At 32.7% G+C, this 144,179-nt stretch overlaps 1 protein-coding gene across 2 annotated transcripts; it reads left to right on the top strand.

Annotated features, from left to right (window-relative positions):
* Positions 1-69,144: 69,144 nt before the first annotated feature.
* Positions 69,145-138,934, top strand: LOC118182602 (calcium and integrin-binding family member 2-like). 2 transcript variants are annotated; one of them, XM_035351977.2, is made up of 6 exons: positions 69,145-69,383; positions 70,924-70,958; positions 103,597-103,714; positions 121,535-121,682; positions 125,539-125,734; positions 138,574-138,934. In XM_035351977.2, the coding sequence occupies exons 1-6, from the start codon at positions 69,333-69,335 to the stop codon at positions 138,593-138,595; spliced, it is 570 nt and encodes a 189-aa protein (XP_035207868.1). In that variant the 5' UTR covers positions 69,145-69,332; the 3' UTR covers positions 138,596-138,934. The 2 variants fall into 2 exon arrangements, with proteins under 2 accessions (XP_035207868.1, XP_035207869.1); XM_035351978.2 differs by lacking the exons at positions 69,145-69,383; positions 70,924-70,958 and adding an exon at positions 87,583-88,357.
* The last annotated feature ends 5,245 nt before the right edge of the window (positions 138,935-144,179 follow it).

Genomic DNA, 144,179 nt, shown 5'->3' with positions numbered 1-144,179 from the left:
TAGTAATAAATATATGTAGCCTTAGAAACAAGGCCAATCATGAAACGAATCCCTAGGCATACTTCCGTTTTAACTTAATTTGTGTTTATTGCGATTTCCGTTTTTTCACATGAATATGTATTAGTTTGACTGACCAAATTATCAATTATATTGACATCATAAAAGAGTTTAAAATATTCATAAGGAAACACCTTGTATTTGGCGTAGATTTAGACAAAAATCTCAATCAATTTCGATGACAAACAGGGCCCTCTTCATGAGAAGCAAAGAAATTTGCATGACTGGAAAGCAATGGTCGTCACGGACCTATGTATAACCTACTAAGGTAAAGTGAAGGGGCATCCCATCTGTTGGTAGAATTAGTACTGAAAACTGAAAAATTAAATTAATAAAATTTCAACAGCGTTATTAAAAATGAATTACACTTACAATCATTAACTAAACAAGTAAACCGTTCCAAATATGAAAAACTACCAAGAAAACCTAATTTACTAATGAAAAAATGTTTTGAATAATTTCTGCAGACCCAAGTTTAAGATTATGATTAAATTACCAACTATGATTTCGCATTTTCGGGCTATAATTTCGCATTTTCGGACATAAGATTCATGTTCCGTGATACGAAATTTCAACGCTGTTTTAGTTTGGCCGATATATGTCAAATCACACTAACACGATATGCTATAAATTACCAAGACTTAAATTCAGAAATGGAATCTTTAAGAAACTAACCATGGATTTTATTGATAGACGAAAACATCACTTGAAAACTGTACTTCTGGAGCATCCGTGCAATTTTAAAACTAACAGGAGGATGAAATGGAAGTACTACAAGGTTAATAATGTTATTTCTAATAGCGAAACGGTTTTTTTCATGGCAAGTTGAAAACTTTGTAAAGGTTTTTATTAATGGCCATGGGATAAAATCCTCGATCAATTTCAACTGATCTCAAATAATTGAAAGGCCCACCGGCGGCCGAGCGGATAAGTCGCTGAATAATTGTAGTTCGGTCTGAGGTTTGAATTCCGCGAACGGGCTGGCTGCATGGGCGTTTTCATGGTTTTTTTTCCATGTGTAACGTGTATACGAGTCAGTTTCTCTCAGAAAGTCCTCAACTAAGGCATCCCTTCCCTTAGGCAAATAGCCCTCGAATGCTATCTCGTAATCAAATACACCGCCACACCACAAGAAATAACTGAGTTCATTAGCAAGCAATAGCTCTGCGGAACATATTTACAGAGCGCGAAATACATAATACGTAATAAAAAGAAGCCATTTTGTGTTTAACCGGGTGACATGACTTATTGTCAGATTATTAACAGAGCGAATCCAGAGACGTAGAGAAGATAGATTCTCAAATAATATAACCTCAAAATAGTGCTTGTTTTAGATATTAATAAGTTATCTAAATCTGGGCCATATATAAGGCTGTTTCTTTGCTAATTTTAAGTTTCACCTTGGAGTGTTTTTCTTCTTATTTTATTATAAAGTATAAATAATTCAAGTTGTGGAGCTGAAAATTGCCCTTGAAAAATAAAATCAAATTTCTAGCAATTTTCTGTAGCCCATGGAGCAGATTCAAACGGTTTCTTTATCGAATCATTCATTTTTTACCGGTTTTTTTTTTTTTTTTCACATATACTACCTACGTCGCTTGATTTCTCCAGTTGCGCTAATAAAAAATGAAATTCACATATATAGCCAAGTATTATTAATTCTTTGGTTATTCCAACTACGTAAGCAGCTCAGCTAATACTACTACTCATAACAATAATAAATAAAGATTACTTAAAGGTTTTCAAAGGTAATTGCTGTACTAGACAGCATATAGAAATACATTAAAATGTAGTTAAAACGGTCTGAAAATAGAAGTTGCTTAAACGTTTACTGAGCTTGAGACAGCGCATAGACTATAATATGAACAATTGATTCTCCAAACGATGAAATGAAGCTGGTTTCTGCATGAGACTGCTGAGGATTCTCGACTAGTCGTTTAAAATTCAATATTTTTGAAAGCATTTAATATAAATTACTAGTTAAACCTTGATCTGACATGTAATAAAAGTATTTGCAGTTGTAGTCGATCACGTATAAAGGTTTTACTAAATACGAAAAGGATACTGAAAAGCCTACAAAAGAGATTACAGTTTAACAGCTTTTTTAAAAACGGTATGAAACGCAAAAAGTTAGAAATGTAAATAATCGTCTGCTGCAGGAAAGGCAATCAAATTTCATTTTAACATATTTACTTATTTAAAGACAAAGCCTACAAGAGCTGAAATTATGGGCCCCTTCATGGAGGACTTTCTAAAAGAAACTGGCTTCTTTTCGCGTTTTCACAATAAATACTTAAAAACGGAGAAACTCTTCATGAAATGAAAACTGCTAAGTGAGAGGAAATCACTCTAAAATAAATGAAATTAGCCTAGAGCATTAACAGCGATTATTTAAAAATATAATGAGGAATTATAGTTAACTAGCCATATACCTAATAAATAAGGAAATTACGTATGTTATATCTTTGTATTTATTAACACTGAAAAATAACTTAACTATTCGGAAGTTTTTAATTATTCGTGAGATAAAAAATAATATATTAATACATCATGATGGGATATGTGACAGACCGATGAAGATGTTACAAACACATAAATAAATACCTAAGTCTTAAATATTCATTAACGTGTTCTTTCGGTTCAAATCATTGGCATTAAAGTGAATTTATTAAAGTTTGTATACTGTAAGTTAGTAAGATACTCAAACGCCATACAGTTTTCAGCATGTTATCCGTATCAGCCAATTCCAATTAAACATTGATAACACTGCTTTTCTCAAAGTTTCGCTTCTTTTTCTCTTTACACTCTCTCTCCTTTATTATTATTTATTTATTTCTGCATTTAACGCTGTCTTTTCGAACGTGATTAAAGGAAGAATTGTGTGCTTATGAAACTGATGCGTAATATTCTTCAAAATGCTATATTTATGATTTATAGTGAATAATTAAAACTTTTCTATTCATGTTTGAGCTGAGAAAAAAAGCTGGGAGTTTAGCTTATTATTAAATACAAATGTTCGTCGCTGACCGTGAGGTCATGATATATGAATTACAGTGGATAAACTTGGAGTTGTTATACAATTCCTCTCAAGTATTTATATCATTCCTAAAAGACAAGAAGTAAGAAATGTACATTTACGTAAGGTAAGAACAAAAAATTATTTCAATCGTCTTTTGTCTCAAGCCAGGGAATAATATTTTCCTAAGTGATTATGTTTCTAGACTTCTTCCCTTATTAAATTCTGCATATAATGATAACATACAAAAGATCGTCGTTATATCAACAGCAATGCCATTTAATGTCAAGCTGGAGTATTACGCGTTTGGCCTTTTCCCTTGACGTACATGGACCTTATCACTGTGTTTATGCTTATCCACATAGTATGCTGAGAAGCATAAATAGTTGATACATTAAAATGTTCAGTTATTACGCAATTATTTGTTTTAACTCATTTTCATATATATGAAGCTTATCAATGTTTATATGCTTATCAACATAAAGAGCTGATAACCCTAAATCATTGTTAAGTTAAAAAATTGGGTTATTTTGCAATTATTTGTTTTGAATTATTTAAACAAAAAGAGATGTCGTAACTTTTAAAACATTTCACTTGTTGGTAAGAGTGCAATAAATTTGGTATGATTGTGTAAGCACCTGCATAATCCATGCAAACTAATACCTAATCTAAACGGAGACAAATTAAAAATACTTTACCATACAATATGGTTATTTGAATACGGCAAAGCACATGACAGTTATCTGTCTAAAGAAACGTTTGGCTTCGTGGAAGCCTTACTGAAGGTGGTGTTTGGTATATTGAGAATACGGCAAAGCACACTAGGGCTATCTGCCTAAGGGAAGAGATGCCTTTGTGGAGGACTTTCTAAGGGAAACTGGCTCGTTTGCGTTCTGCAACCAGCCCGTTCGCGGGATTTGAACCTCGGACCGAACTACCAGTGTTCAGCGATTTTACCGCTCGGCCGCTGGTAGGCTCTTACTGAAGGAAACTGGCTAGTATTAGCATTACGAAGCGCGAAACCTCGAGAAAGATATATGTATCCAGCGAGTTCGCCTGGGCTCAACCTCGGGATGCATATAAGCATTCTGTACCGCCTATGCACATAGTGAAAATCCCTCCTCGTGAGTGGATATCGAGGGTACACCTCATACCGTATGCTTATATTTTGATAACAGCCGAAAAGATTATCACGTGCGCCATTTTCTGTTACTATGATATTACACTTCTTGCAACACTGCAGTGTGGTGAAATTAATATATATAATGTAATGATTTATAGAGAAAAAGTATCATTTCTTCTTGCACTAACTCTGTAAACGTGTATTAATATTAAGTACAGATATGTTTAATGATTGTATTCTTAATTTAAAGCCCTTCATATTAAACGTGTTAATTAATTATTACACCTTCATATTAAAGGTGTTAATTAATTATTACACCTTCATATTAAAGGTGTAATAATTTAGGTAAAGGTTTGTAATTCATTATTTCCTGTTCATTATATATCCATTCTCTGCAGTGCAGTTTTCGAAAGCATGAGACAAATCAGTTTTCGGAAATAGCAAAAAGACAATAGGAACTAATACAGTACACAGCAAATTCACATTATCTACTATAATCAATCTGAAAAAGGGAAATTTATTTTTGAAGTTAGTCGAATTTGGAACAGAGAAATAGATATAAGTATTTTAAACTGAATAATATTACTTTATGAATATTACCCATTTTTAATGTGTAATATCCAGTAGAGTCCAGGTGCGCTAACTTCTATCTGAAATTGGAGTAGCAGGAAAAACGAATGAAATCCGTAGTGAAAGCTAGAAAATTCTGATGCGTTAAAATGCATACCTATGACTTCCCTACATTCTCTAAAGCTATCGAAATATGATGGAAAGCCCTCCTGGCAAGTGTCGGACACAATTCTCTGTAGCGGCGGACGCAAATGGATGGTATTCCAAAGCTAATGCCTATTATCTTGCAGTTTCTCTGAGAGCAGAAACAGCGGATGTTTTTTACACTCTGCCCGAAAATACCAGAGGCTAAACTTCGAAGTTCTATCTGGAGCCTTGGTCCTGCGCTTTGCTGAGAAGTCTTTAAAAGAGTTTACTAGGCTTAAATTTACATCTCGCCAACTGAAGCGCTTGGAAACACTCCGGAAGTTCTCCATGGATGTCGAAAGGCTGTCTCATCTCGCCTTTTTGGACTACCCAAGAGAAAAAAGGAAAATCCTGTTCCTGCAGTACTTCATCGATGGTTTTTTGTGTCCTGAGATACAGAAAGCCCTACGAATGGCAGATGTTAAGTATCTAAAAGCGGTTTAGTGTGCGCCATGAAATTCAACGCCATGAAGACCCGTACATACAGTCACACAATCAGAGCTGGTCATATCGAGGAGTCAGTTGATTAATTGACCTGTCCCTGCACATCTTGACGATTTAACCAAGCAAGTCAGTACCTCGAGGAAAAACAGGAATGGCAGCAAACTGATTTCAAAATTCTGGAGCTGCAGTGGTGAAGACCACGTACGAAGAAACTGCAGAACACTCCTAAGGACGGAAGCTAAGACATCTCTCGAGCAATGCCGGCAGGAAACAAATTAGTGCCTATCTCCCTGAGTGTGGTTTGCCATATATGGAGAAGCTTCATTTAATAGGGCTTCAGATTTCTGCAATGGACGGTGGCAGTAAAAAACTTTTCATTAATGGATTTATAAATGAAATTATTTGCAATATTACCCTCGATACAAGAACCAATGTTACCATCATCCGAAAACGAATTGGCTCAACAACTGAAGGTAAACTCATCTGTTTGCAGCCCTGCTTTACCATCTAGACTCTAGACTGTGTCTGGCAAAGAGAACTAACATCAATTGAAAGTAAAACGATACCTTCACTTTTGTAGTTGTCGCCTACTGCCACACGGCATATGTGGTAGATATTACAGACTATTGCATACTTGGATTAGACCTTTCTAAGGAAACGCAATTTTCCTTTTTACTTTAAAAATAGCGAACTGCAAAGTATCTGCAGAACTACCGATTATTATACCATGTAGTTGCATTGAGAACATTGTGCTAATGAATTTGATTTTTTAATTGTCGTATTGTATGCTATCAACTCCTGATTAAATGCTCTTTCTTTTAAAAGTTTTCAATTAATTTATGCTGAAAGAAGAAAAATCACTTCAACAAACCATTAGCATGAAATAAATTTTTTTCAACGAGCTGTGTTGACTGTAGACTTTTTGCTGCCCCGTGAAATCTTTGTAACTCTTGTAGCATTCTGTCATCCACTTTTTTCTTAAATTCTGAAATTTTTACTGCCCAGTGTATTCATACCAATTGCAAAATGCATCGAATAACAACAGTGATAGCAAATCTTATGACAATAATTAGAAATTTTTATCTACAGCACATTGCTTCGGATAAAAATGATTTAATTGTTAACTTCGAATTGTTTGATTGTACTTATTATGAAATACAAAAACATTGCCAAATCATGCAAATAAATTACGCATACAGTGATTAATCTTTTTTCCCTGTGGTCTTCTATCTCAATATAAATAAAAATAGTATAAGCAAAATATTAGCAAAAATACATATTATCCCTCTTATTCGTTTTTCTAACTGCTATTGGATTAGAAACAGACGACTTCTTTAATTAAATGGATAAAATTCTTCATTTAAATTAAATTACTAAATAAAATGTATTATTATTTGGTAAGAGTGATAGATTGAGCGATAGATGATTATCTGTTAATATCATACTGTCATTTATATCTCTATAAGATAACTACCTCAACATGATCAATGCTACCTCAGTCCAATGTGAAAAATTGATAATTTTTATACTGTAGCTTATGTGAAAGATTGATATACGTTTTACTACAAAATCTCGTTGGACAATACAAAGATCACGCTAACGCTAAGTGTTAATTGTCTAACTCATTTATCAAAACATAATTAGTTATACCTTACGGTAGATATTACATAAAAGAAAAGTGAAACATACTTTTTTTTTCCACAGAAGCAAAATACCTCTTTAAATATTTTTTTAAATAAAAAAATGTATCAATTTCGGTTTTTAATAAAAAATGAAATTTTATGCTCAAAGCAGGAGAAATCTGAATGCATCAGCATTATTATTGTATACTATAATGTAACACAATGATAGAGTATTATATTAAAGAACTGAATTTCTGCATTGAGTAGATGTACCCTTCCACCGTATGTTCAATTATTATAGTAATTTGTATTATGAATGTGAAACATGTTAATTGGCTGTTATTACTGTAACATGCAAAATTATTTTGTAAAAAAATATATCAAAATACATATGTATCATATAATTGTAACCTGCTAAACAAAAAAGAGATGTTTATTTAACGGGTAACAACTTTTAATAATATCAAACATTATCTTAATAATAACGACGTATATCATTACTTCGCACATAACTTTTCTGTCCATCACTCAAATAAAAATATCCAAAAATAATTATACATTAAAAATTATAAAATAATTTTATTATTTAAAATTAAAACATAACATGCAAAGTTCTGCAGTTTATAATTAAGAAAAGGGAAAAAGAAAGGAGAGGATTCTTTCCTCCCTTTTCTTTGGGAGGGAAAGAAATTAGGATATTTCTTGCCTACTTTGCCATAATCAGAAATATTAAATCATACTTAAAATGGTAATCTGTGAATCATATTTTCCTGCTTTTAATTATGAAATAACCGCAGGAACATGAGAAAAATCTGGAACTTCAAACAAATAACCAGCAGCCAGTAATAAGAAAAGTACAGTAGCGGATACGAACAATGAACGCGTTCGCCATATTTGATAAAAGCCTCGACACCAGAACTTCCTTTCGCAGAACATCCGAAGCTATTCAACGAGCCTCTAACAATATTCCGCCACTCGCTGCTGGTGCTAGCAGATTTCCAAACTTGGAGAATTCACAGGCAAGTTTTCTGATTCGAAAATGAGGGGAAAAGGCGATTACTAATCTATGACGTTAAATTCAAACTCCAAATAATTACGCGCATACTAATGGCTTTGCGCGCGTCGATGGACAGAAATATAGAAACACCTTGTGAAATGCATGTTTGAAAAGAAAGATTGATTTTAATGAAATATGTAGGTGGCGCTGGCGTTTTTGACTACTGACCCCACTTATACAACTTCGTAAATGTGCTAAACAGTTCAGTTGTTGTCGGAGTACTGTTATGTGAGGTTGTCATTGCATTATGTCAGAGTTAACAGACTTCCAACGTGAGCAAATTTTTGGAGCACGTATGGTAGGTGCTTCCGTAAGCAAGGTAGCCGAGGTGTTTAGTGTTTCAAGAGGCACTGTATCGAAGATTTATTCCGCATATTTGAAAAGCGGAAAAACATCATCTGCTAAATCACAGCGCGGACGAAAGTTTGTCCTGAGTGATCGTGGCAGACGATCATTAAGGGCAATTGTGACGAAAAATAAGAAGACCACATCTGCAAAAGTTACTGCTGAAATGAACGTTGTGTTACTGAACCCTGTGAGTACCAAAACAATTAGAAGAGAGCTTCATAAACAGGGAATTGCTGGCCGTGCTGCAATTGAGAAGCCACTCATCAGTGATGCTAATCCCCGTAACAGGAAAAGGTGGTGTTTAAGTCATAAAGCCTGGACTATAGAGCAGTGGAAGCGAGTAATATGGTCTCACGAGTCTTCTTTCACATTGTTTCCCACTTCTGGCCGAGTTTACGTCTGGAGAACGCCATCTCAAGCCTATAATACAGACTGCTTGTTGCCAAGAGTGAAACACGGCGGGGGTTCTGTTATGGTTTGGGCAGCCATATCGTGGTTCTTTGCTAGCCCCATGATAACTGTGTCAGGGCACATGACTTCCAAGACTTATGTGAACATTTCGGCCGATCAAGTTCATCCCATGGTACAAACTTTGTTCCCCGATGGTGATGGTGTCTTCCAAGACAACAAAGCCCCTGTTCACACAGCTCACATTGTCCAGGACTGGTTTTCTGAGATCGAGGATGAGTTGTCCCATCTCCCCTGGCCACCACAGTCACCAGACCTGAATATTATCGAACCTTTGTGGTCTACATTGGAACGGAAAGTGCGTTCTCGTTATCCACCGCCAACATCGTTATCTGAACTTGCCACCGTTTTGTAGGAAGAATGGTATAATATTCCCTTGGCAAACATACAGGAACTGTATTTATCCCTTCCGAGAAGACTGTAAGCTGTTTTGGATGCCAACGGGTTTCCTACACCATATTAAGCAAAGAAACATGTTTTTTTAAAGGAGTTTCTATATTTTTGTCCAACCCCTATAATGCCACCATCTTACATTGGTGGTTAGAGGGTCATGTTTGTCATTTCAGTTTGTTGTGATTAGTGTATTGAGTGTTCTGTTTTCCCCTTATAACAAATAGAACTGCCACTGTGGAATTTTTCTACTATAAAATAAAGACGTATTGCATTTTTTTTTTTTTTTTTTTTTTTTTTCAGAAATGTAGTGCCTAGTAGCACAGAGTGTATGGATACGCATTCCATGAAGTTAGTCCATGTGGGTTTTGACTACTTTAATGTTAAAACAGGTTAATGTATACATGGAGAGCAGTGCCAGTTTGCTCTGGAATGCAGATAATTCTGCATGGCGAAAAATTAGTTGTCGATGATTGGTGACTTCACGAGATGGTTGGATGGATAACGCGAGAGCAACAAAATTCGTCTGGGTATAGTATTTAGATTAAGCCAAACTGAGTTGTTTTTAAAGGAACAAAAAAGAAAAAAAGACCTCATATCAATAACTGCAATAGAACTGCGATTTCTTATGAAAATCGCAATAAAGAATAGATATAAAAGTTAAAGATTGCACAGAAAATGTAACGTGTGTTGAACTTAACAAACATTCTTTAAATAAAATAAGTGAAAACTAAAAACCACGTAAAATATCAGAATTTCTACTAAACACGTAAAATTTTTGAAAGACACAAACACCATAGAAAAAATATCCCATTAAGAGAAATTCTGGGTAACAAAGTGCTTGAAAACGAGACATTTTATTGAGGAACCCTGGTAAATATATTTGACTTACTAATTTCTATTTTCAACCGACTCTTCCAATTAACTTAGTAGGATACAATCAAAAAAATAAGGTAAATTAGAAAGGAAAAACTAGATACTTTTGTAAATTTCAGTATTCTTTCCCAAGAGTGGTCATTTTGTGAACGTTTAAATCAATCTTGCCTATGCAGATGTAATTCGGAAAAAGCATTATTTGTAGTTTAAAGTTTTGTAGTATAATAAGGAAATATAGACTTCAAGCTTTGAAATTATGAAGACAAACTAAACCGGGGTTAAAAATTGACATGATTCTATAAACTGCCAAAGCAATTAAGACTCGTTACTTGCAAAAAAATTAAATGTTTTCTATAAAGAGGTTTATAGGAAACGAATAGCAAATTTAGAGTTTTTTCCAGAAGAGATTATGACAAAGATCATTCAACAAAAGCTGCTTTATTTCCATACGGAAAGCAATCTGCTGAAAGACTGAATTAGACAAAGGAGTTTCATAAATTAAAACATGCTGATATTTTAAGCTATCCAAAAGACGCGGTAGGAAGTTTTTGTAAAGAAATTTAAAAAAAAAAGGAAAAGAAAGGATATATGTATTTCGCTGTAGAACGTTATATCTTCCATGCTTAAAACTGATAATCTTGTTGTCTCAATAAAGTGCGGCCGCAAGCTGCCCATGGTAATTAAAAATAACATCGGCAGTATGGATCCGAAAGAAAGAAGTGGAGTTTACAAAAGCAACTACGACGAACTATGATATTTCAGTATTGGTAAGAGGAAATCAAACTATAAGAGCATGTGAGTAATTTAAAATTAACTCAATTCTAAGACCTCTTCCTTTCAAAGAAATTAGTAAATGATATCTATACATGCGAAAATCGCTGGCCTAGTGATCTCTTAATACTTAAACATTCGTGATCTAAAAACCAACATAAATTACACGTAAATGCTGGAAAAGGAACCTTTCAGTTTCTTTGTATCAACAGATACCACGGAACTCTGTGCTGATTTAATTGGAAAGCAAACGAAACCCTAAAGTCCCTCTCCCCAATAAAGGGAACGCAAATTTCCACCAAACGCAGGCCCTTCAGTTGTCAAGTGATAAAGTCGTTGAACACTGGTAGTTCGATCTGTTTCGAATCCCAGAAAATGAGTTAGCTGTATTGAAGGTTTCGTATTCTTCCGCATATATAAGAGAAATGCAAGCCAGATTCCTAACCCTCTGACCATCCTGACCGTATGTTGTGTGTGTGTATATATATAATTTTTGCAATTTATATTGTTTTTATATGTATTAACTTTTCACATATCACAATGATCAAATTAGTTTTTTTGTGCATTCACATGTTTTCCATCATTGATTTTAACAGTTTTATTTCGCGTGTAGGCTGTTTTTTCACTTTTCCATGTTAATATATTTTTTTTAAATTACTACTATGTTAATATTTTTTAAAAATACTGCGTTCATATTTCATGGAGCCACAGCTCCTGGTAACTTTTTAGCAAGCTCACTACAATATTTCTTCCTATTGTTTCATATTTTTGCAGCATTTTGCGCAAAAAATTTTTAAGACCAAATAGGTCTTACGTCACATTACTTTTTAGCTTTTCAATTTCTGTTTCGATTATATATATACGTCCCAGACATCATTTTGTGACGTTAGAAAAGCATACATACCTGCATCTTGAAATGTGTCCAAGAAATTAAAGAGATATATTCAAAGTACAGAAACCAAATATAAAGTACCAACAACATTTTGGCATTAAAATTAAGAAGATGCCTGTTTCTCATAGTTTTCTGGAAATTTGAAGTTTCTTAGCGAAACTCTTAGCCGGTTATAGGTTAAAATGTTCGTCATGAAGCCATTGCCCATAAGACATACAACCCTTATAGAATAAAATACAGTAGTATTACAAATCGTCACTGCCCAACCAGGATAGTGGCAATCTTACACTCCTCAGGATGAATTTCATGGGCTTAGTATGATGTTGCTGTCGCATAATGGAGGTAGGTCACAGCAACAACAACTACAAATCGTCAAAATGATTGACATCAGGCAATTCATCGCTGTATTTTCGATATTTATATATACTTATATATATATATATATATATATATATATTAAATATCCAAAATGTCTTTTATCGGAATATTTTTAGGATTTCCAGTTCAAGTCGAATAAGCCTACAGTTAATATTTTGTGTGTTTTTTAGACTTTGCTGTAATTTAAATAACATAAAAAATGTAATGTAAAGCAATGCAAAATATTGATTTATTTAAATATGTACATGACGTAACTTGGCTTTAGGCAAATTACAGAGCCTACAAATTTTAAAGGAAAACCATTAAATTTTTAATTGCCTACTTCTCCCTGATTACCGCAAAGCATACAGCGGATAGCATCGCAGAAAACTTCTAATTTTACCCGTGTTCAAATTTCGGCGAACGCACCGGGTTGCATGGCCGTATTTGCAATTTTTCCCATATGTAGCGTTAGTACGACATATATATTAAAATGTCTCTCGAGTAAGCATTCCTCCATTTAGAGTTTAGTCAGACATCCTGGTGTGCTTTGTCGTAATTTAGCAAATACAATTTCTCTATATAGTCCTCGAATAATTGCTTAGCAGTATGAAATGTTTTGTAAAAATAGTTTTAACGAATGTGATAAATTAATTTTTCAGGAATTTTTTATTTACAATTTGAAATACTTACGCTAATAAAAAAGAACTTAATTAATTTTACTCCATCGAAAATTAAAATAGGATGATGCGTTTAGTTTTAAAAAATAAATTCTTTATAATTAATTTTGGTATTTTAATTGAAATAAAAATGCATTGAAGAATAAGCAGATAAAGAGTAACGCAATATACCTTCCATGGAAACCGAATATTATACAAGTTGTTCTACAGAAATTGGGATGAAAAGCAGCTGTGCAATGTTTAGTGTTCAATGCTGTGCAATGTCCTCAGTGTCCCCCTGGACTGTAATAGTTAGTAGTTAGAGGAGATTGGCTGCTATTCCGACTTCCAAGGATGTGGCTTAAAATGTCACGTAGAGCATAGTTTTTTTCTTTTTTTTTTTTACTATCCTCCCCTCCCTTATAAAAGGAAGAAATATTGCACTTTCGTCAATCGATCTCGGTGATAAGGCAGCTAAATTACCGATTTACTATTCCTAACAAATAGTTGAGAAAGAACTGTATAGTCATTAAAAAAGTTTGCCCTTGAATGCAATAAGGTCAACAACTCAAAAGCATAACTATACTTTAATTGCACTTTTATAACTATATTGTTACCGGTTTGTTTATTCAATTTCAGTGACGATAATGAAGCAATTATTATGGGAACTTACTTCCATAAAATAGAGGCGTTTGGTAGCCTTTGTTTGGATTCACGTTCAAAGATGCTAAAGTACACGATTTTTTTACTTTTTTTGATTGCCAGTTTTTATACTTCTTTGTTCACTAAACTAATTCTTCACTATTTGGAATTGAAAACGTTATTAAAAGTAGCATATTTTTACGCAAAACCTTGCAATTAATTTTCCTGTAGTTGGAAATACTTTGTTACTTAATTGCCATGTAAAAGAAAGAATATGTACGTACTTACAATACGCTCAATTAAATTCATCTATATGTTTTAATTAGCATGCCTTGGGTCTTAAATTTCTCAAAGCAGTCGTAATCGTAAAATAACATAAACGAAAGCCTGCTAGCGTAATCTTAAATTTTAATCTTTATTCGGAACAGTTTTAATTTTACTTTCAATTATTAGCGAAAAATTTTAATAACTTACTTAAAAACATACATAAAAATATAGCAGCTTCCTTATTATTCTTTCTTATCATTATAACTATTTCTTTGTTACTAATTAAAACGAATTTCAAATTCAAAGCTAAGTTTTCCTGAGGGCAAATGATTTCTCCTTAATTCAAAAGCTTCAACAACTGATTTAGTTTTTAACTACTCCAGCCGCATTGTCAAAATATCAGTCAATTTGTTTTCCTTTAAATTTCAAAAGGAATTACGAATAGGGCAATTTATTTAGAAGTTCCTGCAGTATTGTAATTTGGTGTGAATTACAGTACTGCAGAAACTGTAAATCAGCAGTGCTTTATAAGACATAATAAATTTATTTTTCTGTACCCGTTGAATGTAAGGTTGAATGAAAGCCTGCTAGCGTAATCTTTTATTGCGTTGAGGATTGCATGTAAAATTCTTATTATTTTATTAACACTTAAATAACAAGCATATTTTGTTTGGTCTAAGGCCATCACAGTTAATCACAGCGTTTAACGTTGTTATTAGTACTTCGAAATTGGTTGAAAATACAGGTTTTCCAATTTTTTTTTTGTTACGATTTTCTTTTAATACCTTTACTACATTAAGAAGATTTGAAGCGATCTATCGATAATAAATAGCATAAAAAAGGATTTTAATTTGTACAGCTCTTAAAATAGCATATCGATCTCAGTGTTTATTTTCATTGCCTTATTTATTTATTAAAAACCACTTTAGAAGAAGAAAAATGTGATTAACTGCTACGGTAACAAATACCAGCAAACTCTGTTTATATGTACAAGCTGTTTGATTTTGAATATAGAACGAAGCTTAAATAAAATATTTTATTTTTTCATTTCACAATTTGCAAACTTTTCCCCCCTTCTAGTCAGCTCATCAAATATTTATCTGTGTGTTGTCAATCAATTTCGATATGCCTCGTCGGGAAAACGGAAGTTGGTTAAAATAGACGTGAGCAGAAAGCAGTGGCGTAATGAAAATGACCACGTTCTGGTTTGTAGCAGTGAAACTTCATGGAACAAATAATCGTGCATGAACAAATATAAGACTCTTATTAATTAAAATGCTCCTAAATGAATTATAAAGTTTTGCATTCATTGTTTATACATGAGAACAAGTGGCTAAAAAGAAAAGCATGTTTTAGCCACTTTTTCAAAAACGAGAAAAAAGGATGTATGCTGCTGTGCAGTTTTAAATAAAATTATGCTATGTTTCTCACCATAAATTAAGTAATTTTTTAAAAATTGGAAATGCTTTAATAACTACGTTAGGAATTAATATTCCTTAAACTGCATTTCATTAGCCTCCATTTTCTCAATAAAACATTTCACTTGATATCCTAAAACTAAAACAAAATTAAGGTATAATCGTTAAATGTTTTATTGCATGTTTATTACTTTTCACTTGACAGAAACGAAGATGAATTTTGCAATATATTAAAAGCAAATTGGAAAGGAAATTGAAATCATGCTTCTTCCAGCATTTTCGCAAAGTTATATGCTTTTTTTTGTTCAACTAATTTATTAATTGTAAAACCACCAGAAACAACATAACGAAACATTTTAGCCAAAAACATTAGAAGACGAAGAACAATATTTTTTTCGCAATTCTTTTTCCCTTAAAAATTTCTGTTTAAAAAAATGCTACCAACAAAGAGTTTGTTTTCTTCTCAATATTGTCTCTATGACAACATTTAACAATATTCATAAAAATAAATAGAAGATATTAAACGAAAAAAGGTCATTCAGAGGGTACCAATTAACTAATGCAACATTTTGTATTTCTGAAAAATTAGAATTTCGGATAAATTAAAATTTAAATTTAAGAATTGTTTTACATGCTTTATTCTTTTATCCATTTAAATATTGAGATTGTCGGGAGTTACACGAACAACACATTTTAAGGCCTGTGAACAATTATCTTTCTCGTCTTCGCTAAATAAAACTTAGGTTATAGAGCAGTATATCTGAGTTTCTAAAATCTGGAATCCTAGAGCAGGGCAGCGAATTTACTAGCCACACCCTGGTTTCGCAACCATGGCAGTGGCTTCTAAAAGGGCCTAGTAGGCTTCAGCTGCAAATTTTGCTCAGTCACATAGTGTCTCCTAAAAAGGGAAAACGGTTTCCTATTCTGAAATTCTGAAGCCTATCTACGTAGCATGTATCCATATTATTTCTAAATCAAATTAATTATGATTGTGAATTTTTTCTGTAAATCACTGCAGTTTTAGTTATTTTGCAAATGAAATGATTAAACAAAATTTTTCCATCGATTACAAATTCACAGTAAAATTATGACGAAACAGCATATTTTTACAATTGATTCTCAGAGATAATGTTTGTTAGTCCATTGGCCTAAAGTGGAAAGCCGTGTCTGCGATTGCAGTAACAATGTGTAGTTACGAAATTTGCACCCAGGCCGGTTATTTTAAACCATCAAAAACAAACTGGGTTTTAAATAAATTTTAGCTTTTAATTTTTCATGAGCTTGTTTACTTAACATTTTATTCAATATTTTAAATTAAACTTAATTAGCGGCCGAATGAGACAATTTCTTAAAAGAACTAGAATTTAGTGAAGAGCTAATATAAACATCAAACAGATCTTAAAAACTTACCTAAATGATAAATTTCTTAAATGTTGTATTTTCTTACAGTTTTCAGAATTTGAGTGATATAGATGGGCATACAGCAAACTTTAGGACTATAATATGAATTCAAATGAGTCTTTTACCTTTAAATTATGTCTACGTATTTCAATATCATCTTGAAACTGGATGTGAGCTTCATAAATCAGTTTGAAAGTAATTTTTTAAAACTTTCTCTCAATTATTGTTTTTTTCGCTCCCGTGCTGTTGCTATGACAGCAGAGGAAGCAGCTACCATACTTTTCGACACGGTTTCGAATCTCTGAGAAGGCATGGGTGTAAATAAGTTTATAATGTCTTTACGGCTTTAAAAATGTTGTGGAACCGAACGTCCTCTCGAAAGTTTGCTGGTACGGAAAGTAGAGCAGATGGAAGTCTTCGGATTGTCTCCTAAGACATTCTCCATCAAAACTAGGATGAAATTGGGCCAACTAGATTTGCCACCTATAAGAAATCCAAGACATAGGCCGACAATGGTAGCAATTCTATCTCTCAGGAAACATTTGTAGACCTCATCTGGATTTTTTGTTCAGGAAAGGAGTATTAGAACAGCAATAAGGCTTTATTATAGCATATTATTTATTGTACAGTGGGGCACTTTTTATACGTCAAGGGATTATTCATAAACAACGTATAAATGAGAGAAATGTACAACCGAAACTTTACTTTAGAAGTGTGTGTGTGTATGATTATGGCAAAGCCTCGAGGGCTATCTGCCTCAGGAAAGCTCATCTACGAAAAGTAAATTTTCTTTAGAAATTACGAACTGATTAGGGGTATAAAGCTGCTTGAAGGTGTCATTTTTATTTGCTAGTTTATAAAAGCCGGATTCGTATACATTGGCAAACACATTTCGCCCATCTGTACGATCACGGTCGACATCAGGTACTTGTGTAATATTTATCTATTATTTTGTACGGTAATATATCTATTATTTTGTACGCTATTATGATTTGTACGGTATCACCAATTTGAGCGGGAGAAAATTTTTTTGGAGGTTCGTAACATTTTCGTTCCTTGCAAAGATTCTCTTTCGCGGTCGATCTTTTTATAGAAATTAACTCGTGTTTTTAAGTCCAGGCTTGATATGAAGACGTGGTAGGTTGCAGGTCCTCCTGAATATTTTTCTTTGGAATATGGTTTTCGGTATGGCCACTGCTCAGATTTTCTTCAAAAGTATTAACACTTTCTTCAAGCTGTTATTCCGTTTCAAAAGTATTAGCAGTTTCTTAAGAGTTGTTCTTCGGTTTCATTATTTGCGATTTGTTCGTCAGGCAAAAAAGACGATGCTATGCCTCTTCTTGGTTTAATGCCAAACATAGCTTCATAAGAAGTAATCAATCCCGGTGAGGAGAGATGTATTTAAAAGCTGTGTTTGAAAAATAAAAACAATTGTCTTCTCATTTACTCGCAATTAAAGCATTTAACTTTCCAAGGAAAAGTTCACGATTTATTGCAGTATCCATTCAACATAAATTAGGGTATCGGATAAAAAAAAATTAAGAAAACGTTGCGCGTACCATCAAACCTAGCATACAACTGACAAACAGTGTTCTAGAGTATAACAAAGACATGCTACATAACTTCAATTGCAGCAGAGCAAAAGATTTGGCGACAGACAAGGCGCCCCTCTATTGACCTCGATTTCTCTTTTCGACCTCCACCACAGATTATCTGTGATTGGCGACATAGACCGGTGATGGTCCGAATGTACAAGAATATAACCAAATATTCGGTCTTTCACCTACGTATTTGGTATGTGTTGACTTTCACTGATGAATGTCGGAATTCTCCAATTTCTGTCTTTCACAGTAACATATATACTGGCTGCACAGTTTTGATACTACTAACCTACTACTGATATTACACAAATTTATTATCCTATATTTAGTTTGTTTAAAATATTAATTATTCAAAAATATTAAAATTTAATGCATAAAAAATATTTAATTAATATTAATAAATAATAGTTTTTTCCAAAAAACATTTTAAAGCAAAATTTAACTTTTTTAAAAGAAAATTTCTTTGATTATTGTCTTAATTTTAATTCTGGTCTGATATATCTTTGAATCTTAGCAAAGCACTGTGAATCGAATTCACTTCTTGAGAAATATTTTCTAGCTTTACACACAAAGAAATTTCTGAGAGTATCAATGCAGTAGATACAATTTCGAAAAAAAGGTGGAATTATTTATTCAATTTTTTTCTTCATCGTCGCTACTTAAATGATTTCTCATCTGCATTGGTCTGACGTCATGACATTAGCGTCACAGTTTAAGTAATCTTCGATAGTAATGTCTAATGCCAGTACTTTAAAATCTTCTTCATGCATAATCACAGTTTTGTCATAATTTTGATCGTCAAAACTTTCATTTGAGTTCGAAACGCCCCATTTAATAAATCAATTTTAATTGTTCGTGCTTTTACTTGAATCCAGGCAACTGAAATCATATTTATAACTTCAAGAATATTACTGTTACTTGTTTATTTCCTGTAGTTGTAGTTTGAAGGACTATTTGAATCAAACTTTCCCTATAGAACATTTTAAGATTCTCAAATAACGCACAAATCTAAATAGCACTATAGCAATTTGATGGGAAGAAAACAACTTTCACATTTTGCAAGAAGCCTATCGTTTGAGGATGGGTAGTGCACTGATTCGTAAAAAGTAAATATTTTTGGTTTTGTTTCTCAACAGTTTTGTCTATTTTCTTGGGCCATTCTGTAAAATTGACCTAAGTCATTCATGCTGTCTTATTAGTTTTATATTCTAATGGCAGAACTTTAATATTTTTTAGCACCTTGGTTTTTGAGACTTTCTTATAATTAAAGGAATCATCTTTTCAGTACACTCCATTTGCATAAAATAAATAAAACAGTGAGAAGTTCTTTACTTTGCTTAGATCCATGGCAACGGTCACCTTTGAAAGCTAGGGTCCTTGCGGGCATAAGTTTAGAGAAATGAGCAATTTCATCAATTTCATCAGATTATGCATGAAGAAAATGTCTTTAAATTCATATCCATCTATTTTGGTGAATAAATTCTTGAACCACTCTTCAACGGTCTCAGAAGGAACCTTTTTTGATTCTCCATTTATTATAAAGCATGAGATTCCATTCTGCAGTTTAAATTTATGCAGCCATCCAGTTGAAAAGCAAGCGTTTTTCACATTCAAATGAAATGCTGTTTCTTTTGCCTTCTCGATTAACATGGGTCCATTCACTGGAATATTGGATGCACGACCTGAATGAAAAATTTTAGCAAAATGACTTCGGCCTCAGGAACCTATCCATCTTGTACACGCAATATCTTTGAAGCAGACTGGGAATTTCTGATCGTTCTTTACTTTTTGCCTACCACAAACAACCGTTTAAAGTTTCGTCACAGGAATACCCAGTTTCTTTGTTAACTTAACTTTCGTCAAATCAGTACTCTCATCAAATACTTTTAAGATTTTAACTTTAGATTTTAACGATAGTGCCTTTCGCTTTTGTAACATTTTATATCAGTTAATTCTACTCCACCTAGTATATTTCACAGCGTCCTGTTCAGAAGGAATCAAGTTTTCCTTCCAAGTATCCCCTCTATTCATGAGCTGATTTTTCAACTCCTGTACACTGAAATCTTATGCCTTTGTTTCCTTCTCCTATCCCCACGTCTGATAAAAATACTTGAAAAGTGAGACTGCGAAATCTAAAACAAATGATGTGAGTCAAAAAAGCGACGTATAACCGAAGTTATGTGTTGTGTATAAGTAATATTTTACTATTAAAATTAATAGGACTGATTCCGGATCAAGCTGATACGACGTATAAATGTAAATGACATATAAATGAGAGTCGTATAAAAGGTGCATCACTGTAATTAGTTTAATGTTTGAATTTTCCTGCGAAGTAAAATAAAATACGCTAAAATATTTTCTCATTTACTGTCTTTTTTATTGTTAATATGCCCAAAAGATTTCAAAAATGTTTAATCATAAATGCTATATTATAAATTAACTCTTTATTAATTTTTTCAGATGACATCTCAGAAAGATCCTATCTCTGAAAATAAAATATACACGTCAATTATTCTAATAAATTGCTTGAGCAACGATCTTATTTACTCAATAATTGAGAAATTCTTAACTAATAGGACAAAACTTTCCATTTAATTCAGTATGTATTAGTTGACCTCAAATGCTTTTAAGGATTATAGATGTGAAATCTACTTACAGTAATATATTTATAAAGTTTTCTATTGTCAACATAATGCCATTTCTAAATTAACATAAACGAAAAAACAAAAACAATTTTACTACGTAAATAAAATTTGCAAACTATAGACGGAAACGAAATCCAGCTCAGATAATCCCTATCATGTAAATTGCTGACTGTAGGCTTTATTACCGATACTGTGATGCTAATATATTATCCTGGGCTTCTATCGCCGGGGCAACACTTCCCAGACTTCAGAATGTTCATTACGGAGACTCAAAGTAGAAAGTACCAGCACATCACTAGAAATTACATATTGCTCTCCTCATGCTGGACGTGACAAAAGCTTTCGATTGCATCTGACATGAGAAACTTATTTGCAAGCTTATTGACTTCGGCCTGGATCTAGAACTGATTTTACTTTTCCTATATTCCATCTCAAATAGGTATCTCAAAATTTTGGTGCTAAACGCTCTTTCCACTGAAAGGAATACCCATGTTAGTGGTAACCAAGACTCCATAATTGGATCCATTCAATAGCTCTTCTACTTTGCAGATATCCCAAAGACCATCTCTTAATACAGTTCTATTCTAGCGTGTTAAACAGATAGCACTACAATTGCAAACGTAAATCATGCAAATCAGATGCTGCAACATCCTTCTCATAGAAAACTAATGAATAAAGTGGGAAATATACATCAACGTACAAAATTCCCAGTTAACAAAAGCAGAAAATGAGCGATTCACATAAAGAAAAAACCTACACCTACTCGGCGAACCGGTGCCCATCGTGAAGCAAGCGAAGTACCTGGTTGTAAACTTGAATGGGCGACTGACTTGGATCCACCATGCTCAGTAGTTACGAACTAAGGATACAAGAGTCTCAAGGTGCCTGCTATTAATAATTAATAAAAAGTCTTAACTTGATTTAGCCAAAACTCGACAACTTTACATTTCAGTACTGCAATCAATTATGCCATATGCATCGCCTGCATGGTACACTGCTATAAAAACCGTTATAAAGAAATTCAAAACTGCACGGAGCAAGTCCCTCAGAATTATGGCAAACGCTCACTTTTATGTGATAATCGAGCTCTTTACATAAGGATTCAAAAGTCGACTTTATGGAAGAGTTTTTCAAGCAGCCAACCAAAACTTCTTTAAGACTTTTCTTTCATCAACGACGAGAATATGAAATACTTCAATGGCTTATACGAATTATTAAACGAAAATAGCTACTGACACCGATTTGCAGCACACATGCCAAATTAAAATGTCTGTACCTAATTCTATTAAAGTTACAAATAAAAGTGTACTTTCGTAAATTTTGATGATCTTTGAATCTCATTTGTTGGCAACATCCATGATCCAATTATGCAGAGACTAATCCTCGTTTATATCTTCAGCTTCAGTTAGAGAAACCATCAGTCTTATGTACCGCCCACTTACTGTATGCTGTGCATACTATTTTGTATATATTTTCTTCTTCTACATGTGTATATCTTTATCTGATAAATTACAAACATGTTTAACGAACTGAAAGCATGCAGCCTGATCAAAAACTACACCTGTACAGAGGTTCAGAAAGCGACCAAAGAATACTTCTTCACAAATATTCTTTCACTGACATGAGTCAAACGGATGTTGTATAGTTGTTTATAGCACTCAAGAACTTCGATCATTTTCATTAATTACTGAATTGAGTTTATGTATATATTTACAAATGTTGTATATTTCTACGCAAAACCTTGAAATCTCCATAATCAATCACATGTCATCATGAAGCCCAGCGATCACATCTCCCTTTCCTTACCTTCAATCTTACCCTTTCGGAGAATCAGCGGAACAGACTCGCTTATAGTTATCTGCCTAATGAGGCAAAATAGAGCTAGAAAACATCGAATACGTTGTTCGATCATCTCAGCATAAAGCGGTACTTGTAGTTTTCGATTCCCAGTTCTTGTTCTGTTTGTTGGCTGCTGCAGCAGTCCAGCTAGGCGTGTACGGAGGGTACAATCCACATCGTGTGCTAGCTCTGAGAAAAGTGAAAGAATAGTCATGTTCTGTGGAATAAGTTGAGAGAGTTAATTGCGTACGAACTGCGTAAGATACTTGTGAATATTTAACAAAATATAAGACGTGTTTAGAAATGAGGATTCTTTTCTGCTCCATTTCTCTGAAAATCTAGTAAATGAATGATGGAAATACTTGTGAGACTAACAAACATTGCCCAGAGAATATTCCGCTGGGAAAGGATTATAAAAAACTGTTAAAATGCGGATATGTGCTTTCTCTAACTGGTCTTAAATTGATTTTGAAATGAAGAAAGGAGCATCCTTACCTTTCCTTAGCACAATTGATAATAATAATATTTGTAATAACAATAATAATATTAAGGAAAATAAACGGAATAATATTTCGAACTTTCTGGAACAATCCGGATTAGTATTCAGAATCGCCGAACGTTGGAATCAATTAGGGGTTGTATTTCCAGCGATATATCGGTAGGCATTGGCTAAAGCGCAAATACACCTGAAACTTCAATATCATTTTAAGCGTATATTTTTTGTGTACTTTTCTTTAATCAGAGTAATAAATCTGCGAATGAATGGAAGTTCTGTGAGTTTATTCAGTATTATAAATTTTCCAAACTTTCAGAAGAAGCTTTGAATAGCTGTTAGCGTTCCTTATTTCGGGTTATTTATTCAAAAAGAAAATTGATTTTAAATTACAAGTAAGTTTGTGAAGAATAAAATGAAAGGCAAATGCATATGTAGAAATATATCTTGTATTACATAGAAAGATTCTCTGAATATTTTGCATTTAAAACCAAAAGGTCATAAACTGACATCACATTTAGCTCGTTTATTTCAAAAGAAAGCAGTAGCATCTACTATTTCCTTTTCTTCTTTCACTCTTGTCAAAGTATGCTAGTACAGTTCTATTAAATTTTAATTAAAATGATTGTCGAGAAAGGTAGAAAAATTAAAAATCGAGAGTCACGCAAAAATGAAGAAGAAAAGAATACAGTTAATGTTTCGCTAGAATCACAACTTCAGGCGAAAGTTCTCACTATTTGATAAAAATTCTCACAAGGAGTTTAAGGTGGAATGTGTCTTTCAAGGTTCTAGATAAAATTTATTTATGTAATCAAAGATGGAATAAGAAGAATCCAGTTTTTACTATTTAGTAACATGGAAGACGAGGAATTTCACCTCAGTATGGAAGGAAAGGAATAAGTCTTTACTGGCAGAACATTGGTGACTTTAAAAGCTCAAAATTAATTTAACTTTCCATCAGGCGTATGGCATTTTGTAATGAGAGAAAGAGCAATGTATCAAATTGATATTTATCGATTGGCTACTTTAAAAGCTTTGGCTAGTAGCAAAATATTTTGTTTCTTACGTTATCATAAAGACATAACATAAAATATGTAAGCAGATTTTTTAAATAAATTCTACTTGGTATTTCTATTTGTTGTGGAGATAGGCCAATGTTATGGCAAAAATTATGTTTGGTATACAAGATACCATCTCAAAGATTAATTCCTTAAGTTATTGAGTGTGTCAAATAAGCAAATGAATTTCAGCTAGAAATATGTATCTAGCGCGTTGTGTAAAGGCAATAACCCACTTGTTAAAAGATACCAGAATTATTCTCCATATGACATTAACATTGAATAACATTAAAAAAGTTTCACTTACTTATGTGTCATTTTATTTTACTCATGCACAAAAGAAGCACACTTTTATACATTTTGTTAATTTTATTTATTAGTAGCTACTATAATAATTTGTCAGTTTCTTGATTATATGTATGTTTATTATAGTTACACTTATTACCGCTCTCATTCTGACTGATACGCAGTCGCATGGACCTCCGACCTAAGGTTCTACACCAAGGATGTCAAACTCGCGGACCACAACAAATATTTTTGCGGCCCGGCCAATATATCGGCAAATAATAATATATAATAATAAAATAACATACCGACGAAGAAAAAAATGAAATGTTTACTGCTAAGTAATTAACGATAATTTATTCAGTGTTGTTAGATTACTCACAGCGAGCTGACACACACACTACTTAAATTACAAATGCGTGTGAGTACCTTGCGTTCAGCTACCTTCGGCTTTTGGGGGACACGTGCACTCAGAACTTGTACGTATCCCCCGATAGCCGAATGTGGCCGAACTCATGGTCTCAGTTTGCCAATCATAGTTTTGTACGATATATTGGTGCATGCATGTGCATGCACTTTGCTTTATTATTAATTATTACTTAATTCATATTGTTACGGATTTCATAGTTATTTATTTAGTTATTTTTTTTTTTAAATTTAGAATTGTAATTAGATTTGCTTCATGTTGCCTTAGCAACGCAGACGATTTTTGAAAAGACAGCTGCGTTGGAAGGTTAAAAATAGAACAGCGCGTGCATTTAATACCTAATAAATAAATATCACGTAATTGCTGTTGCCATCCACAAAAATCCAGATATTATAGATGTTTCCAGTATATTCGAGAAATTAATTATAAAGCTTATAAAAGCCGAGAACAGACAACTCATCTCAGTAGTAGCTGTAGTTCTAGCGAACTGTTTGTTTACTTAATGCTGTGATTGATTTGTAGCGATTTCGCTGTGAGATAGAATTAGTTTCTCTGTTTTGAATTAATTTTGGCTAAACGTTTGACATTTTGTGATATTGTTAGAATATTTTTGAAGAAATATTTCAGCATTTTGAGTTATCTCTTGTGGAAAGAATAAATTTTTGTTAACTTTTTAACGTTAACGTGTTTATTCCAGCCCTTTGTATTCAGTATGTCTATATCAAAACCAAGTGGTACTAAAATTACACGAAAAATCGCTGACGAACATAGAATATTCCAAGTAAAATGGGAATTAGAATATTTTTGCTGTGAAATAAAAGATAAAATAATCTGCTTGATATGTAATAATAATAATAATGTACCAAAGTTATATAATATTAAACGTCATTACGAACAACACAAATCGAAATATAACAATTATGAAGGATTAATGAGAGAAGATAAGTTGAAAGAGTTCAAGTTAGGAGTGAAAAAGCAACAGTCCATGTTTAGTAAAGTATTGCAAGAAAGTGAAGCGGCGGTACATGCAAGCTACGTCTTGTACGAGTTGATAGCTAAACATTGGAAGCCTTTTACTGACGGTGTTTCCATCAAGGAATGCCTAATGAAAGCTGGAGAAATTGTTTGTCCTGGAAATGTGAAGGCTTTTGAATCAATTTCATTGTCTCGAAATACAGTTGCGGAAAGAGTTACTGATTTAGCCGCGAATTTAAGTGATCAGATCAAAGCAAAATCATCTAGTTTCGAAAGTTTCTCCATTGCCTGTGACGAGAGCACGGACATTAGTGGCAAAGCTCAATTAGCAGTGTTTCTTCCTTCTTGTGACAAGAATTTTAACATTTTTGAGGAATTACTGGAACTAATACCGATGCCTGGTACTACCACAGGAGAAGATATATTTACTTGTGTTTTTGGACTTCTGCAGAAATACAATCTACCTTTGTCAAAATTAAATTCTGTAGCTACAGATGGCGTTCCATCAATGACCGTTAAAAACAAGGGCTTCGTTGCATTACTAAGAAAAAAACTTAGTGAAATTCACGGTTCAAACATTCATCATATGCATTGTATTATACATCAAGAAGTTCTATGCACGAAAGTAATAAATATGGAGAATGTTTTGTCCTATATAAAAAAAGTTATAAATTTTATAAGGTCTCGAGGTTTAAATCAGCGTCAATTCACTGCTTTCTTAAGTGAGTTAGATAGTGAGTATTCGGGTTTGTCCTACTATACCGAGGTACGTTGGTTATCTTGCTCCAAGATTCTCAAACAATTCTGGGATTTGAAAGAAGAACTATGTCAGTTTTTAAAAACGAAAAATCAAGACGTAAGTTTGTTTTACGATCCAATATGGATACAAGATTTATCTTTCTTGGTTGATATAGCCAAACACTTAACCGATTTAAATTTATCGTTATAAGGAAAAGATCATATCATTACGAACATGTTTGACATAATTAAAGCATTCAAATGTCAACTAGTTCTTTGGGAAAATCAACTTAAAAATGAAGATTTGACGCACTTCCCGACGTGCAGCATGAACAAATCAAGTTTAGATGATACTTGTTCGTATCAAAAATACGCAGAAAAAATTGCAAATTTAACAACTGAATTTGAAACGAGGTTTAATGATTTTAGTTCCGTCGAAGACAAATTTTTCTTGTTTTCTTCGATTTTCTCAATAAGTATTGACTCAGTACCCAGCCATATGCAAATGGAGGTGATCGAGTTTCAACGCAACTCAAATTTGAAAGCAAAATTCATTGAAGTGGGCGTGCCTGAATTTTACAAATATTTACCTGCCAGGTTTGAAAATACTCGAAAATTCGCATTTGAAATTATTTCCATGTTTGGTAGCACTTATCGGTGCGAGCAGTTATTTTCAGTCATGAAAGTCTCCTATTAGAAACCGTATTAATGATGCTCACCTTGGGTCAGAGTTGAAAGTTATCACTGCAAACAAAATTTCTCCCGAAATAGGAAAGATAATAGCAGAGAAGAGATGGCAAGTATCAGGACGTAAACATTAAATTTTTCTTGCTCTTTTCTATATAAATATATATATATATATATATATATATATATGTTTATTATTGTATTATTCGAAATAAATCTACGTTTCTATGAATATTGATTTTTTTTTTGGGGGGGGGCCCTTTTAAAGTTAAACCTTGTTTGTTTGGCCCAAGTGTACCTATGAGTTTGGCATCCTTGTTCTACACCAATCAGAGTTATATACCCATGCGACGGAAAAGAATCTACCATCCACCGCCAGCGGCATTCACTGAATCAATGATAGTAATATTACAATTCTAAATTGACAATGTCATCTATACAATAATTGTTACATAATAATCCGTATGAAAAATAAATATACGATCAATTAATAATTACATTGTCATGGATAGGATCTATGTTGTGGAGAGAGGAACTTATATATTAATCATTTTTTAAACCTATGTCTGTTTACCGCCTGACATTATACAGTTGAGCACATGCAACATTAAACAATCTTATTTCATTTTCATAAAAATTATGATGACGCAAAAAATATGTTGCAAAATTACGTCCAAATATTCTTACTTTAAAACCGTATTAATATTCTCTGTGTATGCAGATGCAGAATATGTTATATTCTGCATACACAGAGAAGTTGCTCGACGTTTCTCACAAAACACATGGCGCACGATAAACAGTGCCGGTCAGACATGTTTAAGAAGACATTATGTTTCCACAAAATGAAGCTGTTTCCTTGACACTGCGTTCAATCTCTGTCAGACTGCGAATATAGCTCTATGAACTAACGAATCATTCTTTTTGTATAAAGAAGGGAATTAAGATTCATTGCAATACATACACTCATAACGCGAAAAAAAGAAAAGTGGCGGCGGGAACGAAGCCAGAAGCCTCGTTCCCTGCAGTGCGTCGTGGAATAATGCGTGACATAACCGGTTAGGTCAGATTTTATGCTCTTGCGCTGAGCAATGACGATTATTTCATCGATGTCGCCATGTAAAAGTTTGCTCTTACACTACTTTTACATGATCTGTTCTGATGTAAAACAGTAAAATATATTTAACCAAAATGCTGACAGAATGAAATAATGATGAGTTTCCATTTGCCATGAATTTAACGTTCAATATCCAGTATGAAAATAAGGTCATTATTCACGCTTCTCACAGAATCATGCTGTGATGTATTTAGAAACAGAGCTCTGCAGAAAATGCGAAAGCTTTTTATATGCATTTGGCAAATAGGCTTCTTTCACATTTCATAACTGCGCTCAGTTAGTCAGTTAGTCGTAGTTTAGTTGCGCACGTTTGAAACCTTTTTCTTTTGCCATCAATACCACTCAAACTCTTTTTGTTTTCTTCGATTGCCTTCGGATCTGAAAAGTCTGAAACATTCTTGAAAATTTCTATGCATTCCTGAAGTAGCTATATAATTTGAGGCCGAAATTATTCATGAAATATTTGTTTCAAAAACACTTTTCTTCTAACAGCATCTCAGTCGTTGCCGACTTGTACATTGAATGCCGCTCATATTCACCATTGCAAAAGAAAATGTACATTGGTCAGTGGCGTATATTTATCGCAACATTATATAACACACATATTTTATCAGTTATTAACTCCACTTCTTTGGTTCTCCACTTCTAAGCTACAGTACTAAACGGTTACATCTGATTTTCTAAATGGTTACTACTCCAGTATCAGAATCTATTGATTTATCTTGACTTATGCTAAATGCAAAGACAATACATTTTTCTTTTTCAAGAATGTAAGACGCCAACATCGTATTTTTTAAAATCCAAAAACATTGCTGCTGACAGCTTTCCCCATACTCGTTATGAATTCTATGGGAATTTGGAGTTATTTATTTATTTATTATTTCGCCCCCCATAACTCAGCTTTAGCTGTTTGGCTTTGAGCTGTTAAATTACTTCGCTATTGATGAACCAGTTGTCTGCAGCTACATTTCGACTGATCTATAAAAAATTGGTAAAAGGGAATAGGACTATTTGCCGTGGGGACGATTCGCCGTCAATACACATTTTTATTTATATGACTATATATCTTGACATATTATACTAATTTGATTTAGTTTAATAATTCCATTTACCTATCGTATATTTAAGAGATATTTTTCTTTACATGCCTATATTATCTCTTGCCATATTATATTATTAAGTTTATTTAATTTAATAAGTTTGTTTACCTATTGTATACCTCTGGCTGTCTTAAAATGTAAAAGAAAAAAAAAACCTTTTTCAGTTTCTTGCAAGTACTTCAAACAAATCGCATAAAACAACTTTCTAAATTTTTGTCATTTAAAGAACCATATAGTTTGTTAACATTTACAGTTTAGCAAATTCTTGGCATTAAAAACGTTTGAATAATATACACAATGCTTTTGTATGCAATTTTATACAAAAACATCTTTACGCATGACATATTAATTTTAAGAGAGTTATGTGCTGACAGTATTCCCAAATAATTACGTTTTCAATTTAGATTTCATAAAAATGTGAATTTCCTGATTGCATCAGGGATTTTCCTGAACTACCGATTAAAATTTCAAGAAATTTTGACGAATCGTGTAAAAATTGTACCTGCATAATTTTGAAATCGATAATATAACTTCTATTATATCAGAGGTTTAGTCCCAGTTCTCTTTGATACTGACATAATTTTTAACTAAGTATGTGTAATTTCTTTATATCTCATATTTGTAAACAACTGTATATATTATAAGCAACCTTTATTACGAATACAAAAGGTAAACACAATTATTAAACTAAACAAATTTAATACGAGTATAATACGGCAAGATATAATAGTCATGTAAAGAAAAATATATCTTGACGGGGAATCGGCCCGACGGCGAAACGGCCACGGTGAAATGGCGACGGCGAAAAGTCCTAAACCTTGGCAAAGTTTTAGCGCAACATCTGACGGTTTGCTACTAATGCAGTAAATGTCATCCGACTGCATTCCTGCGTATATTTCTAAATTGTATAAGTAAAATACTTGAATCTCAACAAGAGCATAAACTTCGATCACATACTTGTTAAGGTTTTCTAGGGATATATTGCTTAAAATTAGATCTTCGATCTTTCGCGAAATTCCTCCAGTTTCTCATCAGTCGTAACTCTGTCTCCCAGCGAATAATGCGTTTTACGATTTTCTACAAATTTTTCAAATATTTCACACAAATAGTCGTAATCTTATCTGATTAACTTCTTCGCTTAATCGTCGCAAAGACTGCACGATAAATTTTAAATATTTCATTCTTGTCACCAGATGAAATTTTTCTGCCCCCCTGAGATCTTCTAAACATTTTCTGCAACTCCAGTGAACTATTACTGATCAAAATGCTTTTGAAGGCTTTCGATTCAGTAACCTCAATTGGCCTTGTAGTCTTTCTCTATGAAAGGCTGTTTTGATATTTTCAGTACACTAATTAATGTACTGCACAATAATATTTAAAATATCATCGGTGATTAGACAATTCCAGCACTCTAGAAGAGTTTAGACCATTTTTGCAACACTTGTAACTCCTGGAAGTTTCCGGCGTAAGTTGTATTTTTCGAACGTACTTTATTTGGAGGCGGAATCTTATTTCATTTCGTTTATATTAAATATCTGCCAGCAATCTAATTATTCTTATCTTCTTCAATGATATTATTCCCTACCCCTCCATCATTATCTTCCTCAATCTCTGAATCTTTCTGAAACATATCGGTTTCATCTTTGCTTTCTATACTGGATTCGACTTCAAAACTTCTAAATCTTCCTCATTATCACCGCAGGATTTGTAGATCGAAAGAGTTTTTACTTCTTCCCTTCATAAGCTCATAAGTACCTTAAAAGTACCTTAAAATGTGAAAAGATGTTTGTAATACCTATTACAGAAATGGTGTATCAATACCAATTTCTTTTTGTTTAAGAAACGATTTTTTTAAAAAAATAGATAAGTATTCGTTAAGTGTACACATATCTACAACTAGTTTTTCAAAACGACTAAACAAAACATCTGGAAAGCTTTTAAATTGTCCTGTTCACCGAGTCCGTGCATCGATATGAGCAAATAATCAATTTCTTTACTTTCCAGGAGCCATCGAAATACTGAACGCATGAATAAAAAATGCTAAGCTATTGAGTAATGAATACTCATGAAGTGCAGAGAAAAATGTTTTGCAGCGGATTCCAGACACAGTAGTTGCCTTGAACTAAAAAGCATCAGCTTTGTATAATAACTTTATTGTTATTCTAAAACATAAAATTCTTTAAGAGAAATATTGCCTGCAGCGCAGTGCGGCTAAGAACGCTATTCTACTGAAACATAAACATGAACAACTGTTGCCACTCACACAAACTTAATAGTAAATAAAGCACGTTGCCAGTAACAAGATTATTGCAAAAATCATAACATAAAATTAAGCAGTGAGGAAATAAAATATAAAGAAAAAAAAGAAATGCAAATATTAAATATGCATCCAACATTAACTCCCACCCTTGCCATTGCATTAACAATAGATCATTCCCGATGCAATGGCAATGGTAAAAGTTTTACTATAGGTCTTTTAAAATAACCATTAACAGTTTTTACTGTAACAACTCTTAACATTGCCATCCTTTCCAGGATGGATTTCAACAATGCGACCTAAAGGCCAAACACCAGGAGGCATGTTGTCCTCCTTAATTAATACAATATCACCTACAGACAAATTTGGAAGTTGTTGCTTCCATTTGTATCTTTGTTGTAAGGAATTTAAATACTCCTTATAATATCTCTTCCAAAAGCCTTGTTTCATTTGCTGTAATAATTCCCATCGTTTTAATAAAGTGGGTTTGGGAATATTAGAAAAATCCTGTTCTGGGATGCTAGTAAGAACATCCCCAGTTAAAAAATGTGATGGAGTCAAAGCATCTAAATTACCTACATCATTGTGATTAGTTTTAGATAAGGGGCGTGAATTTAACACAGCTTCAATTTGAGTTAGTAAAGTAGTTAATTCTTCAAATGTTAACTTTGTCTCTCCTATCATTCTTTTCAAATGAAATTTTATGATCCCTGATGCCCACAAACCACCAAAGTGGGGAGAAGCAGGTGGAATCATTTTCCATTCCATAGTATTTTCAGCCAAATAATTTAAAATCAATTCATTGCTGTTAAGTGAAAGTAGCAGAGTTTGCAATTCGGACAATTTTCTTTTTGCGCCAACAAAGTTCGTACCATTATCCGAAAATAAGTATCGAGGTGTACCACGCCTCGATACAAATCGCCTAAGAGCAGCAATGAAAGAATCTGCAGTTAAGTCGCTAACTACCTCAATATGGTAAGCTTTGGTAGCTAGACATACAAACAAAGCTATATAACCTTTAGTGGTCTTAAAGCAACTACCTTTGTAACATTTCAAAATTACAGGACCGGCATAATCAATACCTGTGCTAAAAAATGGTCTCTCAAGTATTACTCTTTGTTTTGGCAAGTTTCCCATTAACTGATTATTAGATGACAATTTATATCTGTGACAAACAATACATTTATGGATAAAAGACTGAATAAGTTTCTTACCATTTACAATCCAATAGCTTTGCTTTAAAATGTTAGCTAGTAAACTGGGCCCTGCATGCATATAAGTTACATGATATTGTTTAACAAGCAACAAAGCAATCCTGTGTTGACCTGGTATAATTATGGGATGCTTAGCATTGAATGACAAGTCAGGATTTTGCAGCCTACCTCCCACCCGTAAAACACCATCATCATCTAGAAAAGGAAAAAGTGAGCTTAAAACACTTTTAGGACTTAAAGATGAATTATTTTTGAGATCCTTAATATCTTTATGGAAGTGCACAAACTGGATCCATTTAATGATCAACTTCATAGCTGCTTGCCTTTCATTAGATGAAGGTACTACTGCAGGACTTTTTAACCTATTATCTTCAGAACCAAAGACCCGTTCTTTGCACCTAGAAATAAATCTTAAACAAAAGGAAATTACATTAACTATTTTAGATAAAGAAGAACAGTTTTGAAATAAATTGTCCAGAGTGTCATTAGTCAAATAAGCTGTTGTACAAAAAATTGATTTTGTCCTTTGTTCAGTTAAGACAGTTGCATCACTGTTAGTCTCATTACTGACAGAACATTGTAGAGGCCACTTTGAACTGTCGAACGCTAAGAATGATGGCCCATGCCACCATAGGGATATGTTCGGTAGAACTTTAGGATCGATTCCTCTAGAAGGAAGATCGGCAGGATTCTGTTTCGACGAAATATAGCTCCACTGTTGATAGGGAATAGCATCTAATATTTCTGAAGTCCTGTTTGCCACAAAAAGCTTCCATTTTCGAGGATGAGCTGCTAACCAACAGAGAACAACCTTAGAGTCAGTCCAAGCGTGAAAGGAAATTTCAGTACTGGAGAAGGCTTTACAGACAGCTTTGATTAATCTGGCAAGGAGCAATGCACCTAGGAGTTCCAGTCTAGGTATGGACACTTGTTTAATGGGAGCAACTTTGGTTTTAGCAACCACCAAATTGACTTCATTTCTGTCGTGAGATGTTGATTGAACACAGTAGATAACAGCAGCGTAAGCAGATTCTGACGCGTCACAAAAACCATGCAGATAGATGTGGTTAGACGTAGTTTGAAGCCACCTCGAAATTTTAACATTTTTGAGAGCCTTAAGATCTTCTTGAAGTCGCTGCAACTTATTTTCCCATTCTTTAGGCAGTGGGGCATCCCTGTCAAGTTTTAAAAACCACAATTGCTGATAAAACATTTTCAACTTGACTGTACATGGTGATAGCAAGCCAAGAGGATCAAAGATTTTAGAAGATTGAGAAATGAACCTTCTTTTAGTAATTTCAGTCCCAAAATCCATAGAAATGTTAAATAAAAATACGTCTTCTGTAGAGTTCCAAAACAGCCCTAAAGTCTTGGCACATTCATCTGAGTGAACTTCCAGGTCATCTTCTTCTTGATTATCAATGGATAAATTTTCGAGAAGCTTTGAGCAGTTTGATCTCCATTTCCTTAAATTAAATCCACGTTTCTCTAATAGCTGTGAAAGCTTAGAACATAGGTCAACTGCTTCCTCTAAATTGTTTGCTCCAGATAAACAATCATCTAGATAGAAATCATTTTTAAGAACGGAAGATACATGAGGATGATCCTATTCTGCATCCAAAGCAATTTGCCACAAACAGCGTGTTGCTAAAAATGGTGCAGATGCAGTGCCATATGTAACTGTACATAATTTATATGTCTGCATTTTTGAATTAACAGATTCTCTCCAAACAATTCTTTGTAAATGTTGATCCTCATTATCTACTAAAATCTGGCGGTACATTTTTTCTATGTCAGCAGAAAAAGCTATTTTATGTATACAAAAGTTGAGCAATATTGAAAATATATCTCGTTGTAGTGTTGCACCTACCCCTAAAACAGAGTTCAAAGAAACTGAATTTTTAGGTTTACATGAACCGTCAAATACTACACGAAGTTTAGTGGTAGAGCTACTCGGTTTAACAACAGCATGATGCGGTAGATAATATACTTGCTTATTTTCTTCATTCTCAACAACTGGAACCATATGATTTAAAGTTTTGTATTCTTGCATGAACTCCTTGTATTGCCTACCAAGTTCTTTATCTAAATCAAATTTTCTTTCCATGGATAGTAGACGAGAAATAGCCAAAGGTTTGGAGTCGCCTAACTCTTCAGCATTACTGAAATTGGGCAGTCGGACAACAAATCTGCCATTTCCGTTTACTCGATAATTTTCTTTAAAATGCTTCTCACAAAACTCTTCTTCAATCGTTGATTTATGATTTTGGAACGTTAATTCTTCCAACTCCCAAAAACGCTTAAGTGTTGCATAGACGTTATCCTCAATATGTAAACTAATGCGATTAACACTAATGGGATGCGAAGTATTGCCTTCTGTTTTAATTCTGCCTGATACAATCCAACCAAAAATAGTATTTTGCGTAATTACATTTTTATAGCCAACAATCTGCCCTGGCTGAAGCAGAGAAAAGAAATAGTCAGCTCCAATTATCATGTCTATTTGTTTGGGCGTACTGAAATTCGGATCTGCAAGATTAATTGAATTCAAAAAATCAAGGTCCTTGCTATCAATCTTTACTGAAGGCAAATGCGAAGTTAATTTTTTAAGAATATATGCTTGTATTAAAACACCATTTTTTTCAACTCAGATTTCGGAAACAATTTTACATTTACATAACCACGAGTCAAAGCTGCTTCAGAATCACCAAGTCCCTTTACGCAAATACGGGCATTTTGTCTGCGTATATTTAATTGTCGAATAAATGATTCACTGATGAAAGAAGCTTCACTTCCACTGTCAAAAAGAATGATACATTCATGACCTTGACCAGCAGAGTAGTAAATTATCACTGCCGCCGTTGGTAAAAATGAAGTACTCTGACCCTGAATAGAAAAACTCGAAATATTATTTTGTTCGTCTGAATTAGAAATTTGTTCATCAGATGGAGATGAATTTGACACAACTACGTTATTACTTTTAATATCTTCATGCAGTAAAGTATGGTGTTTTGCTTTGCAAATAGAACACACATTCTGCGATGAACAAAATTTTAATTGATGATTTCCGAAACAATTGAAGCATAATAAATTCTTGCGAATGATATTTTTCCTAGTCGTAATATCTGCACCTTTAAATTTATAACACTTTGATAAAAAAATGAGAACCATTGCAATGCTGACATTTTAGAACAGAATTTTTATTATTATGTGAAACATTCTTCGAAACAGAGCACTGATTTTTATGCGATACTCGCTTTTCATTATTATGAGTGTTTAACATTTCAAGTGAAACACACCTTGAGTTTAAGAATTCCAAAAAACATTCTAAGGTAGGAAATTCTTCTTCACCATTTTTTTGTGACCATAAATGGCGCGTTTCCGGATCGACTTCTAACAAAAAATAAATTAGCCAAACATCTCTAGACGAAGCCTTTTTGCCAAGAGATTTTAATCCACGGATAACTTCATCAGATGTATCAGATAGTTTTCTTAGATTAACAGAATCAGCGCTAGTAATTTTGGGTTGCTCAAGAAATGTTCTGACAAGCGACATTACAATTTGATTTTTTCTATCATAACGATTCATCAATTTGTCCCAAGCCTCATCGTATGTAGTTTCGGAAATCGGAATGTGCTTAATAATAGCAGCTGGTTCGTCTTTTAAAAGTCCTATCAAATATTGGAATTTCTGAATTTTCGCTAATGACTGATTGGTATGAACTGTCGCCATGTACAGATCTTTAAAATTAAGCCAATCAGTATATTTACCATTGAAACTCGGAATGTTTAAACGCGGAAGTTTAAAGCTAGCCTCAACTGCAGTGGGATTTGAAATCAAAACATTTCTGGCCGTTACGGATTCAATGGCGGATTGATACATTACTTTCGTTTCAAAATATTTAGCTTCGAATTCAGCAATTTCAGAAGCTTCTTCGGGTAAAGCAGCATCATATTGATCAAATTCTTTAAATATTTGTTCAATTCTTTCTAATCGTGCTTTTAATTCCGTTAAACTTAACTGATTACTGAAACTATTGTGAAGCCGCGTTAGGGTAGATTTCGTTCGTCCTCTTAATCTTTTAAGATCAGATTCACTTAAATATGTCATTATTACCATGAATAATGATTAATAAGCACAAATAACTTCAACAAGATACTTAAGCAGCAAAAAATATTTCCGCTTATCTTTCTGACGTCACGCAGACGATTCGCAGTACCAGTACTTAAAAGTTCGTTAAACACAGTTCTAAAGTATATAATAATAACACATTAAATAGCATTAAATGCCTCACCTGGGGAACCAAATAGTTGCCTTGAACTAAAAAGCATCAGCTTTGTATGATAACTTTATTGTTATTCTAAAACATAAAATTCTTTAAGAGAAATATTGCCTGCAGCGCAGTGCGGCTAAGAACGCTATTCTACTGAAACATAAACATGAACAACTGTTGCCACTCACACAAACTTAATAGTAAATAAAGCACGTTGCCAGTAACAAGATTATTGCAAAAATCATAACATAAAATTAAGCAGTGAGGAAATAAAATATAAAGAAAAAAAAGAAATGCAAATATTAAATATGCATCCAACACACAGAATGTCAGATTTCTGTATTATGTGAAGATTTAATTACGAGATGCAGAAAAACGAACTGAAATGATTTTAGCATCTGGAAAAATATAGTCAATGCTTTCTTTGCAAATTATAGAGATGGCACCTGATGATGGATTCTATAGATTAATTCCAATAAGACATATTTCCAGCACATTATCCTATCTGTTTTTATTATCATTTTATTGCTTTCTCATTACTCGATTTAATATCTTTGATTTTTGAAGTTCTTTTGTTGTACATATCATATTAGGTATTGTGGTAAATTTCTTTGCGGCTATTTGCATTCCTTTGAATACTCAACAAGTTCTTTTTACTGCTTCCTTTTGTGTATATATGACATGTTTCAGACCAGCAATATCGTCCCTGAAGGCAACAGATGCACTTCTCCAGAAAAATGTATATGATTCTAACAAATTAAAATAAAAGTATCTTCCGCAGGCCGCAAAAGAAACAAATTATCGCCAGCCATAAATAAAGAAAACGGTGTTCTACTTTGCTGGAATGGCAACTTCAGAAGAATGTTCTAAGCATCTGATAAAAAAAATATACGAGAAGTTTTGATTAAGATGGAATATTTATATGATAGTGCTTTCAAAAGCATGAATAAAATTTATAAATGATATCAGAGATGAATTTTAATTAAGAACTTATGAAGTTTTTTTCTTTATTTCAACAAAGTGCAAGAAAAGGAATTTCATTTCAGCACGGAATAAAAAGAAATAAGAAAGAGCTACCATTCTCCAGATACTTTGCTTCATGAGACTGTCAAAATGTATTTAAAATGTTTCTTAAACTTTTATCGGGTTGGTAAAATATTCTCCGAATAAAATCTGCAAGAAAGAATGAAGCGTAACACAAAAAACGTATTTTGGTAAAACTCTTATGTTATCCACGAATGTTATTGAAAAGAACCTCAGTGCCACCAAAACAACTACGCATTTAATTTTAGAGTATATAATATTTGTGCTCAGCTGTGAGAATAAACAAGACTGTAAAGAAAAATGCTCCCATTCAAAAAATCTGAGAGTATTTCATTTCCATTTCTATTATCTACCTTTTATTTAATTACTAATTGGGGCAATCACTAATAAGCTTTTCTCTAGAGAGGAGAAATAAGAAGGTTTAGGAACACATCATTTATTTTCCCCTCATTTGGGGAGAGAAAGAGTCTAATAATATAACGTCTAGTTTTATTACTGAAAGGTAGAGCTTTTCTAAGAATGAGACTAAGTTACTTTTAAGACGTAAATTCAAAAGTTGAAAATAAAAAAGAAAAATATGTCTTGGGGTTAATAAGGGAATAAGAATAAAGATACCTTTAACTTTTGGTAAATTACTTAAAATATAATGCAAGACACCATATCATAATTATATTTTGTTTCTGGATGCAAATTATTTTGGTCCAAATACACTAGCTTTACTAATAATAATACTGTTAGGTGAAACTGTAAAAACTAGACCTTAAAAGTGGGGAAAATATTAAATAAATTTTAAGAACCACAAACAAAATGAATTAACGAACTTGTTTGATCAAATGAATTTTTGCTTTTGACTATTGTTTTTCGTTGTAGAAAGTGAAGATTAACACGCTAATAAATGACCCTGACAATAGATCTATTGATCTAAATTGTCTAAATTTTATTTTAGCAATAATGCCTGTTAATTGGCATAAATTCTATTGTAGAAGAAAGGCATAGGCATGTATGGCCTTGTTCTGCTGTAAAGAAATTAAATTCAAGTACCAAGAAAAGAAGCGATTAAAAATTTTGGAAAAAAACTGGGATGGTAATTTTCAAGAATTTGGGATCTAAAATATTATTTTGTTCTGCCAAAATTATCTAAACTTTATCCGTTTCCCTCACCCAACTATAAGTGGAGAATTTTTTATTTCGGTCCTTATATGTCCTCCATGCAAATCATCGCTCTGTGTTCTTTTTCGTTTTCCATGACTATAAAGGGTTGCCATATATAGCTACTAGCATGATTTAGAAAATTTTTCAATCTCTTTAGTCATTTGTCGAACCTATCCTCCATTTACTTGCAGTTGAAAGAGGCGATAGTGTTGAAACGTTGAAAAAACTTCTAATCTAAAGTGGTAATCTACGTCAATTACCACTGATTTTCTTAGAATTTAGTACTGTTTATATTTTAGGTGCAGGGCATTAAATATAGGATAAAACAAGGCAGTTTAAGGCAAGGATATATTAATTTGACCTCAAGTATTTTTATCATTTTCTAAATCTGAACCTAAAAACTATGTATTTATACATACATAAGTAGTATCACGTATGAAGTACCATAAAAATTCTACAGAATTTTTTAAAGTTTTATACGTTGCAGTTGAGCTTAAAGTCGAATTATTCAGTATATTTTTCAAAGAAGAATTAAGCTCCCCATGCGGAATATTATTTCAAAATTTCGAAAGCTCAACAGAAGATTTCCCATACTGTAGTACATTAATTTTTATACTATAATACTTCTTTCATTCTAAAACGCAGCGCATATTCCATTAAAAATTGCTTGTGTTTAACTTGAAATTACCTTACACAAGGAATTAATTCACTATATGGAAGAAACCATTCTCTTAAAAGAGATTTTTTCAGGCACTTATAGTTTATTAAAATTTGATAAAGTATCATTGTAAAATTTATATCTGGTTGTAATGAAAGTTTTCCGCCAAAAATATTATTAATAAAGTTAGGAAAAAATACGAAAGCGGTACATTTAGTGCGGGCACTAATCACCACCCAAATCTCTCATTTTCTGCCAACGTTTTGGTAGTTTTTAAAAGCCTTCGGCCTATATAATTAATAGCCGCGAGTCCAAAAACAGATCAATCCCATTTCGGACGTCCTGTCCATAATGGAAGATAGCACCAGCAAGATGCAGCTGCAGGTGTGAAAAAAGGTAGAATTCCGAAAAAGCGTTGTCGGGGCTATATGGTGGTGTGGCAAAGGATTCCATTCGAATTCATACAGAGTTCAGCCGGTGAATGCAGACACATGTGGTCTTGCATTATTTTGACGGGATATTTCCTCTTTGGGCCGGATCTCAGTTCGACGGTTTTTCTTAATAGCAGCGTCAACACGAACTAGTATCTCACACGAACTAGTATCTTGTTGAGGAATTTAACTTTTTACAGATACTCTTTATGGATAATACCACGCAGTCCCACCAGATACAAAGCATGATCTTTTTGTTCTGTGCTTTGCGTCGCTTGTGACGGGGAGGTAGTCAAATTTGGGTTTGCAACGCTACGGACGGGCTCACCGTGTGCAAATTAAGCCCCTTTTCAGCCTGCGTTGTTGAAGTAAATCCCCTTTTCATCAAAAGAGAAGATCTTGTCCAAAATTTCGTCCTTGCTTTGACATTCGACCAGATTAGTGCAGGTCCGAAAACGTCTGTGCTTAGCATGAGTCAGCTCATGCGGCACCCAGCGATTGAACTTGTTCGTCAAGTTTATGCGATGCAGAGACATGGCAGTAACGTCTAGCTCCTTAGCAAGCCTTCGAGTGGTTGCATACGGATCTTCTTCCACAAATTCTTGCAAGCAGACCTCATCAGCATCAGTAGGCTGGCCAGAGCGCTCAGCCTGTTGAATATCGTAGTCATGTTTTTGAACGTTCGGACCCAACCTTTACACTGCCATAACATTAGTACCTAAAGTTGTACACATGATTTGAGGACATTCTGTAGCTGGCTGTTTGAAACAGACGTGCAGGTAAATAATGGTTCTAATCTGGTAACGTGATAGTTCCATTTTGGAGACCTTGTACTTAATGAAAACGATATGTTTTTTACAAATTTCGCAGCATAGTATTTTAAAGCACGTCTTTTTCTTTCAAATGCCAAAAATCGATTGACAAAATATGATTAAATACACCAACGCGAACTCTTTGCGTAGACGATATTTTCTGTAGCGGAAAACTTTCGTTAAATCCCTATATAATATTGCTCTTTATTGGTTTTAAAATCGTGCAACACAGCGTCAAATTTTCAGAAATCACTGACTATATTTATTAATTTTTTATACACAACCCAGCAAAGGTGTTTTTATCTACGCATTGATGACGTTCATATTTTTATTATTAATTTAATTGCAAAATTATATGCTTGTTTGAAATTCAACATTAAATATGTAAAGCAATACAAATTCTGAAAGCCTTGACGTCAAGCAGTGAACTATGACTTGTATAAGAATACGATTCGGAGACTACGTCAACAGAGTTAAATGAGTTTTATGAGCCAGTAATAAATTTCATGCTAAATGTAGTAGTAATAGACTTATTTCTGACTTTTCAAACATTTAATCAAACAATAAGGAATCAGGTATTTAAATAAAAGTTATATATTTGCACGGTCCAGATGCCGATATTTATTTTATTGCAAATAAATGTGTCATTGTTCCTTTACTTGTCAGAGTTGAAGCTGAGCTTTAGTTTCCATCGCCTAAATGGGAATATAAAAAGCATAATTAAAAAAAAATTAAAAAGTCTAAAAGGTTTCAGATTTTAACGATCGCCCGAATAGATTTGTAAAGATTTTTTAAGCTCTCCCTGAGCTCGTACTCTGCCAATCTGCTGCAGCAATCATTCCCACTAACACATTTCTTTTTGTCTTTTAAGCTGTATAATTAAGCATAATTTTTTCGCACTTACGCCACAATTCATCCAAAAAATTATAAAAGTTTTGAAGCAGTATACGTTAAAATTCTCGATGCAGCTTTAGGGTGTTGGCATATACATTTTTTTCAATCTTTTCTCAGTTAAGCATATGAATAGTCAGTTTTCTTAATAAGATGGATTTAAAAAACTTTTTGTCTTCTTATTATAGACGTTTTATGTGTTTGCTTTATCAATTAATATTATGTTCTTGGCGCTTGAGCCGCATAAAATTCGATTCAATAGCAAAATCAGTAAATATTTAAAAACAGCATATGTTTACAATTTTTAATAGATCATCTCGCGATATGAAACATCCGTACAGAGTAACCACGGCTCGCTTTGAAATCTTTGTGTTTGTTAATCAAAAATTCTTTAAAGTTTTCCAAAATATGAAACAGATCGATCATGTAACAAATTCAAACGTCTGACTTCCAGGTGCCCATATTCAGGTGGAGGACTATGTTATTCAAAATTTGACACCTCTAGGTATCGTTGTTTCTTTACAGTGCGAGAAACTTCTATACATTCAGGCAGATTCTTTATTATTTTATTTATTTAAATATAATACAGTGGAATAATATTTGGTGGCAACAATGTGAAATATTCAAACTTTCACGGCTACAGTTACAGTTGTTTTTCCAAAATACGAAGAATATACATACATACAGATTTCTTTTTTAAGAATATAATACAGGGCAATAATATTTGGCGGCAACAATTTTAAAAGTGATACAGCCGATTATAGTGAACGACACAAAATCCCGTTTCGAGACTAATAGCCCGTTTGGGCTAAAAATACAGAAATTTAGCATAAAATAAATAGAATTCAAAATTTTTATTTTGCAACTAGTGTTCGATTTGGCGAATAAAATTAAACTATGGCCAACGTCCTCACCCCCCTCGAAACGAAGTAGAACCCATCTGCCGTATGTGCTATCCTTTTATTATTTTCAGAGGATGATGCAAAGCTTCGTCATCCAAAAGGTTTTACATGAATAGATAGGTTTAGAACTTATTAAACGCCTTTTACATAATTAATTAGCATTTTTGAAAAATTGCTTAAAGAACTTGTTATATAGGCTAACAACATTTATCGGGTTTTGTCGACACATTTCAGCCGTCAGTCTAAATTCTGAATAAAATAGTCTTAAGAAAATTTTCTGAATTTCGCCAGACTTCACCTTGGACATTTCAAGAAACTCATTATCGAGACCCAAGAACCGATTTTTTTTCCTATAAGGTTGGAGAAATAATAAAAATGGCAGTCTGAGAGGAACCATGAACTAAGAGTTAGTCTGCTTATAATAAGGAAGTGCTGCAAAATATAAATATACTCTGTGATTTTTGCCTTTTCTCCGAGAGCCAATTCGTAATTCTCGATATTCTTTTTGTATTATTAAGAATAATTTCAGCAAAACGATACTCTTCTAGTTAATATTATTTTTATTTATTGCAAATGGTTCTCAACATTTTTTCCACTGATAGAAATTCACCACTGATAGAAATTCACCACTGATAGAAATTCATTCTTCCTTCTCCTTTTCAAAACTTGAAATATATATATATATATATATATATATATATACATTCATTTAGATTTCGATTATTTTATGATGTGTTTTATAAATTAAACAACAAACAGTAAATTTGTTGGTAAATAACAAAACTTGAATAAAAGCAGTTTTTTTTTTAATTCATAAAATAAAACTAGATACTTAAGAGCTAAATAAAAGGCTTACCATATTTTCCCTCCATGAAATTATGAAATTCGCTTCTGGTTGAGAGCCCCTAGTCGAAATTGATTATTAGGATTATTTTAAACGCGTAAAAGGTAAAAATAAAAATTCTATTATCCGGCTCACTCTGAAATATGGCTTTTTCTGGTCATATGATAAATTATTGCTATAGAAGCTATTTTTAAGCTATTTCTATTATTTAGCATATTTTAAAAATGAGCAAGTTTAATCATGATTACACGTGAAACAATTTTACAAATGTGTTCGATTATTAAAACACAATATGCAATAAACAATATCTATAACTTAGTATTTTAAAATTATTTATGATTTATAATTTATTGCATTGTTGTTGCATAAAAACAGGGTAAATTGATTTCGAACTTTAACTTTCTTATGAACCCACATTCAATATTTCTCTTATACTCTAGTGACTATCATATGGTCTGTGTCTATTTTTGTCTTATGAAATTTTGCCTAACAGATTATTCGAAAGCGCATTCTAAATTGCATACGGCATTTTACCATGTTTGATAATAGATTATGGGCATTTCACTTTGTTTGAAAGAATTTGGTTTCCTAATATTCTGCAAAAATCTCTTTAATCTTCCTGTTAAGGTGTGCTCCTCTGATGTTCCAATAATGGCAAAGATTGCAAGCTTATTTTGCATGTATACAAAATAAGCTTGAAATATTTTTATTTTAACATTACCATTATAAATTTAATAAATTTTCTCAAAAAGACATTTATTTGGGATTCACGTTTTTAATAACTAATCTCAGTCATCGAAGGTATGTATTAAATTTATGGGTAGCATGTTGTAAAAAAAAATTTTGGAAAAACTCAAAGGCAGAACAATAGCCGTACGATTGCTTGAGAAGTGAAGGTCGTTAGTGGAAAGCCCAAGCCGTCTTCAGAAGTCCATGGGCCCAAACAATTCGAAGACAGAATGAATATTCTTAGGAATCATGGGATTTAAAATTTTTTTATGTATCTTTTACGCTATAAATGGAGACTAACTGAAATGCCTCTGGATATTTCCGAATAGTGCTTCTGAATGTTACTTGTAGCACATTCGTACGACATTAAGTTGCAGATATGCGCAGGATTTTCGTATATGCCGAATTATTAGAGACTGGAATTACATTTACTGCAATCTCAAAATAATTATTAAAATAAGTTTCAATACTAGTAAATAGAATTTAATTACAGATAATAATTATTCTGGAAGTCATACTGTAAAAATCCGTCGTAGTTTATGTCCATTACCTTGAATAATCTATGTATGAAACATCATATAACTTATTATTTTTAAACGCATCACCATCTACTTTCTCTTATTAAAATATTTTACGTGATTATAAATCACCATTAACCTTTAACGAAGTGTTGAGACCCTTATTTTGTTTTAAAATAACGGATTATTTTTTGTGTGAAAATATTATTAAGAATTAAGAATTATTTATTAATTTTTATCTGTAAAGACTAAGATACGGAATATTAATTGCTTCTAATAAGCTTATGATATATATATAACATATTTTTTTTGTTTCATTTTAAACAAGATGAAGTAGAGAGTGACAATAGTAGGAACCAAAAAAAAAAAAATGATTTAAAGGTGCAATTAATATTCATAGGAAATTGTCATGTGATCATTATTTGAATAATAGCTCAAGCTACGGAAGTATTCAACATTGGTAAGGTTAAAAATAGTCACATTTAATGGCTGTAATAGGAGTCAGGCTGAAAGCACTGAAGGGAATATTTTATGTTTGATATTTCGGAATATATTACACATGCTTAATAGTTCTTACGGCAGTGCAAAATACTCCTTTCTCAGTACAGGAAATTCATTAATTTATGCATGAATTTATCTTATTAATCATTATTTACTTTGAAACAGAAGCATAAATGAAATATTATGAAGTTTTCAGAAACATTCTGATAAACTAAGGTATTCATTTTTTGAAGCACCGGAAGTAATGTAATTGGAATGTTTCCTGTGCTTTTATAGTAAAATTTATCTTACGGTAATTGATGCATATATTTTCTGTGATACTTGCTCAATTTATTTCAATGCTTATGACTGAAAAGTTGGAAGAAAAATCAAAACTTGTCTGGCACAGATTTTAAATAATATTTTATTGATTTAGTGTGCAATTGGACATATATAACTTTTGTCAAGCACTTAAAATTATTTCCAGGTTGTATTTTTGACAGCATTTTACCTCTCCTCCACTCTATATACATAGATAAGTGAGATAATATTTTGTGTCCAAAAATTAGTAAGTTTTCAGTGAGTAAGCAAGAATTAGGTTGCATGTGACGAATTTTTCTTGCATGATCAAAATTATAATCAACATTCGTAACGGCTCGGCAGCTGCTTCGTGCCTTTCGCGATTAATTCAATTTTATGTTGAAGAAATAATAAACATTCGTATTCTGATTATTTTCTGTATGAAAAACCAGAAATCTATGAAGCAAGTGGGCATTCCAATTAGAATTGGAAAGATTGCCTGCTATACTCAAAGAAATTAAATGATGACTTCAAAGCAATTAAAATAGTAATAATTTATTTACTAATAACTTTCTACTCATTCGCAAAATACTTTGCGCAGCCTTTTTTTTATCCCTCAATACATTCAATAAACGCAAAATATCATTTTATGGCATTAATCATGTACTACGACGTATTTAATAATCTGGCATTGCTGAAGTCCTGAACATGTCGAACTAACAAACGTTTATTGTAACGAAATACTCATTCTCAATGTATGAAACGCAGGTTTCCATAATCATGCTAAAAATGAGTTTTATTTGAGTTGTTATTTTAAGATCAATTGTCACAAACTACAGTTATTGCAATTCCTTTTATTTTTTATGTTTAGTGTGAGAAATCTAAAGCCTGCCCAAGCTATTCTACGAAGTTACACCAAAAGGTCAAAAACACATTAAAAAAAAGAATGCGATGGATTGTAGAAAAAGGTGAAGTTGCAATTCGTCACACTAGTTGGTCGATACAAAGACAGGTCCAGCAATCAATAACCACCGCAAAGATTTTAAGAGTTCAGAGACATTCGAATCGAACTTTTAACAAAGAAGGAGTCCCTGATTTCGGCGACAGGTTGGCTGGGATTCTAGAAACTCAAGTCGACAGTTACCTCTGACGACTATCTTTTTTCCTTCCCCCTTCTCTCATTCAGTGAAGATTTTCTTTATCAGAACCTACCCTTCCGACATCTTACTTTAAAATGGAGAAAATTCGCTTAAGGAAAAGTAGGATGGAAGCCTCTGATGGATGTGTTTCCGCTTTGGGAATCTGTTCCGATTTTAACTCGAGAAAACTTTGCACCTGTAATGATTATTGGAAGTGAAAGTTCTGCATTGCTGTTCGATGAAGACTTTTCACGGCTGGAGTTCAAATGCGATGAGTAATTTAAACTTCCAATTTCACGTTTCACTTAGATGTCATAAAATACTTCAGGATACGACAGGTCTGGAAATTGCATTAGCAGCCGAGATGATAAGTACTTCGAATTTCAACTGAATAATTTTCTAGCAGGGTATCAAAAGCAGGTGATAAAACTTGCTTCTATTATGAACTATCGAGCTAAAAGTACTTGCTTATGAGCTAATTTTATTGCAGGAGTTCTAGAAAAAGCAAGTAATATTTTAAAAATATGACTAATCGTTCTGGCCTATTCCCTCACAAATTATTAGAATTATTTCCTCTGCTTTGGCTACCAAATTTATTAAAATATTTAATGAATTTGTTTTGAAGAAATTTGAACCCGCATTCTTTGAATCTTTTGGAAATCTTTAAAATGCTTAAAAATACTTTACTAAAATACTCAAAAAATGATATTGACATCTGAATAAAAGGCTCCCCAAATTTCATTAAATTTGTGCATACATTATACTTATTTATTATACATCTCATTCGAAATTCAGGCGATATACATCTTACCTCATGAGAAGCAGGAAAAACATACCATCTCATCCTTTCAAAGATTTTCATATAGATTAGCAGTGATATGAGCATTACTTTAGCTTGCAAACTGAACACAGAATCTTGAAACGAAATCTTCATTTAAGGCCTTATCTGTTGAAAAGTTGATGCCATAGCATAACATATAAATCACAACATCCAAGTTTCTGATGACTGGTGCTTAATTTCTTCTTCCCTCTACGAAGTTCAGGACATTTACAGGTTTAGGGCAGGATGTTTGGCAACAGTTTTCAAAAATATTTGTTTAACTGCATCTAAATATCGGAATAGCTCAGCCAAAAAACTTAGATAATAAGTCATCTATGTTTTCACTTCAGGTTTTCTGAAGGCCAGGGTAATTGTGGAAGTGATGGAGAAGAACCGTCCAGTCTGTAAAGCATGGAATTGCCTAAACGCACCATGGACTGTCTCATGACGCATTGATATTGTGTTTGAGCAAATCAGCTAGTTTCACCATGCATCGACTTCCAGAATTACGTTATTTAATTTATTTGTATTCTTTATAACCTTATATTTTGATAGTACAGTAAACACTTGGCGAACGCAAGCGTTAAGACAGTGCGTGTACTGCAAAGCGCGTTCCGCAAACTTAACTTTCGAACTAAATTTTAAGTATAGTTCAGATTAAGAAAGTATGTGTAATTCATATAAAAATATGACTGTAATTAAAAGGAAATAATGAAACATATACTAATTTAAAGGATTTCTGTTATTAGTTAATACGTAAGTACGTGCTATAATTTTTTAATAGCTGGTGATTTTTGCTCGAGACAGCGTTTGACACAACTCATTAAAAGTTTCGCGGTAGGGGAGTGCAAAGTTTTCAGTACCTTTCATAAAATGTCTTCATATTTCTCCATTACAAAATAAGAAAGATCATGTGTATTTCTTAAATATTCATACAACTTCATATATGTTAGGTCTTTATCGTTTTCACTATGGCTGCTTTAAGCGTCGGCTGGTGTTTTGAAGATATCCAGCTCTCAGTTTGTCATTTCTCGGTTGTCATTTTCGAACAATTCTTTAATTTCTTCTTCTTCTGTATCTGAAAATCCGTCGTCGCATATTTCTTTTGCAATTAGTTTGATTTTCTTAGGTCATTTTCAATCAATGAAAATTCGTAAAATTGTTGACAGCTTTCTGCCAGCGCTGATGCCAAAAAGCATTCATTATTGGTGAATTCAATTGTTTTCATAGACGTTTGATCATTTCTAAGCAGTGCCTTAGGTTTCTCTACTTCCAAAATATTATTAGGGTGTTGTGCTTTCCTTCTAGTGCTTCATTTGCAAAGATGTAAACATGCTTGACATAACAGGCTTTGAATAGTGTATGATTCCTTGACCCATTGGTGGATTAAGGAAGTGGCGTTCGATGAATAGGAATAAAACCTCTACATTTGGATGCCATGTTGTGAAGGCTTCAGTAGTGTGTCCTTGAGCATTATCGAGAATTAAGAGAACTTTAGAGCTCGGATTTTTTAGATCTGAATAATGTTTTACTTCTTTAATGAATATTTTCAAATTATTAAACAGAAATATTTCAACGCATCCAACACTCTGCAGTGCACCGCGTATAACTGAAGTTATGCTGGACAAATTAAATGAAGACAATTTACGTAATGCGTAAACGCAAAACCACGTTCCGTAAGTCCGCATTCGTCAAACGTTTACCATATAGTGGCAAATGTTGTTTCTCCTGAGCCTTTCTTTGTGAGATTGCATGCTGATAAACAAATCGTAAATTAAAAATATATTGAGCACGCATACATGAACGGTAATCAAAGCTCAGCCTACCATTACCTTGATTAAAATGTTCAGAAGAATTTATTAATAATTTATAAGCTCAACTAAAATATCTAATGCAAGTATATTTAAAAAAATAGGCTTCTGAAGTGCTTTTGGTCTTATAACTTTTCAAATGTTGCTAACAAATATTATCCCAATGAAATATAATATAGCAAATATAAAAAAGTGCATAAGAATACAAATAAAAGGATATTTCCCCCAAGCGTTTTCGCCATGCATTTTTTTTTTAAAGAAGCAACACAACGCATATGAGCAAAACGTATGACATACTGTATCGGGAATTCTAAATGATATTTTGTATTTAAATATTTTTTTTTAATTTATGTGCGAAGAAGGCAATATCTATATCTTCGAAGAACACAGTCCGATTTTTGCATGTAATTCACAGAAATTTATAGTTTTATTCCGATCTTGATAAAACTTTGCACAAACTTCAAAACGAATGTCCATGTATATAAAAGATTTTGAAAAAGTCTCCAAGAGAGGACACATTCTTTCTTCAAAAAAACTGCATTTTTTTTGCAAGGGAGAACCTTCAAAGTTTGTTTTGTATGAGAAGGTTAAGAGCTGTACAAAGGTTAAAACAGGCATCTATTTCATAACCAGTACTGCCACAACATACTCTGCTTTATGTACTATTATTTATCAATTATACGTTATAATTTGTGTAAGATAAAAAATATGAAAGCAAACTACTACGTTACTATTAAGTTTTGTAATATCCCCTTTACTCTTGGTTTTAATTTAGGTGCTCCTTTTTCTATCTTGTGCATAACGATGATGATGTAGGTGATTCGGAACTTAGAATCAACATTTCAAAGAACCGAACGCTTGATCAACTTCCATTTATTGTATAAAACTATGGACATTGTTTCTGTTCCTCAGCGAATGCAGACTGCTGGGTGTTGCTCCTTTCCTTGCCGCAGAGCTATCAGAAATACAAATATTATTTACTTATTATTTTTATTATTATTGTTATTTTATTTATTATTAGATCACGGAAAACCTTAAGAAACCCCCTGGTACGACATTAAAAATCTGATTGCTTTTAGATTTTCAGTTTTATTTTATTTTATTCATCGAATATTGTCTTGCAAGTGAATAACAGAGTAGGCTTTCGAGTACTCATCGTTTGCTTGCTTAGCTGAAAATATTCTTTAACACTAAAATTAATTGATGTCACAGTAATGCAAAATAATTTTAGCTTTATGTTACTATTGCATGCTACAATAATGGCATCAATAATATGTTTGTCTTCAGGTAGAATGGCGTATGGTAGAACGTTTAATAAAAGTTTCACAATCTTTAGAAATTTTACGAAGTCAAGAAGTTTTGATCATACGGATTTATGAAGTATTATTAAGTATCTATTTCTTAGCACCTTTGCTCACTGATACTGCAAGTAGTTACGGGAAAAACGAAATTAAAAATTAAAATTAGAGGTTTAATATTGCATGTGTATCAGTTTAACTTCAGAATGAAATCGAAATATCGAGAGTTGAGATAACGTAGCCGAAAGAATACTTACATTTGATTGTAGAGGAATTTGCTGTGTCACCTTTTTTAAAACATTCGTTGTGAAAAATCATCATCTTAATCCAAACATTTTCTAAAGCACCTATTAACTCGAGTTTGGAATTCAAAATTTTGTTGATAGCCTCATTTGCCTTTTAGGTTTATTACCTCCCATTTCATTTTAGCAGAAAATGATACACTACTGTTACACACTGGAATATTAAAACGAATATTCCTTACATCTTTCACCAAAAGTAATAGCCCTGTATTGATTGCCACCGGTAAAAGTCAAAAAGAAGCATAAGCAAAACATGGCACACGCTTTAAGGTGTAAGGAAAGGAAATTGGTATCTGCTGTTCGAAATAATAGTACTCTGCGGGATGTTTTTGGAAAGTGTCTTTTCCATACAGCTTCTAAAGCATTCCTGGCAGTTTCTGAGATTCTTTTCGCGTCTTTTTTTTATCTTTTTTGGTAAAGGTTCTCCGGAAAAAGGCAGACGTGACGTTGCACCCAAATGAATGTAGGACCACTTCTCAAAGGGAATGCGCTGCGGTCGAACTTTGGTGAGATGGGAATCGAATCACAGAAATAAAAGAACTATCGACATTGGGCCAAAGAAAAGTGCTGAACTCTATTGAGAACCAAGTATTTATCGCACATGGGGATGAAGAATTCGATTTATTCTTATCTACTACTTGTTTGTTGTTGCTGAGATGGGCATTTTTGAGTTCATTGTTATTTTACTTTACCCAAGACTGTTTCAGACTTCCAAATTCAAGAATTATTTTTATTTTTATTATAATTTTGAAAAGCATGTTTCGTAACCCTTCATGCATTATTTATGAATAACTGAAATTAAGAGATGCTTTATCGCATTTGTATAAATTTAAAATTTCATTACTTCAAATGGATCATGAAATATTTAATATTGCCAAATAATTAGCACTTCTCAACCAAGTATTAAAACGTGGGAGCAAAAATGTTATATTTTCAGATATACTTTGGTTTTATGTAAGAGAGTTCATTACATTCCAGGTGAAAATTAATAGTTTAGAATTGAATAATCTAAGCTCTTGTTTCGCTTGTGTCATAAATATTTCACTTAGTATATTAATTTCAAAAATTAACTTAAAACGTTTTTAACAACGTTAACAACGTTAGCGTTTTTAACAATAAATGGTTATTTCTTTAAAAAATGGCCTGGCTTTTATTTAATTGCCATCAGCTTTCTGCCTCTACAAGGGCCGGAAGTGGTGGCCATTTCGTTTTGGAAACACTTACTAGGTGGCCACCGTTGCCTCCTATGAAGGGATGGAGAGTTACAACCATACTTTCTCCGGGATTGGATCCCAGGCCGCTAGGACAGTCAGGGTCACTAACCTCCAAACCGGCTAGACGGCATCAATAAATACATAGCGTAGTTATACTTTTATCGATTTTCTTTCAAATATTAGTGAAAATATGAAGATTATATTTTGTATAACCAGGAAATCATGCTTTTACTCTAGATCTAAAATATCATATTCAAAAAAGCCCCGCGACAAATGATTTTGCTACTTTCGCCTAACTGCATTTCGTATGCTTCTTTCCGGAATTTTATATAATGTGGAGGGTGGACAGACAGATAAAAAATTTCTTTAAAAGTGTCAAACCTTTAACCATATTTTCTGGAAATAAGTAATTTTGAAGATTCCTGGTTTTGGTGTGTTTCGACGAAACTCATCAGATTCCAAACGAAAAACCAGAGGAAATTAAACTATATCATAAACTCGTATTTGGGAGCTGTGCAATATTTTTAATTCAGTGCGTTTAATTGAATTGTTTGAAAATTTCTAGAATATAAATATCGAAATATATATATTAAATTAGGTACCTTTTATTTTCCAGTGCTTCGATAAATATAAAAATGAATTTAATTTAGCGTAAATTGCGTATTTTGAAGAAATGTTCAAATAATTAATTTACTGAGTTTTATAACAAACACCGCATTCTAAGAACTGGTAATTTTTAAAACTCCTTATTTTACGAACATTCGAAATATATTGAGCTAATTATGAATATCTCACAACTACATGTTTCGAGACATTTCTTGTTTCAAATAATTCAGTTGGTTGGTTGGTTGGTAACGGAGGACGGGGACGCCTGATGTCCAACAGAGGTAAACAGGCATGTGTCCCGCGCCCTCCACTAACCAGGAACAACTCCCTGGGGCCTCAAGAGGCCGCCTCGGGAGCTTTTTAGGATGTTAACAAGATCATTTACATGGCCATACAAGGGCAGATTGCATTCGTTTTACCGTTTTGACATTTGTTGTTGCAATTTGCTATGGTAATTTTGTACATTCACAATAAAATTCTAATAAAAATACAAATTAAATATACAGAAACAAAAATACAGTTACAAAATAATAGGATCAAATTACAGGCTCATAGGGAAAAAAAATAAATAAATAAAATAAAATAAAATAAATAAAAAAAATAATAATAAAATAAAATAAATAAATAAATAAATAAAAATAAAAATTAAGTATTATGCATATACAGAAGAGGAAATGTTAAATACATTTGATTGTACATTATTTGAAAGGTGTCTGTAATAGGGACTTATGTAAATTTTAGGAGTAGACTTATGTGTCTGAGAATGTGGAACTGCATGCTGACTTAGTTAGTGTATCATGTCTTGAGTTACTGAAAAAAATCTATTTTGAAATCATTTATTATTTTCATGAATAATGTTTCTGCTTTGATAATAAAATTTCGTTTTACCATCTGGCCAGATATTCACATCTATGTTTGATGTGTTTTTGTGAAGCAAAGCGTATGGCAGGTGAGATAACATAAATGAAAACTGTAATCTATAAATTGTTTGTACACAGAATTTTATTGCTCACAGAATGATTCAACAATACCTGGCCAAAACGTACAGGAACGAAACAAGCAGATTTTATTGTAAGATTCCTATCTTTTAAGTTACAGCTAAATTTGAAGAACCTTAAGAACTGATAAGCGAATAATCACTTAATTCAGAGAGATAGAAACGTAGACGCACAGAGGGTTAACTTCTCTTTATTATTCAAAATAAATTTAACAGACGACTCCTTCTTGGAGTTACAATGAAGCCTCCACTTGGGCTTGAACTCGGCAATAATAAGTAATAAAACTTAACTAAAAAGATATAGCCCAAGCTTACAAGATTCTAACAGAGTTGGCCCCTTAACGCTAAGTAACGGCGAAGCTATCAAGGGCTTAAAGTACGGCCGAGCGTAATAATAGCTTAAGAGAGAGAGTAGCCTAAAAGGCGAACGCGCGTTGCTCAGTATATCTGGCTCTCCAACGAAGTCGTAGAACTTCACAGTTACACAGTTAAATACTTCTTCTCCTCATTTTCGTTTGACCGCGATTCTGGAAATACGTTCTGGCCGAAAGTTGTAAGCTGAAACTTAGAAGGGACAGGGAAGCAACTTTAACTAAAAATTAACTGTTAGAGAAATTAGGATAAACCTTACAACGGAATAAATTGGAAAAAGGGTCAGTTTGAAAACCTAGCAAGTATTGACTCATTAAATACTAGGCCCGGGCGGTTGGTGCGAACGTGCTTCTGGGGGCTTCTTTGGTCTTTTGGACTGCCACCTGGATGGCCTGGTCGCTGGGTTTCGGTGTATGGTGCGAGGCGCCTGTGTGGCCCATCTGGTTCAAGATAGAGGTGGACGTATTGCATATGCCAATTAACCATTACGGTAAAGGGATGGTGCACACGTCCCCCGTCAACTATCAACTATCAACGGAATAAATTGTTTTGAAGTAATCTTAATGGAATGAAATGTTTATTCAGTTTACTCAAAAACTGAGATTAGGGTGCAATTGTAATTAAGGAAAGGTAATGCAAATTATAGGTAAATATGTGTTATTAACCTATGTTTGTTACCCTACTTTTTAAAGACAAAATAAATTGGGATTCATGATATAATTATCATGAATACACCTTTTTAAATAATTCAATTAAAACAACAGTAATCCTCTTGCATCATATGCTTAAATTACAAGTATATGATAACAATATAAGCATATAAGTATATATATTTTGATAGCACAAAGAAATATTAATAAGTTTACAGTTGTTTACACCAGACATTGATTTACTAATGTCTAGGTTACTGACAAAGCAAACATTAAAAGCATTTTCTAGTAACACGTTTTGGTAATCTCTTGCAAAAATATGATAGAACGCGAAGTGATTTAATTATTATGAATTCAAATCTGAAATTCAAAAAGGACAGGAAAGTAACTTTTAAATAAAAAATAACTGTTTAATCAATTAAGATAAACCTTAATAGGATATGGGTATGGAAACAGCTTTCTGCGTCCAGAATCTGTGCAAATTTCAATCCATTTCCATCGATACATGAACATGAAGCTCGCTGAAATGTGTTTCATCTTTTCGGCTGGAGAAAGAAATGGCACAGTTGCTGAAATAAGGTACTCAGGAGTCGTCTTTTACACCACTTTTGCTTAGCTACTTCGTTCTATCCGGAGCATTATACATAAAATACATGTCAGCGAATTTTGTGTTTGCGTCACAGGGCATATCGCTCGAAACCTGCATGGGAAATGATGATTTACTCCATCAGAAATATTTTACCTTCTATTAAGTAGTACACTGTATTTCATGGGCCGACATTTCTGTACAAACGTTATTTTACAAAACCTCCTAAACGGCTAAATCGCAGAATAGGCTGCATCAGTCGATGCTGTGTTTACTTCTCTTATGCCTGGACACGCCTTTTTATGACGTAATATTGGTTACGCCTCTCCTTAAAAACAACTTATAAGTAGGCTATAGCTTCGTATTTAAAGAAAACTTAAATGAAGTTTTAACTGAGTTGAAATGGTAGGTTTATAATGTTCTGCGTGAGATTTTTTTAATTATAAATCTACTTTTGTGTGGTGTGTGGTTATGTTAGCATTTAACGCAACGAATTATCTCTGACAAATGTATTATTAAGATACCAAACGATTCTCTAACAAATGTATTATTAAGATACCAAACGATTGAAAAGGATCATTACCAAACGATTGAAAATATTGAATGCATGAGTTAAAAATTATAACCGGAACATCGGAAAATACAGAAAAGAATTCTTTTGCTTAAAGAATGTTTTGATTATTAATGAGTGTGTCAAAATCGGTGCTTACTGCAGAATGGATGAGTATCTGAATCTGGATTTTTTTAATCCGAGCGAAGAGGCAAAAAGAGCGTTATTGAGTGGTGTATGGAGAAAAATTTGATTGCAATATCGTATAGTAAGTGCCCAATTTGTGGAACAAATATGAAACTAGTAGAGAGACGGTTTTGAGACGTATAGACGATTTTGAGTGGTGCGCAGTGCCGAGTTTGTGCAACTCTGAGATGTTTTTTTAAGTGAAAATTGATCGATGTGCACATGGGCAAAGCCAATGCTGTTCGCGATGCCGAGTTTGTGCAATTCTGAGATGTTTTTTTTAAGTGAAAATAGATCAATGTGCACATGGTCAAAGTCAATGTGGTGCGCAATGCCGAGTTTGAGCAATTCTCTGATTTTTCTTTAAGTAAAAATAGATGGATGAGCACATGGACACCGAGTTTGTGGAATTCTTTGATGTTTTCCGAGCGAATACTGATCGTTGTGTAGAAGAGAAAACGAGGTTGTGTGTGATGCCGAGCAGTAATGTAACTTTATTTATGTGCAATGTTTAACATATCATTAGTGTATTTTAAATTTGTATTGTTGTTTTAATTGTGAATTATATTTAAGACGTCATTTTTCATTTAAATTGTATTTTTAATTTTTTGGCTTTGATATGTATATAACGCTTTCCGACTTACGACATATATCGATAGCCCGACGATCTACTCAACAGTAGCAAAATTGTTAACTTTAACTCTTGAAGTAACGTTTATCTCATATTTTAATACGTAGTGTTTGGTATCGTAATTGCACTTGATAATATGAGTTCTTGATAATATGTGTGTGTGTGTGTGCGTATGTGAAGCATTGCTTAGTGTTCCAAGTTTGTAGTATTTATTTTATTATATTATTTTCTTTCATTCTGAGAAATTAGATTTTTTTATTTATTAATGCGTAGAATTCTAGCATGACTACACAGAATATGGCGTGATTTAGGAATTTTAGAAACTGATATGAAAGCTGTGTAATGATGTTCATATGCAGTAAAAAATATTCTTCTTTTTTTATTAATGTAAAGTTTAAAATTTTTAGAAATAATGAAAATTGTCTAATGATTGGTATGCAAGGAATTATGTCGTTACGTAGCAAGAAGGTAATTTGTAAAAATGATAAAATTGAAATGTTATACAATATGAATTTAAATTAAAAAAATATATTATTTTATTTGTATAAATAAAAAAACTAATAAAAATAATAATAATAATTTAATAAAAATCTTTGAAGATATTGAAGCTCAACAAGTATTAGAGACTGCGACGTTGTTTATCGTTTTAATAATTGGTAGAATTCGCTCACTGTATCATGGTAATTTTAAATATAAACAATTTATTATACTTATTATTAGTAACGCCTAAGCTTAAATGTTATAAATGTAAATTAAAAGTAAAGAATTTGATATTAATTTACAATAATAAACAATTTATTATTGTTATTTTTAAGAGAAAATAGAAAGTACACGTAGTGTAAATGCGATACTACATTGTGACGTCATAAGCTAAGTCCCACCCATTTATGGACGTCATACAGCTCCTCCTACTGAACTTTGTTGATGCAGCCTATTCTGCGCTTTTACCTTAGATATGTTTTACTCGCCTTGCATATTTAATAATTTACTTTTGTTATGTCGTGGAGCAAAAACAATTTTACTTTACACCTGACTGCCACTGGCTCCGACATAGCAATGTGAATACTCTACATCTAAAATTTTAAACAACCATTCCAGAATTTTAAATGTTTATTTAAAAGAATTCTATTCATATATTTGCAAGTTATACACTATAAACACAATAAAAAAAATTTGAACTTATCTGCACCAGCGTGAATAAGCCTGGCATAATATTCTGAACTCGACGCAACTTTAGGAGGAAAAATACCGCAAATTCAAACACAAGGTTTCATCCCTTCCGACGCAGCTAATTTTCTAAATATATTTTACTAATATTCGCATCGGGACAGCGGATTTAATTTCATTCACCCAAAACTCAAATGTTATAACGCAATAGTATCGCAAAAAACCTCGACTCAAAAATCAAAATATCTATAGAATATCATCCGCTGTTGCCATTCCAGCACTGCCAAGTTTTTCTTCCTGCAGCTGTTGCCAGACTTATCCTCGCTGTATGTGAGAGGTACAACAACTTTAATTCTATTATTACCTACCTTGCATATTTAATTTAAATTATATTTGTTGCAGGCAGCTCACGTGAAACTTGCAAATGGTGTGTTTACAGGTCCAAATGTATAAAATTCACAATTACTGTTTAAAAATATAGCGTATGTTACATTTAGTATAAATTGACTGATTCATAAATGTTTGACTAATTCTTCCTGATATAAGTAAATATACGACCACTGAAACACTGAAATTATGCTTCACAATGCATAACATGATTTCCTTATTCTACTCGTGCTTCATTAAGGTAAAATTTTGCAATCTTAGGATACTTACTATGAATCTGCTCACGTAGCCTGATTAAAATGCGTTTCGAAACAAAAATAAAGATTCGTTTGTTCTGAAATTTATACGCAAACAAGCAGATCTGATGACAAGAAAATTGCGAACATTTCATGTTTTAACCATCTTTCACTTTACTAGAGTAGAGGCTTTTCTTTATTTTCCAAAAATTGAAATAACTATATTAGCATAAATGTATGATTGAAGTAGTTAGAAGGGAAAGCTGCAAGAAGAAGACGCAAAGCGCTTATGAATTATTGAAAAAGACATTATTTTGTGTTTTTATATCAGCGTTGATAATTGTTTCATTATCGCAAAAAATATGTATTTCGCTAACAACCTTTCAGAAAGAATAAATTATAATTTGGTTGCAATTTCCAACATGTAAAAAAGGAATCTTACAGGAAGTTTTCTTGAAGGGGGGAGAAAAAAAAAGCTCTAAAGTCTTTAGATAATATTCAAGAAAAAAGTAGTTATTTTGTTACTGAGGAATTTTTACTCAAACATCAGCTTCAAAACAAATAATTTGATTTCAAATAATAATTTTCCTCTATCGTAGTGCTTAGTGTTATTTAATGTTAGTGTTATCTACAATGAAAATCAGGATTCAAGCATCCATTGGTATCTATTCTTTACACCAGGACTATTCTTTACACCAGCGTTTGCTATTAACTATGAGCCTTTGAGAGCTTAGATTGTTGTAGATCATGATGGTTCCTCGCTAATGTAGAATCATTGGCTATCTAGCAGAACTTTCATTTTCATTACATATCTTCAGAACATTTGTAGAAAGTCATTGCATTTCTCTCTTCAGAAAGAAATCTCAGCAAAATAAAATTAGTGGAGAAAGCGTAAATAATTAAAGTCAAATACAAATCAGTCGAATTCCAGCGCCATTTAAAATAATATCTGTTTAAATGTATTGCAGAGTTCTTGTTCGTCAAGTTAAAACCCTGGTTCTGAATGCCGTCAAGAAAGTGACTATCCCATTTACGTCCTTTGTTTGGAATATCACCTGATAGCGATCTCGGACATGGTAAACTTGAAAGATGCTTCTTTTCTCTGCTAGACACCCAGGCAATAACTGGTGGATAGGTTTCTATTTGCAGTTACGCTGTGTCGCCTGAAGGATAGACTTATACCGCAAATGCGTAGCCATAAAGGTTGTTTCTATAGCAGGGCCTTCGGCAGAAAGCTAATTAATTCCCAGTGGTTGGCTGCCTGTTATAAGTGAAAAGTAAAATGCAAAGAAAACTAATTGCGAAAGGATGGAGAATTTTTGTATTTGTAATTTTGTATTTTTCAACGTGTCACTCAGTTAGTACGCTGGTGCGCAAAGGTAGAATTTTATGGTTTTGTCCTCCTTATTGCTTTGATTATTTGATCGCATAGAGATTTTTATTCGCTTCATGCAAACACGGTTAAATTTCAATACTTGAGACATCTTAGTTTCTATAATTTTCCTTACAGTTAATTTATCTTTCCTATTTCATAAAAATTTACTCAAAAAGAGTGAGATCTTTTATGTATTTCTTAGCTGTATAATACTGATCTTCATTAAAAGCTAAATGTTCTTGCAGAGTTAAAGTGAAAACAAAGATCGATTTCAGTGACGTTAAAAATACCTTTTTTTGCGATATACATCAATTTCTTATGAAACTGCATAAACTAGTGTTCAATTGATTCATGTTTGACATCTTTCGAGTTATCATCTTTCGAATATGACTTGACAAGAGATTTAGTGTCGCAATTTAAATTTATGTAGCCATGTTATGAAGAAACAAGTATTCTTCACAACTTGAGCACAAAATGCCATTTTCTTTTCTTCTCAGTTCCCATTCGATGGAGCATCTGATCCCCGATTCTGAGGGAAACTCTTCAATGAACATCAACAACGTCGTGAAATTTCACCTTGGAGAAGCAAGGTCTTTCAAGGGCAATTTTTGAAAATATTATTCTTTCTTCTGTCAGAAACATTTATTTTCACTACTGACATTAGGATATTCAGTATTTTCAACCATAATACTTTCCAAATCCTGTATTCCTCTCTTTTTTTTAAATTTCTGTTTTGTTTACTTTTAATGAGAATAAATTTAATTTTCTAAATATATTAGAAGCAAGATAAGTTTAAAAAGTAATGCAAAGGGTAAGTGAATATGCTCAGGAAATGAAACAAGAATAGCTCATGGAAGTGAATGTGCCCGCAATACGAAATAAGAATAATTGATTTAGGAATATACTGAAGAAATAATAAGAACGAAGTGTCTTCCATTAGCAAATCTTACCGATCCTGAAAATTTATTCTCCTGTTGTTTCCCTCAAAGATATTTCCCTTTTTTCCCTACCTGGTTTCAAACCCTCTACCAGTGAGATAGCATAAGGCTTTGTTAACCCTGTATGCAACTTCCAAATGTTGTCGAAAGAAAATAACTTCCTGAGAGACTATTATTTTAGCTGGGAATGTCAGTTAATAAGCCAGGAGAAAACGACATATCACTAAAGCTATACATCATATAAATATATATTATTTTACCATTAAATATGATATATATATATATATATATATATATATATATATATATATGCGTGTGTGTGTAATATTTTAATGTACAGGAGGAATCCGGTACCTTGAGTAGCTTGCAAACGTAATGGCTGAGGTTTGAATGCGTACTGACGAAGATAACGAAACAGGATTTTGACAAATCACCAATCTTTATTTTCGCACATATCAAACCATATCGTAATAGATAAGATACTTCTAGATCATAAGCAATTACAATAGTTTTTTATATACACAGGTAAAGGGATACGACGTCATTAAGCAAGTGGGCATACCAAGCATGCACATGTTGGAAGGCGGAAGTTAGGGAAAGGAAGATGACGTAGTTAATTTGTGAGCGGTATTTATACCGAGTATACACAATGGAGTACTCTATGCTGTGATTGGTTAATTTCAGTTTTAGTTACCTTTTTCAAGCAGCGTTATGTAACGTGGAAGATCTCGAATTTGGAAGAAAGCATGAATTTTAGGGGAGAATATAATATCTAGAATAGTTATTTTGAGGTCGCCAATCATTTCTTAAAGCAGCTATCATATTTTGAACGATTCTGTACATACTTGATGATATATGTAATGATTCTGTACATACTTGATGATGTATATATGTGTGTGTGTGTGTAATTATTCCGTAGGTACCAGATGATCCTTAATTACGCTTAGAGAATGGCAGAGGTAACTACATTCATAACAAGTGCATAACAGAGAAGATTATAACAAGATCCCGACAGTAACGAAACACAATGCATTTCTGAGCAGTTAATTCACATACCCTGAGTCTCCCATTGTGGATGCGATACCCAGCTCCACAATTTTATACAACTTTCCACAATTTTACACAATGGATGAATCATAGAAATGAGCAGCGCATGTAGGAAAGCGAGAGGAAGGCAAAAAAGGTAGTGTGCATTTCAGCAATGGGATATTTATAGACTTGATGTCCTTGTTTAAACTTTGAACGGTGATATAACAACATCTGATCGGATTGCTGGATTAATAAGATGACATAATGTGGATTAATTTTCAAATGATGCACTTTAGGTTCATATATTAGTAGTTTTTGAGATTGGAAAGGGACATAGTTAAAATAAAATTAGGAACATGTGTAAGATAAAAAAATAGGTCAAACAAAATTGTAACTTAAATTTGTAATAGCTCCTCAATTCTTAAACTACACTAGTGTGCAAAAATTAAGGACGAAGTCGAAAAATTAGCATATCAGCTGAACGAAGAGGCAGAGCGGACAGAAAGACCAATCAGGAGATTAAGTATGGTGATGTACGGTAGCACATGCGCAGATATGCAGGTAGACGTAATGGGGGAATGTCTGAATAGTATAAAGCATGTTGTCGGTGTAAGATCAGTATTTCTGGCAAAGAGATTGCCAGCCGTATAGCAGTTAAAATCACACCGAGTTGCTGCCTCAGCGAGAAATGGCGAATAATCAATCTGTTAGACGACATCTGAAACCTTTTACCCGAGGTCGAATCATTGGGAAGTTGGAGGAAGGCCGCAGGGTGACAGGTGTGGCTGCAGAGTTCGGAATTGCTCACAGCATCGTTTCACGACTTTGGAGACAGTTTCAAACTACAGAAACAGCTATCCGGGGGTTTAGTAGTGGTCGTCCACGAGGAACCACACCCGCAGATGACCGGTATATTGCCTTACAGGCCAGAAGAAACAGGCGGCAGACAGCGGGAGAAATCGCTAGACACACGACACAGGCGACTGGACGACCGATATCGCGTTTTACCGTGGCCAGAAGACTGCACGGTGGTGGTCTGTTTGCACGACGCCCTGTACGGTGTATACTTCTAACGCCTGCCCATCGGAGAAGGCGTTCTCTGTGGTGCCGGGAACACCGGAATTGGAGAGACAATGAATGGGGAAGAGTACTCTTCACAGATGAGAGTAGATTCAGTCTGAGTAGCGATTCTCATCGCGTACTCATCTGGAGAGAGCGGGGAAGCCGCAATCATCCCTCGAACATCATTGAAAGGGATAGGTATGGAGGTGGCGGTGTTCTCGTTTGGGGAGGCACCATGCTTGGTAGTCGTACAGACCTTCACATCTTCGACGCAGGTTCAGTCAACGGGACTCATTATTGTAACGAGATTCTTCTTCCATATGTCCGTCTTTTTAGAGGCGCTATGGGTCTGCAGTTTCTTTTCATGGACGACAATGCACCATGTCATCGCACAGTAACTGCCGAACAGCTCTTAGAGAGTGAGGGTATTGAACGTATGGATTGGCCGTCATGATCTCCGGATCTCAATCCCATCGAGCATCTATGGGATTTTCTAGGCAGACGCTTGGCAGCTCGTACCTTACCACCAGTAACGATTCCGGAGCTTCGATTGGCGCTGCAAGACGAATGGGCAGCAATGCCTCAACAACTCATTGACACCCTCATTCTCAGCATGGGCAGACGCTGTGAAACTGCCTAGCAGTCAGGGAAGATTATATCTCCTATTAAAGACCGGATGTTTCTTGCTTTACGCCCATCACAGGGATGTTTCGGCCTTCAGTCGCATTGCGCTCCATGCTACTTTTTCAATAAAGCTTCTTTTTTTCCCTCTGATTTCTTTTTTAGTAAGTGTTGCTTACATTACTCATGTCCTTACGTATTGGGGATCTTACGGTATTAAATGTGTTGATTTGGAAACTTTTTGTACAAAGTTATATTGAAAAAACCGTCTCGTCCTTAATTTTTGCACACCACTGTATATTCAAATAAATAGAGATAATCGTATATTTTCACAGAAAGTTTAATACCTTTAACGATATGGTTAGTTTGCTGCTTCTTTAATTTATTCTCTAGTGTTTCCTTATCAATTTTAATAAGTTTTAAATTATATGTTGTTAAACCCTGTATCTTTAGCCATCCTGAATCCACTTTTCTAACCATTGCTTGTCGAAAAGATGAAAGCTCTTCCCATCCTTTGATCTTCTCTCCTTGCTAAATGATTTATCTTCGCCGCATTCAATAACGTAATAAACAGAAATACTTTGACAGATAGTTAACCATTTCTAGAAGTTTACTCAATTTTTGGAACAAAACTAACACCTCAGCTCAGCTTCTTAGTAACTAATAACTTGGCACTTTTTTCTTACATTTTATTTTCCTCGGGCATTAAGGTTATTTTACAGGTGAGAGTATACATATAATTAAGCTCAACGAATGTCCGTATGTATGTGCTTTAAAAATACCTTAATTTCTCGAAGTACTGTTATTTCTTTCTTTTCCAGTTACTTAAAATCTAGAACATGGTGCAATCAGTATTTTCATTTAAACTAATTTTACTTGAAAATTAATTAAAACATTTTTGATTTTTCATTTCAAATTTCAGAATAATTTTGAAGGGTACAAAATAATTTGTGCACTTGGGAGAACCCAAGCTTTTATTTAACTCGTTCTTGGTGTTTGTCACTATGGTCAAAAGTTTGTCATCGATGTTTAAACAAATTCCTGACAAGTTGTCGAATTTACATTGTGCCCAAACTCCGTTCGATAATGAAAAGCGCTGTAGATTTATTTTAATTTGATACTGAAACGATGTTTCGTACACGTCTTCATTTAATAAAATAAAGCTTCAGAAATGTACTATATACATAGTTGAATAGCGAAGAAGAAAAAAATTTTAATTAAAAGTGTATGAAATTTTCACAGTAAGTCCAATTTTTTAGCGAATTTTCGAAATTCTCTCGATTTCTTTCTAATCTTTGATGCCCATGATTTCAAAATCTGAACTTTTAAAAATGCATCGGTCACAGAAGTTTGAAATTTTTACAGAATAAAAAAGAAACTATTTGCTTATTTACACAATTTTAGAAACACTTAGCAATTTAATTAAAGTTTCAAATGTAGATTTTTTAAAGAATTGTTTAAAACGTAATGTTTTAAGTGCTCTGTCTGACAGCCATTTTTTAGACTATAAGTCGACATCGTGATTTCCATGATAGAAGGGCTTTTCGTAAAACATCCTGGTGTATTGATTTCCATTTCTTTACCACTACTTTTCAGAGTCAATCAATCGTGGTGGGTTTGTGCTTAGAAAGAATTATTTTCAAGAGAAGAACGGCACAATAGTTCATAGGTAGACTCCGCAGAAATACGTTGAAAAGCTGTATATGCAAGATGTGTGATCACCCTTAATTTGTTTACGAGGGAATGCAGTGGTACAGTTTTTGCTTTTTTTTTATACGTTTTGCTTTGTCTTGATGAATTTCACTCTTTGAAAGTCCCTGGGATAAAGAAATGTAATTTATTCTGCAAATATTGGAGATAAATTTTCTCTTGATAGCGTTTTGAACTGATTTCAACATTTCTTTGTCACTCTTCTAATTTTTCAATTCTCACTGCGACAGTCATAAACCCTTTACTAAAACTTGATTTGCATTCAAAAAGTGGGTTTGTGCATTTTTTTCTCTTCGTTGCTGGTAATAAATAAACCTCTTTTCTTTGCAGCCATTTCGGTAAACACATGCTTCATTATGAGTCATAATGCATTTTCATTTTATCTCTAGCTACTTCATACAGGGTTATAAAAAATGCTCTGAGTTGAACCTCCATGTTTTGGCAAAGTCTGGTGAACATTATTTTTTTTAACTTTTTTAAGTTGTAAATCTCCGTTTGTTACTTATTGTTATTACAGGTGTATTTAAAGACGTTGCAACTGATTTCTGCTTCGCCTAAATATCTTTTGTTACCGGCGATTTAACTTTAGAAACGTTAGAAACCGCACGTACGGTTTTCGGGAATTCGTTTATTCTATGTAGAGGTAATGGCTGCTCGTTTTCAATTTCCGATTAATAATGTTGGTTATTTCCCACTTTGAAATGCATATGCATTTCACAACGTTTTTGAATTATGGAATAGAAATATTTCTCTTCGGAAAGCTTAGAAGCACATCCTTCAGTTCACAGCTTCATATGCAACATTTTGAATGAAGAATAAATTAAAAAGTAGTATTTTTCATTTGAAATAATACACTGTTGCCCGAAATTTTTATTCTAAATCATTTGCTTTTTTAAAATTCTTTATCGAAATCATTTTAAAAATGTATAAACACCGCTGTAAAATGGGCGATTTCCTGTATCTTTTTAAAAATATATTTCGATTTGAAACAGACAAGAAAGTACTTTTCCTTCCGTTTTAAGGTCATAATGTCAATAAGTTTCCACCATTTTTCTTTCTCCTTATTTTGGCTGCTGCAAATATCGATAATTACTTGCAAAGCGTTTATGTGTCCACTGGAAGCCATCTGTCATTTTCATAAATGCTATAGCTCTGCTCCTTTTCTACGGATATATTTTACTTTTGCAATTCATTTCACTTTATTAATCTCTAAAATAACAGTATTGATTAGCATTTAAAACTAATTGATTGGAACAACTTTGAAATAAAATCTACGGCATCACTTTTAATTTTCTCCATTTCACAATTTTATGCGTGTTTTTATCAGTATTTTAGTTTAAAAATGCATTTTCTTAATTTGTGGTTTGTAACACCATATTCTTTGTAAACTTAAAGTAATTTTATTACATTTTAACGTAATCTGTGAAATTTTGGCGAAATCCCTGGATTTCTTTGTCCATTTGAAGTAAAACAAGTGTTGGAAATATGTATGTAATTATTCATTTTTAGAAAATAATTTTTAATTGAATAATTTACTTGATAACGTATCATTGAGAATAAAAATGTAGAAATAAACATATATTCATACTTTAAAGAGAAAATTAGAATTATTATCGTAATTCTAAATCTTAGTGAGTATTATTAAATTATTAGGATGATCAGTTAGTTTATTTAAAAACTGATAATATATTTTTCTTTTTATTGTTAGTATTTTCCTTATCTAAATATGGGAGAAAGGGTGTCCGCCGATAACATCGCGGCAAAAACATCGTAGACGAAAACGTCGCGGAGAAAACAACGCACGGTGAAAACGTCGTGCTACAAAACATCGTGGGAGAAAACATCGCAAAGAGAAAACATCGCAGTTCTAAAACATCGTGGTACAAAACATCGTCGTAGAAAATAAAGCGGTTCAAAAACATCGCAGTTTAAAAACATCGTCGTCGAAAATATCGTGGTAAAAAATAAAGTATCTACAAATCATCGCATGACGATAACATCGCAGACATGCTTTTTTCAGGTTTTAATAATTGTAAATGGATATTCCCATAATGATTTGTGAGCGCAAGGTGTAAAGAAGGATAAACTTTACTTTCACATATTTTATTAACTAATAAATTTTTGCTGAAAACGTAAGAAGGAAACTTAAGCATAGAAAATTAGATGTAACTTATAGATTATACTTTTCATGAAATATTACCAGTAAAAATTTTATAAAAATTATTTATTAATGGCCTTTGTTAGTTAACTATGTCGGTTTAAAATTCTATTAAGTGCTATAAGTTGCATTAATTTTTTATGCTTAAGTTTCCTTTTCATTTTCTCAGCAAAAATTTATTAATTAACAAAAAATATGAAAGTAAAAATTATCCTTCTTTCCATCTTGCGCTCACAAATCATTATGGGAATATTCATTTACACTTATTAAAGCATGCCTGAAAAAAGCATGTCTGCGATGTTATTTATCGTCATGCGATGATTTGTAGATACTTTATTTTTTACCACGATATTTTCGACGACGATGTTTTTAAACTGCGATGTTTTTGAACCGCTTTATTTTCGACGACGATGTTTTGTACCACGATGTTTTAGAACTGCGATGTTTTCTCTTTGCGATGTTTTCTCCCACGATGTTTTGTAGCACGACGTTTTCGCCTTGCGTTGTTTTCTTCGCGACATTTTCGTCTGCGATGTTTTCGGCTGTAACCGGGAGAAAGATCTAGGAGGTTAGAGATTTTGTAGGTTCGAGAGACTGGGCATCATTTAAAGCCCGAGTGGAGAAAATTTAGAAGTCCTTTCTCCTTTTGTATTAAATCGAATATTTACTTACTTTATTAGAAGCGAAGACAAGCAATTAATGTAATGGTTACATTAAACTTGTTTGAAACTGAGAGAAAATTTAACAGAGTAATTGAGCAATGAATAAATAAAATTTATTTCTGAGATTTATATTTGCCTATCCATAGTTTATCACTATATAAATATGTTAGTCACTATATAAATATGTTACACTAGTGTATGAACCTAAGCACAATAATATCTATTTTAAGCCACTCATAATAAAACTAAATTGGTATTCGTTAGAAACATAGTGTGTTTCGAAAGACATTTAACATAGAACTACCTCGTATCTACGTGACAGTCGCAAATATGTCTTACTGTTAACTCGTTCGATCAACAGGAATTGAACTAAGGGCTAGATGTCAGCTTTTGGAGAATTAAAAATTTTAAATATTGTACCTGCTTAATTTTGTTTGCCAAAAATCTTTCAACTTCTTTGCAGATAAACATTCTAAGCTTCGTTGCAATACTTTTTATTCCGTTAATATATCTTCTCTTTGGACAACTGTCAGAAAATGCAGATCTCTTGTGATGCGATGGTTTATTTTTAACCTTAAGGGTGTGGTGCAAATTAAATGGCCCCGCCAGAAATGCGCATCGTAGGACAACACCCTCTTTGGCCGCTCCCCCTTCCGCGTAATCCCAACTTATTACACTCATCATTTCTTTCTTAGAGAGCTTCTTCTGCTAAACAGCATTACGCTTTCTTCGTTAAAAGGTTTCTAACCTGCTAAATGTTTTAAATTTTTGTGAAGTCTGGTCTGTTGTACATATGGGAAACAAAGTTGCAACGTTTACGGAAGAACAACTGGAAGATTACCAAGTCAGTCTGAAAACAGGTTTCTTTAATCTAATTTTATATTTATATTTTTAGCACAGAATTTTAAGAGTAGGAATTCGCGTAACAACTATGTCATAAGTATGTTTTGTGGATTTATCTCTTCTTAAAATTATTTTAATAATTTTTCACAGTTAAATAAAATTTAAGAATCTGTAATGAACATAATTCGCATTTTTGTTTCCGGGACTAGAATAAACATTATTCTTACAGATGTAGAAGAGTGAATAAATTTATAAATGCAGCAACATATTCTTAAAGCTTCTTTAAATTTTAAATGATTATAATATAAATATTTAAATGAATAGCACTGTGAATTTTTTAGTTTCGGTAACTTTATGTAGATATTCCCAAATGTAAATTATATTATTAATATAATTCATACTTGTATGTGTAAAAACATTACGAAATCATTGAAAGTTTAAAGTAATGAACATATAAAAGCACCATATGCTTTTCCTTCCTTACTAAATATATATAAATTTCATAGTAAGTTTTTATTAAGTCCATTACCGGCATTTAACATTTATGTTTTTTTAAGAAGAACTTTATTTTTAATTTATGGGGAAAATTTAAAAATATGCATTGAGCAAAATAATTAAGAATGCATATGTTTTTCTACAACACTTTGTTCAAATTTTACTTCATTATTTAATTTCTGATTTTTTGACACTTAACCTACAGTCATGATTATGGATTATTTTTCATGTTTATGATTTCACTTAAAAAGATACCAATCCTACAAATTAAAACATCTTAGTTTAGCAGAAAACTTTAATTAAAGAGTTGTTGGCTAGATTATTTATTTATCATACATCAAATCTTTACATTCAACAATAAAAATAACTGATTAAATTTAAATGTGATGTGCTTGTTAGAATGCGTGCATTTCATTAATTTTTTTCTATTATAAGAGGTAGCACGTATTTCAAACACAAGAACACAGATAAATTATTTTATCTTTCTTTTTTTATTTAAATTCAAAATGTTCATTTTTTTTAATTTAAAAACTGCAGGTAATTTTTTTAGTTCATAAATAAATTCTGTATTAGCGATTAGGTCTTAAATTTGTTAAAATATTAAAATAATAGTATTTCGATTCAAAATGTAATTGTCAAAATTGAAAATCTCCAGAAGATGAATTTTTCTCACTAGTATTCTTATGCACTAACTTATAAAAGTTTTTCTCATTGCATTAGGAATTATTATAGGAAACAAAGAATACTTTAAATTTTTAATGGTAACTGTAACCGAACTTTGACATTAATTTCAAAATATTGGAAATATTGTCTTCAATATTCTGAATTTCTTCAATAGTCTTCAATGCTCTGAACTTCTCTAAACAATTTTTATGCATTATATATAAATATCAAATTCTTCCAAAAACTAATATTCAAACATACAAATAAATATCATCCTAAAATGTAACAAATGTTTGATATAACTTGTTGATCTCATATTATTCTTTTGATTTTAATGTGTAAACTATTAAAGCTTATTAATATCATTGTTCTCCATTTCATAGGATTGTACATTCTTTACTCGGAAGGAAATACTAACGTGAGTATATTATCTTTAAATTTAAATCCTTTACTTACTCAAATAAATAATTTGAGGAATGTTGTAGGCTTAGATTTTATAAACATGTTGTGATAAGGTCGCATAAAAAAAGAAGAGACTGAAGATTAATATGGACAAGGATGTCTCGTGAGAATAAGCTGAAAATTATTACTTTTTAACTTACAATCACGTTTTCAATAGTTGTTAAAATAGTTTTTATTAAAATAATTAAATCGTTGGCAATGTTAAAAACGCAAGCTCGAGAGCCACGAATTGCTCTCGCACGTAAAATGTATAGAATTTGATTTTTGAAAATAGTAAGTTCTCTCTTGTAGTGCGTGTCTTGTGTCTCTCTTTCAACCTGATGTCACAACCTAGGGTATGCATAGCGGTTTCGGCCACTACACCACAACGTACTCAAAAGTAAAATCTTTAAAATGGAAATATTAAGAATTTTAAGTTACTTAAATTGCATTGCAATATGTGGTACTGCTAAAGATAAATGCATAAATATAGCGGACTATCATAAATACGCATTACATAACAGCTGCGAGCAGCAACATATGTATGTACTAATTTGTAAGCAAATATATTATGTGAAGAAAATGTCTTCGTACTTTAAAAAGAGTAAATTAAATTCAGAACAGAAATACATCATGTAATTTCCCTACATGTTAAAGGGGAATATAGCTTTGCAACACAAATAAAATTAATTCGATTTAATTTAACAAAAATAGCTTCTTTGTATAAAATAATAAAAAAGATCGTAATTTATTAATTGAAAAAAATATGTTGTATAAAAATACTAAAGAATTCATAAAAACATTTTTGCAAACAAATAAAAGAGCATGCAAATCATAATTTATTCAGAAGGTATTTAATGCTGTTATTTAAATATTCCAACCAACGACTCATTTGCTGTTCTTCAGTTAAAATCAAAAGAAAGGCTTTTAGTATGATGATTGCATGTGTATATTTGGAATAAATTACATAATTGGAAATCAGTAAATAAAACATAATTAAGGCTACAGTATGTTTTAATTTTCTCTGTATATCATTATAAAAATGAAAGACTTTCTTACATACATATTTTAATATCATAAACGTTTTAAAATGTAAGTCTTCCTGATTTACAAATTCTTTTACCCAACCAGCTGTTAATTTTGAGTTTTTAAGGAAAATGAGGAATGGAAATAAGGCATTATTCCAGTCCTCTCAAGTAGTACTCATTTATTCTTAACAAAATATTAAATAAATAATTACATTTCAAACTTTAGGGAAATGTCCAAATTATATCAAAGAAATGAATTGATATTCAATTGGAATGTGTATTATCCATTATTTTTTAATTACTATTTAAATGAGATAAGAAGATGTAAGCAAATCAATGAATAAGGTTTTTAGATACAGATTCATTACCAATTACTAAAGTAATAACTGCCTTTTACCTTACCGCGCTGTTCAGCAGGCACACAGGAGCAGAAAAATGCAGTCAACAAGTCCTTTTCATTCACAATTTTTTTTCATTTGTGTAAACGAAAATTATTCACAATATCCTGTTAATGCATACAAAATTGGATTGTTCCACAGCAAAAATCTCCTTTTCCTTGTGAGGGATCATAGCGCCTACTTTCGCGAGAAGTAGTGTCGTTCACAGCAAATACCAAAATGTCTCCGCCATCTCATCTAAGACAGTGAAAGAGGAATTGAACACCTCGAGGAGTACCAAAATGTTAATGAAATTGCGAGAGCACATGAAACTAGAGAGAACGTCATTTTGCGATTAACCGTTATGATGAAGAGTAATAAATATTATGGACATCAAAGGACAGATAATTATTTTGAATCTCAAATATATGGTTTAAAAAGATTGTCCGTTCTGCTCTGTTTCTTCAAATTTAAGAAAGAATCTTGTTGTTTCAAAATATCTCTTTTTACTTATAAATACAGCAAAAGTCCTACACTATCTCATTATAGAGCTACCAGAATATATTTAATGAGTAAAGTGCATTAGTATATTAGTATATAAATTTATTTACAGCTTAATTGAAAGCCCAAATAAACACTAACTTCATAAATTTCTCTCATAAAGAATATCCATAAAATGTCATTTATTTGTTATTTCTCCAGATGGTTCAAAGAATTTCATAAGCATTTAACACTTCCCTAGCCTTCCACTGTATAATTTTCTTGCGTTATGTTCCCCATCACTATCCTTTTTTTACCACATATTTTTTATTCACATTCGAAAAAAGGCATAAAGTATCAGACATTTACAAACAACACAATTAATATCTAACAGCTAAGAACTCACAATTTTTAAACAACACTCTTCGAGAAATGGTATGTTTTTTGCTCAGTATCAAGTTATTTAATTTGGTTTTCATTGTCTCTTATTAGCATGATGGTACGGACCCAGGTATGCAGGGTCTGGGCCCGAGTTTGAATCCCAGAGAAGGCATTGATGTTTGTAATCATATAATACAATGCATTTGTTGTATGAGGATGCTTAAAATATTGTAGAGACGTGAGTGATTTCAGGAAGTAGGGCAAGAAGTGCAGTAAATCCTCCGATCCGTTCTGCTTGGGGGTTCTCAATGAAAATTGTGACAATTACCGCATTCTCTCAGGTTTAATACGGTTGTCTCTTGCGGTGCACCTGGTAACATTCTCGGACTCGTCGGTTATGTATCAGTATCTCGGACTGATAAATAACTGACGGGATTTGTCTATTCTTGACGAATCTATTAAGTCACAAGTGTTAGTTCATTGGGAACAGAAACAAAAGCTTTATTTTCGTAATTTTAAATGAATTTTCAGGGAGTTTAATTATTTCATTTATAAAGTGTCTAAAGATTAACAGAAATTGAAAAATAAAAATACGAGAAGCAGCTGCGATTCTTTTTGAATAATGCTGAATGAAATGCTGCTAGCTCTTTTTAGAGCTTTTTTTATTCTATTCCATTTCTCTAAATCAATAAAGAGGTGACATATCACTTAATTACATACAAACAGAGCTCGAATAGTTTCAAGTAATGTGGCTCGAAACACATCATAATATTGTTATTTGCATTTGCATGCAGTATTTCACAACATTCCTTGCAGTACTTTTTTCTTTTTACTCTGCCCACTTATTGTTTGAATTTGGAGGTGTTATCCGGATACAAATATGCATGGAAATACGTATTTATGCTATCATACAAGCTGCTTTCGGCTGCATTGCAGAATTATAATTTAACAAAAGAATGAGACTGCTTCTTGACGACTGAAAGAAATTAATAAAAATTAGTTGGAAATTCTTTATTTTACAATGGAATGTATATTCCATTAAGAGGTTATCACATATGGCTACAATTCCTGCTAGACGGAACTTTTCTGAGAAACGAGATTCTGGTAGCACTGGCTTAAACGGGAAGATTCCTAGAAAAAAAATCGCCCCGCTGAAAGCGAAGTCCGCCTAGCTACGGAAACGATGTTGCGGCTACGCGGGAAATTTTCAAATTTCACTGAAACTGTCTCGACTGGAGCTCAGACTGGGTAGAGACAATGGATCAGATGAAAGTTATGCTTCTGAAGGATCACGTGATTTCAGTCTGAGTGATAATCGATTACTGTTTGGCGTTCAAAGCTTTGTAGTAAGTAAAAATGGTAACCTAACTACTTGGGTTTCCTTGAATTGTGCGGGATCTGAGAATTTCCTTTTTCGACGTCAAGTTCCGCGTAGCCGAAGCATAATGTGATTGGTACCTAAGGTGCTAAGGACCACAAGCAAGGTTTACTTATCTTATTCTACTATCTAGTTACTGTTTAACTCGTCAAACGATCCTTAAATCTAGTACTCCATTCGACAGCATTTAGAGGACCATGCTACCTCTAGCTTAATTTAATCCTCAAAGCGAAGAGAATAGAACCAAGGAGAGAGCCTACATCCTGCCCCTACCTTGTAATGACGAATAGATATTACAACAGATTAAAAACAAGTGTTTAAATCCTTAAAACATTTTCAATTTTAAAAAAGTTTAACAAAATCAGAGGCTATTACACTGATACATTTTCCTTATAAAACTACAATACACAGCTATTGGAACATACGTATAAAACCCATACAAATAATATAATATCTATAAAAATAATCAATATTGTTCTTAATTTACAAATGGTGAAGCAGCAAACGTAGCTACTGGACGCTGATATGTTCCAGATTTATCTCTAATTATAAGTACTCTCACAACATTATCCTTGCCCTGGTGCGTTTTGACAATTCGTGCAAGATGCAATTTTAAATACCCTGCATTGTTAGAGACTTGAAGTAACACGATAACATCACTTTCTTTAAATCTCACTAGACCTCTAGATCATTTCGGTCTTTGCTGAACATTTTTAAATAATTATTTGACCATCTTTTCCCAATTAATTGCGCAAATTTTTCAATCAACTACCAATTCATCGGAATTTCAAGATAGTCAGGGTCGGGCACCCAAAGATGATCTAACTAAGAAATGTGCAAGTGTGAGAACTGAAACCTCATTAGGACCATTAGATAGAATACAAAGAGACCTTAAGGTTAAGAATTGCCTCAGTTTGGATGACTATCTCGGCGTCACTCAAAGAAGTATTTCCTATAACTCGCTTTAAGTGATTTTTCAGAGATTTTATTCCTGCCACCCAAAGGCCTCCGAAATGAGGAGCAGAGGCGGGATTAAAATCTCACTTTATTCCCTCTCTAGCCATATAATCTTTAATTCCTTCTTTGTTGCCCTTGAACATATTCTCAATACTTTTACTCTAATCATGGTTGGATCCCACGAAATTCTTATCATTAAATTACCATAAAATTCAGTTCAACAGCAATATCACAAATTAAGTTAAAAAGAGCATATCTTTAGAATTTCCGATACACAGTCTCGCGCGCAAAAGATAATTCTTTTTTACGTACAGTGTTGCCATTGCTCACTTTGAAATCGTTGATTTTCTTAATTAAAAACTCATAAACGCTTCACAAAGTATGAAATAGATAATAAAACAAATTTCAAATTTCGGCTTACAGATGCCCATGTTCGGGTGGAGGATTACGTTATTCAAAATGCGATGGCTCTAGATACCGTAATTTTATCATAATGCGGGAAACATACATAAATCTATGCAGATTCTTCATTATTTAATTTTTTTAAATATAATACGAGGCAATAATATTTAGTGGCAACAATTTGAAAAGTGATTTAACGTATTTGGGTTTTCAACGCAAAGTGCCAGAACCCTTCTTAATAGCCCTTCTGGGCTGTCGGCCTTTGGGCTAATTATGATTATTAAGTAACAATATCGGGTGTTTCTAGTGAATTCTTTGTGAAGAGTTTTCTGAGCGTCCACCAACTCCGAAATTTCCTTTAAAGTCTAGCCTTTAGAAAGTCCTCCACGAAGGCATCCCCCCTAGGCAGATAGCCCTAGTGTGCTTTGCGATAATTAAATAAACCAAACCAAACCAAACCTTCAGAGTCTAGAACCGGGCACACTTTTACCAAGTTTCTAGCTTATGGCAAGAATTTCCCCGTTTTAAGCACTGAATTTCTTCAGGAAAGGCTGTTGCTTGAACGTTTTTCACAATACATATCAAGGAGCGAGAGAGTTCGTGACTTGATAAAAGGCCAATAATTTCACGATTTTCAATAAAGAAGAACAATTTTTTAATAATATTAAGATTATCAAATTCCTGCACAAATTCGCTAAATTCATTGGACATATCTTTCAGTTCTTGCAGATAAAGTTCCGCATTCTCTGCAAATGCTGGCTTGCAGGGGCTGAACACCACTTGCTTATGGAGAAATGAAGAACGAATACATCATAAGTGACAACTTTCCGGTTAATTTGCATCCAAACCTCAAGAAAGCACATCACCCGGATTTTCGTTTGAACTGACATGCCTCCAATATCTCTAGAGTATCTATCTGTAAGTTTCGGAAGCATACTAACACGAGTTTTTACAAATAATTTCAACTGAGATAGCGGTTTCACGATCCACGTCAAAAGAAGTGTTGAGTTTGTATAAAGGAGCACTCAATCAGTATCAACCCTTATAGCATGCTTCACACATTTTACTGGTGCTAACAACACAGTAAAGTGTAACTCTAAATGTGAAAGAGTCATTTCCTTATGATGGGGAGAAACACGATCCAATAATTGTTTTTCATTTGAAGACCACTTATGAACTGTCATACCACCACTATTTAACCTCTTTATTAATTATTGCTGGAGTTCAAGTGCAGTCCCTTTTGCATATCAATATGTCGTTCACACAGAAATCAGATAAGGAGGCAGCTGCAGCCAACGGATGATGCTTCTTTTCATCAAGGGCTAATTGGTTTAATACTCTGGATAGCCACGAGTGGAGCTCATGTAGTACCATAGGTAACTGTCATCAACTGAAACAATTTAATATCGCCCTTAGTTTCACCTTTTTCATAACATGGCTAAACACATTCCAGCTTACATCTGGTAGTTTCAGTTAATGCTATGATAACTAGCAAAAATATGCAAGAAATAGCAAATAGCTCATATAATTTATTAAGTTAAGGGAGAATAACAAAAGCAGGATAACTAAGCATACACACAAGAAGAACTTAGAATTTCAAATTAAAATGTGCTCTGTTGAAAACCTTCGGCTGCTCCTTAAAAAGACCGAAGATTTTTCCCAATTTCTTAATATTTAATATTTTTTAATTTTATAATTTAAAAAAAATAGTTTGCATTATTTTTGCATTTTGAAATATTTATGCTTTTATTTTTGTTCAAATTTATGTATTTCCTTTTAGGTACCAGTTCACAAGGAAATTTCGATCTTGTCATCTAACTGCAAGTAAAGTACTTTAGCCAAAGAAATAAATGTTGTTTAAGCGGTCATATAAGTAAATAAATGTTGTTTAAGCGGTCATCGTTGCACTTCCATGTTTCACAGGAAATGAGTCGTTTTGTATCATTAGCTTTTTCTGCAGTCGAGTTTTAACAGGCTTTTATTTAACCTGCTCTTTGTTTTTGTCATTATGGTTAAAATTGTGCCGCCGATTTTAAATTTCTTCCTGACAAACTGCGGAGCTCACATTTTGCACACACTTTCACTGGATAACAATACACTCACACCGTGAATAACAATGCAATGTGTAAACGCATTTTTAAAACTGCTTTAGAGTTTTTTAAAATTAATGTTGAAACGATGTATTTGCATATATATAAGTATAATAAACATACTAAATATCTCAGAATTTTATCATTTGCATCATCGGATACAGAAAGTTTACAAAAAAGAAAAACACTTTGAGTAAAGTTTAAATAGGGGTTTTAGCGTGATTCCTGTACTTTTTTAACAAAATGCAAAATTTTGCATTTTTTCGGTCATTTAACAGAAAAAGTGTGATTATTTATTGTACAAAAATGATTTTCAAATTGAATATTTTAATTAATTACGTGTCATTAAGTCTAACAGGATGAAAATAAAATAATTCATTAGCTAGAAGGAGAAAAATAATTTATCACACAATTTTAATGAGAACAAATAATAATAAATAATTCTTTTTACAAAATTTACCTATACTTTTGTATCACAAATAATAAAAATCTGAGACCCTAAATAACAAAATCTACCGACAGAGTTACATTGTTAAAAGTATTAGCCATTGCCTTTATAAATTTATGAAGGATGTCCCGCTTTTTTGTAATTCGTAAATATAAAATTGTATATAAACTTTGTAAAGAGAACAATTGATTCCTTATTCCAATTAAACTATCTGGTCAATTATTTTTCACCTTTTAGATCGCTAATTATTTATGAGATTGAAACAAATTACTTTATAAAAACACTTTTGAGCTCAAAAGGGGCTATTAGTCTCCAAATAAGATTTTGCATCGGTTCACTATAAACGGCATATAACTTTCAAATTGTTGCCACCAAATTTTATCGATATATATTATTTTTAAAGAAATTAAATAATAAAAATCTTCATGCATGTGTGCAACGCCCTCGTATAGTGAAGACACGACGCTAGAGCCACCAAAATTTGAATAACGTAGTCTTTTATCCGAACTAATTTTTAATTTCGAATTTGTTAGCTCAAATGGGAGAGGACTATTTGTCCCAGGAGGACTATTTGTCTCGAAACAGCATTTTGCGTCGAATCACTATTAACGGCTGTATGACTCTTCAAATTCTTACCACCAAATATCATCGCCCTGTATGATATTTAAAGAAATTAAATAATAAATAATCTGCATGAGTGTATGTATATTCTCTCATTGTGCAAAACAGCAGTATCAAGAGCCATCAAATTTTGAATATAGTAGTCCTGACAATGGGCACCCGGAAACCCGAATCTTTAATTTCGAATTTGTTCTATTACCCATTTCATCTTTTTTAAACTTTAAGGAAGTTTTGATTAAGAAAGTCAACGGCTTCAAAGCGAGCAGTGGAAACACACTGAACGGAATAAATATTTTTATCTCTGTTCTAAATATATGCTGTTTTTAAATATATTTAGCCTAAATGTTCTCTATACGTGTATGTATGTTTAAATGAAAAATAAGCTGTTTGTACGTAATATAAAATCTAAAAGATTTTGTGATAGGTAGAATCTTTTATAGAAAATGGATATGTGTTTGGCTTCGTTCTTCTCTTAAATTTCTCAATTGAAACTGTGTATTTCTTGTATTCTTTCATGCATTAAATAATGTTCCTTCGGATTATTTTATCTGAAAAATGGAATATATGACATATTATGTTTAGCAGTTGTGTATCAAGTGCGAATGTTGACACAGTGTTTTTTGATTCATCAAGAGAAGCATACATATTTAGGTCCAAGGTAGTCCCGCCCAACATACTTCTAAAACAAATAGATGAAATTTTAGTTTATTTTTAAGACGATTCCCTTATAGCTGGATACATTTCTCACATCATTTAATAAGCAACTCTGTATCCCTAAGTAAGTATGAAATTTTATCCTCATAATGTTTCAAAACTATTATTTTTAGCGCCATCATCAATAACGCTCCTTTCACTAAATTCAGGTTTAAAATTGGAGAAAAGACAATAATCTGAAGCGACATCTGAGCTGAAGGAGGTAGGCCTTGAAGCCTCATTGTTGTGTTTTGATTTTCTTTGATATGTTGCTGTTTTTGAAAGGTGGAAAGAATCCAAAGTACCCATCTGACAGAGATTTTTAACGTCCTAAGTTGTTCATACAGAATGCGAATAGCAGTTGTTTCGGATAAATCCAGTCCTGCTATAATCTCGAAGAATTCAATATTTTTTGCTGGACACGAATAATTTTCTGATGTCATTGTCTCCAGTTGTCGAATTTTATGTTAATTACGTTGTATTGATTATCGGCTGGTATGAAACTGTTTTATAAATCTGCTTAGTACAGAAGATCAAAGGAAAGAATCCGAATATACATGATCCAAGTTCTGTTTTTTTTTTTTTTTTTTTTTTTTTTTTTTTTTTTTTTTTTACTTTGGGATAAAAATTTTCTTTAATATAAATTTTAATCACAGAATGATACCGATTTTAAACATTTTAAAACCAGCAAACTCATTACCTTATTCAGTGGACAGTCAGAAAAATAACGCATTCAATTTAACTAACGAAACTTTCAAATTTATTTAATTTAGTATTGCCACTACATGTCTCTAAATTCTCTGAGAAATGTTTTTTAAGCTTTCTTATACGTGAGGTCGAAACACTTTTTTATCCACCTATGCGTTTTTAAACATAGGTTAATTTTGTGCATTTTAGAGACTTTTAGTTTTTTTCCTATTAAAATACCATCGTTTTATAAAATTATAAACGATAGATAAATTCTCATTATTCTTCTGATTTCAAGAATGGCATAATTTTACAGCCATTTTCATTTTGCCTAAATTCGATGCAAGCACAACGGTTCCACAACGCTATAACTAACAGATAGCATCTTCCTCCGCTGACGAGCAACTACATGGAACCATTTTCTGCTACCTACTGAAGGTCAGCTAAATGTTTCTGTTTCGCACCAAGCCAGAAATTACATACATGTTATATGCGAAAGTGTAGTATCCGAAGGTCACTCAAAATTGCATACTGGCATATATTTATGCAAGGTTCCAGAAACGTTTGACCTACTGGATATGTAACAAGAAAGATAGAAATTAATTTTCAATATTTATACCCATTATGAGTAATTTTAATAGGGTAAGGAGCCCCATCCGGCCTGGGGACTTTGTGTTAAGCAAATCTGTCTCTTATAGTGAATTAATACCTACAACAATGAATTCAAAATAACTGCTCTAAAAAATAAATTAAAGCTGTTAAAAATCGTGGAACACAATTTCTATATTGCAGCAACTCAGTTTTACAGATCTATGTGTATTAGAATATGAAGATAAATATGCATGTTTTATTGAAATTGAAAAACTATATCCTGTTTAGTTCGCATTTCTTGATATCAGGCCGTCAAGAAGTAGGTATTTGAAGTTAATTTTAAGCAAATTGTTGTATATGTTTTGTTTCATGCCATCATCGAATGTACGAGCTTAAATTTACGAGGTCGTTTCCTTAGTCTCTGATATGAAATTCCATCTTACTCGACTTTTTCGATTCAGTTTCATATCCTAGCCTCATAAAAAGGAAGAAATTTTCATAGTTATAGTTTTTTTAAGTAATTCTGCATTACTCTGCAGAATTTTTAAATAAAATTGTAAAAAATATTCAGGCATATTAAAGTTTTACGCTGTTTGAAAAAGCTATTAAACGATGAAAGCTTTCGAGGACTTCAAGGAAAAAAGTCTTGAATGGCTTAGTTTCAATTTCTTTATGAGATTTTTCACCCGTTTTATGGGGACATGTGTAAAAAGAGGAAAAGTTTATCGTCTAGGTTATTGCTAAGGCTATCTTAGTGGAATTTACATCTTGTTGCATCTCTCTATTTTGTTTAAGTTCTTGGCTTATGACAAGAGTTGCTCAATTATTTCGAGCAGCGAAAAGAGTGAAATACAGTTTGCAGCTTAAAGAAGTTTCATAATAATTAAATCACTGCGCGTTCATATTTCTGCCAGAGATTACCAAAACGTGCTACTAGAAAATGCTTTTAAAGTTTGCTTTGTCAGTAACCGAGACATTAGTTAATCAATATCTGGTGTGAATAACTCTAAATTTATTAATATTCCTTTGTGCTATCAATATATATATATATATATGTGTGTGTGTGTGTGTGTGTGTGTGTGTATGTGTGTGTAATATATTCAGGAGCAGGAGTTTTGATGGCGTAGAAGGGTTAATCCATAATGACTAGGAAATTGAAGGTGAAGGCAGATTAAATCTTCAGTTTTATTTTCAGAAACATGTTGCGGTTACACACAAGTCGGCACATTAAGTGCCTGTTACAAAGGGCTTACATTTTTTATATATTTGCAGCAAAAAATAAGAAGCAGACAGACTGCAGTCCAGCTAAGGCAAAGCGTAGAAAGAAAATGCGTAATGTTCAGGATGAAATCTTAAGTCAAACTGAGTTTGTTTTGGTTCTTAAAGCATTTTGATTGGATAGTTAATATTGCTGTAAAATTATTATTGGCTGCTTGAGTTTTACAATAGTTCAATTTACATCACCAGAAATTACGTAAGATTCTTTTGACATAGAATTTTCTCGAAATGACGCAATGCAAATAGTTGTTGCTATTTTTAGAGAAGGGAAATTAATTTACGCTGCTAATTAATTCTTTTAAATATTCTTCATTTTTCTTACAAATATATACTTATATGCCTATATTGTTATTAGATACTTGCAACTTAGGTATATGATGTAACAGGATGATGTTTGATTTAATTGAATTATTTAAAAAGTGTATTCATGATAATTATATCAAGAATCCCAATTTATTTTGTCTTTAAAAAGTACGGTAGCAAACATAGATTAATAACATATATCTATTTATAATTTGCATTACTTTTCCTTATTTACAATTGCACCCTAATATCAGTATTTAAGTAAACTAAGTAAACATTTCATTGCACTAAGATTACTGCAAAACAATTCATTCCATTAACAGCGTTTCCTAATGTCAGTGCCTCCAATTGTCGAACTTTATGAATTTTGTTCTGTGGACTATGGGTCTGTGTTTAACTGTTTCAAGTATTCGTTTAGTATAAAAGAAGAAGAACGAAACGCGTAAAACGTAACATAGGAAGTGTCAAATACAGCTAAAACATTTATTAATGCTTTACCTCGAAATTTACAAATAAGGAAAATCATAAAACTAAACTTCCTCTGTTTGCAACCTAATAATGCATTTTATATTGAAACTGTATTGATATTTAAAATTCAAAATAATATATCTTTGGAACTCAATCTGCTAGCGTAATTTCAAGTGTAAACACAACTGAGCAACAATTAGTACACCAGCACAAAGAGAAGGAATCTACGTTTTAGGCCTACATTACAAAATCTCTGTTTCTAAACTCTAAGTTCCCTTTTCTAATGAAGCAGAAATTAATAACATTAGAAAAATATATAAATATAAAATAAAAGCCAAGTAAGGCGAAAATAAAAGCCTTGGTTTTTATTTTATTTATTTATTTATCACTAAGTAAGTTACTTGACTTTTATTATTTTACCATAGTATAGATAGAAATTTGGTTATGTAGCCTATTCTTCTAAAACGACGTTTCGTCGCTGCCTTACCCCAACAATTGCCTTTTTTTTTTCGGTTTCTGATTATTTGGTTACGGCAATGCACACTAGTCTAAGGGAAAGGATGTCTTCGTGGAGGACTTTTTAAAGGAACTGGCTCATATGCAAGTTACACAGGGGAAAAGCCACGAAAACGCCCGTGCATCCAGCCGTTAGCCGGGAATTGAACCCCGGAACGAACTATTAGTCTTCAGCGACTTTACCGCTCGAGCGCTGGTGGGCTCTTCGATGTTTGCAAAATAGGTGTTCACTTTACGATAAAGCAAGCACCTGTTTTCTTCAATTAAAACAGGTTAGACGATATGACTCTTACTACTTCATTCTCACTTAGCTTTTGATTTCTAATATTGATTCAATATTTTCTGTAGACATTCTGATTAGAATAATGGAATTCAAACATGTGCAAAAGGTGTGTATCTGAATATAATTAGGTTTTTATAACATAGGGCCCATTTTATTAATTTCTAAAACAATATTATCGCTGTTTAGAACCACATTATCGCTGTTTTGAAAGAAAGCAAAAATGTGACAAATGTATAATGAACATTAATATACATGCTTTACTAGAAATTCACCCTTTCGTCATTAGCGGTTCTGATGAAAGGAATGGGGAGAAGAAGCAAGCGAAATAACGAATAACGGACAAATTACGAAATCTAATCTTTAATGCTGTCTCCCAGTTTCTTTAGCCCACCAGCGGTTGAGCGGTAACGTCGTTGAACACTGGTAGTTCGGTCTGAGGTTCGAATCCTGCGAACGGGCTGGCTGCATGGGTGTTTTTGTGGTTTTCCCCATTTGTAAAGTGTATACCAGTCATTTCCCTTAGAAAGTCCTCCACGAAGGCATCCCCATCCCCATCCCCCTTTAGGCCCTAGTGTGCTTTGCCATAATTAAATACACCAACACCAACCCAGTTTCTTTATTTGTATTTGGGAAAGTTTTATTGTCATTATGAAAAGTGAAATTTGATATGGATACCGCATAACTTTTTAAATTATGCTTATTTTTGCTGCACTTCATTTAAACTTATTTCCTCGAATTATTCTAACTTAAGGGGATCTCATACACCTTAAAACCCATAAGATGTTCGAATAGGTGACTGTTGCAAGAATTGAGATAACTTATTTATTTTAAAAGCAATTACTACCAACTTTTTACAGCTGACTACATAATATAGCTGCTTTCTAAAATAGTAATCAGAAAGTTTGTGTTGCCCCAAACATTTTTATAATTTAATCCGCTTTGTGACAACATTTTTCGTCACGTTTCCAACTTGCGCGCACAGTTTAAAACATTCTTTTTCATAATTTAATTCCATATTTAATATATAGCTTTTATAAAATTTGGAAACTACTGTGAACCTAAAATTCTAAAAATTTCATGTTAAACTTTTATTTTATTTTGAGTTGAGTTTATAAAATGTATTTTATTTACAAAATTTGTAATGTTTTCGTCCATAAAATTTTTCAGTATTAAAATATTCACCAGATTGTTGGTTCAGTTAGAAAATAGTGCCCATATAAAGAATTCCATCAAATTTCAAGTATGTAACATTAACCATTTTTAAAACATCATGCGCGCAAGGTGGAAACATGGCGAAATATTTTGTCACAAAGAGGATTAAATTACAAAAATATTTGTGGCAACACAAACTTTCTGGTTACTAGTTTCCAAAGCAGCTATATTATGTAGTCAACTGTAAAACGTTGCAAGTAATTGCTTTTAAAATAAGTAAAATATCCTAATTCTTGCAACAGTCACATTTTCGAAGATCATGAGAGGTTTAAGGTATATTAGTCCCCTTAATTAAGCGATACCCAAAGGAAAGTTACAAATGGCATCAAACACTGCAAATTTTGAAATTAAATTTCCCGGTCAATCTCTGTCTACGGGACTCAAACTTCTTGTATTTTTATTTTTTCATAACGAGTATAAAACTTTGCCAGTATAAATATAGGAACCAGAAGACAACATTAAAAGTTAGATTACATAATTTGTCCAAAATTAATTCTTTTTAAAATTTGACATTGACAAAATATGAATGTTTTCGTCATTTAAAATACTTCTGTATTTTTGTTGCACCGTATTTAAACTTGCTTCTTCGAGTTATTGACATTAAATTACATTAATTCCGTTATCTATTAGAAAATAATTATAGCAAATCATCTAATTACAACATCTCTAAGAGGTCACTTTCTAAGAGATCTGTATTTTTGAGAACATAAACAAACATTGGTAGTGAACATCACCTTTTTAAGACCACGACATGTAAAATCCTCTAAAACGCATAAATGGTTACATTTAAAGAGGACCCATTGCTTTTAATAAAGAATGTAACATTAATGTTAATTATACATGTTTTTGGTGTGTGTGTGCCAAAATAGTGATACCGTGGTTCTGTTGCTTTAGAAATGTGTGAAATTAAAAAAATGGATACTATATAACAAAAATGTTGTTATATTTAGATACAACACCTTCTGAACACGTCTGAAATTCATTCTTCTGCTCAGCATAATTCGTCTGCATAAAATAATAAATAGCATTAGAAATCAAAAGCTAAGTCGAAGTAGAAACAGTCATCTCTTCTAAACCATTTTAATTGAAGTAAACAGACGTTCGTCTTATCGTAAAGTAAACACCTATGTTTCAAACAGCGGATAAAACGGGAAAGAGGGAATTGGTGGGGGAAGGCAGGGAACGAAATGACACTTTTTGGAGCTGGAATGAAATGAGAAAGGACGAAAAGGTACTAAGCCAATAAGACAAGGTCTGGTATTTTACTTTATAATTTAAGAATTATTTTAATTTTTATTTGTCTTTACATTTTTGTTAAATTTTACTTATAAGTATTTTATATTTCACTTGCTAATTATTATGTTACTTTAATTATTCATTATTTTAATCACTATTTTTTATTATTTTAATTATTAAGTTTTTTACTAAGTAATTTTTTATTATTTTAATTACTAATTAATGTTATTATTGTAATATTTATTTTATTTATTTAATTTTTATTTTATTTTTCCCTATTTTCCTGACGGCCTTCCGTAGGCGCTTTTGACTTCTGACTTTTGTGACACCACAAAAAGAGGTGAATTATTTCCATCCAAAAATACGACGTAAAACTCCCTATCGCATAGGGCAGTACACCGATCCCTAGGGCCGTATACCGATAAAATAGGCTCAGGATACGAATACCGATGGATTTTACCGGAAGTAACGAGTAACGATACGATAGTAACGAGTACTAGTTCACCGAGTAACGAATACATACGGGTACACAATTTCTCGTTACTTCTACAGCACTACCCGAGAGCCTTCTGTGAAGTCTGTTTTTATACCCCGGTGGTTGAGACTGCCAAGGTACAGATATTAACCACTACTTCCCAGGCATTCGCCTGAGTCAACCCCCGGGGGAGTGTAACAAAGACAGGAAACGGTTGCAGGAGCGTCTGGTTATGGCCTTTTATTAGTTTATGGCCTTTTCCTAACAGTGAAAGCAGTTACGTTGTTGTCGCTTTCTTCGCCGGTGGCCTTGTTTACTAATGGCGTCGTAACAAAAAATCCTCTTCCTTTCGCTTTGTTGTATTTGCAATGTTTCTTTCAGTAAGCTTAGGTAATTGGATTTTCGTATAGCTTAGTTTCCGCTTGTTAGTTAGGGTGTCAACTTTACTTCCCACGTTGTGTGTACATGTGTTTTTGGACTCCATTGCCAGATTTTTCTTGTTTTTGATTCGTTGTAAGGGTGTAATTTTCTCAGTTTAGTTATTTAAGTAATTCTGGCATTGGTCTGATTTTAATTTTAGGATTTTTTGTAAGCCAATGAAATTTTCGAGGGGAGGGCGGAGACGAGAGTTTACCTCGGTGCTTACACCTTGTTAGATGGCATTCTGATTCTAATTTTCGAGCTAAAAGGAAAAAGGAGAAAAGACTGGAACGGCTTGACCCCTTGCGGGTCTTGCTATCGCGAGCGGCGTGTACCAGCGGGCTCAGGTTATGGTTTTTCCTTTGGAGTCTGATATGGAGTGATTTTGAGCAGCGGCGACGTGAAAGAAAAAAAAGAGGGGCGTTTTGCCCTGCTGCCGGCTTTGCCGTGCTGCCGGTTGCCGGAGCAAGATGGCTTGGATTGCGTTTTTCTTTATGCTAGAGAATATATTCTTTTTTTCGAAATGTTTAAAAGTTTTTGTGCGAGATGCAAGGAACATTTTCCTCTCGAGATGTCTGGAGAAATGTACGCGCGCTGCAAAGATGCTGAGAACTGATTACTACTTTAGTGCGAGATGTATAGAGGAAATCTATCAAGAAAATTTAAAACAGATTTTCCTTCTTCACCCGAATACCCGGATAATCTCTTCCGAACCCTAAAATTTGATATTCCCGAAGTGAATATGCCTGACACTTGGAAGTTCCGGATCGACGTGTAGTTATTATTTTCCGGCTTTTGTGCTTCCTGACGCCTTTCTGTGTGACGACGTTCCACACAGAAAATATGTTCCTGAAGAACGAAATTTTCCCTGATCTGGCGGTTAGTTTCACAAAAAGGACTTTATCCCGTTACCAGATATTCTTGTACAGAATGGACTTTAGCTCGAGAGTGTTAGTTAAACTGTAATCAAAGTGTTGGCTCAAGGAAATAGACTTCCTCCTTGACTAAGAAAACTGAACACGCCCCTCAATGTTGTGTATTCCGAAGAATATGTGAGTGAAATTTTTAAGATTATTTTCTCTCTCTCTTATTATTCCCAAATGCCGTAGTGGAACAGTTAATAATGATTTATGTACCTGTTTATATTGTTATTACTTATATAAATTAAATATTGCATTTAGTAAAACAGAGAAGTGATTTATTATTTCAAGTGATGGCCAGTTTTGGGATGTTTAAAATTTGTTTCACCTACTGAGTTTGTAAGTGAGAAAATGTTAGTTTCTAATTAATGAGAACCATTTATTTGGAGAATTAAAATATGTTACACCTTCTTAGTTTGTTAAAAAATTAATTATTAATTAAATGTTTTAATTATTGTAAGCTGAAATTTTGTGTGACAGATGTGATATTTTCATAGTAAAAATATGTTGTAGGGGATACTGATCAGTTACCCAAGTATTTACTAATAATATTATTATTTTCAAGAATTTAATAAATGTGTTTGATTTAGAATTTTAATTGCACTTGTTTATTTTGTGTGTTAACTTACTTTTGTCTGTCATGTCACTCCATCTGTTTGAGCCGGTAGGCTTTTAAGAAACATGGAGCTTTAATTGAATTTGGATTATTGATTTTCATTTTGCATAGGTTACTCACAACGCGAACCTAAAATTTAATTTGTACTACCACTATACGATTGTTTATACGATTATTCGATATGATATATGAATATTCATATGATTATATTTTTTGAGTTTTTGTCCGGCACCACTAGGCAATTTGAGTTAAAGTTTTAAAAGTATTAAAACACCTAATTTTCAGATATTCAACACCTCTATCTACCATTTATAGGCAAGCATCATTGTAGGACCCTTATCGAAGTTCTTATCTTTAATCGGATGTCCAAGTGAGAGCCCTTAAACTCACAGAGGGAAGTCTTGCTCTTCATTCTCCACTCGAGACAATGATGTAGTATTGACTTCCCAGTTGAAGGAAGACAATACTTTAACAACGCCCCGGGTGTGGCTCTTCTAAAGACTATTTCTTAGCAAACCCATCTTGAATTCTTTTATCATAAAACACTCGGGCAGTTATGTTATGGATTGATTGTTTATACTTATATCATTTCGTATATTCATAGTAAGAGAAAGTTATAATAGAAAATTATTTGTTATATATTTGAAATATGAAATCGGAACAAAATATTAGTGCATTTCGCACGTATGAGGAAATTTAATATAAATATATTTCACTAAAATTCTCTGAGTAATTGCGAAAGAGTAATCAATATCAGAAAATAAAAATCAATAAAACAAACGACATATAATTTGGAAATTACATTAGACTGAATTTAAATCTTTCAAAGTATGTTCAGATAAATATTAATAATGAAAGACGTAAAAATATCTTTTGCCGCATTTTTAATGGAATTAAACAATTTTTCTCAGTCGATATGCTTCATTTTGTATGAAACGATATCATTAAAAATAATGAAGCATATTACTTTATCTGTATATAATATTCTGAAATGTCAGATCATTAGATTACTAAGATTTGTTCATTTTGACTTTTATTTCATATTGTAAGTAATTATTTTGTTTTAAACTAACCAGTTCTTTTTTGTTCAGTTACTTATCTGTTCTATCTTCCCTCATTTCCATTTACTGCTAGTATGTTATTTCAGTTTCGTGTATTATGCAAAGTAATTTAGAAAGCTGGTATTTAATCTGGTGTCTGAGTTGTTGTTTCGTTGATTTAAGCTTCATATTTTACGGCCGTGCATATTAATTATTGGTTTGTGTACGTCAGGTAGGGCTAAGAGCCAACTCGCGTTAATTATGTTTGAGCAGCTTCGGCTGATTATTTAACTTAGTTTGTATTTTACATTTCTATTTTGTGTTGCAACCAAATATATTGTCTAAGTTTGTAAGCACTAGAAGGGCCGTCTGTAAATTACTTTTTGAGTTGAATAAAAGTCTCTCTTCACTCTTCTCACGTCTTGTCATTGATGCAGTTTGAACTTAGCGAATAGTTCCTTCACAGTTCAAGTTAATTTAGCTAGAATTCCAGAATATAAATAAGTATCAGATATGTAATATGAAGCAAGAAATATAATTGCAGATGAAGAGTGAAAATTAATGAAGAGCACAAATTAAACCAAATTAGGGTTCAAATATCTTGTTACTCCAGATTTCTAACTTTAAAAATAAATAAGGAACTTTCCAATAAAAACATAAATTTAACGTGCGCATATATGCGTGCAAAAAATTCCTTATTCAGACTTTCTACTTTGCCATCACTGGTCGTAAACATGTACTTATTATTAAAAAAAATTGACGTAAATATTCATGTTATGTTTTTTTTTTTTTTTTTTTTTTTTTTTTTTTTAAGTAATGAGTTTTTAAAAACTTTACCAAGTCTAGATTTTGAACCAATGTTCCAGTTTATACAGAAACATTTAAAAACGTTTTACACTCATTTCTAAAAGATAAAGACAAAATATTTGACTCGTGTCTCAACTCTTCACGTTGTTTTTGTTGTCTAGTTTCGATTAAAGTTTCCAGAAGATTCCTGGTAAAAGCCTTATCATAAGTGTCAGAATTGACAATAAGATCTTTAAGATCTATTACTCGCATAGTGTCGTTTACAGTGAAACCCAGTTCTGCAGCGAGAGTTTTTAAATCCTCTTCTCGCGCTTTGGCAAGGTAAGCCATAATTATATGAGAGGTCAGGGGGGGGAGGGAAAAGATGAAGTTGAATTTGTTGTTATTTCGATTTTATTCACAATACAGTATTTTAGAATTAATAATTCCTTTAAGTAAAATGTATATACCTCTATTAAACAGCATGTATGAATGTAAACAATGTTACTCATACATTTATATACCACTATTAAACAGTATTTATAAATGTAAACAATAATACTCACAAAGTTTATTATTTCGGAGTCGTAAAAATATCATAAAATGCCCTCATAAATTCAACTTATATCAAGAAAATAACATATAATATTCGAAATCTTTCGAATAATTTCAAATCTCAATACCTTGAGATTTGAAATATTTTATAGCTTCTGAGGTCGGTTAAAAAATAAATTATGATATTTTGATTTAGATTTATTTTTGTGTATTTAATGCCATTCGGTAATATATCTTAATGATTTGCTAATGTGATTTTCTCTTTAATCTACAAATTTTTATATTTTATTCTCTGAAAAGATTTTACCGAAATAATGTATATGTTTCCAAATGTTATCGAGATTAACTTTGAAACCATAATCTAATAGTCATACAAAAAATTGTATTAGACTAGACATATTTTTCACTTTTAATTTTATATTTATAATGGTATGGCTATGTACCAATGTGTGAAACCTTTCGCTAGAACATGCCCTATTGACAAAGTCTCTGCACCAGAAATTCTGTATGATTCTGTGAATGAGATCTCCGTCATGAAATTATTTTCATTGATAAAAGAATTTCGTTAAAATCTGCATAGATATGTTTAAGACTTGATATGTTAACATTTAAAGTCTTTTTCGTATTTTTAGTTGCATACAATTTTATATTTTACGCTTGAATTTGCTTACGAACACTGAGTTTTCAGAATACATCATCTTAGGCTTAAAATGTCGGGCTCCAGTTTTGCTGTATAGAAGTTTTTTTTTTTTTTTTTTTTTTTTTTTTTTTTTTTTAATTTATATATTTTGGTGAATTTTTAGTAAACATAACTATGCATATGCGGGGAAGATATAAAAATTAGATTTCATAATTTTTATAAACCTACATTTAATTTTTAAACTTCAAAGACCTAGTTATTTTTCTTCTTTAAAACATTTGCAATTAGAAGCATGTTTTTACGATACCTGATTTTGAAATTAAAACCTGCATAAGCAATTTTGTGGACACGCCGTATATTCTTCTCCCGCAAATCTATACAGCCGATAAAATTCGTCCATTATAAGGTTACTTTTGAAATCTGGCAAACTGATTGCTATGTTACTATGAAACATATTTGAATTAAAGCAACGACATATTCTACAAGTAAATCAGTTTATTTCCAGTGAAAAATAAACAATAACTGGTATTTGAGTGAATTAAATTTAAGACAACTATTATGTAGCTTCTTCCATGTAGGCACACCAATTAATAACGTGTAAACGTACGACAGTATAATAAGCAATAAAAATGCAATACAATAAATTTGCCCATAATTTCGAATTTCGAACACATTTTCAAAAATCTTTCTTTGAAAGATTGTTTTAAGATCCCACGTTCTTGAAGAAGGAACTAGTCTTCAGTTCTTATCTTTTGAAATTTTATTTGTTATCGATATTCTATCTGTCATTTGTTTCAAAACTGTCTCATAGACTTCGAAAAATTAATAGCCTTTTTTTAATGACAGCCTAAAGACTGCCTCTCGTTGAGTCAAGTAGGTATTTTAAGTAAGGGCAGAACATTTGTTTTCTTGAAGATATTTTTTGTGAAAGACTGATTAAAGTTTAATTTTCTTAGTGTGTGATGTGAAAAGGGAAACCTGTTCCCTTAAAGAGAAAACAGGTTCTTATTCACATTACATACCATGAAAATTCCCATGCTGCTAGGTAGTTTGCCAAGATTTAAAATCATGCCAAATTACAAATTGCTAGTTATCCTCTCAATTTCTGATAGTCTTGAATTAGTGATAAAAGGGGTTTCATTTGATATATAAAAAAACTCTTCTGAGTTCAAGTAAACTTTATTAAATAACAAATGAAAAAATTCATCGTAAAATACATCACAATATAATACCTTGTAAGATTCTCACTAGTGTATTTCTCAGTTACTGTAGAAAGTGACGAATCTTAAGAACTAGTTAGCGAATAATCGCTTAAGCTCATGTAACAAGAAACAACAAGATTGAAGGGTAACTAACCCTTTATTATTCCAATAAGATTTAACAAAACTCCGTCTTGGAGTGTACAATAAAAGCCGACATTTGGGCTTGAACTTAAGAGACTAAGAAATAAACTAAAACCAATATTAACTAAAGAAATATAGCCGAAGCTATCAAGATTCTAATCGAGTTGGCCACTTAACTCTATTTGACTACGAAGCTTATCGAGGGCCTGAGTACGGCCGAGCATAATAACAGCTTTGAGAGAGAGAGTAGCCAAAAGGCAGACGAGCGCAAATCAGAAACTCTGATTCTCTCTAACTCTGCAAGTAGACTTCGAGGTTTAAATACCGCTCCTCCTCATTAAGTATTCAGAATGATTCCAAAACTACGTTCTGGCCGGAAGTAGTAAATGAGGGTTAAGAATTTGACAGGAAAGGAACTTTAACTTAAAATGTAACTGTTAATAAAATTAACATAATCCTTACAACCTATTTAATTGCAATTAGGCAGCCTTTGGGACTCTCAAGTTTTAAAGCTACGGCATAATCACACTTGTGTAACAAAAGAGGATTAAAGTGGGCCGTTATATACGGTCGTCGCGAAATTGCTCTTCACTTGGAAATTCTTTACCGTGTTCAGAATGGAAAACATTCCATTTATGGCATAATATTCTAAAATGATGTTCCAGACTAATTTGGGCAGCATTGTTCACCGGCGCTCGGCATCTTTCCAAATTTTCCTGTAATATTTTAGGGCTAGGAGATGAGCTGCCTTTTTTTTAAGCTCCATGTTGTGCTTAACGTTGGAATGGGGCCTTCAGTCGGTAAATCTGGCTTTCTAAGATGGACAAATTCTGGCCCTTGCGGCGTGCCCACAGTTCAAATGCTATGCGTTTTGCCCTGTTGCTTTCCTCACATTTTGCGCAGTGGGGTGTTTGCGCTGTATACTTGTCAGTGGTATGGGCTTATACACAAGTAGCACACACTGAAAATGCTTTTCAAACCTATTTAAATGTTGTAAACTTTGAAAACTGATGAACCTGGACCTGGACTTCTGGAACCAATTTCTGACAGTGCATTTGTTCACGCATCCTGTCCAAATGCCTGGTGTATTCGATGACTTGATCCAGCTGAAAAAATAGCGGGCCCTCTCAATCGCAAAATCATACCGCATACAACAGCGTAACAGCGTATCAGTTGCTTTGATACCTCAATTTCTATCTAACACTGAAAGATTTGCTGTTACTAAATGTACGCAATATGCCTGAATTAATGCAGATCATTGCTTATACTAACCTTCATCCAATGACTGGCATGCGAGTCACTTTATTCAGTCCCTGTGAAGTTTTCGGCAAATGAGATACCATGAAGAGCAACACCTTTATGTTTGCCTTATATTTCCTATGACCGGAAAAGTATAATAACATCATAGCTCCAATACGAATTCAAGATATCTATTCAAACATTTTATTTTCCTTATATGTTTTTTTAATAAAACTTACGCGCATTATATACTTTGCTCTTTATGCACTAGTTTAAATGAACTTTCTAAGCACTAGAAAGTAAGACGAAAATTAGACTCAGAATTCAAATAGCTCTTTGATTATGCGGCTTTCATAAATATATTTAAGGAGAATAAAACAACTAATCAATCTCCGATTCTCCAATTCCTTTTTTTTTTTTTTTTTTTTTTTTTTTTTTTTTTTTTTTTAATTTTTCGAAGACTATAAAAATTTGGAAAATTCTCCAAAATCCATAACTATTCTTCTAACTGTACCTAGAATTATTTAAAAAATTACATTATTTTTTTTTCCTTTTTGCATTTTTAGTCTTCATAAATTAGCAAAGTTATTTAATATGCGGTGGATTAGAGGATTTGGAGCACATCTACTCTTGCTAAAATTTTAGATGTTTTGTCATTTACATTAATTCAAATTTCATTAAACAGATCATTCTTATATCATCTATGTATGCACCTATGTCTTTGTTCCTTAAATTTTAACTCAATAAAGTTATTTTTCATTAGATCCCAGATTAACAACTTCGTTCGTCTAAGATTTAATCTCCATATGAATGTGAAAAATAAGATATTGTTCCCTATGAATCCTTTACGTAGGAGTATAACAAAAGCTGAATTAATTCCAAGCTAAAATTTTATTTTGTTTTTTCAGTGGTTTGAACGCTTGCACGCCTACTAAGTTTTTTTATTAAAGAAATATTAATAATATTTATGGCCATGGCAAATGTTTTTTTAATTCTAATTGAAATGGAAATTATTTAGACATGAATTTCTCTCTTATAAATTACGTCAGCATGTAAATAGCATAGTTTTCCCAAAAGAAGTGTAGATATTGACCGTTGTATTGATTCCCTCACCAAATGCAAAATAATTGATGCCACACTTCCGTAAAGTGCGTAAAACATTAATAATATATCAATTTTAGTATATTTCGCAATCATGAATTTGTGTACAAATTCTTGGTAGACGTAACCGAATTATAGCTAAATCTAAAATAACAACTGAAACTCGAGAAAGGACAATTTTATTTTAAATTAAGACTAACTAAATTTCTAAGGGTTATCTTAAAAAATTGCAATTTTGTTTCAAAATTTACGATGATATGCTTGAATTTATATATTGGTGCGTTTTGAAATTTGAGATATTTGTTATAAGCGATAATGACGCCATATGTGGTTTACGCACTTTTATAATTAAGTTTAGGATTATGTATCCTTAGATTGCCAATAGATCCAGTCTGATTTATTAGAGACTTACATATATTTTGTTTATGGTGCCGAAACCCGGGATTATTACGAACCAGAAAATCGACAGACTGATTAGTTCGAAAATGGAGGGCGTTCTTGAAAATTTGAAAAAGAAACGATCGGTTATAAGATAATTAACTACGAAACTGATAACCAAAGTCGAAACGAATTTAGGAAATAATATTCCGCTAAATGAGAAAATTTAAATAATCGAGGATTTGTATGAACAGCTGACTGAGAAAATCAATGAACTGAAAAGTTTAGATTCAGAAATCGAAACGAAAGTAACTTCGGAGGAGAATGAAAATGAAATTACCTTAAGTCAAGAATACCAGGATAAAACTGTTATATGGAGAGGTAGAATGCAACGATTTTTGAAGAAGAATTCGGAATCTTCTAGAACAGTTCATCAGAACGAAACGGCTAATGTTGCACTTCCAGTTGAAACGAAAACAGTGAAGTTACCACGTCTGCAAATCGGAACTTATTACGGAGATTCGTGTAAATGGTTGGACTTTTGGAACCAGTTCGGAAATACAATTCACAATCATAGTGTGTGGCGACACACTGCCTTTCTGTGGCAACCCTAAAGAATTCGTCTGTCACGAGGATCACGTGCCCAGATGATGCATCATTACGTCTACGTCTGCTTTTCTGTTTGATAGTTAGTTGCACTTAAGATTTTGTAGAATTAGAAATGTCGTGAAAATAAATGTTGGTGTTTTTAAAAAGTGTCGGCTCAGATTTTCGAAACTATGATTTACTTGTTAAGCAACAAATTTGGCGAGCCAGCCAGGATGAATGTCACAGGGTGACATTATCGATTTCGACACTTGATAATTTACGAAAATAAGAGAAGTTCCTAGGTTCAAACATGGATGATTTAGAAACACTAAAACAGAAGCGGAAAGCAATTAGGAGTGTATTTACGAAAACAGCTAATAAATTAGATGAACTGATACGATCAGATTCTCCGGATTTGGACGATTTAGAAATTTATTTAGATCAAATTTCAGAGAAGTATAAAACTTTACGAAATACGGATGACTCTTTTTTGGAACTTCTACAGAAAAAAGGCTGTACTGAAGAAGAATACGAAAGAGAATTTAGTGCAGCTCAAGAATATTACGATAAATTATCTACGTTGAAAGTAAAAGCCAACAGGAAAAAGGATAAGTGTTCACAGCCTTCTACTGGGTCAACGAATAGCGGTTCTTCATCAGGAATAGTTACAACCTCAAAACAGAAATTGCCAGAGATCGAACTGGTGAAGTTCGATGGAGACTCCTGAAAGTGGTTGACGTTTTGGACAAGGTTTAGTAAAATACATGAAGATACTCGCATCGACAAGAGAGACAAGTTTCATTATCTACTACAATCTACGAAACCTGAGACTGCGCCTAGAGCAATAGTGGAGAGTTTTCCTGCTACGGAAGAAAATTACGAAAAAGCCGTGGAGTATCTCAAAGAACGATTTGGAAACGAAAATGTTTTAATTCAAATTTATGTTAGAGAGCTATTAAAACTGGTAATCAATGACAAACAAAAGATAGACTTATTAACACTTTATGACAAGTTGCAAACTCAACTATGCGCATTGGAAACACTCGGTTTAACTAAAGATAAATTTGCAGTTGTTTTATTTCCTTTAGTGGAATCAGCACTTCCTGCTGATTTAATACAAATTTGGGAAAGACAACGAGGTATGTCTCCTGAAACAACAGGTAAGAGTGATTTAGAGTCATTAATTGATTTTCTAAAAAGGGAAGTAGAAACTGAATTTAGAGTTACACTTACCCGAGATGTTTTGGGTTCTGATAAAGTAAGTAATAAGAAAAATAAGTTTTTTGACACAAAACCTGTTGTTCCAACTGCATGTGAACTAATTAATGCAAATAGTAGTAAGTGTAATGATAATTTTCAAAAGTATAAAAAGTCTGATACTTGTATTTTTTGTGAAAAATTCCATTTGTCTGAAAGTTGTAAAGATGCATCTTTAATGAGTTTAGAATGTAAGAAAGATATTATTAAGAAAAAGAATGTTTGTTTTGTGTGCCTTAAGAAAAACCATAGAGCAAATCAGTGCACAGCTAAACATAGGTGTACCTTATGTAAAAATCGACATTTTGTGATTATGTGCCCTGATTTGCCTTCTAACAAAACAAAAAGTATCACAAAGTTAGGGAATGACGAAAACAAAACAGGCATACTTAATAACTATGTTAAGGTATCAGATGTATATCTTCAAACTTTAATTGTAAAAATTCAGAATGGTTCTAAAGAAATGTTTGTACGAGCAATTTATGATAGTGGTTCTATGAAATCATATTTATGTAATGATGTTGCTCAAAGGTTAAATTGTAAGTGTATTGGTGAATCAAAAATTAAGCAATTTCTTTTTGGTGGAGTTGAGACTTCAGAAAATGTATATAAAAACTATGTTATTGAAGTAAGAAATATATATAGTAAATATAAGTGTAAATTAGAAGTACTTGGTCAAAACAAAATTTGTTCTGAAATTAAGCAACTCCCATCTGGTTCGTGGTTACGCGAACTTAAGTCACATGGTATCAAATTAAGTGATTTAGAAAATGGTACATATAAGGTAGATAAAGAGATAAAATTACTAATTGGTGCGGATTTTGCTGGTAAGTTGCTAACTGGAAAAATTGTTACCCTTACGTGCGGCGTCAGCGCGGTGCATACGCAATTAGGCTGGACTGTTATGGGTAAATTTACTGGCACTGAGCCAACTACGATAAATACTGCATCCCTCCTAATTTCTTCTCTGTTAGTGAAGGGTCAATGTATAAGTGATCTCTGGAAGTTAGATGTTTTGGGTATTGGTGAACCTTCCGTAAGTAAAACCAAAACTCAGTTACAGGAGGATACGCAAAAATATTTTGAAGAGACTCTTACGGTAAATTCAGAGGGAAGGTACGAAGTAGCATTACCTTGGGTGTTGGATAGCTCGCTTTTACCCGAAAACAAAGTGATAGCAGAAAAATGTCTTGCAAGTACTAAAAGAAAATTAATGACTACGGGAAATTTTGAAGCTTACGGAGACGTTTTCCAGAACTGGTTAGCACTCGGGATAATTGAAAAAGTACCGGATAAGAATTAATATAAGGGTGTACATTATTTACCTCATATAGCAGTTGTTAAAGAAAATAGTAGCACGAGTATAAGACCGGTGTTTAATGCAAGTTCTCATTCGCCTGGTTACCCATCATTGAATGATTGTTTATCTACTGGACCAAATTTAATAGAAATTATACCTTCGATTCTTAATCGGTTTCGCAAGAATTACGTTGGTGTCACTTCAGATATAGAAAAAGCGTTCTTGCAAATATCTATAAGGGAAAAAGATCGAGACTTTTTGAGATTTATGTGGTTCAGTAGGGATAATCAAGAACAAGTTGAACTGTATCGGCATGGAAGGGTAGTTTTTGGTATTACGTGTAGTCCGTATTTATTGGCCGCTACAATACAATATCATTTGAGTGTAGTTCCCGAAAGCTTAAGTCATACAGCGGAGATTTTGAAAACATCCTTTTACGTAGATAACTGTGTGGCTAGTATGGATTCAGAAATAGAAATGAGAAAGTTTGTAAATGAATCACAAATAATTATGGCTTCGGGTCATTTTAATTTAAGATTCTGGAAATCCAATATAAGAAGTGTTGTGCCAGAGGAAGATTCCTCCACGGAAGGATATGTGTCTGCCTTGTATGGCAAACAGTTACAGATACCTTATCTTGCAAAATAAGTCAAGATATAAAATTGGATGACCCAGTTACTAAAAGACTAGTTTTAGCAGTAGTTCATCAGGTGTTTGACGTTATAGGGTATACGGCTCCTATAATGTTGATTCCAAAACTAATTTTACAGGAAACTTGGAATTTAAGGCTTAAATGGGACGATGTTCTTCCCGATGAATTAACCAAAAGGTTTAAGTTTTGGCTTAAAAAGTTGTACTTGCTATCCAGTATCCAAATACCTAGATGGGTAGGTCTCAAATCTATTAATGAAGCTGTGAGTATACATCTATTTTGTGACAGTAGTAAAAGTGCGTATGGTGCATGCGTCTTTTTAAGAGTACAGAGTGGCAAAAAGGTGAAGGTTAGTTTGATACACGCAAGATCGAGAGTAGCTCCTTTAAAACCTATTACGATTCCTCGATTAGAACTTCTTGCTTGTAATATTGGTTCTAGGTTATTGTCTTCAGTTATTTATGATATTGGCCTACATGAAGTTCGTATTCATTGCTGGACTGACTCCTCGACGGCTTTAAGTTGGATACGGCGAAATCAACGTTGGGGAGCATTCGTTTTTAATCGTGTACAGGAAATCAGGTCGTTGACCTCCCCCACTGTATGGCGACATGTCCCTGGTTGTCTCAATCCTGCTGACCTACTTTCTAGAGGTTGTTATGCAGATCAATTAATAGAACGAAAATGGTGGGAGGGACCTGATTGGTTACGGGAAGATGAGGCAAATTGGCCTAAATCTAATGATGAACCAGATGAGGATTTGGTTAATTCAGAAATACGTAAGACAGTTATTGTTACGTTGGCAAAGAGTGATAATTGTATTGGATGGTACTATAAGTATTTCTCATCATTTAAGAAAATTGTAAGAATGTTATCATGGATATTCAGATTTTATAATAATGTACGTAAGAATAATGATAATAACCATTCTAAGGATTTGACTGTATCTGAAATAGAAAGGGGAGAAATAGCTTTAATGTTATTAATACAAAAAGAGTCGTTTAATGGTGAAACAGATGATAAGCTAAGACGACTCAGACCATTTGTCGATAGAGAGGGTCTAATAAGAGCTAAGTCTAATGTTGCTTATCGTGACGACTCTAGCAGCTTTAAGTTCCCCATCATATTACCTTCTGAGCATCCAGTAGTCAAATTATTGATATTAAGTGCACACAAAGATTTGTTGCATGCAGATACTACATTATTGATGTCTCATTTAAGAGAAAGATTCTGGATCTTAAAATCACGTAAAACTATAAGGAACTGTATAAGAAAATGTGTAACATGTCAGAGATTTAAGGCTAAAAGAGGTGAGACAGTCCCAGGCGTTTTACCAAATGATAGGGTTCGTGATTCAGCCATTTTTGAAATCGTAGGATGTGATCTTGCAGGACCCTTGCATTTAAAGGATGGACGAAAATCGTATATTGTGCTCTTCACCTGTGCGGTTTATCGTGCTATCCATATGGAACTGGTTACCTCATTAACAACTGAATCATTTTTTCAAGCTTTAAGACGTTTTATCGCACGTCGTGGACGCCCTACCACCATATATTCCGATAATGGAAAAAATTTTGTGGGTGCAGAGAGAGTTCTGCAAACCATGGACTGGGACAGCCTCTGCTCTAAGGCTGCTGAAAAGAGAATACAATGAAAATTTAATCCTCCATCCGCCGCTTGGTGGGGTGGATGGTGGGAGCGTTTAATACAAATTTTAAAACAAATATTAAGAAAGATTTTAGGTCGTGCTTTTCTTGGTTATGAAGAGTTACTCACTGTCTTGTGTGATTATGAAAGAATTGTCAACTCAAGACCACTTACGTACGTGTCTGACGATATTGAAGATCCCTTGCCTTTAACTCCAGAAAAATTTCTGCATGAAACTCCACAGTCGGGTGTACCTGATATTGACAATGTGGACAAAGAAAAATTGAGTAGAAGAGCGAAGTATCTCCAGAGAATGAGAGAATTGTTAAGAGTGAGATTTCGCTCTGAGTATCTAGGGCAGTTAAGACAGCAGTCTACCAGAAATTACAAAAATAAACCTCTCTCTGTAGGAGAAATTGTCTTGCTGGAGGATCAAAACGCATTAACCATCCACGAACAAATTCATGGTACCCAAGGTGGTTCGGAAAGAAACTCATCGGAAGATGTGGAGAATCTGTATGTTTTATGCTTATCTGTTATTAAAGGAATTACATTTATAGGGCAGTTTCCATAAAAACATTACTCGTATTAACATTTTACACAGGAAAGACCAGATATGCATTTTGGTAATACTGGGTACTCTAAACCGATTCAGTATACATGTATTCAGCATTTCTCTGAACTGATTGTCGAAAAAATTAATATGACTGTTAAGATTAAGTTTTTGCTACTATCTCGCTTTAAGTATGTTAAGATATTTTGTACATGAGCTGAAGGAAAATGGCAAAGTGTATCGATGTAGAACATTTAGACGAAGTATGGGAAAAAGTACACAAAAATCCTTCAAAAAACATTTTTTTTTTAAATTTACGGTCACCTATAATTTTTATTGCTGTAATTCTAAACTTTAATTTATTACATTTCTTTGACAGAAAAGGAACCCCCGAAATAGTAGAAAATGTAAATATATTTTAATATTTTTTTTACTCGGTTAGAACTTAAAACCTTTTAGAAATTGCTTCTAGAAACATTCGATAATAAACATTTAGACTTTTCACGAGGTGGAAAAAATCAATGCTACTATTTGAGGTTTAAATAGAAAATCTTGCGTATTTGTATTTTTAACATCTTTGTCAAAATATGAATTTTTGAGAATAGCAAAAACATGTGACATCCTTTTAAATCTCCTTTAGAACGTTAATATTGTTTAACTATATTTACCTTCTTAATTTTAAATTTAATTTATGTTTATGGTAAATGTTTTAAAATACACTCTGAAAATCCAGCAACTATCCGAAGTAACTGCTAAAAGGTACTCCAGACATATTTATAAATTCGCTGGTTTTGCAAACTTTGCGTAAAGGCCTGGCAGATAAATATCTCCTATATATAATGGAATCAAAAAGAAGACGGTTTTATTTTCCAGTAATGCAGAGCACTGTTTGACATATTTTCTTCCCTTTATTTTAAAGCTAACATCTTCCAAATGCTTGCCCTTATAAATTCCTGTCACCTTTCAACAAACCTTAAGTGTACACTTAGACATCGCCACTATTTTAGATCAAGTAACATTTTCCATTTCATTGGCTATCTGCGACCTATCTTGAAAGACTTACCCAAAGGTAAGCCCAAAGCAAATAGTTGCAAGAAGATAAATCTGGAAAGCACCTTTTGCCAAACGACATCACCACATCGTTCAGGAAATTGTCCTCTTAGTATTTTTCGAGATTATGCATGTGTGCCGTAGTCTCTGTTTGTTGGAACAAAAAAAAATGCTTTCCTAGGGTAGTTTATCCCAAGATATTAGAAATACTATAACATTTATACGTACCGTCTACAAGTGACCTGCACCCTTTTTTCCACGAAATGTGTGACACTGATAGTCCACATAATACTGGCAACAGAAATGCCATTGTCTGTGTTATTCAAATACATTCACCACTCACTAGTCACTACTGTGACAGCCATACAACAATTATTAAAACAAAATGCGTTTGCCGTACGCAGAACTTTGAATGAAGACATAAAATGAAGCCAAAAATAAAAATTATAACGTGGAAACTATATAATATAGTGTAGAGTACAAATGATATTTCTGATTATGATCAATATGTATAATAATTAAACCGATTCTTATTGCTAAAATGATAATGATCAACATCAAGTATTTTTCAATATGCCTTCATTTATTTGTATGACCATCCAGTGATACAAGTGAATTCTTTCCAGAGTTTTCAAGAGATTTCGCGAACTGGATCCTCATCATATTCCTCAAGTCATGACAGGAGAGGAGGCACATACAATCTCCGTTCCTATGGAGAAAGTAGAAAAAATGCCGGAGCTTAAGGTTCCTTTCTTCAAGCAGTAACTTTGGTCACTTTTATGTATTCCCTTATATATTCTATTAAAAGTTTGAAATAATTATTTCAATTATTTATTACCAATTTATTTTAAATGGAAAATATTTTTGAAAATCTTTCAGCTCAAGTTCAGCTGTAAAATAAAACAAAAATTAGCCTTAGATTAGCGATGACTTAACAAGCAGGGGCTCTAAGTTTTGTTCACAGAATACTTTTGTATTTAGAAATAAGCTGCTAATATTCGGCTTTCGCAAAATCGGTGGTATTTTTTTTTAATCTATAAAACCAACTGTCATCTAAGTTTGGATTTTCCTAAATTTATAACTGATATTTCTGTATATCAGTCTATGTTTATATATAATATTTGTAATTTAAATTTAGAATTTAATATAGTTTAGATTTCAAACGTGCACAAACTCATAAGTAACAACTTGGAAGACATTTTTTTAATCTTTAAAACCAACCATCCTCTAAGGCTGCATTTTCATAAATGTATATTTGATATTAGTGCGTACGCTTTGTGTATATCATTAATAGCTTTATATATAATGTTTGTAACTTATATTTAGCATTTAATGCTGTTTAGGTTTTAAAAGTGCAAAAACTCATGCATAAGAGTTTATACTATGGGGGGAAGAAATCACTTGTATTTGTAAAATGCAAAAGGAAACCATTTCACTTATCGTACATTTTGTTTTTGTTTGCAAGGTTAGGAATTGTATCAAATGCAAGACTGTATACATATGTACTGAAACACGGGTCATAGGTCATAAGCTGTGAAAAATATTTTACTTTGTAAGATATCATAGCAGTTAAAACAGATATTAATGCTTATTTCAAGTAGATAAAGCTGTATATACAGTTTCTGAAACTACAAATATGATTATGCATGGAAATAAAGGTCTCAAATTTTGCATTTTAAGATTAACTCATCCCATTTAATTAAAGCCCGTATACATTATATTAAAAATTATGAAATTATTTTACTTGCTGATGAATCCAGTAAGGATGGCACAAAGTAATTCCTGATTCTTCCGAAATAATTAACACTGATTGCGTATTAACACTTTTATATTATCAGAATCGGTAGTAAAATGCGAATGCAAAGTGTGATAAGTATGATAGAGTTTTTCTCACGTTTTAATATGAATTGATTGAGACTCCTTGATAATTATTTGGCTCTCGTTATTATTAATAAATCCAAATATCAGAAGTTTTTCAAATATCAGAAGTTTAACAACATATGCAGAGAAGTTAGCAATAAAAGTATTTTGTCAGTTTAACAGTTACACCAGAGGTCAACACCTGCAGCTCTGTCAAAGTTCTCTAATTTTTTTTAATATATTCCGTATTTGAAAATTTTGAGGCATGTTCCAGCAAGGTAGTTGAAGAAACTATTTAAAACGTCCAACGAGTATGAGAGAGTTTTAAGGAAGTTCCAATAACCAATTATTTTAAAGTTTTTTATGCGATGATAATTGTAAAAACATTGGATGGAATGCAGCTGCAAAACATGTAGATTATTTGTGATGCACATAATGGAAATCTTGCATTGAATAACTTCGCACAAGTAGAAACAAAGTGAAAAGGAGTGTTTCTAAACAATATAAAACATAATCAGTTAAGCAATTTGTGACATTTTCCTTAAAAAATTAAGTCTTATTCTCTCATTTAATGTACAGTTTTCAGTTACTGAGATCTTAAAAAATGAGGACATTATCATGAACGATTTATATAAAAAATATTGCTCGACAGGAAACAAGTGTTATCTGAAAAGCTAAAGGTACTTATAAATCAGGCAAAGAAAAAATATAGACTGAAATTTTAACATTTTGTTTCTTTTAAAAACTTGGGGAATTTAAAGTAATAACCCCTTAAAGATTTTCCCCATATCTACCTGCAAAGCTAAATATGAAAAAATATTTTGTTTTAAAAAAATGACGTCTTTTCCAATGAAAAGACTTAAATATGTATCAATGAAAGAAATGTTTATATACGTTCAAATTATGGACAATTGATTACGGTGATTGCAATGCTATTGAATGTGAAATATGTTTGTGTGTTACATTGTCTAACAATCTTTTGCATGACAACGCTCTCACAGAAGCAGATCGAAGAGACGAAAGCTAACAAAAATCGGCTTTTGTTAGATAAGAAACAAGAAAATATCAATTTCTCCTTGTATAGCTTTTATTTTTTCTTTAAAAAAGACGTTTCGTATAAAAGTGTAGATTTTGTGTAAATAAACTAAGGGTTTCTGGCAACTGAACTAGTGAGTGTCTTACCTATATTGATAACAACTTTTAATGCACTCAGTAGAACCCGATTATTCGAGCTAATAGGGACCGGGACTAACTCAGAAAAACAAAAGCTCTGATAACACAGATTGATACAACGGAAAGTTTAATGTTATTACTATTGTTCATACTGTACGGAATTTACCAACTTACAGGATTCTTGAATAACGATATAAAACATAAGTAAGTTCAAATATACAGAAAAACAGTACTTAATGTGATACGTACTTGAAAACGCGTGCCTGTAATAGAAATGAGGGGCTGTGCACTATACATAACATATCACACATTAAAAAAAAATCAAGAACAGCATTCTAATTTATTGCGTTGCACCGTTTTCTTACCGCTATATTGCGGAAAAATAATAATGCCGCATGATGGCACGTCGTTTTGCTGTTGAGCGTAAATCCGTCTGTGGGACAGATAATTTTTTTTAGCATTCCCATGTCTTCGTCATCTAAACTTTTATTGTTAGCATAGTTATTCGGCAAAATATTTTCCCAACTTTTCAGAATGGTATATCGTTTCACGTCCATCAACGTTTCTCTTAGCTCGTAAATGACATCTTGCAGATTAACCCATTTTAGAATTTCACCAGGCCGCCCAACGGGATAATGGTTAGTGACTCTGACTGTAGCGAATGGCCGGGTTTCGAATCCTGGAAACATTTTTAAATGTTGGATGTTAAAATTTGCATAGTGTCCTTGCGGCATGGAGGCGCTCTAAATGCGTGAACGTCCTCTCGTTTGGTTTAGTGGTAGGGGAAGAAGATGGGACACCTTCGAACGGAGTGCTTTCTTTCAAACCTGGGGTGGAAATGGGCTAAACCGTAGTATGACTTACGTGTTGCCAAAGGCTCTTGAAGACCACAGACGTAATCTTGTATTCTTTGGCCAGATAAATTTCGTAGCTTGTTCCGATAACGTCAGACAAGTTATATTACTTATATATACAGCAACAACAAGAATTCCAACAATGTTAATTATTACGCAGGAATGTTATTAAGTACATCAAGAAAATACAGGAAATTAATTACAACAGTATAAGAAATTAATTTAACAGAACTAGAGAAATGTGTCGAATTATTCAAAGAGGAAAACCTGAGCTAGAGAATCGTGATGCTGAAATCGGGGGCTTAATTACAGATACTAAAGAACTAAAAAACGAAATAGGTAACGTTAAGAAGTACGCATATAAAATTTAATTGCGGGAATTTAAAGGTGAAAAGGTATTAAAAAATCAAAGCAGTAAAAATAAATCTGATAGTGTAATTTCAGTATATATTCTTGACTATATTAAATTGCCAAAGTTAACATTACCGACTTTTGGAGGTAATATTAGAGAATGGGAAGCTTTTAAAATTTTTTCTGTGTTTGTGTAAGAAATAATTCAGATGTACCCAATGCTCAATAATTATGGTATTAGATGGCTTGATTGAAAAGTGAAGTGTATTGCGTAGTTCAAAAAATTCAAATTTTGGATTGTAATTGAGATAGCATGGAATCTTTTGGGCGAAATGTATTCAAATAAGAGAGATCAAATTTTTGCATATATTAAACGTTTTCTAAGTTTACCAGTTATTCGAAATCAGTCAGCTGTTGAAGTTTTAAATTTAATTGACAGAAATAATGAAGTAATTCTCTGTCTGAAAGTACTAAATCAAACCATTGATAATTTTGATGACACTTATTTAATTTTACAAAACTTAAACACTTCTATAGAATTATAGCAGGAACATCAGCTAGAATGAAATGAGCTATCGAACCTTCCAGCATTAATTGAAGACCATTTTGAAAGTTCTAATTTTAGGAGAAAATAGGCGGTTATTCAGTTTCATTAACATTCAAACATAACAGAGGTACTGTAGGTGATTCCTGCGAAAGAGCACACAGAAGATTTTAATATTTAAAGAGCAGACTGTTATCCATGCCAGAAATTTACAATCAGTATATTCAATTTATGAAGGAATACTTTTCTTTGGGAAACGTACAACTAGTGAGTGCCAAACCCAAATCGTGAATTAGAGAATAAACATCAATTCATATTGAAGGTATCTAGCTTAAAACAAAACTGGAAAATGTTTCTGATGTCAATGTCAAAAACATTCCAGGTGTTTCTTTAAATGATACTTTTATGATAGCTCCAAAAAAACATGATTTAATTTGTATTTTATTGAGATTTAGACTTCATAACATTGTAATAACTGCTGCTACAGAATGCTGTAGAGACAGATAAATATTCATACAAAAGATCAAGACTTTCAGAGAATAGTTTGGATAGACAACCCAGATTAACAAACTCAAGTTTGTGTTTAGAACACTGTCACATATGGAACTGCAATTGCTCCATATCTTGCAACCGAATGAGTTAGTTAGCGAAAGATGAAGGACTGAACTTCCCGAAGGCAAAAAATGTAGTTTTAAAGTGATTTTTACACTGTACTAACTGGTGTTGTTCAAAAGAAGGAAACGTGAATTGAAGCAACTGATAAAAAGGTAGGCTTTAAGCTCAATAAATGGTGAACAAGTGAGTCATCAATGTTAAGAAATGCTGGCTTAACAATCCCAGATAGCAAAAATATTCATCATGTGAATATTTTTGCTCAATGGAAAATAAAGCAATAAAAGTTCGATTATTACGAGAGATGAATTCCAATATAAGTTCGGTGGCATAGATTATCAAAGAGTTCCGACTTAAATGTTTATTCTGCCATTTGTATCAAAGCTATTCGATCTGTTGGGACAGATATCTTCTTATGTAATCCTCGCTAAAATGATCCATCAGCAACTGTGGAAATTTCAGTTAACACGAGATGAGCGTTTACCTGAAGATACTGATTAGAATTGGAGAGGTTTACGTAGACAAGCTGAAAATTGGAATTCCATACATACCTAGAGAAGTCTGTTACCTGATTATTCTCGATGTAAATTTTACGGATTTTGTGAAGCGCATGGAAAGGGCCATACAACAGTTATTAAGCTGCTACAGGATAAACTTAATAATAATAAAACTTGTAATAACTCTAATATTAATGTAAAACTCTTAACAGCTAAAATTCCTCTCACGATACCAGGACTGGAATTATGTGCAAACCGTATTTTTAGGCTGTCAGAGCTTCAATAATTTTAAAATTTCATTCAGCTCACGCATGGCGTGATTCACAAATCGCGCTATTATGGCTAAAGTCAGATCCTGAAAAGTGGCAAATATTCGTACCGACAGGAGTTCCTGAAATGTAATCGATCTTACCAGATGACAACTGGAGTCATGTTGACAGAAAAGAAAATTCTGCTGTTTTGTACTTCACCTAGGCTACTTCCTGCAGAACTACTGTCTTATGAACTGTGGTGGAACGGATCTCCTTAGTTAAAATGCAATGAGGTTCCTGTGACTAAATATATTCTTATAAATAAAAAAAATTACCAGATGAAAGTAAAACACTATTATTTGTAGTTTCGGAAATTGTACAGAAACTTATTGTTACATTAAAGATATCCTTTTTCTCGAAGTTACAACACATATTTGCTTGAATGTTAAGATTCAGATGGCATTCAAAGGTCAGAGATTTGGAATAAAATACATCCTTTTTATCTAGTAATGAAATTCGAGCTACAACACTCTGTAGTATTTGAACAGTAAAACGACAGAACTTCAATAAAGTAATTCAGTGTTTGGATATGAAAAATTATTTACCTGAAAACTGCAGTCTCCTTAGTTTGGGTTAATTTTTAAATGAAGTGTTACGTCTAAGGAGACTGTTTAAAAACGCGAGACTATCAAAGATTGTTAAAAAATCATTACCTTCATTATTAAAGCACAAGCTGATGAAAATTGTAATTAAACTTTCATGACAAATATCTGAATGTAGCACCAGAACTTCTTTCTTTAATCAGATAACAATTTTAGATCAGAGCTGCTAGATCTGTCATTAAAAAATGAGTGAAAACGTGTGTTACATGTTGCAAACATACAGCTGTGACTGCAAGTCAAATAACAACTGATCTTGTAAGGCTCTTAAGTTTTACTAACGTTTATTTTATTTTAAATCTTTACTATCACTTCTTATTTTCTACTTCCGGCCAGAATTATAAGCGTGAAGGTTTTTATGTAAAGTTTGTCTGGCGAACGCCAAGTATTTAAGTGTGGCTTTTTTGCCAAGCGAAAGAGAGGAAGCAGTAAGTCAACGCAGGCCGCTTATCTTAGAAGTTACGCAGTTGCTGTTCGCCTTCCAGGCCAGAGGTTTTAATCCTCTTGATAAATTAAACGTATTGTAGTGTTCACAGTCTCTGTGCTACATACGCTTCCTGTTATTATAAGGCCAATCTTCCACGTGTATTATTCTAAAGTTAAATTAGAGTTTAGTTTTATTTTTATACTTTTTTACGTTAGACCCCGAGTGGAGGGTCAGTGTATTCCGAAGTACGGAAGTTATTGTATATAAAGAAAATAAAGGGTTTTGTATACCCTTTGTCTGTATCCTGTCTACTTACCACAATTAGTGAACATAGCTTTAGTAAGCTCTCTGTTCCGAGTCAGATCCTTGTATGTTCCCGAAGAAGGTTAGAAGGAACATTGAACCTGATAGTGGCGCCCAATGAAGAAGAATAACCATGGCCGAGTTTCAAGAAGAACCTGTGCTGCCTGCAGAAACGGCTCAGAATCCAGAAATGCCAGCTGCCGCCCTGGAAGGATTCGGTTACATCGTCCAGACCATGCGCGCTTCGATGAAACCAGAAGCAACGTTTAATGGAAACTCACCGGTAACCAGTTTTTTGGAAAAATTGGATGACCACTTCATGCTCTACCCCGTGCACGAGTTTCAAAAAGTTACCTTAGCTACCAGCGCTTTGAGGGGCCAAGCGCTTAACTGGTTCAAATGTATCGGCAGAAGTCTCTTGGGTCAAGCAGGAAGTCCCACCTATACTTACGAAAATTTCAAGACTGCCCTACTAAAAGCCTTCCCTGTTGTAAGGGATCGTGCGAAATTAGAAACGGAACTTTTTAGTATATATCAACAAAGAATCGAAAACCTCTCGAGCTTTATTTTAAGAAAAATTCACGTTTTCAAGCTCTTGTATGGAAACCGTCCGGATCCTGAAATAATTCAAGTGATTTTGCCGAGGTTACTACCCCAAGTGCAAGACTTTATTGAATTAAGAAATCCGACTACACTGAAAAAGTTATTTGAGCTAGCAATCCAGTTTGAAAGTAGAAGAACGGCGGACGTCGAAAGAAGACGCCAATATCAACAGCGAAACCAATTTGGTACGCCAAGACTACAGCAAACTCAAGCATACGGCTACGGAGAAAAAGCGAATCAGTGGGCAAGGAAACCCGAGCATTCAAAAACAGCCGGCGAACGTCGACAGTTCAATAGCAACCCAGGAAAAAAGTCTCAAGGCCAGGGGAAAAAGAAGGAAAGCACGGAAAGGAAAAATAATTTAAACTAAAACGGATTTCTGCTGACGAGAGGGTGCGGAAATCCGAAGGCCACGAAAACCCCTCTTCCTACAAGTTAAATACAGTAATGGTGAAAAATTTGACTCTTCCGAAGATTGAAGTCTTGGTGAATAATATCCCGGCCACCGCACTCCTGGATACCGGCGCGCAGTGTTCCTGTGTGGCAGAAGTCTTTTTTAGAAAGTATTTTCGCAAATACCGCATATATAATGCGGATAATACGACAGTATTAGCGGCGCAAGGAGAACAATGTAAGTGCGTAGGTAAAGTACCTTTGTATATCCGTATCAAGGACGAACAAGTAAAGGTGATGTTTTTTATAGTAAAGAATTTGCAAGTACATTTAATCTTAGGAATAGACTTTCTTTCAGACGCACAAGCTACACTGGATTTTAATGAAGCGTCCCTTAAGCTGACAATGAAACCAGTGCGTGTAGAAAAGGTTGAACCGCCAAGGTTAAATCTTGACCACCTGCCTAATGACGAGCAAGATAGAATCCGACAAGTAGTAAGTGAATTTGCTTCGTTATTTAGTGATATTCCAGGATTTACTCAGGTTACTAACCATAGTATTGACACCGGAGATGCATTGCCAGTTCGTCAAAAACCATACCGGTATGATAAGAATAAGGAAAAAATTATAGAATGGCATATTACCGATATGCTACGTAAAAAGATCATAACGCCCATCTCAAGTAGTTATGCTAGCCCGGTGGTTTTATGTAAGAAAAATAATGATTATCCTTTGGAGCATCCAAAAAGGTGGAGATTCGCTATTGATTACCGTAAATTAAATTCCATAACGAAATATCCGGTATATCCGTTGCCGATCATAGAAGAAATTTTAAGGAACATAAAATCAACCAAATTTATGACGACTTTAGACTTAACGACTGGTTATTTTCAAATAGGGGTGAGGCCTGAGGACGTGCCTAAGACTGCTTTTATAACCAAGTCTGGCACTTATGCATTTTTGCGTATGCCGTTTGGCCTTTCAGGCGCCCCGGCAACATTTCAGCGATGCATGGACATTGTGTTAAGACCTGTTCTTGGAAAGTCCACATTTATCTATTTAGACGATATCATTATTACTAGTGATAATCTCGACCAACATATACAGGATTTAAGACAGGTGTTTTCTTTATTAAATGAGGCCGGTCTAAAAGTTAATGTCGAAAAGTGCAAATTTGCAGCCCCTGAATTAAAATATTTAGGTTACAAAATATCTCAAAAAGGGATCGAGACAGATGAATCAAAAATAATCGCTGTACAAAAGTATCCGACTCCAAACACGGCAAAGAAGCTCTCTTCTTTTCTAGGACTTTGTTCATATTATAGGTCCTTTATAAAAGATTTTGCGGCTATCGCTGAGCCATTGTTAAAATTAAAAAGGAAAAAGGCAAGATTCTCGTGGACGGCCGAAGCCAATAGTGCTTTCGAAAAATTAAAACAAGCATTAACGCAAGTCCCTGTGTTGAAATTTCCTGAAAAGGATGAAAATTTAGAAATTTCAGCGGATGCTTCGGATTATGCGGTAGGAGCGGTACTTTCGCAAAATCAGCAGCCCGTGGCATTTTTTAGCCGAACTTTAAATCAAACACAAAGAAACTATTCCGCGACCGAGAGAGAGGCACTTGCAGTTCTGTTAGCAGTGCAAAAGTTCCGAGTCTATTTTGGAAAGGCGCCGATAACAGTATACTCTGATCATGCGGCGGTAACTAGATTGTACTCAGGGAAAAATTTATCCCCAAGGTTAATAAGATGGGCACTCAAGCTGCAAGAATATAATCTGGTAATCAAGCATACCCCCGGAAAGGAAAATATCGTAGCAGATGCCCTATCACGAATTAAATTAGACGAACAGGGTAATACCGTAAATGTTGCAATGCTTACAGCGTGTACAATAAATTCCCGAGAAACTGTAATAACAGAACTGGGTAAGGATCCTGAGTTTGGAAGTATTTATGAGTATTTGAAGGATCCTGAAAATTTTAGCCACCAAGATATTGTGGCGATAAGAAATAGGGCGGCCCATTACGAACTAATAGATGGTCTATTATTCTACACAAAAACTACGAATTCCAACAACGAATTTCGACCTGTTATCCCAGCTAGTCTTAGATTAAATATCCTGCATGAGCTCCATGACAGCCCTTTAGCTTCTCATGCTGGTATTCGAAAAACTATCCAACGCGTACGCGAGGCAGTCTACTTTCCTGAACTGCAAAAGTTAACAAGGGCGTATGTCCAGTCCTGCCCAACATGTCAAGCAGTTAATTATATTAATTTACGCCCGGCCGGGTTTCTAAATAGTATTAAATCCGAATTTCCAAATGAAATAATTGGCATCGATTTATTGGGCCCTTTCCCAAAAAGTCAGTTAAATAAAAGTCGCTATCTCCTTGTTATGGTTGATCATTTTAGTAAATGGACCGAAATTGTTCCCTTAAAACGAGCCTCCGCGAAATTGGTTACCGATTCTATTTTAAATAAATATATTTTAAAATACGGGGCGCCTCTAAAAGTTATATCGGATAATGGTCCTCAATTTGTAAGTAATATATTTGAAGACATGTGCCAAAAACTGGGCATACGTCATTTAAAAATGGTCCCGTATCGGCCGCAATCAAATATAGCGGAACGGGTCAACAGAAATATAGTGAAAATTATCCGTAGTTATGTTAAAAATTTTCATAAAAGCTGGGATAACTATGTCAGTGAATTTGCTTTCGCCCTTAGGACCGCAAAACATGATACAACGGGCAAAACTCCTGCTGAGTTATTTCTAGGCAGAAAGTTTATAACACCGTTAGATAAACTATTTTATGTGCAACAAAGAGCCCCAGAATTTAAAATGGGTGATATAAAAAAACTAATAAAAGAAGCAAAAAAGAATACGGAAGTAGCACAAAGAAAACAGAAATTATATTATGATTTGAAACGACGGGGAGTAACTTATAAAGTAGGGGATGAAGTTTTAAAAATTAAGCATTCACTTTCTTCAGCACCAGAAGATAAAACTGCCAAATTTTTTCCACGATTTGAAGGACCATATGTTATAGAAAAATAACTCACGCTGTTGTAGAGTTAAAAGCCAGAAATGGTGAAACCTGTTCCGCAAACATTGATCAAATCAAGCTCTACTTCGATCGTAATAAAATGCAAATCTTTTCAGATCTTTTGCAGGATCCGGCACGGCAGACACCGCAGGTACAAGTTCCAGAGGTGAAAAAACGACAAGTACAAGGGCAAGCCAATGAGAGACAGAAGCAAGTGAAAAGAAAATTGCCCCGCGGAAAAATGGAAGGTAAGAAGAAAAAGAAGCCGTTCCACCGTCCAGAAAACAGAGTTCACGAACACCCCCAGAATGAAGAAGGGAGAAGGACGACGTATGTGAAGAGGACCAGGAGAAATGATGGCAACTATAACCCGGCTTTAAAACGGAAGATCTACTCATCCGACAGAACTCTCCGCAGAAAAAGTCGCCGAACTGCGGAAGGGTCATCAGCGGCGGAGGAAAAAGTACAAGAAAAATTTGAACGGCCAACAACGAGGTCCAAGCAGGATCACGACAGAAGTTTCCCGGTTCCGCCAAGACCAGCTGCCATCAAACGGCAAAGACCACAAGCAGAGGAGAAAAGGAAAGTATTCAAGGGTGGCCGTACTGGTAAAAAAAAGAAGCTTCCAGAGGAAAGCACTGAAGGGCGAGCCCGTACAAGAAGGAGGATAAACCAAGCTACTATCTGCAGTACCTTTAAAGACTGGGCCCAGAAAAGGATGTCCGAATATTACAAAGATAAGTAAAATTTTATGTTACTTTGCAAACTTAAGTTAATCTTTCATTCTTACTGCAAGTGGCAGATTTCAAGAAGTTTTACCTCATGCGAGGTCTACCTTTATCGCCAAAAGGGCGAGAAATGAGTTGTGACCGATTTTCTTATTATGTTTTTCAATTACTCGCGCGTAAAACTAAAGTTGATGTATAATAGCGTTGTGTAAAAACTTAAATATTGTAAAAAGTTATTGTATAAATTTTATTTAAAACATTCTAGCAAGAGAGAAGTTTTAGTCTGAAAGACTTTTTGAAATGTAGTATTATTTCAATGTAGAAAGAATTGGCACTTGCTTTGAAAAGAATAGAAGTTAACAATGTACTACTAATGTATGTTTTCAAATCTGTAAAATTAACGGCATGTTGATATGTTCTGTTATTTTAAATGTTAAGAAATACCGTGATATGGTAAAAGTGAAAGTAATGTTAAAAATTTGTTATTCGTGTGACTGTAAAGATTAAATCATGGCGAATATGTGGTAAAGGTTGAATGATGTAGTTAGGCTCTCTGACGCTACACTTTAGAGTTAGCCACTTTTAGAATAGTACCTCAGGGTTTAGAGTTGAAAGTAGGGTGTGTTAAGAGGTCTCGTTATGTTGAATTTTAACACGTTAGCGTTTTGATTGTAGGAGAAAGTGTGGCACACGTAGACAGAAACACATTCGTGTTTGGTGTTCTTTTACAACACATGTCAGAGAGCACGGGGACAGATAATTAAAATAGTCATGAATGAAATAAGAATGTTAAGAGCAGTATAATTCTGTGTTACTTGCCATGTCATTGTGTAACATTTCATTAAACTAGTTTTCCTTCCAGATCTCTGGAAGGAACCAGAATTGAATAAAGCTCCTGTTTAGATGCAGTACAGATGAAAAAAAAAAGATTGTTGTATATCCTGGGAGCTGCTATTGTAACAAATTTCTTTCTTTTAAATTTCTAGTTTCTAGGGAAGTTGTGTTTGTAAAAGGTTGGCCTCGCGTTAGATTCTAGAGCTAAAAGTTTTCAACAAGGTCGTTTTAGACCTCAGTTTCAAACTAATTAACTCTGGCGGGAAGTATGTAAGGCTCTTGAGTTTTACTAACGTTTATTTTATTTTAAATCTTTACTATCACTTCTTATTTTCTACTTCCGGCCAGAATTATAAGCGTGAAGGTTTTTATGTAAAGTTTGTCTGGCGAACGCCAAGTATTTAAGTGTGGCCTTTTTGCCAAGCGAAAGAGAGGAAGCAGTAAGTCAACGCAGGCCGCTTACCTTAGAAGTTACGCAGTTGCTGTTCGCCTTCCAGGCCAGAGGTTTTAATCCTCTTGATAAATTAAACGTATTGTAGTGTTCACAGTCTCTGTGCTACATACGCTTCCTGTTATTATAAGGCCAATCTTCCACGTGTATTATTCTAAAGTTAAATTAGAGTTTAGTTTTATTTTTATACTTTTTTACGTTAGACCCCGAGTGGAGGGTCAGTGTATTCCTTCACCTTTATTTAAGTTATTGTATATAAGAAAAATAAAGGGTCTTGTATACCCTTCGTCTGTATCCTGTCTACTTACCACAATTAGTGAACATAGCTTTAGTAAGCTCTCTGTTCCGAGTCAGGTCCTTGTATGTTCCCGAAGAAGGTTAGAAGGAACATTGAACCTGATAATCTAACAGGACTTAATGTAACATAATCGCAACCATTTTATCATGCTGGAGTATATTTTTCAGGACAGTTCATAATCAAACATCATGCAAAACAAAACTCATTTAATTCTTACCTGTGCTTTGTAATTAAAACTGTACATCTTGAAATGGTATATAGTCTGTCATTTTAAGTGCATTGGAATGATATGTTTCGAAAACAGAGAAAAACCAATTCAGATTTATATTATTCCTTTGCAGATTTTGACATTATTCTTTAGCAGTCTTCATTAGACGACCAATTTCAGCGGCAATCGGATCACTATATTTCATCTTCCACTGTAATGAACGTAAGGGAGAATAATTTCTGTTTTTTAAAGCGCAACTCATAGAGTTGTCAGTATTAAAATTGCTCAAGGTGTCATAAAACGATCGGTCGTGAAATTGTGTTCTCTTCCTATGCAAACTAAAAGCTGTGAACTGCGTTGCATATTATACATATGTCTGCTGTTTTTTGTGTTAGTTTTATTTTATGATTTATTAATTGTATTTTCATTACAGATTGAGAAGTTTAAAAAATCACCAATTGAACCAGTTGAAATCCTCTGGGATAGTTCTACAACCTATCAAAACTAGTAGTTTTCTATAGTTTTGATAGAACATTGTAGTTGTGACAGACATGTTGAATGACTCACGTACTTCATATCTAGAATCTGGTTAATTAAATAAAGGTGAAGGAAATACATTTCCTGTGCTATGTGAACTATTAAGAGAACCAGCTGCAATAAAAGACTTAAAGTGACGCGTCAAATTTTTTGTTATTCTCTAGATCTTCTAATAACCGTTTCAAGAGTTTGCATCTGCATTTTTGTTTTAGTTTGAGTTTCGGTTTGAATTATAGCTGGAGCCCAAATCTAGAGATTGTTGAAATTTTTATCGAGGCTATGTTAAAGACTTTATTTTAATATCGCTGGGCTTGGGTAACGCGAAACCTTGGTTAATTAACACACGAATAATTCGATTTCTAGTGTATGTGAAGAAATGGCAAAGAACACTTACAAAAGTGACGAGAAACTTCTGACTGGAACCTTCTAAATAGAATAGCCTCTAAACTTATTTTAGATGTCACAACAATAAGCCAAAATCACCTCATTTTTACAGTGCAAGTTATTCAAAGCAACTCTGAAAGGAGATAAGAAAAAAAATGCATATGGATAGAAAAGACATGACAATAATATGGCCGAAATCCAGCATATAAATATATATATAATTCCAACATATAAAGCTTCGCTTGCGTTGAAGTGAATTTAGTTGAATTTAATTAAACTTTACTTTAAATCTTTCAATAAATTACGAGTATTTACAAAAATGCTGTAATAAAGGAAAATTAAAAAAATGTACAATGCAATTTATGAATACATGCATTGTCCTATACATATATACACACATATTATAGTCCTATATAGATTGATATTATTGTCCTTATTCTACTGCGGTTTTACATTTCATATAGAGTGGAACTTCAGATCACGGACACATTAATCCACAGAAAATTTGGTTCACAAATATATTATCTAAGCACAACACGCCTCAGATGACGGACGATGTCATTACGGGCACTAAAAACGGCAAGATTTGAATTTTAAGTCGGCAGTGTTTGAGGTGACACGTGCTCCAACATTTACACTTGTTTTTCATTTTCTTGAATCATCATTTGAATATTTTTCAGTTCTTAATTCTCATCTACAAAACATCGAAATCAACTGATTTACAGGAATATTAATTAGGCTGGGAAGACAATTTGAACAGATTGGATTATAGGCAGAGAATGTGAATGCTTTGACACTTTGGACATTTTTTGGTTAACTATGATACTGCGTTTGAGAACAAAACTATGGGCTAGAAAGTTAAAATTGAAGATATGGTGAAATTATTAGAGAACGATAAAAATGTAATTAAAAAAAACATAAAAATGGGGTCAACAAGCAGAAACAAAAGGCTATTTTAGATGAAATGTTTTCAAAAGAAAAGTAAGAAAAAAATGATTCTAGTCGTTTGATGCTCGACAATTATGCAGTCTGACAAAGTTTTCACATAACGATACCATCCATGTAGTAGTAATAACAAGCTATAGCAAGCATAAGCATATTCAATAGTAATGTCGTGTCTCACTTTAGAAGCATTTTAAAATGTAAATAACAGCAAATCACATTGGACACATATTGAATGAAACAGAGGCCCACTGAGTCTTAAGTAGATTTAAGTGTCCCTTAGACACAAATAATTAATATAATAAAATAAAAATAAATATAAAAGAATATGCTTTTTAAAGCAGTTACCTCATAATTTAGTGGGAAAATTTCGTGTTTACTGCTCCCATCTATTCTCTACCATACCATACAGTAAAATCAATTTAAGTTTTCGAGTACTTTTGTGTTTAACATTGAGCTTATCATTTTTTATACACTTAATGATTTCTATTTTTGGTTACGAACAATTCTGTTTATGGTCATTTATGTTTGCTTTTGGGGTTATAAAACTTGCATCCAACGTACTGTTGTGAAGTTTAAATAATCAATCATCTATGATCCAGGAACAAATTAATGACTTTTACATCAATTCGGTTTGGAAAAATTGCTTCGGTTTACGAATAGTTCCATTAACGAACTTCCTGCTAGGACGAAATGAATTCATAAAACGAGTTTCATTCGTAAAACGAGGTAGTAAGTTTCTTCAGAATCTACAACATATAAATTTTTTTATTAGAAACTATGTAAAGATTCTTGTAAAGATTAAAAGAGAGTTATTGTAGACAAAGAAATTCTAACAATTGTTATTAATTTGAAAGAAATTTCTTGTCTATCATATACTTTATTTGCAATACAAATGTCACTTTGTAAGCAAACTCTTTATCAAAGGAGAATAGTCTAATACCACATTCCGAAACATTATGAAACTCATGTTATAAAAATTTCTAAATGCAAAATAAACAACATTAATATCGGTAAAAATGTATCAGTAATTTCACATGTAAAGACTCTAAATAAATAGCCAAAATGATTTTTTTTCAATCATTTTCGTACTTTAAAGGCGAAATCTAAATAGAAGAAGAAATTTTGCCAACTCAGATTGCAGTCGTAAAATATTTAATTACATCTAAAAGAATAATAAAATAATAAATAAAGATTTATAACTAAAGATTTAACTAATTTATAACTTATAAATCTTAACTTATAACCTATATCTTATATAATTTATAACTTATAACTCTTTATTTATTATTTCCTTAGTTAAAATGATTATCAACTTTCTCGAAAGCATGTGTTTAAAAGTGAAAATATTATAGAACAAGCCTGGTTTGAGCACCATTTCCAGAACATAAATGAAAATATTATTACGCTCGATAGAGCATAGATTTTTCTAATTAACGACAATAAAGAAAGGTCTGTTTGTTATTGAAAATGAGAAAAAGATGCCTAAATAAGATGTTTTTCGTGATTATTACAAGTTACCCTTACAATGAGAAATTAAAAATAAGAAAAATAGAAGATATTGAAATGAAACTCACTTTACTATTACGATAGAAGTCAATATTTAATATTTAGAGAATTTAATCTATTACTTTATTACAGCAAATTTCATTTATTGAGACTTCACTACTATTTTCACGACATTCAAAGCCACCAATCACACTACAAAAGCTGTAGCTGCTTCCCTATTAAAAATCAAACTTTTTCAGATATCGCATGTATAGCTTTTCTACGTGTATAGCTTTTCTACGTGCTTCTTGTCAAGTCCATTTATCTCTCATTTATAGTGTATTATATGTATAGCCTGCTGAAGTGAGCTATTTGTCAGCGCATTGTTGATGCACTCTAGAAAGCAAGTGATAAGAAATGGAAAGCTGTATCCCTAGAAATTTTCAGGGGAAAAAAAAGAAAAAATCTGTCAAGGTCACAAGAAAGAGTTATAATTTTTTTTAAATGCTTATATGTACACGTCTATACATATTTATTTTAAAAAGATTTATTTAATGGTATTGAAATTATTCTAAAATTCATTTAACAAATTCTTTACCTTAAAAATTTTTTGTAAAGATTAAGCTAAAATGGAAGTAGGCTTATTTGCTTATTCCTTTAAATTTTCCTGCGATTTTCCTTTTAATTTTCCTGCGATTTTCCTTTTAATTTGTTCCATTTTATGTTTATCTTCGTATGTTGGCCACTTTGATATATTTGGTCTGGATGACAGGCAGTTATTGCTAATTAAATGCATTTAATCATGTTATTTTCATTTTTGTTTCTTTACTACTCTTTGCCAACAGAAGCTTCATGAATCCTAAAAACATTCTTTAAGTGAAAACGTTAATTTCATATTTATCTCATTTATTTACCAATATGTATCCGTACAAATTCACACAGAATAGTATATGACAGTATTGGCTTTGACACGACCGTGCACTAACGAAGCAAGGTAGGTAGGTATCTTAGAAAGAATTTGGTTTCTATAAAAGAAATATAAAAAATGTGGCAGACCTAAGTTGGCTTATCCCGAATATGTCAAAATCCTTTCTTTCGAGTATACTTGTCTTTGTTTGCAGGAGAACCCTTTCAGACAACGGATTTGCAAAGTGTTCTCGAACGACGGAAGCGGAAACTTGACATTTGATGACTTCCTTGACATGTTCTCCGTCTTTAGCGAGCAGGCGCCTCGCAATGTCAAGCAAGTTTACGCTTTTAAGATATATGGTAAACGTTAAGGATTTTTTATTCTTTTATTTTGTTTTGCCTCATGAGCCCTTTCTTGTTTCAGATTATTGCCACCTACTTTATCACAAGAAAAAAAGTTTGTTTGATGTTAATCTAGGAAGATAGATTTTTCTTAAGTTATTATTATAATTTTCTTAAAGGTTTTGATGTTGGTGAAAGATAAACTTACGAAGTAGAATTACAGATTTTATATCGAAATACCCCTATAGTATTAAAATGTTTATATGAGAGATATGAAAAAGTGATTACACAAATTTGCTGTTAAAATCTTAATACAAATAAAGGAAATCTAAGTATTCCACTTGCAACAATCCTCCTCAGTTTTTATAGGATACTTATATAACTAGAAGCTATATCTATTTGTCTTCTTATAGCCCAAATGTACACTCATGTGAAAAATTAAGAGAACTTGCTCATTATGTCGAATTTCTGGAAACCCAATGAACACATTTTAATGAAATGTGGTATGAATATACACTTATTACAGAGAAAGACAGATGTACTATAAAAATGTATTTTTATGTATGCATGATTATCACTAAAGCTTATAGTGCATTCTCCAAAATCCACTTTATGATAAGCAACTGCAAATGAGTCTAATATGGTGTATGGTCTCTTCGTATAGCCAGACAGATCGCGCAGCGTGAGGAATTACTGGATAGGAGGCAATTGAAAAGTCCCCATGGAAGTTGTTTCTATGCCCACAGCAGTGCAGGCGGCAGTTCTAAGGATGTTTTCGTCTCCCGAATGGTTTTCGGAGAAGAATGGCAAGATGAAATTGCGCCCCCAAGAGCTTTCTAAAGTTAAGGTCAGGCGATCTAGCTAACTAATGCATGTGAGGATTATTCTCTATTTCTCATGAGAGCTGTGGAGCTGTAGCAGTTCTGTATCGCCGCTCTGAAAGGGCCAAATAACGATCCTCATTCGCCATTGTGGATCTTGTATTGTACCGGTTTCCCGATATGGATCCAGTGTCCTGAAACTGTTTCCACAAATTGCAGATGAAACTGGACGTTACATTAAGATCTCTAGTCACTTGCGTTTGTGACTGACCTGCCTCCAGTCTACGACAATTCGGCGTCTCACTGCGTCATCCATACGTTGGTGGCTATTCTTTTTATCTGATACCTTATAAAACTCGTGCGAGAAACACGGTGAATATCGTAAAACAGTACGCGCGCACACATCGCCGAAAACCTGATTACCCGTTTACATCCCCTCGATAATCACAACTCCGCAAACACGCACGTGTACGCTTACGTATTTGAATATAAATATTCTAATAATTCGGCGGCATAATTAGTACCTTTGGTTCAATACTTTTCGTAAAATTAGGTGTAATTTAAAAATTCTCATAATTTTGCACAAGGGTATATATATTTAGCATAATAATTAAACAAATAATCAAAAACTGAATTCATCAGAACTTAGAAAACTTTATAATAGATTGTTGTTATGAGGGCCGTAATGCAACAGAACGCTTGATAGAAATGTAATGTTTGACATGGATTCGAAGGTAGCCGCAGACCTCGAAAAAGGAAAACTGGGCAGAGCCCTAAACTTGCGTATGCAAAATTAGGAGCAGTTCATATCTTTTTGTCTTCATAATTGACGTAAATGTTTGGTAAAATCCAGTTAAGTAAGATAGCAAGCTGACTCGTTGATACCATGTTAAGACGCCGATGAAAATAAAGTAGCGTTACATCTTGGCATACATTTTTGTCAAACTTAGATACGATAGTATCTAAACAACAACTTTGTCAAACTTAGATACAATCCACATTGAAATGCCAATCTTTACGTCATAGAAGTTCATAATTGAAATACTTTTGGCAAAGTCCAGTGAATGACGATATCAAATAAATAGCAACGAAAGAAGGATTTTTCAGCATAATATGCAGTTGACTTTCTGGTGTAACGTCGAAGAAGTAAGGTTTTGCGATAGAAGAAAAGAATATTTTCAGAACATGCTTTGCCACTCTTTCAACAGGAAGAGTGCAAGCTGCGTCATTAACAAGATTGATCTGCAGGAAATTTTCAGCAGCTTCTGATGGTGTTATCTCATAAGCTATGTCCGACAGTAAAAGAAACGCTTTCGAAAACCGCGTTTATTCCACTATTAGTTAATTGGGAGGTTAATAACCGAAAACTTTTTAATGTTCGACTGAGCTATTTCTTGTGCAAACCCGGGTCATTTTGCGAGGTGGCGAAAATATTTCTTCTGAATATATGCAATAAAAGTTTGTGCGTGAAGTTTCGTTTCACGCACAAAAGGAAGTTAAGAATATACTACTTTTCGAATGTCTTCGTGTAGTTCAGATTTGCTGGAAGCGAAGATTTCTGTAAATGTTCTTTTCGACGTGCCACTGAGAGTCACTAGTAGGTCTGATAGCTGCTTAATGTACTTATCAGACCTGTCAACATGAAAAGAAATGCAAGACTTTACCGAGGAACTCGCTTTCCTTTGCAATAAATTAACATGAGGTTTTTTAACCCCAGTTTTTGGGCAGCAGTTGGATTCAGCGTTCTGTTTCGCGTATGTAGCTGCAATATTTTACGACAATGGAAAAAAAATTGGTTCGGTAACAATCTCTAGCCATGAAAATGATGGAGAGAATGCAATCAGAGGGAACGTCTGTTTCAGTAAAAAGATCTTCCTGAGTATTTATAGGAGGAAACTTTATTCAGAACGTTTTGCAATAGATCCAATAGAGTTTAAGAAATCCAAATTGAGGGGCGAGGAAAGGAGTGCAGTTTGCGTCATTAACGAGTTGTTTTGCAGGTAAATACTGATAACTTTTAAGGAATTCACACTGCAGTGCACATTTCAGTATTCAAAGCTGCTGGAATTTTCATCAGAGCGACATTGTTTAATGACGCAACATGACTAGTATAAAAGTCTACACGGAACTCCGTTTTTTTTTTCAACTCATTTCTGCAATTTCCACATAAGCACCACACTCTACCACGTTTATTGTCGTATAAAAATGATTCGATAACATTTGATTAAATTCCAATGGAACTGCAATCAAGAATAAAATTTTTATTTATTTATTTCTGCTAAAGCGTTTGTTATCGTTATGAATATAATTTTTTATTGCAAACTTAAGTGAAAACGTATGTGTATTGACGAAAGTATTATGGACAAGAAAACTTGCATATATTTTTAATAGATATAATGCATATAAAATAAATTCCATCTATTAAAAATAATTAACACTATATAAATTCCATCTATTAAAAATATATGCAATAATGCATATATTTTTAATAGATGGAATTTGATTCTCTTGGCTTTACACTTTAATCTGTACACATGTGCTAAGAACTTGTTATAATTAATCGTTGTGAATTCATATATACTATACCAAAATTATAATTCTTTTACCAGTGATACAGTACGAAGTTAATTACTTAAATACCCAAATTTCTTAGTGATTAGCTTAAAGAGCAGTGATTTTCTTTATTTACATTACATTCGCATGTACAGAAACTAAATCAGATGATTCTGCCAGAAAAATAATCAAGCTGAAATATATACTACAGGTAATGTGTTGAAATTAGAAAAATACGCATTTAAATTTCACAAGAAAAAAAAGCATAATTTTTTCGTATCTTTTGAATATTATATTAATCAAGAATGAAATCTGAATCGGTTTTATTTTGAAATTTAACTGAAAAACAGTCGAAATGTTTAAGAACCAAAGCAGCAAAGAAAACAAAAGTATTACGGAAATATTAACATTATCTTAATATGTGTATTAGTAACTTTCTTGAAAATAAAATTTTTCTTTGAATAACACGAATGATTTCTAAATAAAAGTTTCGTTTCCAGACTATGATGGAGATCAATTCGTCGGGCCCAAAGATTTGGAGCAAGCAGTTACAGCTCTCACTAGAGCACAGTTAAATGATGAGGAAGTCTCTATTGTTGTTGAGAAAGTTCTTGACGAAGGAGATTTAGATGATGATGGGAAACTTTCATTTGTCGAGTTTGAAGCTATCATTTCTAAAGCTCCCGATTTCTTAGGGTAAAATATTATAATTAATTTTAGTTCTTCAAATATACTTCCTTGGTACATGAGCAGATAGAAAGTTGGGTTTCTGCTGCACGCGGTGTGCAGTGTGGTCAGTGACGTTTGCGGAACGGAGGCCACGTCATGCATGCTATCACCGGAAGGGCAAAGATTGTAGAGTGGAGGCGCAGGAGATAAGGAGGTTTCAGGATTCGTTCTTTAACTGATAATATGACGTCATACTTTGATAAGAGATTATCTTTTATTGATTTACATCAGGTTCTTTGCTAATCAGTTTTCAGCCTTTATATTTAGATCTCAATTTTTTTTATGTTCCCATATATTTTAAGACCTTTAATTCCCTGTATACTCAGAATTTTACCTTGTTTCCTAAATCTTCTGTTCATAATACTACATTTACTTTCCGTAATCTTAATTGCATTACTCATTTTTAGTTTTAAATTGATTTCACACAGAATCTTTTTCATGCCTTTTAACAAATACTTTTAATTTACTTGTTATATTTTACGAGTGTAATTACTAAAACACGTGTTTTTGTGTATTATATGATTCAATATTGCATATAATTTTTAACTGTTTTCGCTCTTTTTAACGTTAGTGATCTTCAACATATTCCATATTTTAACTATATTTTATTCATTATTATTTCATGTATTTTCTGATCATACGCATGAACTTTGCTCAAGTTTAGGTGTAACATTTTTAGCTTGTTTTGTACATTTTAACCTTCATAATATTCAATATACCCTAATTTTTTAACTAATTTATATTTTCACACTATATACATGACTTTTATTTGATTACTTTGACACGCTTTAACCTTCATAATTTCTAATGTACTCTTAATTTTAACATAATTCCTATATTTTCAGATGATATACCTGAATTTTATTTAGATGTAAATTTTACCTTCATATCCAGTTTTTAACGTTTTCCGTTTCCAACATACTCTGAAGGTTACCTAATATATTATATTTTCACACTATGTACATGATTTTCATTTAATTTGTAGCTACTTTCATACTTTTTAACCTTCGCAATTCCAAACATACTTTTAATTCTAGCTTAATTCCTACATTTTGTAAACATATATATGAACTTTATTTAATTTTAGATGGCATTTTAACTTGTTTTGTTCATTTTAAGCCTTCGTAATTTTTCTGTAAATATAGGTATATTGGTAATGATATATGTATCTAAAGGTATGGTAGTGTTTCACAAGATTTAATTAATGAAATAATTAATGAATAAATTAATGAAAACTGACATTTACGAAAGAATATCCTATTCTAAGAAATTGAAAAAATAGTAAATATATGGATTTGTCTACTGAATTAAGTTAGTACTGAACTAAGTTGGAAAAACGTGTTAACATTATGCGCTAAAAATTTACCCGTATGAAAAAAACAAAACTTCAAGAAGCGAAAAGGTAACCAATGGGTAGAATAATTGAATGCTGGATAATTCATTTCCGGTTCGATACAGGATATTTTTATCTTAGGAATTTCTTTTATACATGTAACGTAAGGAATCGTTAATTTCATATGAAGTTGTCCATTAAGGCAGAAATATCCATAATTAGTGCAGAAAAAAGGTAATAAAGTAAAACTTTGCATAGTTGGGGCATTTAAGGCTTAAAATTCATGGTATGGAATGTAGTCAATTAGCAAAGGATGCTGAATTCAAAGGTAATAAGCGTTCAACATAATAAGAAAGATTTTTGTATGAGTACATGAAACAGTGAATATGGTTCTAAAATTATAGATGACAGTTTGACATTTCATTTTAAAAATTCGGAATCTATCAAACTAGCTTAATGAGAATCGAGATTCAAAACTGAACATTGGTAACGTTGAAGAGCTAAAATGCATCCATTCATATATAAATTATGTAAAATTATAAGGGAATACCAGGATATGCAGGAAAATATTAAAGTCTAAAAATTCAAATGAAATTAATTATGAGATAAAATAGCAGCATTATACATGGTACGACTACTACAGAATGATAAATTGTAGAATTGGCAAATTAGAATATCACTATGAAATATAGACTAAGTAAGGGTTATTCAACTAACTGGATATGAATAATACATATAGGTTATAAAATGAAGTGTTTAATTGAAAACTATCTGTACGTTTAAGAAATTTAAGCATGTAAATTTAGCTGAAATGGTAAAATAAGTAAACTCAAAAGCGTGATTACAATCAAAAATTGTAAAAAAAAAAAGAGTTAAAATTTAGAGTTCGTTGAAAACATCTAAAATTAAATACCGTTGACGTGCATTGTGGAAAAATGTAATTACGAAGGTTTAAAATGAATGAAACACGTTAAAATACCATCTAAAATAAAGTTCATATATGTGGTTAGAAAATGTAGGAATTAAGCTAAAATTAAAAATATGTTTGAAATTACGAAGGTTAAAAAGTATGAAAGTAGCTATAGCTATAAATTAAATAAAAATCATTATAGTATGAAAATATAATATATTAGGTAAACTTCAGAGTATGTTGGAAACTGATGTTAAAAAATGGATATGAAGGTAAAATTTACATCTAAATAAAAGTCAGGTATATGATCTAAAAATATAGGAATTATGTTAAAATTTAGACTATATTAGAAATTATGAGGGTTAAAACGTGTTAGAGGAATCAAATGAAAGTCATGTATATAGTGTGAAAATATAAATTAGTTAAAAAATTAGGGTACATTGAATATTATGAAGGTTAAAATGTACAAAAGCTAAAAATGTAACACCTAAATTTAAGTAAAGGTCATTTGTATGTGGAATATATTGAAGATATATTGAATCATATAATACACAAAAACGCGTGTTTAGTAATTACACTCGTAAAATGTAACAAGTAAGTTAAGAGTATTGGTTAAAAGGCATGAAAAGTATTCTGGGTAAAATGAATTTAAAACTAAAAATTAGTAATGCAATTAAGATTACGGAAAGTAAATGTGGTATTATGAACAGAAGTTTTAGGAAATAAGGTAAAATTCTGAGTATACAGGGAATTAAAAGTCTGAAAAATATATGGGAACATAAAAAAAAAAAAAAAAAAAAAAAAAAAAATAGATCTAAATATAAAGGCTAAAAACTGATTAGCAAAGAACCTGAGATAAATCAATAAAAGATAATCTCTTATCAAAGTATGATGTCATATTATCAGTTAAAGAAAGAATCCTGAAACCATCCTTCTTATCTCCTGCGCCTCCTTTCGGTGATAGCATGCATGACGTAGCCTCCGTTACGGGAACTTCAGTGGCCACACCGCGTTTAGCAGAACCCCCACTTTCTATCTGCTTAGATGTATTTGAAAGTAAAAGCACAAATATATATATATATATATATATATATGTAGAATTTGACTTAATTCACAGCATGAGAGCACGAAGTAATATTTAAATGGTTTATTTAATAGGAAGAAATAGAAGTAATTAAGAAAAGTATATAAAGATGAAGTTAACGGTATGCAGGATTAACATAATGATGTAAAGGCATAACATCGAAAGCACAATCAAACTCTTGAAGACGTGTGAGCCGTCTGCTCACGTCTGCCCTCCACTCTCGACCAGGTCTCAGCGCTGTCTGGGATGATTCTTACTGCGCTGGGTGATGCTATACTGATGACGTCATAATCCTGGTATTCTAATTCAGCATTGGACGTTGATGACTCCCACAGCTTCGGCCAGCCTGAAGAGGCATCGTCCTCGATGTCTGTTGAATGGACATCACTATCATGTACCTGCAAATATAATAAAAAAAAAAGAAAAAAGAGAGAGAGTATCAGGTCCTTAGGTTTTGAGCTGATACAAGCATTAAATCAATTTGACCATGGCTTCATATGGTCAGCCGCAGTAGATGTCAAATTTGGTCCTTCATGGCATCCTACTTTCTCGACTTCATATCTATCATTTGATCGAACAGCTATGATTTTATACGGTCCATGAAACTTAGGTCGTAGTTTCAAACCAATCCCATATTGAGTTCTTTGAATGGCTACCAAGTCGCCAATCTTGTATAGTTTCGGTTTCTTACGTTTCTTGTTAAATTGTTTTCGATTCTCTTCTTGAATCCTCAAAATGTTGTTTTTCGCATCTTCTCTCATTTCATCACGTTCTTGCATCAATTGCTTTAGATATTCTTCATTCAATATCTCACTAATTCTCAAATCTTCTTTGTTCTTCATTTTCGTGCCTATGAGAAGCTCAAACGGTGAATATTTTGTACTTCTCGTAGTTGTACTGTTGATTATCCTCTGGACATCTGAAACATACTTAAACCATTTCGTTGAATCTTCATGTGATAATTTTGACAAAACAGGAATCAAAATTCTATGAATTCGCTCAATTTGTCCGTTACCTCTTGGAATACCGGTAGTAATTTTGACATGTTCTATTCCTTCTTCAGTACAATAAGCTAAAAATTCTTTCGATGTAAAGGCACTACCTCGATCTGAAATGATTCTGGCTGGATTTCCAAATACAGTCTGTTGTTGCTTCAATTTTGAAATAACTTCTTGCGTAGTTGGTAATTTCACTGGATAGAACCAAGTAAATTTCGTAAAAACGTCGACAACAGTTAGAATGTGTTGGTATCTCTTGTTCGTCGATGGAAGAGGTCCAATAAAGTCGATATGATACGTACTCAAGGGAACGTTTTCTTTCGGTACAGGATGAAGAAATTCTTCTGCTTTTCCTTGCTTCTTGTTGTACAGTATACATTCTATACAGTTAGCAATTACTTTTTCAACTTTGCATTTCAGTCTGGGAATATAGAATTCTTGCTCTACAGCATTCACAGTTTTATCTACAGCAAAGTGACCTTTTTTATGTACCTTCTGTATGATTTCATTCTGTAAGGATTCTGGCACTACTAGAAGATCTTTACCATTTTCAAATTTGCACAAAATATCATTTCTCACGAAGAATCCATTTTCTTCTCCCTTCTCAACTAAATTCTTGATTAACTTCACATGTTCATCTTCATTCTGTTGTTGTACTAACCGAATCTTCTCAGTTACATCGGATGTGTATGATGTTAAAATTAAAGCATTTCTACTTAAAGCATCAGCATGTTTCATTTGGCTTCCTGAACGATGTACAATTTCGTAATCGAATTCTTCAATAAACATTGCCCATCTCGCAATTTTAGGAGTTAAATCTTTCTTATCTAAAGTTTTCTGAAAAGCGCTACAATCAGTTACAATTTTGAATTTAGTCCCTAACAAATAGTTTCGAAATTTCTTCAGAGCTTCTATTACTGCAAGGGCTTCTAATTCGTAACTACAGAGTTTCTCTTGCTGCGGTGAAGTCTTCTTACTCATATACTGGATTGGGTGATAATTGCCATCATCAGACAATTGGGGTAATACCGCACCAAAGCCTTGACTACTAGCATCAGTATGGAGTTCTAATGGATATCCTTGCCTAAATATGTGTAGAACAGGTGCCTGAGAGAGAATTTCTTTTAATCTGCAAAAAGCTTCCTGTTGTTCGGAATCGAACTTAAAACCAATACCTTTTCTAAGTAAGTCACTAAGAGGTTTAGCTATTTTAGCATACTGAGGAATGAATTTGCGAAAATATCCCGTTAGTCCTAAAAAGCTTTGTAGTTGTTTACAGTTACGCGGTTGTGGAAAGTTTCGAACAGCAACAGTTTTGGAAGGTGATGGTCGAATAGTTCCGTTTTCAATTACATGTCCCAAAAATTCAATTTTACGTTTTAAAAATTGGCACTTTTTGAAATTTATTTGTAATCCATACTCCGAAGCAGTTTTGAATACTCTTTCTAATTTGTCTAAACATTCAACTTCATCATTAGCCGGTATGACTATATCATCCATATAAATAATTAGTACACCTTCATTTAACAAGTCACGAAATACTGAAAAAATGTACCTTTGAAAAACATTTGGACTAATACATAAACCAAAAGGAGCTTTAAGAAATTCGTAGATACCATTATGTGTTACAAAAGCGGTATATTTTGTGCAATTTTCGTCTATGTCTACATGAAAAAAGCCATTTTTCAAATCTAGTGTCGTGAAGACTTTGGACTGTTCTAAGCGATCAAGTACTTCTGGAATTAAAGGCAGTGGAAATTTGTCTTTAATAATCTTCTTATTCAATTTCCAATAATCTATACATAAACGTTTCGAATTATTGCGCTTGTTACACAAAACAATAGGCGCCGAATAATTAGAATTGCTAGGCTTTATTATGCCCTCTTTCAACCATTCCTTAATTTGATCGTCAACAAATTTTTGTTCCGCAAAAGACATGTATCTTCTATTTTGACAGACAGGAATATCATCGCATAAATTTATTTGCATCTTGAAGTCAGACTGTCTATTTTTCCGTGGTTGGTACGAATTAATTAAATTACACAGTCTTTCTTTATGTTCTGCATTCGAAATATGCGATAAATCAATCTCGTTGACAGAAATAGCATTCACCATGTGTGAAAGGTAATTAAACGTCGAGCTACTTCCGCTTTCAGGACTTTTGTTTACATTAACAGAGACACCAGACGATTGCGAAGGATCATAAGCATTCTTCAATGAGACAGCAGTATTCAAATTTCCCATAACGCAACGAACGTTAGAATTTCGATATGACTCAGCAGTTATCAAGTTTACATTACTTTTATTCCGATGAGAAATTATTTGAAGGCCATTCTCGGTAAAAGAGAAGTTAAACTGATTCAATACATCCAAACCTAATACAATTTGATTACATAATGACTTAACAACATAAATTTTCGTACGCAGTGAAAAACTATCAATTGAAATATCAGAAATGAAAAAGCCGATGGCGTACGTTTGCTTTGATTCAATTCCGTTTAATGTGATATCGCTACAATTTAAATTAGGAGAACCAATCTGCTTGTGTAACTCTACGCTGCATATCGTTACATCTGAACCAGTGTCAACTAAACTATTAACTAAATGATTATTTATTTCTACAGTCTTCATAATTCTATCCTTGTCACAAATTCGTTGTAATAAAGCTACTTGTTGTGTCTCGGGGGTCTGCTCTGGACAGTTCGTTGAATAATGCCCGAACTTCTTACATTTTATACATTTTACACCCTTTGATTTGTTTACACAATGCTTTGAATAACGCCCAAATTCCTGGCAATTAAAACATTTGACCTTATTAACGTTAGATTGATTTCGGTTTGATGACGAAAGCTTACTTCTATCTTTAACTTGAGTGTCTACTTTCGGTTTCGGATTTTTGAACTTATCATTGTCCGGTCGCATCTTATCATAAATTTTAAGCCTTTGTTTAAATTCAGCTATTGTTTCGCAACCATATAGTATAGTTTTCCTAACCACAGAATCGGGAATACCATCAATAACATATTTAATTAATGAAGCATCTTCAATGTTACCTCGCGAACACATTTCTTTCATTTTCAAAAAATACTCATCTAAAGATCCATTAGGCATTAATTTACGTTTACATAACATTTCATGCAATTCAGCAGAATTAAAAGCTTTACCATATTCAGATTTCAAAAGCTGTTTTAACTTACACCAATCATTAACTTTAGGTTCACTCTGAATAAATAGTTTCGCTTTACCTTTTAATGATCTTTTAGCAAAAACTAATTTATGCAAATCACTTAATTTCAAAGAATTTATAACATCTTCAAATTCATCAATCCATTTATCAACATTTTCATATGCATTACCAGAAAAAGGATTAACAATACTTTCAATATCAGAAAAACTAAGATGAGGTTTAAAATGATCTTGAATTGGAAGCTGCATACTGTTATTTACTTGAGATTCGTTAAAACCAGGATTGTCTCTTTGATTATCATCAAGCATTACTTCAGAAAATTTATTAATAGTTTCATCTTCAATATCACTATTTTCTTCATGCAAAATATTTTCAAATAATACAGATAAATCACATAGGTAAGAGACAATTCGGGTTACGACTTCCGTTTTTAAACCTTCTGAATTTATGCACAGTACATTGCAAACTTTAATTAACTCATTCAAAGTAAAACTATTCTGCACTGCATCTATTTTCTTATTAAATTCTTAAGAATCTGGTTTAAATATAAAGCCAGAAAATTCACGTAATCGTTTCCGGTTATTTCGATCTCCATCAGTATTAAAAATAAGCTTATGCAAACTTTTGATTTCAGAACTTTTACGGTTCTTTAAAGCTGCTTCTAATTCTGGAATTTCTACTAACTTCATATTGGAAAGAAAGTTTTGTACTCACCCGACACCGAGATGATCGTCGTAAATAAGGGTAATCCACACTTTATACGAGTAATCCAATAAATCGGTAGTTCACTCAGTAGTTCTGAACACAGTTCATAATGTCACTCACACATTTTGGAATTCGAGCCCCACGTTGGGCGCCATATTTTTTTGTAGAATTTGACTTAATTCACAGCATGAGAGCACGAAGTAATATTTAAATGGTTTATTTAATAGGAAGAAATAAAAGTAATTAAGAAAAGTATATAAAGATGAAGTTAACGGTATGCAGGATTAACATAATGATGTAAAGGCATAACATCGAAAGCACAATCAAACTCTTGAAGACGTGTGAGCCGTCTGCTCACGTCTGCCCTCCGCTCTCGACCAGGTCTCAGCGCTGTCTGGGATGATTCTTACTGCGCTGGGTGATGCTATACTGATGACGTCATAATCCTGGTATTCTAATTCAGCATTGGACGTTGATGACTCCCACATATATATTAAATATAGAAAGTTATAACAGTCAAAAACGACAGTGATAAATATATATCTCAGCATTTATTATTCACGCATTATATTAATCTATGAAATAGGAAGCATACATTATACAATCGTAACTATATTATCTCTATGACAGGAAATTCCAAAAACACAGAGGAGAGAATTTTATTAAATTTATGAATACTTCATCCTAAGAATTTATTTATAAGTTTTGAAATTTATAACGAAAATGCAGTAGAAATCAATACATGAAAAAGATTTTATAGGTTTATTTAACGAAATTATGCAATACAGATACTTATTGCAGATTTTGCATCATAAATATGATTGCTTGTTTTTAAAATCTAAAGTTATAAATAAAGTTATATACTTTTAAACAATGATTGTTGCGTGACACGTATAACTAATCCTAAATTGTTTATTTATCACAGGTTATTACAGATCAACCGTCGTATTTCAAAACAATGCATTCCTTAAAAATAAGAGAAAATAAGTAGTATTGAATGAAATGAAATACGTCTTCCAATTATGTCCATACGCGTTGTAACATCCCCCCCCACTGATGTTCGCTAATGCGGTTCACCTGGTTGTTTAATGTTTTTAGCAGTGGAGACATATAAGCACCGTTTTTAACGTATCATCCATCCGGAAATTATTTAATTTATCCAAAAAAAAAAAAAAAAAGGTATCATTGAACATATGGTCAAAAGACCTTCTGACCAGTGCAAATTCATTATTCCCACGTCAATAATTTCAGTGACACAGTAACATACGAGATCATAATTCATATAGCGACGTACCTCATACTGCTAATGAGATAAAGCCCTATCATCGTGGAATAGATTACATTTTAATAAACGTTTTTGAACTGGATGAGAAAGAGTTTACGTTTATTGAATTCTATTTCGGATCACGGAAAGAATGTATTTTTTCCATTTTTCTTATTCAGACACTGTCACAGTTTACCACCCGGAAATGAAATGTAGCTTCCTCACTAAATATTAGACACTTATCAAAATCCTTATCATACATTACTTCCTGTATGTGATTATGAAAGTTGTATCCTTGATAGAGTCATCTTGTTCTAAATGTTGCAACATTTTCAGATTGCATAATTTTAATTGAAATTGCCGTTGTAAAATCTTCCAAATGCTTGGGTGAATGACATCAATTCATGGCTAGTGCGATTTGCTGTAATTTATGCTGGTCTTCCGAGATGTTTGTTCTACTTAGGAAATCAGGGCTTTTGAAATGTCTGTAGAGTTGAAGAGTGCTGTGATGATTTTATGGATTCACATCATACACCATTATAAACGTACGTTAAATGATAGCAAAGGGAAATAAAATCTCTGCATATTCAGTAACATAAAATGTTTCTGATGTAAACTCGTCAGTTTGAAAATGGAAATCATATCTACTACCCGATGCGTAGCAAGAAAGTCTTCATGCTCAAATTTAACATTTGGAGGAATTTCATTCCTTGCATTTTATATAGGTAATAAGTGTTACATGTTATACTCGTATGTTGTGTGTGTAATTTTGTAAGAATTTTCTTCCTATTTACTGTTAGCTTTCGCATAGCAGTTGGAAAGACGTCTGGTTGCATAACCAAGACGTGGCTTAGGTTCAGAGTTACGAGTCCTGGCGAGGGCATTGTTCATTTTTCAGATTCGGCCCCCCCCCGAAACAAATATCTAATAATTCTGCAAGTTTATGTCACGTGTTGTCCCGTAAGTGTATTTTTCTCCTTTCCTATACTCGTTACAGGAATTTTGTATATACAGCACATATATAATTACTTTATTAACTTTCCAAACGATTATTGCTATTAGCTTTTGTCAGATTGAGGGGTAAATATATTTAATGGATTTCATGTTTGCCAATTCCTTTGGTAAGAAATTTCAACGTATGTCAATTATTCTATATCATTGTTTCATCTGAGATTTTTTAATAACTGTTCAGCTATGATACATTTTAAAAGGAACTGTTAATTATACCATTTCTCATTAATTTCATGAAGTAGTCAGTTACTGACGTGCTATCCTACGAGGTACTTCCGAAAGTGAGTCATTGAAAATTAACATCTATTTTTCATAATTTTTTGTACACTGCTTTAATTTTCAAGTTAAAAATCACTCATTGATATGATCATCTGCTTCTGCATGTAAGAAATGTAATGTAAGTACGGATTTGTTTGGGTTTAGAAACTTTGTGTTGAAGACTAAAATGAATATTTGTCATTTTAAATTTATTTTTAGCAGAGTATCTATAATATAGGTTAAAATAACACGCCGAACAACAATTATTTTAGAAGTCAAACAACAAAAACTTTGGCAGCTCAGGAAATTGGTTCAGTAGTTGAACTATTCATACTTGTGCTGGAACATTTGCATATATAACGCTGATTTTGTTGTTTGACTTCTAAAATAAATTATGTATAACTTCTGACAATTAATTTAAAACGAACAAAAGCTATTTATATTCTTATTCTCTTGAATGTAATATGCAGGGTGTCCAGCAAAGGAGTCTGTGATTTCAAAATTCAAAATCGCGAAAACAAAGATCGATAGAGGAATACAACAAGAGTACATTTATTGTTAAAGCTGTGAGATTGTTATTGTTAGCATAAATTTAGGTATTTTTGCATAATGAAACTGAAAGCATAAAAACGAACGTGGCCCAAGATATATATTGGCAAGAGAAAGCGAAAGTCGAGGGGCATTCGATTCTCATCTTAGCTACTTGTACCTGGCCAAAGGTCTAATTCAGTTAGTGCTTTCTCTTTCAGGTACTGTGTCGAAGTATAATACTTTTTCTCTTTTATATTGCCTAAATAAGTAAACCTGATGATTTAGGACTGATGATGATTCTATGTAAGTTATTCTTTCAATACTTAAATTTTTAATGTCTGCGAAGATTACTTTTAATTGATGTTCTAGTTAAGTTAAGCAGAATTCTCATTCTTGTTAAATAAAGATTTCGTATTTATATTGACTTATGATTCTTTGATTAAAACTGTGCTGAACAGAGGAAGCGTACTTATGCACAATACAACCGTTATGTAGGAGTTTTGAAGTAATAGCTACAAAAGCAGCTAACAGATAGCGTTGTACACTAGCGCCTGATAATTTGGATTTTGAATGCAAACATGTCCAGACTGTTTCTCATCATTTTATTTGCTCTGGAACACTTAAAATCAGTCTCTCTTGCAATTCTGCGAATATATTTTGCTAAATAATTCCAGAAACAGTTGCAAATTGTATGTAAATGTAAGTACAAATGCAAATGCAAGTACAAATTGCTTGTAAACAAAATTCCCTCCTAGCCCTTCGTCCAAGCTTCCTGTCCGTTCTAAGAGCTTGTGAATGATTTTTCTCGTTGGGTCCTTTGGGAACATGTAGTCGTACTTAAAAACTACGCCTTGTTGTCATAGGGCGGTGATCTAATCTCTGGTATTTAATTATCAAAAACACACTTTTTTCAGAGGATTACATGATTGCAACCTTTACATTCGGTGCACTAAACCTACGTATTGCGATACAGTGCCATCTGTTTGCAGCTTTTGTAACTATTACTTGGAAATTTATATATAATATTCTTGAAGCTTTCATAATAAATATACTGCTTGTTGTATTCTTCTATCGATCTTTGTCTTCGAGATTTTTATATTTGAAATAAGAGACTTCTTTGCTGGACATCCTGACCTAACGCTACATAGTGTCTTCTCATTGCTGTAGTACGAGAATAAAGCAATATCTGACTGTAAGTATCTTCAGGAATTTACTATGAATTAACTAAACCGATACTAGCACAAGTCACTTTGGTACAAAATAAATCTAAAATGAACTTATCTGTTTTGAAGAGTCGGAGATTATATCCTCCTTAAGACAGAGATAATCACTTTTGCATAATGAACTGTATTAGAGTGTCTTTAAAGCTCGAAAGGGACTATCTTTGGAACTCTTGTTCGTAAACCAACTAAACTTTCTTTCCCACTTGAAATATTCAAGTTGTTGAAAACCAAATTTATTTTATATCCAGACCACAAATGTTCACTTTAAAAACATTCTTTTTTATTATTTTACTTCTTTACAGCACATTCCACATCAGAATTTGAGAAAAAGAAATAATATTTGATCTCTTCAAACCTCCATATGGGAAATCCAGCTCAGAATACCAAAGAGAGATCAACTCTACCACAACAAGCCTATTGCAGCAGATTTTTATCTATTTTTCAGATACACATTTTTTGTTTGTTTCTTCGTAACATTTCTTCGCAAGACAGCGTTATTCCGTGAGGAACTGAAAGAAACTTACTCTTTTACGCATACAATGTGACCATTTTATTTTTGATGTATGACATAAATAATTTCCTTCAAAAGTGTATCCTTTGAATACACATTGCAAATGTATGTTTATAAAAATGTATGTTATAAAAATACGTTGAAATGAATAATTATGTGCTATATATCATTTAATTTTTATTTTTTTAAATACTGTTGCATTATGTTGAAATCAAAATAGTTATTGAACAATGTTAATTTATCTTATGTTTTGTAAAAACAGGCATTTATTTACATTTTTGTGTAGAATTGCTTTGAATTTCTAACTCTACGTTAATTAATATTTAAGTACTTATGACCAAATATGTTAAAAAGATTTAGTAATGAATTAAGAATAATCCTTCAAATAGTTAAGGCAAAAAGTAAAAAAAAAAAAAAAAAATTCCGTACCCGCTTTAGAATCAGAAGATGCTCTAAATGTAAGGAAACCCTCATTTCATAAAGAAAGATTCCATATATATAAATAAGCTGAAAACGTCGTTTGAGGATAATATTATTCCTTCAAATAAATAACATATCACGTTTAGGTTTTACCGGCAACTGCCCATATGTTCAAATGAATCCTGCCAAAGACGATCACCCAAGGTTTAGGATGATGTTCTTCTGCCATGGCAGTCGGTTTCAAGGATATAGTTATTGGCGACGTTCAACATTAATATTTATTTTTGCAGTAAAACCTCATTAGTACGTGTCTCAACGGACCGAAAAAACAATTCGCGTTAAAATTTAAGTCTTCGTTTAAAAAAAAAAAATCGTGTTAACCGGGGACTCAAATTTTATTTTTGGAATCAATTTTCAACACATTAACCACTTACAATATGTAATTGCATAAGATACTACAATATATTATGTATATCCTCATAGAAACTACTACAATACTACGTTAATTATTGTACTGCAACTTGAAAAATGTGTTCACAGATAACGTTTTGGTGAAACATTTCTGTATATTCAGCTATCGCAATCGAAAACGAAAATGCCTGGTAACTTCACGGCCAGCTGTACTCATTTCTTCTGTAAAACTAAATGTCAGTTCGGATGTTGCAACAAAATTTTATACAGTTGTTAGGGCGTGTAACATTTCCTGGCGTGGGGGTTGTGGGTGGAACTATATTCTCCTCCTCACTTTTCTGAATACAGAATTGCATTTGTTGATTAAAGCTCATTGTTGACACGTTAATTGTCATTACCCAGTAATGTTAATCATGCTGCTACGTTTTAAAGAATAAAGTACATTCTGTGAGGTTTTCAGTTATAAACGGGACAGAACATTTCTGAATGCAGTCCTAGCACAGAAAAAAGAGAGGGAAAAATATAAAGACTTTAAAGTTCGTGTTAAATGATAAATTTATGACGCAACAAATAGGAAAACAATAATTCATGCTAACGGAAATCCGCTTTAACCGATAACACTTTATATAAGATCATATATATCGCTGCTGGGAGTAAAATTTTGTTTATGTTAACCAATTTTTCGCCTTATGCGAATTCGTGTTAAGTCGAGTTTTACTATAATTTAAAACATACTGGTAGTCATAAGAGATAGTTGTCATGTTGCATAAATTTGTTATGAATGCGTAGCAAAATGACTGAAAGGAAGCATTCCAATATCGAAGAACCTTCAGCTCTCTACCAAAAATAAACAACAAACAGTTATTTCATAATTGTTACTTGAACTACTTTATGGTCATTTCTTTTCACAATCTCTTCTTGAGAGGTATGCATGTGTGTAAATAAAATGAAATCCGGATCGTTATCAGTTCTCCTGACACAACACGAGAGATCTTGATCTTAAAAAGCTAGCAAGTGACTGGGAGTTCTGTGTAAAAAGCATAGTTAAAGCTTCATAGCTTTACCAAAATGTATTATTATTATAAAGATATTATCAGTTTATTTAAACTGACATATATGCCATGTGTAACGACTATTAACTGTTTTCTAATTATGTAAGATATTCACACAGCATTTACATTGGAACTCTTCAATTTGTATATACTAGTAAAATTTTAGACTCTTATTATGTGAATTTTCATAATGTTCTAATTACTGTAGATAATTTCACAGTTTCTAAAATATCGAGAGAATTTTAGAATTTCAGAATTTTATTTCAATTTCTAATTATCGCGTTATGTTTCTCATTTTCTTCTACATTGTTCTATATGAGCTTACTATATTTAATGATTCTTTATATGAACATGGTTTCTGAAATTTTGTGGAACATGCTCTTCATTTTTTTTAATATTATATTAAGTATTGGACCTGTATGTGCCATATTATTTTATTTTCATAAATTGTCAAATAAACAGTGAGCACAGACAGCATCGGATAAGAGAATTACGATCAACTAGCATCTTCGTTCACTTATACTTTAATATTGTTCATTATGTACTGCGCATCGAAACACGAACATTTTGTTGCTACATTTATTCTCTGTGCTCAGACATCAAATATTAACTCTACATATTTAAAGCAAAAGTATTTTTACTAAAACTGAGAAAAATGTCAGTCTATTTTACTCACTTTTATATTTATATATTCGAACAATTAATTAATTTTTCAGCTGTTGCATCACTTTCTAAATACAGTATTTTACTAAACAATTTTTTTATTATAAAACTTCCCTTTGTCAAACATTTTTTCGTATAAATAAAAGACTTTGGGGACTAATAATTTTTAAATACTTAATTTTACAATCCGTAATAAGTAATATATAAGTTAAGAAATATTTTTTACGATTACAGTAACACACATAATATCCATAATTGTCAGATGGATATATTACATATTAAACGCATATTTTTTAAATATATCAGTTAAGAACTTTATTAAAAAATAAAAAAAAGTATTTAAATAATTAAAACATATATTTATTGCGAAGTCTTCCAGCTAGTTAAGTAATAACCGATTGACTAAGTAACTAGCCGATTGACTAAGTAACTAACTGACTAAGTAACTAGCCGGTATAGGATAACAAAAATTTTAAAAAACTTATATTTTGCACGAATGTATTGTTATCAGAACACGCTGTTTAGAAGAAAATTGAAAACTAGTAAATTAAAGGTCAATTTTAAGTAGTTATTTTTATATTTATATTTAGTTTTTTTAATTACTACAGCTTAGTCATAGGCTATTCACCTTTTACTTAACATGCACTTGATTTAAAAATTTTGTTTCAATTAACATTTTACATTTTTGCCTAAATTAATTAAATTGTCTGTTTTGTCACAATTTAACTTAGTTAATTAATTATTTTATGACACTCTTAGCAGCAATTAAGCAAGATTCTAGATCTGAAAGTTTCTCATACGAGAATTTGTTTTTAAATTTACCAAGTTTATATTCTCTTCCTATTTATATAGAGAAAGAGAAAGAATTTTAAGGATAGTCATAACCTTTATTTTTTATTAATCTGATTCTGGATTAAAATTAATTTAATGACATTTCTTCTAGAATATTATATAATTGTTTTCATCTGTTATCATAATTTGTGAAACGAAGTTACACATTTTTAAGTGTCCTATTTTGTCAGTAAAATGTACCTACAAGCTAAAAATGCATTTTTCACATTTTATCCAAGTCATTCATTTTATTGAAGATCACTTCATTTATTTAAAATGTTTAATAGCAGATTACTTCCTCTTAGTCGATAGTTGAAAAATTTATAACAGAAGGAAATATCTCTGACATGCTCTCTAAATCAGTTTTACGTTGAATCTAATGCTTTGAGATCTGGAATATTTATTGTGTTACTCAGAAACAATTTCTGTCTCCGCGAAGACAAGATTAAGGAGGTGTTCCAAGACAGCAGTCTATGACAGTCGATACATTACACAGATTTCGGATTCAGAAATTCACAGAAACTTTGTTCTAAGGCAACTGAATAGAAGTTATTTGGTATTTTGAACATTTCTCACTTGATTTATAGAAATATATATGATACCTGTCAGTTCTCTTTAGAGATCCGTGAAAGTTCGTTTCAAATGAGAATTGGCTCAAGGAAATATTTGTATTTTTAGTACCTGGAAATATAACTGTATTAAAATTTTAAGTTAGAATAAACAAATTGTTTGGATGAATTTGTTTTGAATAGATATATTAAGGTAGTCTTGAATAGATATATTAAAGTATTGTGAAAATATTTAATTAAAATGCAAAGAGACATTACCCATGGTTTTAGAGAGATTAGGTATTCAAATATTTTAAAATAATACAATATGATTCCTTTAGGAGTTACCTACGGGTACTGACTCCCTGGAGATCACCAAAATATTAAATAGTTCATAGATGATCAAAGGGTCGATTGAGGGTTGATAGCCGAATTTGGCCATGGTCGGCATAATCAAGAACACATTGATTACAAAAAATAATTAATAAAATTTATAATTAATTGTTTAATGATATAAAAATTATATATTCTAACAAGGCATAAATCTAATAAATATAAGGAGAACATACACTAATTTAATTAACATAATTTAAAAATCAATAATGTATATACCAATATATTTCCCAAAAGGTTCTTATTGTACCAACATTATTAACATTCTCTTCTTATATGTAGTATAAGCAGGCTTTAGTCAAGTCAATAATTAACTATGGAAAAAAAGAAGATTCTTGCACGAGGTGATTTAAGTACTCTCTGAAGGTTATTTAAGTACTCTCTGAATTAAGGTTTTCGCTAAGAAAGCACACATTTCCCAAAACTAATATGAGAAAACATTATATTCTTATTTTTAATGTAACAATTCTCATGGTATTTTACACCTGGATTTGTGTACTTTTAATGTATTGGCTTAATTTCTTTGACATATTTTAATATGCACGTATATATACGTTCTTATAGATACCACAAAAATATTCCAGGCCGTATATACGGCCTTACCGGTTAGAGGGTTCATTTAAGCAATTTTATGCCAAATATTAACAGTATTGCATCAATATTCCAAGCGTAACATTAATAAAATCGAATTTTTGTGCAAATACAATCGGTGATTTTGAAAATTGTTTATATTTGTCGCATTAAAAACAATAATTATACAAAACATAATTCCAATAAACAATTTCTTTTCAAAACTTCAAATTCTTAGTGTGATTTTCGTCTTTAAATTACTTATGTGCAATTATTTATTATGTTTATGTTGTGTATTCTAAAGAAATTTGTAAGAGGTTAGTAAACGAAACCATTCTTTTTAAAAGCAATCAATACAAGAGATGAGTTGCGAATTCCTGCTTTGGAGTTTCTATCTTGTTAATACTACATTTGTAACGAAGCCCCTAAAAATCATGAATTTTTCAAGTTCTTTATACAATAAAAATAAGGAGGGAAAAATACTTTTCTTAATAATATAAGTTATTATC

This window comes from Stegodyphus dumicola, chromosome 4 (assembly GCF_044657685.1).
Source record: "Stegodyphus dumicola isolate Sdum_Otavi_A_Nest chromosome 4, ASM4465768v1".
Lineage (NCBI taxonomy): Eukaryota > Metazoa > Arthropoda > Arachnida > Araneae > Eresidae > Stegodyphus > Stegodyphus dumicola.
This window is presented reverse-complemented; position numbering and strand designations above follow the sequence as displayed.

Excerpts from the sequence above, each read along its gene's own strand:
- LOC118182602 (XM_035351977.2), top strand. The coding sequence starts at position 69,333 with ATGGGAAACAAAGTTGCAACGTTTACGGAAGAACAACTGGAAGATTAC. Across the intron at positions 69,384-70,923 it reads AACAACTGGAAGATTACCAA|GATTGTACATTCTTTACTCG; the intron begins GTCAGTCTGAAA and ends TCCATTTCATAG. Across the intron at positions 121,683-125,538 it reads TTACGCTTTTAAGATATATG|ACTATGATGGAGATCAATTC; the intron begins GTAAACGTTAAG and ends TTTCGTTTCCAG.